The sequence below is a fragment of the Amphiura filiformis genome, chromosome 2 (genome assembly GCF_039555335.1).
Source record: "Amphiura filiformis chromosome 2, Afil_fr2py, whole genome shotgun sequence".
In the NCBI taxonomy this organism is placed as follows: Eukaryota; Metazoa; Echinodermata; class Ophiuroidea; order Amphilepidida; family Amphiuridae; genus Amphiura; species Amphiura filiformis.
The window spans coordinates 17242087-17370154 of NC_092629.1; the positions used below are offsets into that span (position 1 = coordinate 17242087).

Consider the following 128068-nt stretch of genomic DNA (forward strand, 5'->3'; position numbering starts at 1 on the left):
GTCTTTGGGGGCCAAAACTGATACCTGTGTACATTTGTGTGACCAAATACATCTCATAATTGACCAAATTTTTAGCTTTTTGCATATAATATAAAATAGTTCCAATTTTAACAATATTTGACCATTCAAGCTTCAATATGGCCAAATTTTAGCATTTGTACTATCATAATAGCCACGGATACAAATTATATGCTAATGTGCATATGAACCTCAAAATAAATCCTCTATTTCATTAATACCTGTAAAAGCAGATAAACACCCTGATTTGGGACAAATCTAAATTAAGTATAAATGAAAATTTCCTTGTGCTTGTATTTCATGTGCAATTGCCCCACCGGGAATGTTTCAAACCGATTAACCTCCATCAATGACATCCCAACAAACACAAAAACGTTTTAAAAACGTTTTAAATAAGTTATATTTGGGCTTTTGGTTTAGGTAAAACGTTTTAATAACATTAAAATGTCGGGTTATATAAAGGTCATGATAACGTTTTAAAACGTTTTGTATGAAAAACACACTACAACAATATTTTTAAATGTTTTCAAAAAATGTTATTGTAAACTATTTTTACAAACATTTTTGCCAAACACAGAAATGTTCTTAAAATGTTTTTTTCAAAACCTTTTAATAACATTTAAATGTCGGGTTATATAAAGGTCATGAAAACGTTTTTAAAATGTTATTGAAAATATTTTGGGCAAACATTTTTTCGCAAATATTTTTCAACTACAAAATAACATTCTGTTTAGAATGTTTTGTATCAAGTTTTCAAGAATGTTTTTGGAATGTTATTAAAACGTTTTTATACCCTTTATATAACCCGACATTTAAACGTTTTCTGACAACCTTTTATAACCTTTTGCGAATGATGTCGAAAACGTTTTGTGTTTGCTGGGATGTGACCCAGATACCACACCACTGGAAACAACACTATGTTTGTTATACGATTATGGGGGGGGTCAAAAAAGTTTTGTCTGTCAAAAGAGGGGGGTCAAAAATTGGAGGAAGACCAGCCCCCCTACCAAAGTATTAATGAACACTCCCTTATTGACGCATGAAGCCGGGTGTTGAAGCCATGCACAGGACAGAACGAAATGGATGGAGCAGACATGGCAGACCAAGAGGTGTACAAATGCAGGGGCGTAGCAAGCGGGGGGCGGTGGACGAAGTCCATGGGCCCCGAGGGTTCAGGGGCCTCGAGCACAAAAGCTAAAATTAAATAAGGGCTGATAATAAAGAGCAGGGCCGGATTTACCATTGGGCCAGATGCGCCCGGGTCCAGAACCCTCAATATTGCCGGTGCCTTATGCATCTTTCTTTTAACCCCAATAACAGCATGTTTTGGCCAAAATAGGGCAAAGTAATATTTTCCGCACTTCACGCGCATTCAAATAAAAAAATTCATGTTGATCTGGGGCTAAAATAGTCTGAAATTGAATTTTTTTTTCACGTGCTTTGCGCGCGAATGTCCTAGTAACATCGGAACAAACTTTAGGGCACATGCCTTCATCGGGGCCTCCAAATTTTGGCCTGCCCCAGGGCCCCATAAGGTATATTCCACCCTGGTTAAAAAATAAATAAAAAATAAATTCCGGTTTTGAGTATAATAAAGAAAGTCATGCATATGCAAAATGAAGGAAAATCCTATTGTCAACCTGGTAAAATGTATACTCGTAGCCCAATCTTGTACTTCATAGCATCCAGTTTTGGTTTGTGGTTTCAAAATGTTGTGGTTTATTCAAATATGAGACGCAAATCCCAAATCTGGTACAAACAATCATTATATTCATAAAGATATAGCAAACTTTCCGTGGTAAAGATTGAACCCAAGACAAAGTACACTTTAATAATTTAAAGCCATATTATAACATTTGCTGTTGAGGACGCCCTCACTGAATTTTTAAAATTCATTTTTTTACACGATTATATTGTACTTTATAAAACCAATATACCCTGCAAAAATCAAGACTCTAGGTGCTGTAGTTTTGTCAAAATCCGAGATTTTGAATAAAGCGCCGGAACCGGCGTCTTATTATTACGATGGAATTATTAGTCGAACGCATACACGATGTTCATAACACACACGTACACGGCGTGTGGGACGGTGATCTACACAACAAAGGGTCGTACCATAACATGACCGAAGGAGTGGTACGTATTGGCGACATACGCGCTGGTAGTAAATTCCCATTTTCTTTGCTTTGCCGTAGTTGTTCGGCTCAAAAATGAAAGGGGATATATCTGACAGTATAAACTAACATTTTATGTCAAAGAATTGCTAATCTATTTTGTATGATAATGTTATAATATTGCTTTAAGTGTAATTCAGGGTTAGACCGCCATGGCGGAAAAACTCTAATCACTGAGCTACACAGACTGTTCCTGATAATCAGGGCTCAAGTCTGGTACTTATAGATATGAGCAGTCAGGGTAAACAGCAGTAGCGTAGCCAGGGGGCAGGGGGCCAGACTGCCCCCTGGCATGAAAGTAAAAAGTGTCCCTCTGACCAAAGGGCAAAGGAAAAAGAAAAGGGGCAAGGAACCCCTTTTCCATCAAAATTCACCCCGATCATGGGCCAAAATAGTGTAAAATAAAACAAAATTGCGCGCTACGAGCGCACATTGTCACAATAAAGCCATTTAATCTTGATCATGGCCAACAATAGTGTCAAATTCAACATTTGTGCGTCCTACGCGCGCACATAGTCCCAATAAAGCTTTTTTGGAAGCTCGAAGGGGCTCGAAGACATGTACAGTTTCTTTAAAAACAAAAATTTTCTTTGGCCCCTCCCCCCGACCAAGAAAGCTGGCTACGCCCCTGGTAAACAGTACAAACAACACACAACACACCAGCGTACGAGATCAATTAATGCTGCTTAAACGCCAGCCTAATATATATCATATAAACAAGGAAAGAGGTTTGCTGAAGATTTATTTATTTCAGTAGTATTATATGTGTGGTTTTGTGCTTGATGATTGCACTACAGATTTTATCGAATGGGGTCTTAAATCCGAGCTAAAAGATGCAGCTATTGGCTGTTGGCTATATGGTTCTATTTATGACATATCTGTCTTTGTTTAGGATATGCAGGGGTAAAAAAACTGGTACCATAATTGTTTCGCGGTCTGTATTGTATTATTGTTATGTAGTTTAAGCCATATTGTAACAGCCTGATTGTAACATTTGCTGAGGAGGACGCCCTCAATATTTTTAAAAATTCTGACTTTTACACGACTGGCAGAGTATGACTCAAACCATAATAAAGTCTGCACAAAAAGTAACGCAGCTGTTATAAATACGCATATCAGAGCTGGTAATTGTTTTCACAATATTTCAACATAGAAATCAAGTTGATTTATTTACGCACATTTTGAGACCCCATTTGTCCAATGTCGTTCAATATTAACAACACAGTAGTGCTTTTAAAGAAAAATATTCGAGTTTAAAGTTGCAGTTTACAACGATCAGTAGTTATTACGCAAGCATTGTAGCACATATGCCCATCATTATCTTCGCGCTGACTTCAAATCAATACAAATAGCTGCAACTTTTAAATTCGGGTATTTTGCTGTGTTGTTAACATTGAACTCAATTCAACGAATGGGGTGTCAAAATGCGCATAAAGATATCATCTTTCCTCCTTTGTTGAAATATTGAGAAAACAATTATTTGTTCTAAAACTATAGGCGTATTTATAACAGCTGCGTTACTTTTTGTGCAGACTTTACTTTGTCATGTCAATCTGCCTGATTCAATGATCATACATCAATCATGAATTGGTCTGTTGACTTGCATACAACGATAACGTGGGTTGGCACTTAAGGGGTGGGGTATGAATACGAAGCCTCGAATGTCCTTCTGATATCAAATGATTTTGATTTTTGAAATTCGCAATGTAATACACATTTTATGGCAAATGATTAAAAATTGATATTTTGATATTTAACAGTACTCGAAGTAAACTTTATAAATCTGAGGATTTATACTTAAAGGGTATGTATGTGGGATGAAAAGCCGAGATCAATTGAAAATTTTGACTTTCGTATTGAAGATATGAATTTTTTTTCCCATATTACCAAAAAATAGGCCTTTTGGGGAAAAAATCCACACCTACATCCCACCTACATATACTTAAGGGATACATAAGAATATGTCATTAGATTTATAAAATTTACTTCGAGGACTGTTATATATCAAAAAATGTGAAAAAATATCAAATTTTAGTAATTTGTCATAAAATTTGTATTATATCGTGAATTTCAAAAAATGAAAATTATTTGATATCAGAAAGACATTATTCGTATTCAGAATGCAATTCGATATGTCTGATGTGCTCTCATGTCCCACAAAAAGTACTGTCGAAACGCTCAAAACGCTCATTCCAGATCCCTTAAATACAATCCATGATCTCTTACAAATCGAGGTTAAGATCCAGAAGGCCTCAACTCACAATCCCCTGCTCACACAAAATGAGCATAAAGTTACCAGGGCCCTATAGACCCACTTCAATACAAAACAAAATACATTGTGGAGGAAATATTGATTTTTGAAGGCCAAAGCAAGGAGCCAACTTTATGCTTATTTTGTGAGAGCTGGTCATAGTGAGTTACGGCTCCCTGGTTATGAACTCTCGTTATATATGACTCATACCTTGCCATGTCATACTTTGCCATTGACTTGCCTTTAACTTTACCTTATCTTTACCTTACCGTTACATTCTATTGAACACAACAATAGCGTGGTATATCCTGCCCTCCGGCAACTTTTCTTAATTGGATCGGTTTTTGAAGACGAAAACTATGAGGCTGCTTTGATGACAATTTAACCATTTTTACGATATTGATACCGTGAATCCAAAATATAACATACACATGGAAATTGAAACTATAGATCAAGCTGACAACCATTAACAGAAATATAATTTCTATACCAATACCGTAAAACCTCGTCTACAAGCATATATAGTGTTTTTGATGAAAGTTAAATTAATACGGTACATGCGTAAATATGACAATACAATAGATTGGTCTTACAATAATACTTGTTTGAATATGCTTGGATCTGAATTTATTTGCTCAAATTCCATAATGGCGCCTGGATTAATTTAGCTTTCATCAGAAGCACTCTATATGCTTGTAGACGAGGTTTTACGGTAGCATGGTCCAACACATTTAAGTGTGCAGCACCATCAATTAATGGCCACTCATTTTCACAAGGGTTCAGGTTCTTTTTCAGTGTGATTGGATAGTAAACTAAATAAATAAAGAACTCTTTTCAGTGCTATGTTCAGTGGTAGTATCTATTCTGCAATTTTTCAGTGTAACTCTGCAGTTTCAATGTGATTTTCAGTGTCAATATTTCTTAGTGATTTACATACATGCACACATACCATGTGGTAGTATACTGCGCCAAGAAAGTATTTGTGACGTGTCATGTCAAATGGAGACACTTTTGGGCATGATCGTCAATGGAGAAATAGCCAAAAATCTGCTCGGGGGTGATTTTTTCACAATTTGGGTTTGTTGCGAATTTGTGGTGTTATTAATGTTTAAAATATCGTCTGATAGTTTCAGACTGGAATGTAACTTGCATCTTGTATTTTTTGAGACATTTTTCAAGGAAATTGCTGCTCTCAACATTGTCAATAATATTTTCAAAGGCCGATATCTCAATTTCCAATTTTATAATACCATAAAGTACGACCTCAATATCTTTGCTTAGAAATGTCCGATTTCATTGGGTAAAACGGCATTCTGGAGCAAAATATCTCTATATTTAAGATATAACAAGTATTATTTTTCAGGTGACTAACTTTGGAATTAAAAGTGCTCAAACCCATTACAGGTGAGCGTAGAAACAAATTCAAAGTATAGATCTCTGGAAAAGGCAACCGTTACAACTAGTTTCACAGTATACCCTCATTTACGATCATTGGGTATACCGATCATCAGACGGATAATTTGTCATGGTTTCAAATTCACACAAATGCATATACATGTATATACATTCTGTGGTGTCAGAACCATGACAAACCTAGCCATTCCAGAACAGTCTCTACTCCAAAAGTAGTCGAAAGTGCTCAACCACTACAAATTGCCTCTATAGAGCTCAAACTTGGTGGGTGGGTGGACCTTGGACAAACAAATAAAAGTTTCCACGGTGACCTTTTCTTTAGACCTATGGTTAATTGAGCTCATCTGTGAGGACAGTGATCCCAGCCAAAGGATACACTCTGATTTTGAGATCTGCAAAAGCCGATAACCATGACAGCCGAAAACCGCGAAATACGGGTAACCGCCTAGTAAGTATAGATTAGCCTATTGTAATGATTGCGCTGAGCTTATTCGCCGTAGAAGTGGTGATGTAACAGGATTAATTACCATAGCAATGGATGCATACAATGTTTGAATAGTATTGCCCTGCACTACAAGCAGGTTTCACCAATTGCCAATGCATGTCTGCAACCATTGATTGAATACAATACCGCTCTTTTCAAAGATATTAATCATTCTAGTGTCTACGGTCATACTGTATGTACCCACGTCCAATGTTGTGTATGCATGCATGAAAACTATAATTATTAAACATAGTGCAAGTTTGTAAAACCGAGCATAAAATGAGTTTCCCGTCATTGTTTTGTTTGTATTTTTTGAAGCGAGAGCTAATAATAAGTATTGAGACCTTTTTAGACCTTTGTATTGAGAAGCAAGCATTGGTCTATGAGCCCGCATAAAATTAATGTTTTAGTTCTCGTCCAGGGGATTTTCTTAAATTGATGAAGGGGTGTTTTTTTTCAATGTAAAATGATCATTATCAGTAGTTTTTGGTCTCTTCCAACAGTGCTCGAGGAAAGGATGAGGCCCTTTTTTCAAATAATGAGATTCTTCGGGATAAACCCCCTAGAGTACCCCAAAAAAAGAAGTGATTATTTAGAGGTTAATAACTGCGCATCGGTTATTTGGAGGCATTGTGAAAAATCTAAACATTTTGCCTTTGGAACCGAGGAATATCCCGAGGGCGTAGCCCCGAGGGATATTCCGAGGTCCAAAGCAAAATGTTTAGATTTTTCACAATGCCCGACATATTACCGATGCAAAGTTATTAACCTCATTCATAACTGTCACTTTGATCTTTTAACTTTACAAATTAACACAAAATTTTCCTCAAAAGTTTGTAAAAATAAACAATTCTTACATCTTCCCTTTCCCAAAATCGATCAGGCTAAAACAAAACGACCAATAACAAAAGTGCGTATCAGAATCTGTGCAAATATGGTATCACGCAATCCAAATACGGCAGCCAGCGCGCGCGCAGTTCGTTGGACGCACAATACGGCGCACGCAGAAGTCAATTGTGTGCGACATTGGAACAATTACGCATTTTGCGGTCAATTGTGAGATATTAATGACCTCGATTTGCGTTCGCGTTTTCACAAATAATAAAATATGATTGGATCGCACGCATCGCGTTTATTAATGAGGTTATGAATGTTCTCTAATAAACTTATTTATATGTATGAAGTTTTCATAAATCATTCCAAAGTCTCAAAAAAAAAAAAAAAAAAAAAAAAAAAAAAAAAAAAAAAAAAAAAAAAAAAAATCTGACAAATCCCAGAAATTGAGGAGGGAAGAAGCAAGAACCAAAACATTAATTTTATAAGGAATATTCGTACTTGTTTACTTATAGTAGGGATGACTAATGAACCATCAACTTGATTAGAACACTCCCATAGACATGCAGGGAGCTCAACTGTGCACTGCTTGCACAGACATTTATAAATTGAGCTCATTCTTTTATTTTTCATAATTTTTCTGTAAAAATTATGGATGTTAATGCCAATTATATTTTGTAACTACCATGCAAATTTGGTTTTCCTGTAAGTGTGAGTCAAAATCGGTCCATCGCCACAGTGCGCTTAATTGCCAGTGGCCAAGTACAGCACTGCTCAGAATGGCACAAAATATTCAGATCAATAAGATCAGGTGAAAACCTTGACCTACTGAGCTGTAATTTGGCAGAGTTGCCATTATTTCCTCTATCATACCCTCCGTAATAAAAATTCCCTTTAAAAGGGAAGGCCAGCGTCAATGCAGAAGAGGTCTTGTAAATAGTTTGGGTCACCGTGAAAGGCATTTTTAGGATCACGCTTACATCCATGTTACATGACAGTTCACCAAACCATCAATGGTGAGAACATGCACACTGAAACAGCAAAACACGTTAACTCCTATAACTCCTGTCAACTCTTTAATTCATTACTCCAAATTGTTCTGTATTTTTGTCTTTACTGCTTTTTACCCATGCTTATTATAAAAATCAAGAAATACACTGCAGTTGTTAGTTAATTCGCTATGTTAACTCAACTTACATGCACATTTTATTTTAAAATAATTTTATATTATTTCGCAATGTATAGTTTACTATAAAGTAGATAGTGGCAAGCACATGATAAAGGACTGATCATTCACTACAATCTTCACTTTTAAACTGTATTTTTTGAATGTGTTGATTGTTAGTCCGAAACTCCTGCAAAGCTATGGACATGGCATCTTACCTACTCCATTCTGTAGTCTGCATTGTGTGTTTTCTCAGTCTTCAATCATTTTGTTGAATGTAATTTTATGAATCAAATAAAAAAGATAGAAATTGGCCTCACTTTAGTTATGTGTCATTTTACAGTATTTATCATTTATAAAGTAAGACAATAATTTATTTATTTTCTATAAGTGCATGTCAAAATATGGGATATATTGTTCAATATTATAGCTAGCACCTAAAAGATTTATTTTCAATCGGATTTTTCCCGTTGAAAAGACAAAACTGATGTTAAAGATAGCAATAATATCATCAATAACATTTTGAGTCAATTTTATCCATAAAACGATACAGGATAGGATAGATAATTACTTTGACTTCAATGTGGTCCATATAATGAAGATTTTGATTCCACAACATTATTAGATCTGTTATCAACATATCAATTATGCACTCACAGGCAACCAAACGTCATGCTATCAGTAGTCCACTGATATGACCTCGTGATCATTCCCCCGCTTTGACCATGTCATTTTTTTGATATGCTGATTGCTGAACAAGTTTATGTTTATATGTGTAGGCCTAACCTATGATAACTTTTTAAGTCATAATTAATTCAAACATAACTTTGGCAATACTCAATCGTTTTCGTTCGTTGAAACGGCAAAACATACATTCTTTTCCTTGCAAATCGAATTAGCAGACATCAAAAACATTTTCACCACGAGAAGTAAAAAAAATAATTCATACCAATAGAAGAAGGCTATAATCTTAGCTAATCTTTAGTGTACACAAACCACATCTCAGAATTAGGTACCAGCGCCCTATGCGCTGGCGAAAAGGTTAAAAATGGACAAGTAGATCTCGGGTTACAAATTATATCACCAGCTTTCACAATAGGCTTGTTTCATGTTTGCATATATATTAAAATAAAGAAATATAAAAAGGTAAATATATGCTTATACCAATTTTGCTCCCATTGCTATTTTTGGACTTTGTCATTCTATTTTGTTCCAATGACCGGTCAGAATGGGAAACTTTGAAAAGTCATAATTCGAAAAGATTTTGACCATTTAACCACCAAAATACTTCTGTTGATGAGTTCTTTCCAGAAAACAATATTTTGTAGCAAGAGGGGCAACATGAAATTTTGATGGTCATCCCTACTTATAGACCAATACATTGTTTTTATCGTAAAATGTACTGCATGCTGAATTCTCGCGTTTCACAATACGATGCGCCTCCAGCGGTAGCTGGGTCGAGGCCAAAATACGCAGTGCATCATGGGAAATGAGTCGACATCCAAAGCCCGCGTAATACGAATACAATACAGGAACATGCATCATCAACGCACTGAAAGGTTATTGTTCTATTGTATCCGATTTGAGCGCTGACATATTGGAAAATGTTGCCAATCAATATTCATGAGAGTGTATATTCAACGTCCAATTTTCGAAATTGGGTGACTTGTGTTTGGTAGGTGTGAAGTACATCTGACTGGGCGTTTTAATTACTTAACGCATAATAGCATTGACATCATCGAATGGCTGCCTGTGGTGCTGTTAGTGTTAGGCATATGTCACCACCTGATATTCGTGGCTCGTGAGCCACAGTATCTCTAGTTTATTTTGATGTTATGGAGAAAGCAGAAAAATAAATTATCACTACCAAACCAACTTCCTGTTTGCCAGAACTTTTATTAATACCAGTGGCCTACCGCATTCAACCCACCATTTAAAGGTGGTAAAACGGCCTCGTTAGATACTTGTCAATGTAAAATTATGAAACATGAACTTCATCCATGTCGTTGTCTTTTTAAAGACATTTCTTGTTGACCTTACCGTGAATTTTGAGACCGTTGCGATATTTTTGACATTAACGTAAATTTTGAGACCGTTGTGACGTTTTTGAGACGCTTGTGAGGTTTTTGACCTCAGTGTGTTGTTGAGATTTTTTGTGCTTATGAGACCGTGTTTGGATTATCGAGACTTCCCTGTGTTTTAAGACCTTTGTGTAGTTTTGAGAACTTTTTTTTTATTTTAGACCTTTTTTTTTTTTTTTTTTTAGACCTTTGTTTGTTATTTGAGACCTTTCTATGTTTTTGAGACCTTTGTTTGATTTTGGAGACATTTGTCTATTTTGAGGCCTTTTTAGACCTTTGTTTATTTTTGAGACCTCTCTATGTTTTTGAGACCTTTGTTTACTTTTATGAGACCTTTGTTTGCTTTTTGAGACCTTTCTATGTTTTTGAGACCTTTATTTGCTCTTTTGAGAGATTCGTTTGATTTTTGAGACCTTTGTTTTTTGAGACCATTCTATGTTTTTGGGACCTTTGCTTGCTTTTTTGATACCTTTATTTGCTTTTCTGACACCTTTTATTTTGCGAATTTATCCCCCAATCCCCCGGGATCTACGCCTATGGCAAGAACACCATGATCACCTAGAAGAAGACTGCTGGTTAAGTACAGAGTAGTTAAATTTGTGACTGTGTGATTATTTTGTATGTGCATTTGTTGTCATATATTGTACCAATCGTATTTTACTTTCAATTAAAGACTTGTTAGCTTAAAGGGGCATTTCGTGATCCACAGCCTCATCCCCCAGCTTTTCTCAAAAAAAGTTGAGATTTTTATATCACTGGAAACCTCTGGCTACATAATGTTTATGTACAAAATATTTCTTGCAGATTAATTCGTTTAGCAAAGATGTGAAATTTGAATTTCGTTCTGGTGCACCAGAACGAAATTACAACGCATTGTCTATGGAGCAGTGTAATACACATAATCATGCATAACTCGCGAACGCAAAATCGGAATCAACTGAAATTTTGGGAATAGGTTTTTTCGTGGATATCTAATGAAAAATGACATAAATAGAGGATGCTTGGATCACGAAATACTCCTTTAAAGCAATATTATAACATTTTCAAACAAAATAGATTTGCATTTCTTTGCCATAAAATGTTAGCTTTTACTGTCAGATATATCCCCTTTTATTTTTGAGCCGAACAACTACGGCAAAGCAAAAAAAAATTGGAATTTACTACCAGCGCACATGTCGCCAATACGTACCACTCCTTCGGTCATGTTGTGGTACGACCCTTTGTTGTGTATATCACCGTCCCATATGCCGTGACGTACTGTGTGTTATGAACATCGTGTATGCGTTCGACTAATAATTCCATCGTAATAATAAAGCGCTGAATCAGCCTTTAATTCAAAATCACGGATTTGGACAAAACTACAGCACTTAGAGTCTTGATTGTTGCAGGGTATATTGGTTTAATAAAGTACAATTTAATCGTGTAAAAAAGGAATTTTAAAAATTCAGTGAGGGCGTCTTCCTCAGCAAATGTTATAATATGGCTGTAATCAAACAGTGTATTTGTGTTATGCATTCGTGTGAATTCGCCGGGTAAAAGGTGATTTTGGGCTTGAGTCATTAAGGCTCGTAAGGGGGCTGGCATTTTCTTCGGAAGGGGGGGTCACAAATATGTCGGTGACCCCCCCTTCACAGACTCAAAAAAAAAAATTCATTGCCGGAACTAAGGCGCGGAGCGCGTCAAAACTTAAAAGTGAATTTCAAGTCACCAGCCCTAAATAATTCTATAACCCCCCTATTTTGGGTGTTAAAAAAATTATAACCCCCCTATTTTTGGTCTGAAAATTCTATGACCCCCCAGTATATTTGTGACCCCCCCCTTTCCGAAGAAAATGCCAGCCCCCTAACAATTGTCTTGTATTAACCAAGGCCAAAGTACAGGTCTTGTGTCTGTTCTTCTTACATTAGTTATGAATATATCATTTGTTATCGTTTGTATTTTCTTTCTATTTTATCATGTTTATGGTTAACCGCACTTCCGTTGGTATTAACATTTAGTTTCGCAGAATTTGAACTTTAATGATTACCAAAATATTTTGTTTGTTTGGTATGTGGTCAGTCATCCATTCAGCAACCAAAACAGATAATTATTCCCTTCAATGGTAAGAAGTGTTGATTTGAACGGCTAAATAAAGTTTAAAATATTGGGAGAAAAATTAGACAAAATAATGCACTTGCGCTGTGCATTAGACGCATCAACATCAGCGCAAGTGCATTATTCTGTCCAATTTCTCGAGCAATAAGTAGTACGCGTTTATTAATTTATTTCATACACAAGAAGAAAAAAACACGTGATTTTTATTTTTTTTTATAACAAATTATCACTAAAAATGTTGGAAAATAGAACCAAATATAAATTCATCAACCCGCCCGTAAAATGAATCAATCCTACGCGACGCGAACGCGGGCGAAACACTGCGCGTAGTACGCGGAGTTTTCTTACTTTTCTAACAGCTTTTCTGATTGGCTGCTTTGATATAGGAGTGTATGAAGGTTCTTTATAGCTTTAAAGGGGAAACAACGTCGGCCAATCCAACTTTGGACATGGTAAAGTTGTAACATAATACCTACCACATAGCAAGAAATCCCAATCTCAGATGATATCCCATCATGCATACACTACTTTTTAAATGTACACCGAGTGTAAAGAGTGGACAAAAAGAGTGAGAGAGTGACATGGAGTACAACCCCTTTTGTAGTGGAAAATTTCACTCTAAAAGGACTGAAAAAAAGTAGTCTGTATTCTCTCAAAAACCTTGATTTGTAAACAAACTCAATCAGAGTTATTAATAGTTATAGGAAATCCTCAATATGCCAAATTGTTCAGTGCATTGCCTAATGTTATTTTGGAAAACCCCATTGGTAAAATAAGTGAATGTGGCAGAATGGTCTATTGATAGATTGTGTTTTTTTATGAGTATAATAGGTGAAAGCAATTTAGTTTGCTCTTTATAGAATATGAAGAGAGTTTGTATGTACTCCATAATGTGTTGGTAGTCGTGCTTCAAAAGGAGGTACATTTGAACCAGTTTGCATAGCCAATAATGTGCTATTTAATACAGCAACGAAGGAGATTTTGAGTACACGAATGTGCTTCTATATATAATAATTCTTCTGTTGACTTGCTGGAGTCTGGTTTATAAAACAACACATCTGTCAATAAAGTGGATCACTGCAGAAAGAAGTCTGATACCTGGAGAAAGAGAGTGATTGGTGAAAGAAACATCATAGCTGGAGAAAGTGTAATCTGTGCGAGGATTTTAGTGTTTGGAGAAAGCAGCACCATTTCTGTGCAAGGATTTTATACACGAAGGACATATAAATGCAAGTGTACAATGGACTTCGATGAACAGTGATTTTGCAGGACAAGTGAACAAGTATATATACATCAGAGATCCAGAACATTACAACAGAACATTATAATCAGCAAGAAGAATAATTTTTATAAAACAGGGAAAATCTGTTCCAACTGACTAGCAGGGAACATAGGATGGATCCAAAAGAATACAACAGTGTCACACCTGCAATGGATGAAATTCAAAACAAGGAAAATATGACACAACATCCAACGGTGGAGTAACACAAAACATACAAACAAACATATCAATAAGAAGAAGACTGCCGGTTAAGTCCAGAACCAGAAGTTAAATACTGCCAGTTAGGTCAAGAAGAAGACTGCCGGTTAACTACTGATTGTTTAAAAGTGGATCTGGATTGGTTACTCCGTATAAGCAGGTACCTGCATCTCAACAGAGGTTTTGACCTTTGAATCCTAAGCTTGGTGTGCGGTGCAAAAATAATCATGGAGAACTAAGTAAAATGGGTCCGGATGACAGTCTTGAAGGCCTTGAAGTCAGTAATGTCCAGTATGCTGCGAGGGAGGCTGTTCCAGTGAGGTATTGTCCAAGGGAAGAAACTGTTTCCGTAGCTGGTTGCTTTAACTTGAATTTGCATGAAGGTGATGACGTCTAGTTGGTCTGGTTGGTTTGGTCAGATGGTCTTGCCAGTCGATGTCAACTAAGTTGTGGGTGATACGGTACATCATGGAGAGTCTGGTTATCAGTCGGCAGGTCTCTAAACTGGTCCACTCAAGTTTGGTCAGCATCTGAGTCACACTTGAATCACGGGAGTAGTCGTTGAAGCAAAGACGAGCTGAAGATCTCTGGATCATGTCAAGGAGATGTTTTTCTTCTTTGGTTGACGGGTACCAGGCAACTGTGCCGTAATTTAGCTTCGGCTGAATCAAGGATTGGTACAGGCGAGACTTGACATCAGTTGAACAAGCACGGAAATTCCTTCTGATAACTCCCATAGTTCTTCTGGCATTACTGGTCACTTTTTGGATGTGGTCTTTCCACTTCAGATTGTCAGCAAATTGGAGACCAAGGTATGGATGGGTCTTTTTTTGTGATTATATTGTATGTGCATTTATTGTTCATGTATCAATCATATGTTGCTTTTAATTAAAGACTTAGATTTTTGTTAACTTAATCAGACGGTGTATTGTTGTTGCACATTTGTGTGAATTTTAGGTGATAAAATAATACGTATTTATAAATATATTCGAAGCATACTGATAAGAAACAAGACTAGGTAACTATCTATGCAACTCTTTCAGTCTACCATTTAATTGAAATTCCAGTGATTTAATTGAAAACAAAACCTGGGTTTTACCTGATAACAAGTCGAATTTTCTTTTAATGGTAATGCCATAAGGGGTACTGAGCATGCGCAGATCGGATAAACGTGTATGAATGGAAACGCTGCGGTATCTCATATCGTGTAAGTGATACGCTTAGCATGAGTCGCTCGGCCTAACTCGAACAAAATCGCCATGCGTACATGTAGCTTTTGAAGAACGAGTGGATTCGCCGTACTATCACGGCAATTTTTGACACGAAGATATAGGGATGATGACGCTGTGCGCTAAGTGATGATTTTTGGTTTGGGATCTTTTTCCCTACATTAGTGGAACCAATGTTTTTTGGCATCCTTACACCTCAAAGGGTAAAACATCAGTATAATTTTGAGTTCAACGGAATGCGTTCATCATGATTAATAATAAAATATTTTTATTTATCAATATTCGACTATGGCATAGTCTGGTACATTTACAAATACATTTTCATCTCTTTTTGCCAACGAAAGAACTAAGCGTCACACTACAAAACATATATCTCCTCCTATAGTGATTTTACCATTTTTGAAACACTTGCTGAATAAAAACTTCAAAGAAATCCCTTTCATGTCAAAATTCATGTCAATTAATCATTGTTTTATACTGAAAGGTGATTGCATCGGAGTTATCGGACAGTCGGACACGTACATAAAATTTAAAAATTTAAACCAATCAATACATTGATCACGTTCGGTTGATATCGAGAATGTTTCTTGTCCATGACATGTATAGGATGTTGAAAAGTGTAACTTTTTCTGAAAGCATCATGTTTTGGAAAATGTGATTTTTTTTACCAAAGACTTTTTTTTTAACAAAGACTTTGGGAGGTAAAAGATTTCTCTATTCACAGGTTTTTTATTTTATTTTCACATCAGCAAAATGTGTGTCAATGCAAAGAAATGTTTTGTAATTTTCGGGTGGAGAGTTGATTTTTTGAACCCTTGTCATGTACATAGATACAAAATATTTTGCTTCAAACTTACCTATAATCTGCTGAGTTTTTTAAAGGTTTCCTATAGCTGTATGACAGTTTTCCGTCCACTGTTAATGTTATATTTTAAAATTGATCGTTGGATAATAACGTTTTGGTACTATTACATGTAGCTATCACAGTTTGAGTGTTATTTCAGAGTATAATTATTCCATGGTATTACCAGCACTACCTGAGTCACACTCACACCCTCGTCCAATGCTACGACGTATGTATGCATACATGAATGCTAATCATTGCTAATGAACTGTGCAAGTTTGTGCAACCGAGCATTTTAGCCATAATGAGTTTCCCTTCATTGTTTTGTTTGAGGTGACGAAAAAACACCATCCTGTTTTATGGGCGGGTGGATCTTTCAAATAGGGCTATTTCACGAAAGGTCATTACCCAGCAAACACAAAAACGTTTTAAAAATGTTTTAAATAAGTTATATTTTGGCTTTTGGTTTAAGTAAAACGTTTTAATAACATTAAAATGTCGGGTTATATAAAGGTCATGATAACGTTTTAAAACGTTTTGTATGAAAACACACTACAACAATATTTTAAAATGTTTTCAAAAATGTTATTGTAAACTATTTTTGCAAACATTTTTGCCAAATATTGTGTCAATACTTAAATAACATTATGTTAAAATATTTGAACCCAGCAAACACAAAAATGTTCTTAAAATGTTTTTTTTCAAAACCTTTTAATAACATTTAAATGTCGGGTTATATAAAGGTCAAGAAAACATTTGTAAAACGTTATTGAAAATATTTTGGGCAAACATTTTTCGCAAAATATTTTTTCAACCCTAGAATAACATTCTGTTTAGAATGTTTTGTATCAAGTTTTCAAGAATATTTTTGGAATGTTATTAAAACGTTTTTATACCCTTTATATAACCCGACATTTAAACGTTTTCTGTAAAACATTTTTTGTTTTCTGAGCAGTACATTATCAAAATATGTTTTTTAAGGTTATGAAAACGTTTTATACTCTTAATATACCCTTTATATAACCCGACATTTAAACGTTTTCTGACAACCTTTTATAACCTTTTGCGAATGATGTCGAAAACGTTTTGTGTTTGCTGGGTAGTTCAAATCTGCCTCCAGAAGACATGATGCATGGAACAAGTACACTGTAAAAAAACTGATAACACTTATAAACACTAAAACACGTTTATTTTTATATTTTACCTAAAAGTATAGGCACGGCATACGATTAACACCATAACACGTTTATCATGTTTATAGAGGTATTTGTGATAAACATATAAACACTCAAACACGTTATAAACATGTTAAAGTGTTACTAATCCATCAATAAATCCTTCTATAAACATGTATTATAGTGTTAACCGTATAAAATATGCAACACCTCCAATACGTTTACGTGTAGAATATACAGCCTGTCTCAAAAAAAAAATTGTGCAAGTAAAAAGCGCCTTCTTTGTCAATTAGAAAATACCGTTATGTCATGATGCTTACATCAACGTCAAGGGCGTAGTCTTAGCTCTCAAATGCCGTTTCATTTGTTCAATTTGCTTGTTTTATTCCCGAGATATGTTTAGTTAACAACAGAGGGGTTAAATCACAATTGTGCCACTTTTACTAGGGCAGAGGGCTGTACATGTAAATCAATGATAGCATCAAGTTTATCAAGAGCTCCTTCGTGAAATCAAAAGAATGCATCAATTACACAACAATACAAAATTGTTTTATTGTTTTACTGTTGTTTTATCATGATACAGGTTTTTTTTAAATTATTATTGGGTTTTTTTCTCCGGCAAATCAAATTTTCATTCCTTAAACATATTACATATCTTACTCTACCGGGTTTTTAATACAACACAAAACAACAACAATACAAAACAAATAGACAGAACAATTTATCACAGCACAATTCTCAAATATAATAGTGTATACAAAAATCATCGCATGCATTAATTAAATAAGCCCCTCCAAACCTGCCATTTACGTTGATATATTTGGTAATTTAAGTCTTTTAAATAAATAAATCTTTCCAGAATGTGATAATTTTCAATTTCTTTTTGATGAGGTAAAAAGGAGAGTGACGAATTTTGACATCTTCTTCTATAAATATAAAATTTGGTTAAGATAATAATCAAATTTACAGCATGATTACTCTTTTTTATGTCTGTTCCAAAAAGAATATGGTTTTGATTTAAGGTAACAGGAATACCAACATAAAAAAAAAACCAGGTTTGTAGCTGAACCCAAATTGGTTTCACCTTTTTACATTCTGTGAAGATATGCTTAATTGTTTCAGATTCCTCATTACAAAATGTGCACAAATTGTTATTTCTTTGGTTGATTTTATACATGAAGGTATTGGTGGTTAAGATTCTATTTAGAATTCTATACTGAAACCACCGCAATTTTACGTCTATTGTGCATTTAAAAGGTATCAAAGAGTGCATCTTCCATTCATCATCTTGAAAAGGGAAGCCCAATTTTTCGATCCAATTTTGTTTTGCTTTTGGAACCTTTATATTCATTAGTTGATTACAAAGTGATTTGCAACCTTTTTTATTCTGAAGGATCAGACTCAAATGAAAAGGAATAAAAGGTTTTGGGATCGGGTACATTTGAATATTTGCCTGAAATATATGCTTAAAATTGCTTTTAATTGCACGAAGTACACCATTATATTCTAAAGGATTCATTTTCAAATCAAATTTCGCTCCAATTTCATTCAAGAAAAGAAAACGACTACAATCGGCATGAACCAGATCCGAAATGAAACAAATTCCCGATGTGCGCCATTTCTTGTAATTAATTTCTTTTCCACCAATTTTGAATAGCTCGTTGTCCCACAAACATGATTTTAAAACGTCATCAAGTTTTTGAGGAGTATGATTCTTTTTATATGGGACCACGATAAAAGAACCTCTTTCCAGAAAATATTTTGTATCCTTTTCGCAACTGTTAAAGTATGATTTGCTCCTTTTTCCAGATCATCAATGTTCATGCCGGTAAGCTTATTAAAAAACAGCAATCCTTTTTCATCAATATTACCATTTGCAATTCGTCTGATCCAAGTACTTTTAAGTGCTTCAAAAAACAAATCTACTTTTACCAATCTTAAACCACCATCAGAGTAATCATTTGACAATTGATCTCTACTTATTTTATCTCTCTTTCCCTCCAAATAAAATCATAAAATTGCTTTTGCAGGGCCTTGATAAATTCTTTAGATGGATTTGGAATAGAAAGAACAAGGTGGTTAAACTTTGGCATCAAAATAGATTTAACAACAGTTATTCTTCCCAATACAGTTATATTTCTTTTAGACCAGTGTTTTATTAAACCTGTCACCGACTCCATAATTTTTTCGTAGTTAATCTCTGGCATGTCCATTAAATTTGTTGAAAAATCAACACCCAGAACAGAAAATTTACCATTTTTCACCCAATTCAATTTGTTGTTGGTTAGTTCGGGGTTTGGATTTTTACCTCGAAGTGAACCGATGTAAACAACATTGGTTTTGTCTTCATTTATTTTCAAACCGGATAATCTCTCAAACAAATCCAAAGTATTCAATGTTTGTACCAAACTCTCATCGCTTCCATTTAAAATAACTGTGGAATCATCAGCATATTGAGAAATTTTACATTGAATATTTTCGACTTCAATACCAGTAATATAATTATTTTTTCTAATAAGGCAGCCCAAAATTTCCGCACAGATTAAAAAGATGTACGGGGATAAAGGGTCACCCTGTCTACAGCCTCGACCCAAATTAAATTGTTTTAAAGCGTTGCCATTTACCAGAACTGAAGATTGACTATTGTTGTAGAAGAGTTTAATCCATTTTTAAAAGAAGTTCCAAAATTGAGAAAATCTAATGTTTTAAATATAAATTTGTGAGAAACAGAATCAAAAGCCTTTTCAAAATCTATTAAGAGTAACATACCTGGCTTGTCGTGTAACTCGGTATACAGAATTAAATCATAAAGTAACCTTATATTTTCCCCAATATACCCCGGGCAATATACCGCCCCTTCATGAAGCCTTTTTGGTCATCATTTATTATATTCGGAAGGATATGTTTCAATCTTTCAGCAATACATGAAGAAGCTAATTTATAAGTTATATTTAAGAGACTAATTGGGCGCCAATTTTTTTAAACTGTTTTGCTTTATTTCCTTTTGGAAGGAGTGTAATAATTCCCAATCTCTGTGTCACTGACAGCTCCCCTGATTCATAAGCGTAATTAAGAGAACGTAATAGAAACTCACCTAGATCTTTAAAAAGGAACTTCCAAAATTCAGAAGTGAATCCATCGGAACCAGGACTTTTGTTATTTGGCATTTTTTTAATAGCAAATAATAGCTCTTGATAAGTCAAGATACAGTTATAATGATTCTCTTTTCCCACTTAAAACAGACTAAAAGGATAAATAAATATTTCACATGCTTCTGTAAAATTAAATACATGTGTATGTCAATGATTTTATCATGGTAAATACTGTTCTCTTTGTCGCTCAAGACATATTAAAAGACAAACAAATATTTCATACTTATAGGTTAATGAACGCGTAATACATTACTTGTTGGGAGAGAAATTAGACAAAATAATGTTGATGAGTCTAATGCACGAGCCCCGAAGGGGGGAGTGCATTAGACGCATCAACATTAGCTATCATTGATTTACATGTACAGCCCTCTTCCCTAGTAAAAGTGGCACAATTGCGATTTTACCTTTTCGTTGTTAACTAAGCATATCTTGAAATTTAAACAAGCAAATTGAACAGAATAAACGGCATTTGGGAGCTAAGACTGCGCCTTTGACGTTGATGTAAGCATCATGTCACAACGGTATTTTCTAATTGCCAAAGAGGGCGCTTTCCACTTGCACATTTTTTTTTTTTTGTGACAAAGCAAAACAATATCACTTCAACTGTTCTTTTGTGCTTTATGCACACATCATGTCTTCTGAAGGTAGATTTGAACTAATGACCTTTCGTGCTATAAATCTGAAGATTTTTTTGCAAACATATTCTCTAAAAATATTTCAGCCAAAATCAATCAATTTTGGTCCCAAATCTTTTGACACATCATGCTTATTGCATTATAATTATCAAATGACGGGCCGCTTTGGATTAATTTTTGCGATTTCCAAACGTACGTATCGAACGCCCGTGCAATTTATTCAAAATCACTATCGATTTTTGGCGAGCCGTTCGGAAATTTTACCCCCCGGGGGCTCATAATTGTTGCACAGCCCCTTATACAAGAGGCATTTGCGGTTGAATTATTATTATTTACTGACAGGAAAACTACTAAATACCATTTTTCCATGGGGATTGCGATCTTACTTTGCTATCTATTCAACATCCCGTCATAGGGTAGAGTCCAGACTCCGAGTCCGAGTCCGGACTCGAACGATACATCACTGCTGAATACGAGGAATGTCCGTCTGATATCAAATAATTTTGATTTTTTTTTTTTAATTGGCGATATAATACAAATTTTATGGCGAATTATTTTTTTTTTTTTAATTATCTTTCATATTTAACAGTTCTCGAAGTAAAATTTATAAATCTAATGATATGTACTTTTAAAAAGTGTATATAGCTGGGAGGAAAAGCCGGCGATCATTTGAAAATTTTAACATTTCGTATTGAAGATACATATTTTTTTCCCCAAAAGGCCCCAATTTTGTAGGTGTTTTGGGTAAAAAAAAAAACCAAGATCTTCAATACGAAAGATCAAAAAATTTTGAACAGACGCGTAGCCACGAATTCTTGATTGGGTATGAGGGACAGATATGACTTGGAAAGTTTTTCAAAATGAAGGCCCAATTGAGGCCACTTGGTGTTCTTTTTACACTATTGTGTACAATTTTATTGGAAAAGTTTGAAATATTTTTAAAATGGACCATTTTTTAGTAAATTCCCTACCTAAACATGATAGCGGCCTTAACAAAAGGTTTTCACCAGGGTTGTTCATAACAATATGCACCAAAATATTATTGCTAAGGCTTAAAGTCAAGAGGTGTTATCTGTTCAGACTCCTGGTTCGTGGTTTATTATTAATGTTCAAAGCAGAAGATAATATAAAAACAAACTAAAAATAGTTGTGTGTATAAGTGTGAATGGTGACAACATTTTGGTTGATGCAATATCGGTAATGACGGAGGGCATCTGAGTTTCTCTTCCAACCTGACGTTGCTTTGTTATCAGTGAATCTATAATTTAAACAGTTAAGGGATCAGAATTGCATTCTGGATACGAAGCATGTATATCTGATATGAAATACGATATAGGCCTAAATAAATACAAATTTTATGACAAATTATAACAAATTGATATTTGTCAAATTTTTGATATATAACAGTCCTCGAAAATTTTGACCTTTCATATTGAAGATATGGATTTTTTTCCCAAAAAGCCCTAATTGTTTTTGGTGTTTTGGGAAAAAAATCCATATCTTCAATACGAAAGGTCAAATTTTCAGTTGATCGTCGGCTTTTCATCCCACCTACATACACTTTAAGTATAAATCATCAGATTTATAAAGTTTACTTCAAGTACTGTTAAATATCAAAAATATCATTTTTTAATGATTTGCCATAAAATTTGTATTACATTACGAATTTCAAAAAATCAAAATTATTTGATATCAGAAGGACATTCTTCGTATTCAGAATGCAATTCGATATGTCTGATGTGCTCTAATGTTGCAGAATAAATACTGTCCAAACGTTCATACCCCTTCCCTTAAACTTCGCCAAAAGCAAAACAAAATGTCTTTGTATTTTTTAGTCAGAGCAGAACTATAATTACTGTATTGAGAAGCATTTACTGTCTGTCCAATTAACTTAGAGACCCGGTTTTTATTACTTATTTCAATATATGTTTTCAAAAAAAAGTCATGAAAGAAAAGTTGTTAGTGACTTTCAGACGTAAGTGGTTTTTCTTGTTCTAAAGATATTTGGTAACATTATAACCACAATTCTATTGAAATTTGAGCAACCTCACCGCAAATTTGAAAATGATCCGTGAAACGTTGGGTAACATTTGCCAAATAAGTATTTGGACGGTTCGATTATTTTACTTTGAAGGTAGAAGTCCTATGGATGTGACAGTCAAATAAGGAAACCCATTTTCGATCAATACGATACACAGGTTATTTAGAGATCTTTTTCTCTCTGCGGCAGAAAAGCATTTATTGTATGTCTATTAATATCTTTATTTATCTTTTTGAACAGGGTATAGTGTTATGTGTTAAAAATACATCGATCATTTTAATTAGCCCTGCAGTGCCTGGTTCAAATCGTGAATCAGTAGCGATAGGCCTATAGAGAAAAACCAAATACACGCATCCCTACACCTGACTAGCAGCCTTTAGTTGGGTCCCCGCCGGCTACAATGCAGTGAAATGATTCGGCCTTGGTGGAAATTTTAAACTGCATTCCATCACCAGTTTTACACATTCCCAGTGGCGTAGCAAGAGCCTCGGGGGCCCATGGACAAGAAACAGTGCGGGGCCCTTTTAGCACAAAACGTTCAAACCTGACTCGTAGCCTATTGTTATTATAATGTCATCCTTTCATATTATAATAAAGTAGTCTTCGTAAGATAATCGCTTAAAGAGGTGAGCTCTTACAAGTTACAGGAAGTTTTAAAGGACTGCCGACTCTACGATTTACCGTTATATTGATCGTATCGATAGAGGATACAGCAGGCAGTGCATTCAGCTCCGATGGACATGATCAGCTGACTCATCGCATATGCGGGTCGGGCGTCGAGTCAGGCAGGAGCGAAATTGTTTATTTATTCAGAGTATTTATTTATTAATTTATTTATTTATAAAAATATTTATTTATTTATTTATTTATTTATTTATTTATTTATTTATTTATTTATTTATTTATTTATAAAAATATTTATTTATTTATTTATATTATTTATTTATTTATTTATTTATTTATTTATTTATTTATTTATTTATTTATTTATTTGTTTGTTTGTTTGTTTGTTTGTTTGTTTATTCATTTATAAATTTCTTAGGTCAATTTGTTTTTAATTGGGGCTGACTATTGTTTCTTTGTGATTATTTTTGGTATTCAATATTAGTTTCAATATTCAATATTACTTATAGGCCTATGCTCCGGTACTCTACAATGTTTATTTAATGATTAAATTAATCTTTGTTGGTTTCATTTATTTGCTTTTTAATATTAATTCTTATTTATTGATGTATTTCAATCTAACTGAATCTAAATCTAACTGAATTTATTTATTCATTTATAAATTCATTTATTAATTTAATATTTGTAAATATTTATTTATTTAGGCCTACTACGTATACTCCTTGCAGCCTTGTTACTTATTATACTGTGAAAAGTTGTACTTGAAACTTCTAGTCTAAACATTTAAACATGGGTCTATGCTCATTGTACATGTATGCTCCTCTGCAATGTTTATTTAATCTTTGTTTCTTTCATTTATATTTGCTTATTAATTTATATATATGTAGGCCCCTATTTCAATTTGTATTGTTTTTATATTAATTTTTAGTATTTTATTTTCATACCATCTATTTTAATGAATATTTAGTAATATTTTTGGTAACCTCTAATCTCTATCTAATGACACCATAAACATTTTGTCAGAGATGATCAATGGATATTGATTTATGGACAAGTCAATTGGCCACAATCTATTGACACATGATCTTGTCATCCAGGGAAAATAATCCCACTTATAAATTATAATAACAATAGGCTACGAGTCAGGTTTGAACGTTTTGTCTTTTACAAATTAGCAGGGCTAGATTTACAATTGGGCCTGTGCATGTTCCTCACCATGTTTTGGACCAAACTGGTAAAATTGCCAAATTTTGCGCGATTTGCGCATATAATTCTAACCCTTCACATAGCAGAATTTACCTAAAATTGGGCTAAAATGGTCTGAAATTTTGTATATTTAATATGCTTATCTTGCTTATCCATGCTTATCTGGAATTTCTACCACCACTGTCGATCTTATAGTAGGCCCCCAATTTGTAAACCAAACTTGGCCTCTTTGCCTTCCTCACGGTGAGTTTGGGTCTCCAAATTTTGGCCGGGCCGGGTAAATTCTAGTACAAGGAACTTATACGATGTCCCATGATGCACTTATGGTCCATGGCAAGCCCGATTCGACCTTTGTGGCATTAAACCCAGTTAACAGGATATTAATCCAGTAAATCGATTCAGTAACGCAAATAAGCTCATGCATTCGATCACTAACGACAACCAGCTTCGGTCGATTACCCCAGCTGCAGCGTGTGTAAACTCTAATTTGCATAGAGGCTGTACGTGAAATTATTGATTGGCTCCAAACAAAGGATTTGAACCGGTGCACCGTAATCATGTCGCAGTGCAGTCCATTCAATCAAATGTTGTCATCAACCTATTTGATCGCAGTGCATTGTTATGTGTGTGAGACGAACTGTCGCGGTTGATTGCAATCAAACAAACGATGTCTTATGTATTACTTTGTTCCGTGATGAAAATCGTGATGTTTTATTTAATCACTCTCGAAAAAAGTATTTCTTTTGTAGGCCTATTACTTTGTTTTGTGATGAAAATCGTGATGTTTTATTTCATCACGCTCTAAAACAAACGATTTCTTATGTATTACTTTGTTTCGTGATGAAAATCATGATGTTTTATTTCATCACTCACGAAAAATTGATTTCTTATGTATTACTTTGTTTCGTGATGAAAACCGTGATGTTTTATTTCATCATCACGCTCTAAAACAAACGATTTCTTATGCATTATATTTGTTTTGTGATGAAAATCGTGATGTTTTATTTCACCACGCTCTAAACAATAATTATAGTTAAATGCATTTTAAGAAAAAAATCTTATCAAAACAGTATGTTGTTTAGAAAAAATGTAGAAAGTGATGATGATGATGATGATGATGATGATGATGATGATGATGATGTCTCCAAAAGTGTCCCGGGTTTTTTTCTTGCCCTAAATCGTGCGTATCTATTAATAAGGCACTTCAATAATCAATAATCAGTCCCGTGACGGCCTCCACTAACCTTTTTTCCAAGGGGGGCGATTTTGTAAAAAGTGGACTTTTCCTCAAAAATTTGGACCTTTTTTGTCCAAAAAAGCGTAAAAACCCCGATTTTTTTTGCTCGCTACGCTCCCAAATTGTCATATTTTGGGACTTTTTGAAAACTTTTTGCAGATTTGGGGGGGTAACTGCACCCCTGCACCCCCCTACCTGCGTACGGGCCTGCTACTGGCCATGGATTCAGCGATTCAAAATTATGAACTCTAGGGTTAATTTTAAGGTGTAGAGTAAGATCTTCGCACTTTCTGAAACACATGGAACTTGACATTGTAAATGCCCAGTTTGGGGATTGTGCAAGGTCTTGTTCGATGTCTTTCAGAATTGTGTTAGTTTGTCATTCCCTTTTCCCCTTTTTCCTTGTCTGCTGTACGAGCTTCAGAGTTTTAAAAGATGTTGTTTTTAAAAATAATTTTCTTCCGATCCAATCGTGTTTTGGAGTTAAATGTTTCAGATTAAAAGATGCAGTTAATTATTAGTCATGCAGTTACTTGATGAATGTTATGTCTGATGTTAAAGTTTATGTTAAAAAGATATATATATATTTTTAAATCATATGTTGATCAATTCAAATTGCTATTTAAAAAAATTAGAATTGTCAGGCGCCAATTCAAGAAAGGCAGGGCGTGTGTTATGACGCTATTTGCTTTCCATAGCTAATTTAAATATATCGCTCCGCGGCTTCGTGTCATCAATTACCCCGGCCTATTATTCGTGGTAGAAGACAGCCAGCCGCAGCCGGGGATGGAGCTAAGAATATTCACTCAGCATATATTATGTTGTGACCACTTGGTTGATGAGTAATTAAAGTTTATTTGTGAAGTTACATTTTGCTCTCCGTTTGTTTCTGTTTGAGTCTTTCCCCGTCTCAGATGGAAGATCCATTGGCCATGTATTTGGTTTAATTTCTAGTAATCAGATAACTGGCGAGTGGGTCTTCACATCAAATTCTGAGTCATATTAAAGCCTACACAGAAACTCTGGAGTCCTCTATTCAAAAGAAGACAGAGGAACTTGACAACCTCCATCATAAATATAAACATGCAGTTTTTGGGAACTCCTCCAGGAGATAACTGACACCAAATCTGCTCCTGTGGTTAGAGTGAAAGGCAATACATCTGAAGAGCGTCGTGACAACTGGTTTCTACACTTTTCCAACTTACTAGGGAAACCAGAGCAAGACGTAAACCTTGAAGATACGTTCTTTAACAGCAACGTCTCTGACGATCTCCCAATACACACTGGTCCATTTACTATGGAGGAACTGCAAAAAGGTCTGAGCAAGCTCAACAAGTCAAAAACACCTGGTCCTGACAACATTCCAGCCATTGTTTGGAAAAACCCACTCTTCCATCAGCAACTGCTTGATTTCTGTAATGAAACCATGAAGGAAAATAAGCCAAAAGCCTTGTCAAGATCCACAATTATACCTCTCCCGAAGAAAGGGGATCTTTCACAACCATCAAATTATAGAGGTAACACACTGTCAGCACTTGCTGCCAAGCTGTATAACACTATGCTGCTCAACAGGATTTCTCCTCATCTAGATCCTATTCTCAGACGTAACCAAAATGGTTTTCGCAAGGGTAGATCAACCACACCACAGATTCTAGCCCTTAGAAGGATAATAGAAGAGCTTAAAATCTCAAACAAGCAGGCATATATTGTGTTTGTTGACTTCTCAAAAGCTTTCGACAGTGTTAACCGGAAGGCCATGCTGCATATTCTTCGTAATTATGGGATCCCTCAGGAGATTGTGAATGCTATTGCAATAATGTATGATAATCCTTCAAGTTTTGTACAAACAGGTGATGGACCAACTGAAGAGTTTCTCACTACTGCTGGAATCCTGCAGGGCGACACATTGGCCCCTTACCTTTTTGTGATAGTGGTAGACTATCTCCTCAGACAGTCGATAGACACTGACAAGTCCAAAGGGATTGACATCATGCCCAATAAGACGAGCAGAGAGAAGAACAAGTATCTAACCGATCTTGACTACGCAGACGACATAGCTTTAACAGCTACGCTATCACAGAAAATATCTATCATGAAATATAGACCATCGAAATATTTGCATTCGACATTACAAAAGGGGCCACTATTGTAATTGTATAGGTGCTATAAACAAAATCGATTCATGTCCTTAATCCCATGTACCAGAATCGATGGAAGGCCATTATATGACCTCTAATAACCTAATGACGTTTACTGAAGCAATTTTACTGCAAAAAGTAGAAGATAGAGGAGGAGAAGAGCAGGGCAGCGGAAAATAATTTCCTTTCTGGGAACGTGAAGCTGTTTGGAATATTTTCTGCGAGCGCGTAGCCGGAGCGCGGGTATGACCGGGTGGGTTCCAGGGCGAAGTCCAGGCAGGGGCCAGCCGTTGCACAGTGTCATCGCCCCGATATCTTCATGGCAGAAAATGCCATGGTAGGTTGAATCCACAGCCACGCATGGCCATTGTGTTCCCACCTGTTTAATAGTTTTTAAACGCATAATAGGCTGAAGGACATCCGACTAAGGCTAATGACATTAGCCTGTGACTGACCTCTGTACGGTTAGCGAGCATACATACGCCATTGTTATCTGCTTTAGACTGCCTCTACGATAGTCTCCAACACAGCCAGTTTGTGTCAGTCGGTCCGACACTCGTCGATCCTGTATGTTCGTGATAGCCACATACATTCTGGCCCGAGACTACCTCCACGAGGGTCTATGCTGCGCTATTTGTATGAGCCCAAAAGCGCAATACAAAGAGATAGCGACAGCTATATGTTGTTCGCAAGCTGCACGTGCTATTCGGTAGATTCATGATCTCAAATTTTCCTGGTGTGTTAACTGTCATTAAAGCTAGACACCAGTTTATTTTGAACTTGAACGAGTACATAATTAATGAGAAATTCGTGAAAAAGAGAGGTTCGGCAAACTGGCTTTTAATGAGCACAACGGTACATTATTATAGACCAAATACACCTATAGAAGCAAGTTCAAGCAACACTTTGGCACCTTGGACTATTGTTCTATAGTTGCCGATATCTCTCTCTAGTTGGTGCATGCCTGCATGCCGCGCTTTTATAGCAAGATCAGTCATGAACAATTTGCTTTTTACGCATCGTTATTGGGTTGTGAAAACACGGCTTTAACAACCAATTATTCGAAGGGGTTTAGGCTATTGGGGGAGATTATTTAACATTGATATTTATATTCTATAATAATAAATTCATTTTAAGGAAAATGTGTGTGTCAAGGTCGAATTTTTCTACTTTTACATTACAATAATATTAAATAGTACCAGGCTTTGCATTTTGTACTTTTATTTAGTGTTTAAAATTTGCAATTAATAAACTGGTTTTACATGACAAAACATCGTGTCACCGGAAATTGGTAGATTCGCATCACATCCCAGGGTTGCCAAAAAATATTCCAGCCCAAATGGTTGGTCAAATAATTGAAAAGTCGCCCAATATATTTTTATTATTTACCATTGGTTCCTATGGGATAAGAAACTACCAGAATTCGCTTTAACCAGTGTCGGAAAGTAACCCTTTTTCGTAGCCATCAATAATATTATTGGTGTATAGTTTCTCAAGACGCTAGCTAACGACGATAATATCTGTAGAACATATATGTTCAAGTGCAAGGAACCAGATCTGGATTCTTTATACGAAATCATTTACGGGAGATATTCATCATTTTCTACACCGGTATCCTAAGATTTATCGTCTGAATATCAATCGTGCATAGCACATTTACGTGTCCCGTGTATTCATTTCAGTGTCTCTGGTTGTACAGGGTGTATCAAAATGATTGGTACCCATCAATTTTGATATTTACTGAAAATCCTGTCTCTTCCAAATACAACATTGGATACTCTTGAGATGTCCAAAATGTAAAGTTTATGACTTGTTTTACAATTACTCTACAAATTTTCTCGATCTTATGTTGAATTTTGAGGTGTCAGGCTCATCCATTATCAATGAAAACTGATGGGTACCAATCATTTTGATACAGCTTGTATAATGTAATTATTAACCGGGCGATGTCGGTGTGCGTTGTACGAATTACAATCAGGTAAAACCTTTTTCAAAATTTATAACAAACATCTATAAACCTTATTTTTAAGCTTTTTGGGTCGGAAAATATGTGTTTTCGGCATGTTGCCAAGCTCACCAAGTCAACTTAATTTATGAAAACAGATAATTTGAAAGAATAATGATCTATTGGCCGTTATTTATTATTTTATTCTTGATCATTGATTCTCCTCCCATGTCAAACTTCGCGAGTCTCATCAACAGACTGATATTTGTAACATGATCACTTTGTTTCTTTTTGGGGCTAAAACAGACAATAATTTTATTGACACTTCAAACCTTAAATTATTCTTTACTGTAGCGAATTCGATCAATGTAAGATATATTTTCATAAAATCTTACGGCACGAACTACTGTAAAGGTGGTCATACAGACCACAAAATAGCTTTCCGTAGGCCTACATACAAAAAAGTCAAGTTACCTCCAACTTTGAAATATATATTTGATATCATCTTGATCAGAACAGAATTCTACATAACATATCTGAAAATGACTCAACATTTTAGGTCTACTTTTTAAGAAAAATTAGCGCTATATATAAAACAGCCAGATTTTCCCGTGTGTGACATCCGACTACTAACCGTGTTTTGACATTTTGTGTTCATGCGCACATAATCGTAAATATCATTCAAATTGTTGTGTATTTATTTCAAATTTGTAGATATCACATTCACAAATTCTAGCAAATGCAAACACAATTTTCAACACTTAAATTGTTATTGTACCGATTTTGAACAATTTTTATGCAAAGTTGGACTATAATAGCGGACTTCATGAGATGAACCGTTGAAAAGCAAGATGGCAGTTATCCCAGCGGTGTATACGATCGTCTGGGCTGTGTGGAGCTGCTGTTGACGCAGCAGCGTTAGAGACTACAGTTGATCAAAATTTAAAATGAACAAATTAAAAGGCATCTGTTTGTTTTCATATTTTGTTTACAAATATTCCTGGTGTTCAATTTTATTGATCAGTTATTAATCAAAGTTAGCAGAAATATATTGTACAAGAGGTGGTGTTCACAGAATATTTTCAGATCGGCAGGAAAATGGTATTAAAAGATTATGATGTTCCAAAATATTTTCCCGTCTTGATTTTTTTCTGCGACTATGAATTTTTTTCTGGGAACGCCGCGCCGGTACCACGATACCGGGGATTTCGTAGGCCTGGAGAAGAGATTGTGTGGTGTATGTGTGTGTGTGTGGGGGGGGGGGGGGTTGGAGGGCAAGGGGGATATGGGCCGGGAGAGAGAGAAACAGATGAGAGAGAGCATTGGAAGTGAAAGAGAAGGGGAGGAGAGCTCGAGATGAAAATATCCAATGTAGGGGAGGAGGAGGGGGAAAGGGGTAATTTAGGGAAGAGGTGGTTATAGGGAGGGGAGCCCCCTCTTAAAGAGGTATGGGTTGTGCTTCCCGTGGATAATAAACTAATTCATAATCAAATCATCTCCATGCATCGTTTATGTTTCATAATCCCCCACCCCGCCCCACCCTTCAATATACGCACATGTATGATTTCTAGGCCTAGAACTCGTGAGTGTAATATGCCACCTACCTTCGACAGAGAGCATCAACTGTCGTCCGCGGGATAGATTTCCGATATCAATCATGATAATAACTATGTTAGCACAATAGGCTACTAGTATTGTATACTTCTGGTTATATACCCTATAATGTGTCCTCCCAGCATAATAGTGTTATGATTGCAGACCAGATCAGCTCTACTTTTTAATCCCTCGATTTTTGGTTTCTGAACAAAAGAGAAACCAAAACTAAAGATTTGAAATAAGGGACTGCCTCATTTCAAATGGTTAGTTTTGGTTTTGGTCACGTGGTTTCCTATTGTCCTGCCTAACCACTTGAATCACAAGATATCGAACTCATTGTTTTCTACCTTTTGTTAAAAACTAAACAGGCAGTTTCGGTTTTGGTTTCAGTTTCTTATAAGTGGTGTGACGAAGAACATTGTTTGGTTTGAAGTTACCTACTCTAAGTATACAAAATCGCGACATTACAAAAGCGGCGACTGGAGTATTATAACAAAATCGATTCATGCCCTTAATCTCACGGAGCTATTCCTGGAGGCGCAATAGATTATGTAACGCGTTGTAACTTTGTGCCGATTAGAAGTTCCGCCAAGCTATTCATCGAGAGGTACCTTTTGTTCGAGACAAAGGGCTTCCGCCATTAAATCGGTAACTAACTCTACAACGTATTAATGCTTTACCAGGCAGGCTACTGTCAATAAGTGATCAAAAGAATGTCATGTGAAAGCGCCCACTTCAGTGAGAGGTACCTATTGTCCTTATTCATCCCAAGGGTGTGACTGAGTGTTCGCCAGCACACAAAATCACACTTCACCATCGGAGTACAATTATTTACCACCCAGCTTTATTTAGGCGCCTCATTTAAATCAATTCAATAGAGTTGCTAATCGATTACCCGTAACAACGTGCCATGGCTGCTACGTATAAGTCTATCTGTGTCACTTTCTATAATTAACTCCTTCGCAGTAGGCCTATATGTTGTTATCATGGTTATAGGCCTGTTCAATAAACTCAAATGGGTTTCTTAATATCACGAATATCCATTTTAAAAACCAGTAGGGGCAATTGAGGTAGTGAAGGAGGGGTCGAGGGGTGAAAAGAGCAGAAGCGGATGGGTGATCGAGATTCTAAGGAGGGGAGGAAAACAAAAAGAAAAAAAGGAAGAGGAAGAAGGAGAGAGAGAGAGAGGGCGAGAAGGAGAATGATGGAGTGACAGGTCCCTAAAGTGCATAGGCGTAATAAATCCGGGGGGCATAAATCCCCCCAATATTTTGCCTGGGGGTGGTCGGTATTTACCGTCGGCGAGTGGCATTATAGATTTTTGGTCCAATTAAGGGGGGCAAGCGATTTTTGGCAGACTATTTTGAGAATTCACCACCCCGGGGGTACACATAGTGTAATACAAGCGGCTAGGGGACGCAGGGGTAACCTTGTCAATCAAATACTTCATCTATTGTGTCCAATACTTAATAAGTAATCGATGTCGATAAAACTTCAACAAGGCCTAACTGCCTGTGTTGTAGGTCTCGAGACCAGGTCTCGGTCTCGAGACCATCTCGAGACCTTTTTTGTAGTGTCTCGGTCTCGGATGTCAAGGTCTCGGTCTCGGAACTCAAAAGTCTCGGTCTCGGACCTCAAAAGTCTCGGTCTCGAACGTTTTTTTGTTCGAGACCTGAAGAAAAAGATATGATTTTCTGTTTTTGTTCATTATTTATTCCTTACCATAAATTTCAATGAATGTTGAAGAAATTGTTAAGAATAAAGATACAGAAATCATTTTATAAGGTTATAAAAAGTTATAAATGAATCATAAATGAGCTTGTTCGGATGTGAGCTTCCAATTTCAGTTCATGATTAAACATAGGTGGGCAGGTGGTGGAAGTGAGGATCCCACTTAACTTTTGCAAGGGGAACATTCTCCACAAAAGCAAAATAGATAACAAATATATAGTTGCCCTGTGCAATGTGCATCTTCTTTTCAGCACGAAAAACAAGTGTGTTTTGGCCCAAATATGGTAAAATTGCTCAATTTTGCGCGCTTCGTGCACTGTTGTTTCCTGCCCTTCACACACTAGCCTAATTTTGCCTGCACTATCGCCAACATTTTTGAAATTTTCCCAAAATTTGGAGAAAAAATTGCAAAAATTAAGACAAAAGTGTTAACTGCAGGTCCAAATTTCTTGAACAGTTGGTACAATGATGGGTTCCCTTTTAAATTCTCAGCGGCACACCCCTACCCAAACCAAACTTGAGTATCCCAGGGGATTAAACCAAGGTCTCGGGTCTCGGTCTTGGTCTCGGAACTTAGAGGTCTCGGTCTCGGAAGGGGTGGTCTTGGTCTCGGAAGGGTTGGTCTCGGTCTCGGTCTCGATCTCGGACGGGCAGGTCTTGGTCTCGGTCTCGGTCTCGGACATAGAGGTCTTGACTACAACACTGCATGATAACTGCACGCGATTGTGAGAGACAAGCTTTTCAGCCTACAATGAATTTTTTTAATTATTATTTTTATTTGGTTAAAAAGCAGGATAATAAATCTTAAGTGTTTTCAAATTTATACAAATATATTTTTGTAGTAACCCAGCGAAAACAAAACATTTTTAAAACGTTGTAAGGAGGTTGTAGGCCTATTTGGGGTTTTGGTTTTGGTAAAACCCTTTAATAACATTAAATGTCGGGTTATATAAAGGTCATTAAAACGTTTTAAAATATTTTGTACTAGTGGGAGACCCGCGCTTCGCGCGGGTCCCCGCTAGTTGAGTAAACGGGAGCGGTTAGTAAACGGGTGTGTTTAGTAAACGGGAGTAAACGGTGATGATCATGCTGTCTTGGTGTAGATTATTCATCCAGTAATAATCAGATAGCTTCAGATGTTGATGATCATGTTAGCTCCTGTCATGTAAGAAGCTAAACTTTTATATAAGTGAATATCCAGATCTGTGATAATCAGTCCCAGAACAACGCCAAATATGGATTAAAAGACCTTTGACCTTGGATGTACAACAGCATGTTATGATCTAATGGGAAACTGTACACATCAACAAACACCATTTCTATCAAAAAGGCAACGTCTGATATAATTTGAAACCACATAAATTACTAGAGTTCGTTCTTCTCTTGGATTTGGACCAAGCTTTAGAATATCGAATGTTGCGTTTTGAAATAAAACAAACCAGAAATTTATCACCCATTGTAAAGATATGGTACATGTACCGAATACATGTACATACATTGGCTGACCTTGTGGATTTCCTGGCCCAGCCATGCTAACCACATAAGGAGATTATACGATTAACCTAGTGCAGCTATTGTCATAGCAGGGTATTATTATGTAATACTCCTGATCCATATTTGGCGTTCTCTTGGACTGATAATGTTGTTATACTCACTCAATCCCTCAGATTTATTTTGCAAATCTGTCACCCAATGACCCCTTTTTTCACGAGCTTACACCCAATGACCCCCTTTTTTAATAGAAATTTACACCAAATCTGCAAATATTTTAGGCGCTTTGCACGCATTGTGAACAAATTTAACATTTGTGTAGCAATTTCAGTTTCAAAAAGGCAATTTTTCACAAAACGTGGCCCAGAAAGTTAATGGCACTGAATTTTAGCGTTCTCAGACATTTTCTTGGAGGCCCCGTTGAATGACCCCCTTTTTGACCATAATCACCTTCGATAGACCCCTAGTGTCATACTCTGGTAGGGACAGGTACGTTACTTTCATATTCGAGTGCATGATGCCCCCCCCCCTCCCCCGGCGCACCCTCCATTTTTTTTTTCAAATAGGGCCTACTCAGGGGGCCACATTTCCCCTGGGTATTAAGAAATGTCCGTTTTTGCTTCTACTTCGGACAGCTGTACACTTACGTTTTAAACGATGATAACAACATTAGTGTCAAAATGGTGCTTCAATTGAGCCTTTATTTTACCCCGGGGGTACACATAGTATAATACAAGCGGCTAGGGGACGCAGGGGTAACCTTATCAATCAAATACTTCATCTATTGTGTCCAATACTTAATAAGTAATCGATGTCGATAAAACTTCAACAAGGCCTAACTGCACGCGATTGTGAGAGACAAGCTTTTCAGCCTACAATGAATTTTTTTAATTATTATTTTTTATTTGGTTAAAAAAGCAGGATAATAAATCTTAAGTGTTTTCAAATTTATACAAATATATTTTTGTAGTAACCCAGCGAACACAAAACATTTTAAAACTGTGTTGTAAGGAGGTTGTAGGCCTATTTGGGGTTTTGGTTTTGGTAAAAACCCTTTAATAACATTAAATGTCGGGTTATATAAAGGTCATTAAAACGTTTTAAAATAAAACACACCACAACAATATTTTTAAAATGTTTTCAAAATGTTATTGTTAAAAAACTGATTCCAAACATTTTTTTGTGAAATATTTTGTCAACACTTAAATAACATTATGTTAGAATATTTACAGTAAGTTATCAACAAATATTTTGAATGTTATTAAAACGTTTTATATCGTCTGTTTACCCATATAACCCGACATTTAAATATTTTCTGACAACTTTTTCTAACTTTTTGCGAATGATCTCGAAAATGCTTTTGTGTTTGCTTGGAAGATTGCTTCTTTTTAGTAGGCCCTAATACGTATTTATTTATTTTCACTGATATATTTAGTGTAGCAATATTATTGTTATTATTTTATATATTGTTTTATTCAATTTTGCACTATGTTCAAAATCTCATCTTTTCTGGTTCATTATGGTCTTTCAAACTTTCACATTAAAATGTAGATTAGGCCTATGTGGTATCTTATACCAGGAAAGTTGAGGCTATAGTTCAAGTTCAAGTTATTTTATTGACATCACCAAACAAATAGGTACAGTCAAGTTATACAATAGATACACATATAGAAAATATAAAAGAGAATAAGTAAATTATAAAACTAAACTATTAAACATCTAGGTTACTACGTGCTTCAAAAGCAGAGTTTACAAAAGTAAGAACAGGTTTTATACATAAATAAATGGCCAATGATTTAACATAAAAGTGGGAATATTTTAACTTTATAACACTAAGTTTGAAATCAAAAGTTTTAATATTCATTTAAAATTGTATTGTTATTATTATTATTATTATTAGTGTTATTTAAATATTGCACCACCCCTAAAATCCCGGTTTATTATTATTTGGCTGGGTACTTTTGGGTCACCCTATATCCACGCGGCGCTAGGTAGCCTAAGTTTTTAATCCCCTGTTTTTAGCGTCGGTTTTTTTCATCCACGTACCATTGCGTAGATGTTGTAAAAGATAAGTACTATTTCTATAGTCAGCCATCCATTTTCCTGCTGTGCACGGTGCCGAATTCTGCCATCCAAAATGTCGATGATTCGCAATATTTTGAGACTTTCTGGTGCCGTTCACCAATGTAGAAATGCAGCAAGGTTAGCTCAGCCAGTAAGAACATATGCTGAGGAAGCTGTCAGAGCCAGCTCTCAAATGTCATTTTCATTTGGGTGTCCAGGACAGGTAAGCTTAAAAATATAGGACATTATTAGGCTTAGGGCCCTACTCTGCCATGTTTGGCCGAGTAACGTAGCTAGCCCTAGAACTCTGGCCATAGTATCCGTTTTTACTTCCACTAGGGCCAGAGGCACTTACATTGAAAAAATTGTTGGAGATGGTTGAACGCAACAGAACAAATAAATGATGAAAATTGACCTTTTCATTGTGTTCGTGGGTCACCGCAAGAGCTGTAAAATTCCATTTGAAAAAACATATTTTTCATATTATGCACACTTTCCTCGGCAAGTCTATTTTGCATAACAGAAAGTGCATAACTGCATAATGGGATTTGCAGACTAAAAGGACAGAGGACTTGGGGAGTTATTCATTCCTACGAGTTACAGTGTCTGCCAAAATAACCTCATCTCCTATGGCAAAGTTCATTAACACCATTCAATAAATATAGCTAAAAGTTGACCTCAAGTTAAAGAGTATGGGATTTTTTACCCAACAGACTCAAAGGTCATTCTATGCCTGTACAAGTGTATTGGGGAATAAAGCATGTTTGTGTTTTTTGTGTAATTTGTGGTATTAATTGTTTTAACAGGCCTCATGTTCCAAGGATGTCTGTCTTTATATTTATCATTTCAGCTTGTCATATTATGTCTCAAGTCAGTTGAGGAAATTTCTGATACTGTGTTGAGTTGCATGTTGGATCTGTAACCATGGTAATGGTGATAGAAAATACACACAATTTTGGACTTGGTCAATACCGAGGTCAATTAGACATGAAATTGCAGAAGTTTAAAATGATTTTGTATTGCTCGCCTGCCTGGTATAAATATTAGTCTGATATTAATTTGTAACATTTTTATAAGATTACAGTGGCAGGGCAAGGGGAATTTGCCCCCCCCCCATTTTTTTGCCCCCCCCCCCCCACTTTTGAGGAAAAAACCCCAAAATTACGTAAATTTGGGCGATTAAAAATAAAAACATTTTTCTAGTCCGAGTTTTCAAAAAAAAATAGACAGGAAATTGTTCCGACTTTTGTCGGAATTGCAACTTTTTTGGGTAGGCCTACCCATAAAATCCTTGAGACCCCCTCCCCCAAATACTAGTAAACTGAAATGCATTATTTCATCAAATTTGCATTGTGTAATTTGGTAGGCCAATAACAATATTACTTTAGGCCTAGTATACGATATCTAAGACTGAAAATGAACTTAATGAAGAAAAAACAGAGTAATATTATAGGCCTATATGTTTTCTTATATCCACTATAAAACAAAAGAAATTGAAATATACATGGATTAGCTTTTGTGTTGAGAATCTGTGATGATTTCGACTTTCCACTGCCAATATTAATCCACAAAAAACAAAACAATTGGAAACAACACAAATCCTGTGAGGTACTACTTCCCGAGATCAATGCTTGGAATGTTCTGGAGTTGTGTTGAGAATCTGTGTTTTAACCTCTCATTTTAATTTTAATCTGGAAATGATATTAAGACATTAAAAGTTTACTTGACAACATTTTTATGAGTACCATATAACATTTATGTATACAGATAGACTAAGATATAAGATATAGACTAAGATAAGATAAATAAACATTAAACCATGCCCCACATAAATTAGCATGAATTTGCTATGTGTTCATATTTTGTTTTATGCTAAACATGATATTGTACAGTACAGTGAAAATTCTACTGAATGCTGGGAAATCATTCGGGATCATGATTCTTTAAGTGGAAATTATGTTTTGTTTTATATTATTGGCACCTACCAGGGATGTGAGAGCCTATCCTATATAGTAGTTTGGCCAAGCCCATATTTAAGACCTTGCCTGCAGGATCTCACGTCCTTGGGTATACAGAAACTCATACTCCACAACTTGAGTTTGCATTTTAAGCACTTACTGTTGTATGAGGCTATTGAACTACCGGGTATGTTATTGGAAATGAGGCTGGTTTGCTTCCAAAGGCTTGAAACAAGTCTAACGCTTATCGAAGAAAAAGTCTACCACCATGATTTTGGAAGTACAAGGCATAAACAAATGCAGTGCAACTCCTCACTCTTGGGAGCTCTACATGATTTTACTCATTTAGCCTGAGAATCTTTGGCATTTTGGTATGCAGGTTTATGCAGTTTTATGCACATTCTGTTATGCAAAATAGACTTGCCGCACTTTCCCTACCTATTTAAATGAACCTCAATATTGACCATCATATTGTACCCATTTGTGTTAGGCCGTATAATTTTTTTTTTTTTTTTTTCCAATGTAAAATTAGCATTGTCAGTAGTTTTCGGTCTTCTCCAACAGTGCTCGAGAAGCGATGAGGCCTTTTTTTTTTTTTTTTCAAATGTCAGATTCTGAGGATAAACCCCTAGAGTACCACAAAAGACTTGGAAGTGATGCTTGTTCTCTAATAAACTTATTTATATGTATGAAGATTTCATAAATCATTCCAAAGTCTAAAAAATTGAAAAATCTAAAAAAAAAAAAAAAAATCTGACAAATCCCAGAAATTGAGGAGGAGGGGACGAGAACCAAAATATTAATTTTACACGGCCTTACCTTCAATTCGACGATCCCTGTTGATTTGCCGTGAAAACGCTTGCATTTACTTGGAGGGAATTGTTCGGTTCTTCCGTTATTTACATCATTGGCATCATTTGACCTCTTGACCTGATGCGAAATCTTCCCTATAATTGAAGACCGAATTGAAAAAGACTAGTTTGCGTATGACGTCCTGTCAACCAGACCTGAAAAATGCAGGTCAGCAACCAGTCACGCTGCGCCTTTGCCCTGACGTCAGACGCAACCTAGTCTTTTTAATTCGGTCTCCAATTACCATCATGCAACCGCATCTGACCTCGCCACATTCCGGGGGCGTCATGTCCATTTTACTTGTGGGGTGGATAAATGACGGAGTAGTGGACTAGGAATAGTAAATTAACATGAAACGTAAAACACCTGTATAAAGCGAGAATAACTCACGCATGTCCGACCGGCCGCCGCCCGTTGGAATAAAAAATACACGCTGGATTGTCTTGGAACTCCAAATGCTTTAGTTACAAACAGAGATTGCGCTAGTAAAAATGCATTTCAGCCCCTGCCAAAGTTCATTTTCGGACTCCCCCGTAAAGTAGAATAGTCCAGATTATCGTAACCTTTGACATTGCCAATATCACACAAATGTCGTCTATTTCATACCGTAAAGAAGTATGAGCAAGTTTCTGAAGAATATTGGTAAGTTTAAAGGCCAGATATCAGGCTAACGAATATGATCTGCATATATATAGAAAGATCCGATCGTTGTCCGAATGTCAAAATTTGATAAATGTCAATGGTACAATTCCAAGCACGTGAAAGTCGTGAGGCCATTTCTCAACACAATACCTGTCAGAGGATAATTTACATAGGCACAAAAGACCGTGTTCAACGTAGCGTTACTCAGCCAAACATGGCAGAGTAGGTCCCGGATGGTCGTACATATTCCTATCTCCACAACGTTATACCTTTCCAACAAGGAAAGAGATACAAAAGGCGAACGTCTAAACGTAGCCCTAGAACTCTGGCCATAGTATCCGTTTTTACTTCTACTAGGGCCAGAGGCACTTACATTGAAAATTTTGTTGGAGATGCTTGAACGATCTAGTACAAAAAATGACAGCATTTCAATGCTTGATCGAGGTCACTTATTAACATGATAAAACCCACTTGAGAACACACAATCGCGGTCATTTCTAAAGATGCATTTATACTCAATCGCTTTTGGAGAAACCTGAATCGCACGCATGGTCAGTGTACTAAATCGCCGTCGTATTTGCCTGCTGAGCATGCGCATGATTCGCTGTTTTTCAAAAGCGACACGTAAACCTATATTGATACCCTCTGTCGGTCAACATTCTCTAAAATTGCACACATAACTTGTGTAGTTAGCGACAATGATTCAGTCTGGGTATAAACACAGCTTTACACAATGACTAATTTACATAGGCACAAAAGACCGTGTTCATGTACCGTTACTCAGCCAAACATGGCAGAATAGGTCCCGGATCTTCTGTACATGTTCCTATCTCCTCAACGTTATACCTTTCCAACAAGGAAAGAGATACGAAAGGCAAACGTCTAGAGTAACGGTACATGAACAAGTATTCATTGTGAAGCTGAGTTTATACTTATACCCCTGGACTGAATCACTGTCGTTTACCATGTTTACAATTTCTGCACAAGTTGAAGTTATGTGTGGAATCTTAAAGGGCATTTCGTGATCCACAGCCTCATCCCCTAGACTCGCTTGCCAGTCCTATATACGCCGTACCTATGTATATTGAGGACTGGCTTACGCCATTTTGGATGTCAATGGGAAATACACACTTAACGATTTGCGCGCCGGTTAGAAACTTGAAAAAAAATCTTTAAAATTTCATCAATGTATATAAAAGTGGTACCAACCGTATTGTGCTTGCTAATTTAAGACTCGGTTGAAACAAAATTAAGGATCGAAAGCATTTTAGTGTCCAAAAGGCAAAATTATCGTCAAAGTTCTGCGAAATAGGCACCCTTGCGAAGGGTTCAGAATTGAATCAATCGGGAGCGAAAATATCCGATCTTTGCGATCAAAAACACAAAATTACAACTTTAAACATACTATTGGCAAAAGACATTATTACCAAACAATACAGAATAGAAAATTTGACATCATTTTCTCAAAATATTGAAAAATTTGCTCACTAGACATCGAAAAAGTTCGCAATCCAATTCCCGTTCAAACGCGTGGGAAACTGAAAGTGCGATAATCATGACTATCATCCCCCCACTTTTCTCAAAAAAAGTTGAGATTTTTATATCACTGGAAACCTCTGGCTACATAATGTTTATACATGTACAAAATATTTCTTGCAGATTTAATTGGTTTTGCAAAGAAATGTAGCACAGTGACTTTTGGCACAAGAGATCCACCAAAAAATGAGTATTTCTTCTGCGATGAAATGCTGAAGTCTGAGGAAAGCACAACATGCCTCGGCGTTGAGCTCAGTAATACCTTGAGCTGGAACAACCAGACCCAGGCAGTGACAAAGAAAGCTCAAAAAGTGCTGGGTATGGTTAGGAGGAACTTATGGAATTGCCCTGAAAGAGTCAAAGTCACAGCTTACATCTCGCTTGTGCGACCACACCTTGAGTATGCTGCAGGGGCTTGGTACCCATACAGGAAGAAGAACATAATGTCCTTGGAAAGAATCCAAAGGCAAGCTGCCCGTTTTTGTAAAAGGGAATACTCAAGAGAAAAGGGAACCGTCACAAAACTTCTTTCTGACCTGGATTGGGAGAGCGCTAGAAACCAGAAGACTTATGCACAGACTTTCTTTGCTCTATAAGATTCGCCATGAACTAATTGACATCTCCATGAGTAAATATCTCACACCAAATCCAAGATCAAGCAGACCTCATAACCAGAAATACATCAAGCCAGCAACCAGAATTGATGCATACAAATATTCATTTTCCCGCATCAATTGAACTGTGGAATAAACTGCCTGCGAAGTAGTTGAAGCAAAAACCTTGCAGAGCTTCAAGTCATCACTGCGCCAACCATTGCAGTGATGTTCAACTTAATACAATTCATTAATTTTTTCTGCACATCTCCATGCGAGCTCATCGGTCAAGTTGACTTTAATATATGCTTTTAGCACAACGTCGGCTTACCAGAACCAGAACCAGATATCGTGAAATTTGAATTTCGTTCTGGTTCCGAATTCGGCACATTTACACTACATGCAATCATAAGAAAATGGTCAACTTTGGGCTTGTTGTTTTATATGAAGTCAACCTATACAATTACTGGGACTTAGCAAAGTTTTAATTTAAGACTGGTAGTTATATAAAAGTGATGTTTTATCAATTTTGAAGGTGGACCACATCGACTTTAGGGCCCCTGAAAATGTTGAATTTACAATAAATGTCATCTTCGTGAGGGCGCTGTTTGAAATGTAAATGAGTTGTGACCTCAATTTTTTGGATATGCATTGTATTTATCCTATATATAGCATCAGTGATAACAAAAAATAATTAATCTGACAAAAAATGTGAGTTTAAGGGGCTAAACTTGCCAGTTTACAAAACCTTACATTTTTTCTTGCATATTTAATGACCCCGTGACACAACGCACAATTACAGAATTTTTTCATTTTTTATTTTTTGACAAATTGGGCATGCAGTTAGTGTATATATACATAGTCTCAGACCTCTCTTTCTTTTTATAAAGAATGCACAGACTCCCAAAGATGAAATTTATTTAAAGGGCAACTTTTGGGTCCAAATTTAGACCCCCTACTCCAACTTTAAATGGCTGCCACAGAAAATCCGTAGAAGAGCTACAAACCTCAAATTTGCAGGTTTTAATATTTTTACAGGTACAACATATGACTAAAATATAAAGCAAATCTGAGGGGGTCAGGTGGGCGCCTCCTTGATTTCATATGGAGTAACCCAGGGGCAAATCTTCTCGTTTTATTGGTGGCATCGGTATCAATGTAGCTTACATGCTTTTGAAGATAGAAGCCAAAAGGAGGTACATCACTGATGATTTAAATTCACTTCATTTTGGAAAGCTTACTATCAACGGATTTCGTTAAAATTTTGGATATGTGTTGCTAACACATTAGGGAAATAATGTTGATATGTAAAATGGGAATAAGTGGTCCCTGATTTCTTTTATGACTTCATGAACTTGGTGCTCCACAATTATCAAAAAACGAACCAGTTAAAATGCTTCTATTTTCAATGTCGAGCTATATTTTGTATTTTGAACTTGCAACACTATGTCACTGAAACTTAATTAAGCCATAGGTAACAGGTTACCACAACCACACTACAGCAATGTTGAAAAAGATTGTATTTTTTGTCACCTATACCACCATATTAGGTAGTTTTCCGTAAGCTTCATTTTTGTGATTTTGGTAACTATTTTATATTTATTTGCCCAATCCAACTCAACTAGGCAATCTAAATTGTACTCACCATTTACATCCCAAGGTATTTTAGTATATCCACCTCACACATTTCCATTATATATCCAGTAACAGACAAAATATCAAAATTGATGCCTCATTATGACATGTATGATATCACAGGCTATCACATGTATTCAAAATTGATGCCTGAATTTGACCTGAACCAATTGACCTATAACCTGACCTTTGATGACCTTATAGCCTTTTTAATCTCTTTTCCTAACAACATATTATAGAAGATACATACATGTTGTAGTATTAAATTGGCTATGTGGAAGAGATTATTTAGGCCTATTTAATTTATTCAGTGTTATAATCAGTGAGTATATTTCTATAGATAGTATAACAAAGGATTTAATGTATTCTATTCATGTACATTCTACTTGGACATGTTCAATAGGATAAATTATGGTTTGTTATGAAACACACATCTTAGTTACCAGGATACAGTAAACAAAAAAATATATAGGGCTAAAATGATTTTCTAAAATGGTTTAAAACCACTTTTTATGTGGAGATATTTTATAAGTTCAGGACATGAGATGATGAACATATTTATATACTTTATAAATTTGCAACAAAAAAAAGAAGATGGGTACTGATGAAAACCAGGGTATTAAATCGCCTTAATGAAAGAAGCTGAAGGATTTCTTTTAATTTATTTAAATGAAGTATGTCTGCTCCCCTGAAAATCACACATAAAAGAAATCACACAAATGCCTTAGTTATTTCATTATATGGTGAAAACTGCACTTTTTTTGACATTTTGATGTTTCATCTTCAAAAAGCACATTTTGAAAGCTGTAATTTAAAGGAATTCTAAATTTACTACCGGGTGACATTTCTAAATGTGTTATATGCACCTAAGTTTTGAAATTAAAATCATTTGCATATTTGAATTACCGTACAGAAAAAATGTGACCCAAAGAAAGATTTGTCAAAAATCTCCAAAATAATGTCCCCTCCTTTACATTTGATTTTATGAAGCACTATAAATCAATTTAAAACACTTCCAAATTGTGCAGAATGGATGAAAAGTTTCATGTGTATCCTGTAATTCAAAGTACCAAAAGTCATGATTGTACATCAAGTGGCGGAGTGGGGACGAGTGTTACCAAAAAAAAAAAAAAAAAACCATGTCCCCTCTACAGCATTATTCTCTCTGCAATATATTTTTGCAGTTAGGTACCATGTTTTTAAATTACATTTTTAATAGCTCAAGGTGCAACCATTGTAGGGATAAGAACCAATTTTTGATATTCACTATAGATTTTTTTCTTTTGCCACATCCAAAAATGTCCCCTCCTTTACGCTTGATAATACAAAATCATGACTTTGTCTAATTTTATATATTCCCACACTGATAGAGTGGTGAAAAGTAGTTAAATTTCATAATAGGTCGCATGTCATAAGTTGGGTACAATTTCCATTACATGGTCAAAAATGACAAAAAATGTGTTTTTGGATATGTTGTATATATTGACAATCTCTAATAATTAACACCATTTTTAACCTTAACACATGCTTCATTTTTGAGATAATGCTTAATTAGTAATTAATTAATACACAGGTGTCTATGTAAATCTCAATTTTCAAATGCGTTTTTCTCAAATCGGACCTCAATTACAAAAATGACTGTAAATTTTTTATTTTATGCAAGAATGTCATCAGATTTGGAGGATATGTTCTGAATACATTAATGCTTCAAATGAACTTTTTAAAATAATTGTACGTAAGTTAATTAAATTGTGAAGGTCAATGACCTTTTTACGAGTAATTAGCAAGATGGTTATTCTATTATTGAGGAAATGAATATCAAGAAGAGAAATGAACATTAGCATATTGCTAAAATTACTGAAATTCAACTAGGATTTCATTAAAAATGAAAAAAAATGGAACATATAACCCTTAAGGTGGTACTACACACCTTAATAAATTTGTGACTATTTTTGCATTTTTCTCAAAAAATAATATCACACTGGTAACAAAAGTCATGTATATTAGAGGTCAAGAATCCAGTTACTACACTGGAATTTCAGTGACTCAAGACAAGCGGTACATTATTTATGATAAGAAAAGAGGTACCGCTAGAACATACCTCATTTCTTAACATATATAATGACCCCTTGTCTTGAATCACTGAAATTTCAGTTAAGTAATTGGATTCCTTGCCCCTATAATATACATAACTTTTGTTACCAGTGTGTAGTTACTTTTTGAGAAAAATGCAAAATTAATCACAAAATTTATCAGGGGGTGTAGTACCACCTTAAGTAGTCAGTAATTGTTTTAGTTGTACAAATTCAACATTCAAAGCTGTCAATACATCATACCCTCCCTATATTTGACAAAAGTAACCAGTAGTTTTGACATGCTGACATGTGAATTTTCACATAGGCCCTATTGCACACTCCCGCATCCGCCTGCTCCACATCCGCCTGCTCCTCCACCCCTGGCATTTTTCATTTCAACTGATGTGATTTTTTTACGAATAATGTATAATTATATGCTTCAGTAGACTGAAAGAGTATAATATTAGGCTTAAAATGAGGTATCAACCACTGCTGTAGGATATGGGGTTACGGAAAGCCAGTCAAATTTGTATCGCAATTTTCAGAAAAGTGTAATCCCTCCACCCTTTTAGCATACCCAACTTATGACATGCGACCAATAGGAACTGCTGATGATGATTAACCCTAACACCCAAAAATCTTACAAAATCTTATGATGAAAAAATCTGCAGGGTCTTCGATGACATAATCACCCTAAGTGTTATGCATGCGGAATTGCTGGCCGGGCAGCAATAACCCGATGTAGCTACCGGTCCGTGATCGTGTGCTTGGCATGCGAGGGGTCAAAGGTTCGAATTCCGTTTTTTAATAATCAAAATTCTTCTTCTCCTTGACTTTTTCGGATCTTGTTTGACTTCCGATCCCAAAAAGCAGGGTCCAGTGTTAGGGTTAAGTGTGATTTTTGGAGAAATAATTTGCAATTCCAATTTTAAGATTTCAGCCTGTCAAAAAAAATGTGTCCCCTCCTTTACGATCAATGTTTTTTGCATTTTATTCAAATAATAGGATTGTCTTTGTTTGAACTAAAGAAAAGTGAACCTAGGAAGATGGGTCGGATACAAGCAGACATAAAAATAACAAAATCCACTTGGTCAATGTTATTATTTTGATTTTATGCTCCAAATAGTCAACAAAGATCACATTAAGATACTCTGATTTTGCACCCTTGTGAAACCCACTTGTGTACCCTGATTGTGAAACAGCCAACAAAGTTGTCAGGGACAGAGAAATTAGTTCTTTATATCCAAATTTCATTATATCAGGGTTGTAAAAACAATAAATAACAAGATAATTTTGTATCATGGTTCTGGAAAAATACTTTATAACAGGGTTTTTCTTGTATCAGATTTCGTTATAATGAGGTTTTACTGTAATCACATGTGGCACATCCTCAAGAAATTTGGGCATTATATCTCTTTTCATTTGACCGTGGCACCATTTTTCATATTCTCAGGAAGCCTTCCATTGAAACGTACACATTTTAAAGTGCATTGACCCCTGTACAGTTGAATGGCAGCGTTGTATGACATATGACATTCAAATGGCTGCCAAAATCAAACCGTACAATGTAAATTACTCAATAGGTACTACCTTTAATTATCTTCATACATGTACACCATTGAAATTTCCGTTTTAAATATCGTTTGCAAGTTAAATGCGAAGCGCCCTCATATCCTTATTTGGACGTAAAATGGCCATTTTAATAAAACGACAACTTCATTTTTTATGCAACTTTATCGATTACATACAAATCAATAACAACTTTAACAGAATCAGGCATATGATGATTGTTGATGAAAATATTGATTTTCAGACCCCCCTTTCCAAATACTTGTTTTGGCTGGCATCTTCTCATTTTTTGGCCGATTGGATTAAAAAGGTGTCAAAATGCTTAGGAGATCATACTGCATCAAATAAGCTGGTTCCCTAAGAAATTTGAAGGCAAGCATCATCATTCTTTAACCCACCACTAATTCCAAAGTACAAGTAAGGTCATGTTCACATATGAATTATTTACCCGGGACCCGAGTTAATCCGGGTTGTACCCGGGTCCCGGGTTCAAAAATTCTCTGTTCACACTATAGCCACTCTCATGAAGAAAATTGACCCGGGTTGATTATTTTACCTAAGCCTACTGATGATGCAGGCGTATACATATAACATATTCTGTCATTGACTATTACCGGTATATATAACAGGCTCCCGGCCTAACTATGCTAATTTTTTAAATTTTATTTTCTAATTCCACCTTATGTAATTTATGTAGTTGCTTCTGTTTTGGGTTAAAAACTCACAACAATAATTGTTACTTCTTGATTCGATAATACTAGTAATTTGTTTGCATGAAAATAACTTTCTTATCTCAGGAATAGATGTTTATTGATTTTATTGCCAAAGAACTGAATCATTCTTTTCCCAGTGCAGACAGAAACAATAGAAACGGGGTGATAATGGTTGTATTTTACTTCAAGTAATGCGGGTCAAGCAGTGAATTTCTGTTCACACTACAATTGACCCGGGTCATACCCGGGTTTGACCCGGGTTTTAACCTACTCTTTCCTAGGTTGAAAAAAATTGACCCGGGTCAATTTTTTTGAGGTTTTTTCCTGTTCACACTTATAACCAACCCGGGTTGTACCCGGGACCCAGGGCAAAACAGGCATAGTGTGAACACGACCTAAGTCAACAGATACATGTAAACTGGTCCCAAAAAGTAACTTACCAGGTAAGAAATTCGTCTGTCAAGTTCAAACGACAAATCGTATTATACTGAATAGCATATGAGTGGAAGCGGTGTACATTTACGCTGAGTTTGACACCTCATTTGTCGCATAAACAGATCAAAACTTTTGAAGTTATGCTCATTTGAACAAGCCTACTATCAAATTTGAAAGTTGCAGGTCCGCCCCAATGAATTCACACAATAAACAGACACATGAAATGATGTTCAGAACTTGTATTCTTTGTCAACTCACACTTTCCTGCTCAAACCTTCCTCACATGAACCATCTTAACAGTCTTCAATACTCTGGACACACCCAAGGTCCCCTAAATCCCTGGTCATCATATTGATTCTTTCATTCGACTTAATTTCTTCAGATGATTGAATAAGGACAATTGTCATTGAACTTTGATCATTCTTCATCCTCACAAGAAGCAATAGGAAAGTTAGTCATGCAAAGAAGAAGAGGAGAGCACTGATTACACCTGTATACTGCCAACCATCTCAAGTGGTATGAGTGCAACTTTCATTCCAGTGGATAGGTTCGGTTAAATAAGCATAACTTCAAAAATACTCATCCGTTTGCAACAAATGAGGTGTCAAAATTAGCGTAAATTAACACTGCTTCCACTCATATCCCATTTAGTGTAACACAATTTGTCGTTTGAATTTGACAGACAAATTTCTTACCTGGTAAGTTTCTTTTTTGGAGCAGTTTACATGTGTAAGTTAAATTTTATACCATGATTTGCTATGTTTGTAATTGCAGTTTTAAAAACCTTTAACATCAAGTGTCAGTTACAATGGAAATTTCCCAACCTTAAACATATTTTTAATTTTAAGTTTTAATTGGGTTCCTAAGATAATTTGAATGTCTAACTTAACTTCATGTACAAATACTACTTGATAAAAGGAACCTCCCAGCCAAGTTTCACAGAAATTGGAGTTATTTTTAGAATTGGCAATTCAAGCGATTTGTGTTTCGGAGGCTTCAGTTAACAACACAAGTGATCATAAAAGTAAAATATTTGTTTAACTTTAACTACAAGTTGACATGAAAAAATAGGTAAAAAATATCACATTACCAATTTTCATGCTTTGCTTCTAAGTCTCAGTTGTGACAAAAAGTAAATTATCACAGCAATTGAAATGAGGCTTTTGTTTCGGAGGCTTCATGTTTTAACAATGGTTTAACATTGCAGAAGCAGTTTTTTTTTTAAAGAACACTGTTCGGATCATCTAAGCTGTTATTTTCTTGTGTGTATTGATTCAATAATTCTATGCGGCAGATATTGTAGATTTATCACACTTCAATTTTTTCACCCATTTGTTAAGTATCGTGTTAACTTGCATGTGAAGCCTCCGAAACAGGCTTTCTAGGGTATCAGTAAATTTTTCAAACACTTTTTTAAATTTATGACATTCTGCACATGTCAAGTAACAATTACAATGCAGATATCAGTATGAAACACACCAATTTAGATGTGCAAAGATGATAATTAATGTTATTGTTGTTTAGGAGACTTCATTTGTTTTGGAGGCTTCAAGTGTTAACGGAAAGTTTGTATTGGGTCCCATTTTCAAAGCGGTGATGTATATCTCCACTAGTTCAAAAACAAGTGACTTGAGGATCTACTTTACTACTTTTTTGATTGGATGAGCTCTTATTTATATTTGCACAAGCTAGCTGAACAGTTTGTTTCAGAGGCTTCAAAAGAAAATGGCCTCTATGAAGTCAAGATTTTATAAAAAATTAAAAAGCTTGCAAATTGAGATCGTTTTAGCATCTAGTAGAAGTTAAGTAATCAACTGTTATGAATCAAGAAGAAATAACAAAGAATTATGAACCAAAGCTATACCCACAAAGTTTGTGAACAATTGTTAACGGAAACTCAAGCCTCGAACCGACAAATAACAAAGTCCGGTTCTCAAAAATACAGGGCTGTACAATTAAAACTAATGTGGCAGTTTTTACTGAGCATATGACTACACTTTCAGCATAAGAAAAATTGCCAATTGGCAACTTTTTTCAGCTTTCATTTGGAAGTTGTCAAGTCTATATATTTCAATGAAGCAGTTAGAATTATCGGCAATAATTTATCGTATCGCAATAATTAATATTTTCTCACAATATTTTTGTCTAGTGCGATATTGCAATGCACACCCTCATCTCACACTAATCAAGGCTCATTTGACCAGTTCATGACATCTGTGTTGTTGTTGTTGTTGTTGCAGATGTTTTATAGTGAAGCTAATGTAAAACAGATAGACGTTCCTTCAATGACTGGTTCATTTGGTATCTTAGCACAACACGTCCCAATGCTGGCTGCCCTGAAACCGGGATTGCTCATAGTACATGAACACGATGGTACCAGCAATCGTTATTTCGGTAAGTCTTAGCGCAGCACGTCCCAATGCTGGCTGCCCTGAAACCAGGATTGCTCATAGTACATGAACATGATGGTACCAGCAATCGTTATTTCGGTAAGTCTTAGCGCAGCACGTCCCAATGCTGGCTGCCCTGAAACCAGGATTGCTCATAGTACATGAACAAGATGGCACCAGCAATCGTTATTTTGGTAAGTCTTACATGTAGCACCACACGTCCCAATGCTGGCTGCCCTTAAACCTGATTACGGTACATGAACATGTTGGCATAGCAATCGATATTTCGGTAAGTCTTAGCACAGCATATCCCAATGCTGTCTGCCAGGGTTTGATTTAACTTGTGCCGTGGAGCAACATGCTCCCCACTTTGGATAACTACTACACAAATTTGAGCTTGTATAGCAATCTTTTATAATGTTAACATATTTATATGCTAATATTATAATATTATAAGAACATCATCTAAATAAGGTTTTCGCTAAAAAATTGCTATGCACGTTTTTCAAAGTAAATCAAACCCTGCTGGCTGCCCTTGGGAGGCAGGGTTGTAGCTAGGCCAATTTCTATGCCAGGTGGCAAATTATTGTGAAGCAGAGCGTGCGTAGAGCGTGGAGCTCTCACGCTTACGGCCGGGGGTCCAGGGGCCCACTTTTAAAGTATCACCCCCCTAAAAAAAAAAAAAAATTTTTTGCTCTTCTTATGATGAAAAAATCATTTATTAAAAAAAAAAAAATCTGTTGGGAGGTTCTAGATGCCAGGTGGGTAGGGGTAAACTAAAAAGTTTGACTACAACACATGTAAATGTAATGTATGATGTGCCATTATATGAAACTAACAAAACAATACCAAAAGAATAATTTTTATGTCGTCCGTAGGAAAAAAGACAATCCCATGGCATCACAAGTCATGTGTCTGGCCATCAACAATTTGGTCTGTGTGTATGTTCGTCAACAATTTGGTCTCGTATGAACAGTTAAAATACTTGGGTCATAGCTGCACTATGGGAACCCTCATCAAAGGTCATTTGAGGTCAACTTGTAAATTGGCTGAAAATAGAAAATCTGTGTGTGTGTGTCCGTCCGTCAACAGTTCAAATCCTATTGCAACCATTATTATGTTTTGATGAATCCAAGTGTGTGAAAATATTGGATCCAAAACATAATAATGATAAAATTGGATACTTTACTCCCAATATTTATTGGTCTCGCTATACGTTTTAAAATATTTTTAAATTCATAGCTCGACCAATAAATATGGGCTCAATCGATCCAATTTTATATCAAACTTGGGTTATAGCTGCACTGTTAGTGTTCTACTGGTAGTGTTCGAGGTCATATACTGAGGTCAAAGATCATTTGAGGTCAACTTGTAAATTGGCTGAAAATGAAAAATCTGGTGATTCTGGTGCTCACTTGAACAGGTCACATCCAATTGTAAATTATTATGTTTTGATGAATCTAAGTGTGTAAAAATATTGGATTTGGCACACATGATAAAATTTGATGTTTTACGCTAGGGCTCAACCGATATGGCATTTGTCTACCGATCCGATATCGATGTTGTAATGATGTATGATTGCAATCCAGGTTACCCTGCTGATTTTAAAAAAGTACAGTGTCTGTTAGTTCATTAAAAAAAATTAACAATAACACACACATACACTGCAAAAACTCTGGTGTTAAAAGTAATACCGGTTGGTATCAATAGAGGACCGCACCAAGGTGTGTTGTTTTTGGTGTTATTGTTATACCTTCTAGATGTCAAAAATGACACCAAGAGAGTAAAAATAACAACCAAAAGTGTTTTTATTTGGTCCTCTATTTGACTCCAACCAGTGTCACTTTTAACACCCAAGTTTTTGCAGTGTAGCAGAAGCAGTTTCACCTTTAAAATTTACTGGTCTTCCAAATGATAATTAATTATGTATACATGTACAGGAGTGTATGCCTATTGATATGTAAAATTCCTGTCAAATTGAAATCTACCCACAATTACCAAAAATGATAAAATAATATACGAATAACTGAAAGGAAAGTTTTCTGACCATTTTAAGCCAAAATAATGAGGTCAAATGAAATAGATAAATAAATGAATGTCCAAAAATCAGGTTGGAAAATATTGTACACAGTTCTCACTAACACTTCGTCAATTATGCCTTCCATTTAATGTGCATTTTCGTGATTTTTGCCCTTGCCTTGAATTTTGCCCTTCCTTCTTTCATGTGCACCATAAATTTTGCATATCTGTGATCAATATTTCTAGGCTAAAACTCATACTAGGCCGATTCCTTGCAAATAGACAGACACCTTAAACCAGGATTGATCACTAATTTAAAAACCAATTTAAATTCAAACAATTTATTTGTTTTGCAGTGAGCAGTGGCAATGTAACAGTCAACGTTGACTCATCAGTTCAAATTTTAGCAGAATTAGCAGTGCCAGTCAGTGACCTTGACCCACAGGTAAGTCAACATGCTCATCTACCAGGGGCACAGTTCATTAACCTCAATACATTTGCACATTCATTGAATGACCTTTGAAAATTTGGGTACAAAAACTCATACTCTGCAACTTGAGGTCAAATTTTGCTCTATGATTGTTTAATTGAGGGTATTGATCTATGTTATTGGGATGAGGCCATTGTGGTCCATATAGTTCTAGTGGCATAGTTCACTAAACCTTCCGTCTACCATTCATTAATCATAGCTCAGCAGTTCAGCAGCGATTTCCAAATATGTATTTGAAGCATTACATGATTGTAATGCCCTATGTTGAGCAATATTGAGCCAATTAGAGAGCCCAATAAGTCCAACTGGGTTCCGACTATGTTAAAATATAATTGGTCCAGTTTGACCCCATAATGACCCCATAATCTGCAAATTTAAGAACTATGGGGTCCCAAACAATTTTTGGAGGTCTTTGGACACAAATTCTGACACAGTTATTAGAGAAAGGAAAAAAGGGGAAAAAGTAAATGAAAAGCTGAAACAGAAAAGAAAATGCTGGTAAAAAAGCAGAGGGGACATCATGTATGTGGTCCCTAGTTATAACAATGTTTTTAGTCTTGCAGACTGACTTTAATTACTGCATCAAATTTCTATGCCCATTTGTCTGCATTAACTTAGTAAAGTTTGTCATGTAATTTTTGCATTATTGCATAGGTATTATTATATCCCTGGCCCTGGTCCAAAATTTATGTTTACAAAGTTTGATGACTGATAAATATTGGAAGACATTCCATACCTTTTTCTATCATAACAAAATTTAACAATCCTTTGTCCTGCAGTATCTGTTTTCCTGTAATGCACTTGATTCTTAGCTACCAGATAAGATATCTTACACTTCCCACAATGCATTTCTTCAATATCAATTTTCTGTACTGATTTGCTATTAAGTGCAACGTGAGTCGATAGTGACAAAAAGTATCTCAATGTACAGAGCACATCCAGATCTTGCAACATATGCTTATTTCTGGACTATCAAGCCATGTTTAGCCAGTCTATTCTCAAATTGAAACAATGGGATCCTGTATGTATAAAGTAACAGCAGTGTCATATGATGTAATGAGTAGATGTGTCATGTTGCAAAGGATTCTGGGAAGGGTAATATATCTTCTCTGCTTAGCTACAAAAGTAACACGAGTCACTGGATCATGACGATGAAAAAATACAAAGATAATTATTAGTTTAAATCCTCATGAACCCAGTGTCCATAGAAACCTTTGAAAATAATTACTGATCAATGTATACATATATCATACCCGTGTCATGTCACACAGGTTTAACTACAAATTCTGTAGTAAGTCAACCATGTCAACACTAATATTGTTGACATGGTTGATGCACATGTAAATATGCGGAGTATTGCAGGGTAATCAACCTTTTTCATAATATTATTTACAAAAGTAATAGAAATACCATTCGGATTCCAATTTTTTTCGAACTCAGATTTCGGATTCCGATCCTTTTCATAAACGAACATAGCCAAGTTATGCCGATCGTTCAGATCTGGACATTACTAGTTTGGAACAATGGGAATGTAAAATGTCTACTTTATAGCTATTTCTTACAGTGTGGCTATTTCTTACAGTACCCGGTATGGCTATTTCTGGCAGTATGGCTATTTCTTACCGTATAGCTGTTTCTTGCAGTATAACCCCGGAGGGGGCCACTTACATTACGTGATGGACACCATGCTCATGTATGGATTCTCAAACGCACCCTAAAGCGAGTATTACTCAGCGTGCAAAACATACCCAAAACAAGTATTTTGCCATTTTTTTAACACTAAGAAAGTAAAAATTCATGTTCAGGTTCTTGTTTAATTTATAAGTAGTTTGATGTTTCTTAATGTTTTACCCTACGATTTGTTCTGATAGAAGCCAAACATTGCCTATTGCACCCTTTTTTATTTTGCTATTAAACTTTGGTACCCTAAGCAAATATTTGCTTTTTTCCTGATTTTTGGCATTTTTGACAACCTTAACAGGTACAGCGCTGTACTTGCCCAATGCTGAAAAACAACCCTTTTTACTTGTTTTTTAAACGAGCATGGTGTCCATCTTGAAATACAAGCCCCCCCCTCCCCGGAGTATTACTCTATACAAAGAAAAAGGACCCTGCCCACCTCAAAGTGCTTTTAATTAATATTGTATGATTATTTTTGTGCAGGCTGTCAAATCAGGTTTAACCAAGGCACAGCAAGAGTTATCATCAGCTTCAACTGACGAGGCCAAGGCAGAGGCCCAGATTGCTGTTGAAGTACACGAAGCAATGGAAAAAGCGATTGAAGGAAAATAATGTGGGATTGACTATCTTATGTGTAAATTAGCGAATGGTAAGTGTTTCTCTGCTCCTCATGAGGCCAAAAAATTAAATTGTTGTGTTGCCCTCAGCGACCGACCCTAAATCCTAAAAATCAGGGACGCATTTTTTTTTTTTGAATGACGATTTTACAGGTATGTCAAAAAATCAATGTTTTTCACTTAAATTTAACAAATTGATTATCTAACAAGTACCCAATAGTCAACATTTACAAATGTCCCTAATGGAAGAACTTAAGAAGCATTATTTAATTGTAAATATTAGTGGGGATTTTTAAAACTGAATATTCGGGGAAAAAGGAAGAAATCTGACCAACCAAACTTTCCCATTTTCCCCACTTCAGGGCAAAACAACAATTTTTTTTGGCATTGGGCCTAGAGACTTCACCAAGTCGTTTTGGCATTCTTAAGATAACATTTTGTAAAATCATTTTTGCAAACGCACAATGAGAAATTTTAAGGGTGCTATTTGATTAGCCCTATATATTACATTGCCTGCATTTCCCTGCGTAATAGCATGATACTCCTGCTATACAGGGTGCCCCAAACAGAACAGAACCCAATTTGAAAAGTTTATTTCTCAGAGTTTAGAGCAGCTATTCTCAGAAGTGTTACATTTATATCTTTCTAAGAATATGTGGAGAAGAAAAAGAAGCTAAAGTAACAAAATGGCAGCAGCTTTAATACGTTTGAGGGTCCAAAATCACTCTGTCCACAATGTTATTCAAAATGTCCAAAAATGTCATTTTGTCATTCAATGGGATGTATCCGATTTCCGACATTATTATGTTTTGATGAATCCAAGTATGTGAAAATATTGGATCCAACACATAATAATGATAAAATTGGATGCTTTACGCCCAATATTTATTGGTCTCGCTATGAGTTTTAAAATATTAGATTCCACTACGTCTCATCCAATATTTTAAAACTCATAGCTTGACCAATAAATATTGGCTCAATCGATCCAATATTATATCAGTATTGCGTTAGGCATGCATATTGGTAAACACCCTGGGCTTGTCAATCAACATTGGACATGCATGAATGAATTATCTTTATCTGATTTTTCACCACATAGTCGTAAGGAAGGGGTATGAACGTTTGGACAGTATTTATTGTGGGACATTAGAGCACATCAGACATATCGAATTGCATTCTGAATACAAAGAATGGCCTTCTGATATCAAATAATTTTGATTTTTTGAAATTCGCAATGCAATACTCATTTTATGGAAAATCATTAAAATTGATATTTTTGATATTTAACAGTACTCGAAGTAAACTTTATAAATCTGATGATTTCTACCTAAAGTGTATGTAGGTGGGATGAAAAGCCGACGATCAATTGAAAATTTTGACCTTTCATTATTGAAGATATGGATTTTTTCCCAAAACACCAAACAAAATTAGGTCTTTTGGGAAAAAAATCCATATCTTCAATATGAAAGGTCAAAATTTTCAATTGATCGTCGGCTTTTCCTTCCAGCTACATACACTTTAAGACTATATCATTAAATTTATAAAATTTACTTGAGGACTGTTATATCTCAAAATGTGAAAAATATCAAATTTTAATAATTTGTCATAAAATTTGCATTATATCGTGAATTTCATAAAATGAAAATTATTTGATATCAGAAAGACATTCTTCGTATTCAGAATGCAATTCGATAGGTCTGATGTGCTCTCATGTCCCACAAAAATGCTGTCGAAACGCTCAAAACGCTCATTGCAGTTCCCTTAAGAAGATACATATTTATAATATGTAATAATATTGGATATAGCTGCTCTCATCTCTGAGAAATTAAGCTCTCAAATCAGGTAAATTTCTTTTTGGACCACCCTGTATAACTATAAAAAAAAGGTCAGACCCCCATTTAATCGAGTATACAGTATTTTTCTGTGTTTCGGGCTCTTATTTGTGTAGTATTTAATTTATATTTATTTGTTCTGTGTGTTTATTTTTTACAGATGTGCAGCATAGCAGTGTTATATTCCCGACTTAACATGACTGTGTGACCAACCCTACCTAAACCAAACAGATTAGCCATTCATCTCATCATCATGCAGACAACACAATAGATAGTATTCCTAAACACACATTTCATTTGTACAATGAATTACAGGCATGAAAATTTTAAACGTTTTAGCTGATTTCAGTGTTTTTTGTTCTTATTGTTTCCTGTGTTTTTTCAGCCTATTTCTGAATCAAATTCACAGAAAATGGTAAAAAACATGGTTTTCAGTGGATTTTTCAAGATCAGTTTTCGTGCCTGGAATTACTATACAGGAGCATTGAACTATATATGCCAGATGAAGTGGGCTGTTCCACACCCCCACTGTGGAAGATTTTGGAATTCCAACCCAATTCAACTGTTAAATTACTCCAGATCCAACCATCTTTGTATGTGTCCAGCGCCTTAGTGCAAGTTTTCTTGGTTTTAGGCGCTATATAAGTTTCAGGGATTGATTGATTGATTGATTTTATCCATAAAAAAAGTCAGAAAGGTGTGGAAGATTTTGTAATTGGAAACAAAATTGTCTAATTTTAGGCCAAATTGTGCAAAATTCAGAGGTATTTTTTCAACTGGAATTTCGCATAAACCGAGCAAGATTTTCTAGCTGGTTTGACCATTGAAATGGCAGAAAAATCTTCAACAGGGGATGTGGATTTCAGATGGAATAGCCTATTTCATTCTCTCAGTGAAGGTACATCGTAATGGAATTTTGGGTTAAACATGTATCAGATGGAATTTTCCACAAAAAAAGATTGACATCTGGACTTTCATAAATGATAGTAACATTTGCAGACATGTACTTCACCATATTATTAGGATCTACAATGGGAGCTATTGTCTTTGCAGGCAACCAGGAAAGATGGTATTTGCATGCTGGAATTGCCCTTCTTATGCATTCCATGTCATCTGTAAAAAGTGTCAATAGGCATGCTTTAGATGAGTTGCTATGTTATTTCAATCACAATTGGCATTTTTTGTCTGTACCTTCATTGAGTGGGGAAAAAGAGTTATATGGAATATTTATATTATCATCAGCATCGGCTTATTCCAACTGTTCCAAAATCTTGACATACATGTAGTAACATCCTACATTGTGATGTGAGAAAAGTTGGCTGCTATAGTATTTTGCTGTGAACTTTTGACCAGAACGTACTTTTGTGATGTCAGTAAAGCACCTCCAAAGCATAGTTTGTGTGCTTTACACGTTGTTCGCCTTTTTAATTCTACGGCGGTACCTTGCACCTTGTTAGCATAGCTGAAGTATGCACTCGTCAAAGGTTTACAACAATTTACTATATATGAGTTTTGTTTAAATCAAAATATGATTTTGCAATACGTGTGTGGAAATCATTTTGTCAAATTGTACAGGGTGTCCCAAAACATTGTGATCATATGACCCAATTTAACATTGACCCCAGTGCATTATGAATTGGCTATTCCAGTTGAAATCCATACACCCCCTGTGGAAGACATGACCTTAATTTTCCACAGAGTGCAAGTTTCAAATGAGTTTACCTGAATTGGTGAATCCATTTGAATCTATACCCCCGTGTGGGGATTAAGGTTATGTCTTCCATATGGGTGCATGTGGATTTCCAATGGAGTAACACAATAAATGGTAACAATCAGTTCCCTTTGATTAGGACAAAGACTGCATAAACCAAATGTGATGGTAGATATGGATAATCTGCCTTAAGTACCGTATTCGTCCGAGTATAGTCCCACGCTCGAGTATAATCCCACCCCCATTTTTCTAAAAATTTCAGAATTTGTGAAAAAAAAAAAAATTTAATATGAAAATTGATAATTTGTATTAATTTCATACTCTATTAATGATTTCAAAATTCATTGAATTTAAATGCATTTTGAAATCATGAATAGACTATGACATGAATACAAAGTATCAATTTTCATATTAAAAATACAAAATATCTTGAATTTTTTTTTTTTTTTTTTTTTTAGGTCAACCATGAATGATCCTAGCATTTTTTGAAATTGAGTATAATCCCACCCCCAATTGTGAAAAATGTTCACATAAAAAACGGGTGGGACTATACTCGGACCAATACGGTAATAGAAATTGGTAAAACTACAAACTCTTGGCATTTGAAGTATGATATTTCAAATGTTGCACTTGCAATAGAGGTTGTAGGAGCATGCACCTCACCATGCTCAGTTTTAAATTTGGTTCAAGGAGTTTATCAAGTAAATTTATATAGTAAATTGCTGTAAACATTTGATGAGAGCTTCACTACTTATGTCGCATATTCACTGTGTTAAAACACCCGTCTCTGACGTGGCTACCGACACGGTCTGCTGTTGCTGAGTCAGCAAACTACTCATAGTTTACTTGCAGAAGTATGCTCTTGTCAAAAGTTTACAACAATTTCCTTGATGATGTTTAATCCCAATACAATATTGTAGTGACGTTGCAAGAGGAGTAAATAGCCAATTCAGTATGGGCTAATAAGTAACATCATTATACTATAATATGTGCAGGTATGATATTCAAAGAGCAAGATTACATTTATAAGTTATTTTAATTTTGTAATTGAAATGAGTAGAAATTATTTTGCATGTTTTGGAACACCTTGTATCTCTGAACCTGGTATGTGGAAATTGTAACATTGCAGATTTAAAAAATGAAAGTGTTTATTGATGAAAAATATTCTTGTGTGTATGTGTGAATTTAGTCATTACTGCTGTGCAATTACTTCCGTCAAGTTATGGAAACACCAGGGTTAACCCACCACTATAATCCAAGACAGAATTATAAAGACTAGTCACTGTCAATCAAACTTCCCTCGACCCTTGATTGGTGAAAACCACTGCAAAGGGAGTGAAAACCACCCGGAAAACCACGCGTAAAAGAGCAAAAAACACTATTTCAAGGCATTACTCTTTTTTTAGTAATGTCCCTTCTATCATACCTTGAATATGGTGTTTACTCAAGTTTTACGAGTGATTTTCACTCCCTTGGAGTAGTTTTCACTCTGGTACTCTTTTGGAGGTGAGTTTTTCACTTTTACATAAGAAAGTAAGGGGTGTCAAAGCTAAATCAAGTCTTGGCACTTCGGGGCATAGCATTGTGAACATGAATTCAATGTGAGTGAATCTGTCCTCATTTTTTGGGGGATTGACAAAATAGGATCAATCTTTGCCAAATAAAACGGACCAATCTCGGCACTAACTGGCAATAAAAGTCAAATTTTAATATATTTTTCAAATTTAATAAACATTAAGAACATATTGTCACGATTGTGTGACAAAGGAGTATTTTGTGATTTCAGCATGTTTTTATGATTTGTTTCAGTAGATATCTCTGAAAACAGCAGTAAAAGCATTTTCCCAAAATACCAGTTGATTCCGATTTTACATAAATGCATGATCATGCATATTACATTGCTCCATAGGCCACTGTAATTTCGTTCTAAATTTGATGATATTTTTGCCAAATGACTGAATCTGCTAGAAAGGTTTTGCACACATTCATGTATCCAGAGGTCTTTTGGTGGTATAAAAATTTTGGGAGGAAAAGGTTGGGGATGTTGCTGTGGATCACAAAATGTCCCTCCAAGCCTAAAGACTTTATACCATTTTTCGCCTGATATGCCACTGACGTCACTGCCGCATCTGGGTGAAAAATGGTATAGTACCTTCTACGATTTAATATCAGTCTATGCACTCTTAGCAAACACATTATATTTCAAACCAATTATTTATGTCTTTGAATGTGTGACTGAAGTTGTAAGAAACATGTGAAATTGCATGGTTAAATTTCCAAAATATAAACATTAACTTTTATTGCCAGTTAGTTGCAACTAAAGGATTGGGCTTAAGTTGTGACATGTTTCATTGTCAGGCCCGTTCCGACCATTAGGCCAGGTAAGGCGGCGAACGCAAGAGGGGCGCAAAAAAGAAATAACGGGAATGGAGAAAGAAAATGGGAGAAAAATTGAGGGCGGATGAAAAGAAAAAAATGGAATTACAGATAACAGGGCGGAAAAGGAAAAGGGGGATCTGAGAAAAGGAAAAAAGACACGGGCACGGGCGGTGAAAAGGAAGATGAAAATGGGCGGTGAAAAAACAGAAGAAAGAAATAATGGAAGAGAGGAGAACAAAAACAGAAAACATTAAGTGCTGAAGAAGAAAAAAGTGGGATAAACATACAGAAATGAAGGAAAACCAAAAGCGTAGATTCCGGGGGGATGGGGGTTTCTGACAAATTAACCTTATATTTGCCCATTTTAGTCCCAAAAGTGCATTTTTTCCCATTTTGCACCATATTTCAACAGTTAAGCTTCAAAAGGCAAAAATTTTAGCGTGTTGGCGCGCATTTCTACAATAAACTTATTATGTCGCCAAAAGGTGCTGAATACACTATACTTCCAAGAAATTTTTTCCAACCACCAATATAAAAAAAAAATCTTCGCCATTAAGGAAAATGGTCATGGGCAGTATACAATCTTAGGTCAAAACTGATGAGTTTTGAAGGGGGTAACCACTAACCCCCCCTTAACACTTTTTGGTATGCTTTGGTGGGGCGGCAGGGAGAGGCTTTGCCTAGGGAGGCAAAATCCCTACGAACGGCCCTGTTCATTGTGCAAAACAGGATATTTTTTAATCTCCAAAAATTAGTGCTACATGATGAGTAAAGCACAATGAATGACCTTTAAAATGAAATTGGTTGTTAATTGAAACCTGATTTTTTGGCATATTTTTGAAAATTGAGGTAACAACCATTACCAAGTTGCTCAGTACCTTACAGCTGATGTTGAAATCCTCATTTCTCTTAAATACTTGGTTGGGAAGTTATGAACCTTTTATATATCAATTTTCTTATGTTTTTTAATTGATTTTCTCCTCTCTTTTTGCCTATATCTAAGCAGACATGCCAACTAGTGTACGGTAAAACGTGAAAAATACGGTAGTACGGTCACCTCCAAAAAAATACGGAATTCCAGAATTTTGACCAAAATAATAAAATGTGTCTTAAAAAGATAAACAGTTGCAAGATTAGACTACCGACTGAATTACTGGTATCATTTGACCACTTTCTTGGTCTGTTAAAGTGGTTGACTACATCGTTTTTCTCTCAACTTTCGATCATGCATGCACATTAAAAAATTATTATATAATAGGCCTACAAGATGCTTTCCGAAATAAGTTTCTTCTGACTTGCAGATTTTTCATGCACATTAATATTTTTTATTAGCCACCTAATGCTATGTCTTCTGAAGGTATTTAGTTAACTATTTAGCTCGATTAGTGAAAAAGAATAAGCATACAAGAAGCTTTCCAACCTCCTTTTACTTCCGACTTTCGCATCATGCATGCACATTAAAGAAATATTTAATAGGCCTACAAGATGGTTTCCGTTTCATGCACATTAATATCTTCTGAAGGTATTTAGTTAACTATTTAGCTCGATTGGTGAAAAAGAATAAGCATACAAGAAGCTTCATATAGGGTATAATCTTCTTCCACGGTAAACCAAACAGCTTCCGTGGTAAACCTTATAGCGCCATCACTTGATGACAGTACGTTATTAGTAGGCGTGAGTTTAAAGCTATCTGGGCTAGAACTATTGCGACTGTAGGGGTGAGCTTGCCTACAGGTAAAAAAAATACTCGTGGCGGTTAATTATATTACACGTCTAGTTTAGGGCAACGGGGATGGAAAGGAGGGTAGGCCTACTACGGGGATGTGCGACAGATTCGGGGTGCATTTTGGTTTATTGATGGCCCTCAATTTCATGAAAATTTGGTTTAAGAAAGATTGTTTTTATTTATTTTTTTAAAAATTAATTTGTTTCCCAAATTTTTATCGGAAAGTGTGCCATTTTTTTTATTGTTACCATGGCGTGCGATAATAAATAGGCCTATTAATATAATTTTTAAATGCTATTTTATTATTAATTGAAAATCTAAAATAGTATAAAATCGTAGGCCTATACTGATGCCTTAAGTTAAAGTTTAAAACGTTCTTCCAATATTAATAACTATTATTAAATAATTCCTAACATCTCGGACAACACGGCCCCTCCCCCAATACACACACACCCCACACCCCTACACCAACAACCACATGCCAAGTCTTGGCGAAAGTCTACCTTGTTGCACATCGTGCACGCGCGCGTGCACCATCCAGTATTGTCCCGCTAAAATACACTACCCTATTACGAGCAATGGAATAGCCCGTCAATCATGCACAGTGGTTGCTCCTGGAAGGAAGATTATACCCGATGTGACGCGGTTGCTCATGGAAGACAAGAAGGATTATACCCCTTTTCAGAAGCTTTCCAACCTCCTTTTACTTCCGACTTTCGCATCATGCATGCACATTAAAGAAATATTTAATAGGCCTACAAGATGGTTTCCGTTTCATGCACATTAATATCTTCTGAAGGTATTTAGTTAACTATTTAGCTCGATTGGTGAAAAAGAATAAGCATACAAGAAGCTTTCCAACCTCCTTTTACTTCCGACTTTCGCATCATGCATGCACATTAAAGAAATATTTAATAGGCCTACAAGATGGTTTCCGAAATAATTTTATTCTGACTTGCAGATTTTTCATGCACATTAATATTTTTATTAGCCACCTAATGCTATGTCTTCTGAAGGTATTTAGTTAACTATTTAGCTCTATTGGTGAAAAGAATAAGCATACAAGGTTTCCAACCTCCTTTTACTTCCGACTTTCGCATCATGCATGCACATTAAAGAAATATTTAATAGGCCTACAAGATGGTTTCCGAAATAATTTTATTCTGACTTGCAGATTTTTCATGCACATTAATATTTTTTATTAGCCACCTAATGCTATGTCTTCTGAAGGTATTTAGTTAACTATTTAGCTCTATTGGTGAAAAGAATAAGCATACAAGGTTTCCAACCTCCTTTTACTTCCGACTTTCGCATCATGCATGCACATTAAAGAAATATTTAATAGGCCTACAAGATGGTTTCCGAAATAATTTTATTCTGACTTGCAGATTTTTCATGCACATTAATATTTTTATTAGCCAACTAATGCTATGTCTTCTGAAGGTATTTATTTAACTATTTAGCTCTATTGGTGCAAAAGAATAAGCCTACAAGAAGGTTTCCTACGTCCTTTTACTTCCGACTTTCGCACGATGCATGCACATTCTTATTAATACTAATTATAGAAAGTTTGTCCGTCTGTCCGCGAGCTATCGCGTGCTCGCGGATCTATCGCGTGCACGCAGAGCGCGTATGCGCGGAGCTATCGCGGAGTACCGACGGGCGCATTGCGGGCATCGGAAAGCATTACAGTGTGCATGTGACTAACAGGTGCATCTCATCGGACCAGGACGGCCCTATTGCGTCCATAATTCACATTTCTGCCGCTTGATTTCATTACTTGAGTAGTAACGGCCTACATCCAGATACCGGGGGTATTTTCGGGGTAATTTTGTAGTAGCAGGGCACTCAGGGCTTGGAAGAGGTGAATGATTGGTTTCCAGATTATGGATACCGAAGTAAGCGTCACCGCTACAAAACAGAGTTGTGTCAAGTTTGGTCTTGATCACTAAGAAGAGACGCAGGCCTATCATAGTAGTTTAAAAGGTCAGGGCAGGTATATGGGTAACGGGTGTTTGGTAATTAGAGATAGGCCTATTATGAGAACCACCCAACACGAGAACCGCGAAATCTAGTTAAAGAAATATTTATAGGCCTATACAATGATGGTTTCCGATGCACATTAATATTTTTTATTAAGCATCTTCATCTAACTGCTACACATCATGCTATGTCTTCTGGAAGTATTTAGTTAACTATTTAGGTCTGCAAAAGAATAAGCCTGCAAGATGCTTTCCGACTTTGTTTTCTCAATGATGCACCCAGTGGCACATTAATATTTTTCTTTAACCATGCATAGATAACTGCTATACCCAGTACAGTCTTCTAATTGACATTGGTGTTAAACTGTTTAATTTTTTTTTTTGAAAACATGTTAGGTCAATGATTTTTTGAACTTGAAAGATTTAACAAAGCATACTTCTAACAACATTAGAAGTAACAAAACCCAATGTTTCAAGAAATATGTCAATTTGTTTGGTTTACATACTTTACCCGATTTCGTGAGGTCAAAGGTCACGTACAAGGTCAAAGGTTGACTGAGGTCACCAAATCTTTCAATAATTAATTTTAATTGTGCATCACATATCCGACAATCAGCTTGATCAGGCATGTAATTAAGGAAATATGACGACTTTAATATGGCCGCTTTCCATGTAAAGTATAGCAAAGTAGCACTTTCAATGAGTGATAACTCGTAAAGGAAGCATCTTTCTGTATTGATTTATTACTTTGATGGAATGGTTCTTTGGTATTGCTAAATTTGATTGCAAATTCGTAAGGTGGGCCCCTGGACCCCGGCCATTACGTGCTTGGTCGCACAAGTGCTCCCTCGCAATTATGTGTTCTACTTTTGGGGTTTCTGGGGTAGGCAGGTATGCAAAAGGTACATTTTTTAAAATACGGTTTTGGGTGCAAAATACGGATTTTTGTTCTTCTGAGTACGGAAATCTGGATTTCAAAGTTTGCATGTCTGTCTAAGTTCCATTATTGCCGACTTAAGCCTGATTTGATCAGATCTGGTCACATTAAATTTTGTAATGTTTACACATGTGACATGTCCCTACTTAACACTCAAATGGAATCGGCCAAATTCACTGTCCTTGTTGTAGGACAACACAGCAATTTTAAATCAATGTCATAATTACAATATTGAATGCCCCGTAGAAATCCACATCAACTGGTCAAGATAGCCAATGGGGTTTATTTCTTTTGCCTTGTTATTTCGGCTTAACATGGACAGAAAAACTTCCTGACAGTTATTACTAATATGTGATGCGATCAAGCAAAATCAGTCGAAACTCGGATATTAAATTTTCAGTTTCTTATAAGATAGAGGCATTTACAAAGCTGCATTTTGCAGAAATCTCTATTGAAATTGAACAACATGTTCCAAAGATATGAGCAATTAAAAAGTTTCCGAAACAAAAGGAAATATATCCTCTGTTTTGGCTATATCTCAAAATCAATATTTCCGAGTTCTGACTGATTTTGCTTGATCGCATCACATATTATTATGAAATTTGACAGACACCGTTCATTATGACATTAATTAAAAGTATTAACTAAAACTTTGCATCACTGCAGCAAGATTACAACACACATGCAAACGCAGGAAGAACCATACCCTGGGAACAAGTTTGAAATTCTTTGATAAGATTAATTTATTACCAATTTCTTTACAAAATTTACAATATGAATATGCATGATTTCAGCTATTCAGCTAACATCACTGAATAAATTCATCAGGTATGTTGGTAGATAACATTTTATTCCAAAACTATGATGACAATTATATAAGATTCACCAAGCAATTATTGATTATTAGAGGAAACGGGAATAGTGATCCCACCGGGGATTTGAACCCAGGACCTCAGGTTTGTAAACCAGAGTTCTTGGGTTCAATTCCCAGACAAGATCACCTTCCTGTTTCCTCCTGTATTAATTGTTAAACGGCAAAAATATCATCATAAATTTTTAGGTCTTATATGAACCTTTCTATGTATATCTTCAATACAAAAGGTCCAAATGTCCATATGATGGTCAGCTTTGCTACAAGCTACATGTACATACACTTAAGTACATACCATTAAAATAAAGTTTACTTTCCGTACTGTTAAATGTCCTGTTAATAATTTGCTATTTGAACCGATCAGAGGCACATACAGCAGGAAAGTTGAGTCTTTCTCAACTTTCCTGCATACAGTAAGCCAAAGAATTAAGGAACCAGTTATGTTCACCCCTGTATATCCTAAACAAAGGCAAATATGTCATAATGGGAACCAGAGGCCAACAGCTGCATCTTTTAGCTCAGTATTTAGTATGTTGAAATTCTTCAAGAAATAAAGACATGACAATCCAAAAACCCAAAGAAGATTCCAATTTAAAAGTTGCAGTCTGCTCCATTGCATGCCCTACTGATTTGTAAAAGAAAACTAGCGCCGTGCTTCCAATGATTAGCATGTTAAAACTAGAACACCAAAGTGCAACTTTTGATTTTGTTTCTTCATTAGGTTTGATCACCATTTCTTTAATTCTCAACCAATTTCAACAAATAAGATCTTAAACTAGAGTTAATGAGTACAGGTATTGGCTGCTAGTTTTAATTTTGACATAATTTTTTGATCTGAAAAGAAGTGGTTAAAGAATGAGAATAATGGTATTGTTTTTATATAACATGGGCGACACCATTAGTTTTGGTGTAAACAACTCGGCCTACTTAAAATAATGATGTTGTCCATATTATACGAGATGATAGATGCAATATGTATTAAATGCAAAACCAACACAGGGCAATCTTTGGATATTGTCACTGAGGTGTAAGTGTGTTACTCTAGTAGACCGAAGACTGAAGTCCACTAGTGTGCTTGCATTTTAACCATGAGATTGAAAGTTTGAGTCTTACCAGGACTGAACTTGAATGTTTGTTTCCTTTAATACTGAATGTTTCTACACATGTGGGTTGGGAGTCAAACTACCATGAGTACCATCATACGATATCATGGTTAAAAGACGAGCATGCTAGTGCAAAAGAGGATTTGCTGGCTGATCTAGGACATTTTAAAACCCACACACACGTGTGTCAAGTCCTGCCATGGCTCAAACCTCAGGAAAAAAATGGTGGCAGCAGTGGTCCCGGCCCCAGTGTTTCTAAACACCCGGTCATTGGCATAGATTCTGGGGGGATGCCTCCAATATTTTGCCAGGGGGATGGCCCATACAATCCCCCTCCCCAATGTTGATGCATGAATATGGGTTTCTGACCAAATTAACCTCATATTTGACCATTTTAGCCCCAAAAGTGCACATTTCCGTGCGCTTTGCGCACATATATTCCACTTTTGCACCACATATCGTTAAGCTTCAAAATAGCACAATTTTTCACATGCGAATCTGTCGCCAAAAGGTGCTGGATTCACTATACTTCAAGATTTTTTTTTTCCAACCCTATCCCCCTATGTCAAAAAGAAATCTACGCCACTGCACCAGGATTGGGACACTTCTGTTGATGATATAGCCCTGGGTTTTGGGTGTTTGGAATTCAATATATGGATACAGCACTGGATGTGACAAGCCTTTCAGAGAAGGTGGAGCTTTGTGTTTAGAAACACCCAGGGCCACCGCTGCCACCATTTTTTTTCCCTGACTGCACTGGGGTTTGATGAGCCTTGGCAGGACTTGCTTTGGTGATGGTGATGATAAAACCTTGATCGAATTACCATCAACTAGGCAGTCCATGACAATATGTCGCATCTGGACTCTTGATATGTAACGTTTTACAAATTTTCCAGTGGACTGGGTTTGACTCACTCCTGCCTTGCGAGATTGCATGATTTTGATCCAACATCACTTATTTCATAAAAATATAAGTTTTAATAGAAGCTGATTTCTATCTCCTGCCCTTATGTTCTAATTCCCACTGCTTTGTCTAAGAATGCTGCAAATTTCTCTGGTTTTCCGGGAGGAAATGGCTTCAATGATGACACGTCCATTGTGGATAACACATCTGACAGGGTGCTGAAAGATACAAAGGCAACAAAAATGTTTAAGACTTGAGTTTGGAGGTTAACAACTGCACATCAGTTGTTTTGAGGGTATTGTCAAAAATCTAAACATTTTGCTTTTGGACCGAAGAATATCAGGAGGGTGCAGAAGATCCAAGCAAAGTGGTTAGATTTTTCACAATACCTGATACAAAGTCACTTTTCAATTTGTTTGATTCCATTTTCATTTTCCTTTAAAAAAATGGAATAGCTGATCCCCTATCAAACCAATTACAAAGCACTTAACCATGCGATGTACAAATGTATATGGTAGTTGCATGTGTGTAAATTATTGTTCACGTAGAATGATGCTTGCGCAAAAGTCATTGAAGTGTGTTCCATACCAATCACATGCGCCGGAAGTCATTAATATTACGCAGAGGTACACTGTTGCTTATTAGTAACTTTGCATCATGTTTGCATTTTGGCAAATAAATAAGTTTGATTGAGACTCGCGTTTCACATTATATTCATGAGGTTATGAATAACTTCCAATCACTACGCAGGATAAATCTCACTATGTAATTTGACCACTGAAATGCAAAACCTCATACCAGTATCTGCATTTCAGGTAAAAGTGACAAAACTGCCAGCGTGGTGAATGTGATGTTGTCATTTTGCAGCCTACCCCAAAATACTTCATTGATCTTACATCAATCAAGATAAATTATCATAGACTCTTACATGTTTAAAAGAGTCTATGAAATTATATATGGTCATTTTCACGGTAAAGGGTGTAACTTTGGATTTTTAACATTTTAATCCGTAGTGTTCTAATAAAGCCACAGAATTCCATGATTTTTGGCCACATAAGTCATCTAGTTAGCAGCTACCTTGGGTAGCATAATCAGCTTTGGGAGTTACTGCGTTCAGTTTTAGCAGGCTTAAATGTACTTAATATTGCCATTTTGAAAACTATAAAAACAGTAACATTTTTGTAAAACCCTGTGTTTTCTTCAGTTAGTTCATGGATAATTTTTCTTATCCTGAAAGTACAGTCATATGTTCAGTAAACACTGCCACATTAGATTTAATTGTGAACAGCCCTGTATTTTTGAGAACCGGGCTTCGATTTGTCGCTTCGAGGCTTCATTTTCCGTTAACAATTGTTAACAAACTTTGTGGGTGTAGCTTTGGTTCATAATTCTTGGTTATTTCTTCACTTCTTCTTGATTCATAACAGTTGTTATCTTAACTTGAAATGGGTAACAAAAATTAGTCGATTTGCAAGCTTTTAAAATTTTTATAAAATCTTGACTTCAAAGAGCCGTTTTTCCGTTAACGTTTTTGAAGCCTCCGAAACAAACTGTTCAGCAAGCTTGTGCAAATATAAATAAAAGAGCTCATCAAATCTATTTATCAAAATGTAGCAAAGTAGATCCTCAAGTAACATGTTTTTAAATCGTGGAGATATATATCACCGTTTGAAAATGGGACCCAATACAAACTTTCCGTTAACAATTGAAGCCTCCGAAACAAATGAAGCCTCCGAAACAACAATAAGATTAATTATCATCTATGCATATCTAAATTGGTGTGTTTCATACTGATATCTGCATTGTAATTATTACTTGATATGTGCAGAATGTCATAAATTAAAATTTTTTTTGACATTATGGTAAATGTTTGAAAAATATACTGATATCCAAAAAAGCCTGTTTCGGAGGCTTCACATGCAAAAAACACCATACTAAACAAATGGGTGAAAAAATTAACATGTGATAAATCTACAATATCTGCCGCATAGAATCATTGATTCAATATACACAAGAAAATAACAGCTTAGATGATCCCAACACTGTTGTTTTCAAAAAACTACTTCTGCAATGTTTAACAATTGTTAACATGAAGCCTCGAAACAAAAAAAAATGACTTGCTGTGATAATTTAATTTTGTCACAACTGAAATTCAATACTTAGAAGCAAAGCATGAAAATTGGTAATTGTGATATTTTTTACCTATTTTTTTATGTCAACTTGTAGTGGTTAGCCAAATATTTTACTTTTATGATCACCTGTGTTGTTAACTGAAGCCTCCAAACACAAATCGCTTGAATTGCCAATTCAAAAATAACTCCCAATTTCTGTGAAACTTGGCTGGGAGGTTCCTTTCATCAAGTAGTATTTGTACATGAAGTTAGACATTCAAATTATTTTAGGAACCCAATTAAAACTTTAAAAATATGTTTAAGGTTTGGAAATTTCCATTATAAATGACACTTGATGTTAAAAATTTTCAAAACTGCAATTACAAACATAGCAAAACATGGTATAAAATTTAACTTATATCTGTTGACTTACTTTGGAATGGGATTTCACATGTATTTCAGCTTTCATGTCATAATTTTCTGAGGTTATGTAAAATACATTTTTTCTTAGATTTTAACCAAAATGTTATGGAAAAGTCAATTTTTTTATTAGAAATCAAAAGGTTTAAGCCTTGATTGAAACATTATTTTACTGGAATTTACGATGCTTCTATGCATGATTTCAGTAAACAGAAACATATTTCAGTGGTTTGAAATTTTGACCCAAAAATCAAAAGTTACACCCTTTACTGTGAAAATGACCATATAGTAACAGCTAAACTAGAAATAAATTGGGATGGAAGGAGTTTTATTTTATTAAAATAATATTCCTTCCTTCCATCCCAAAATTTGCAGAAATATTTTAGGCCTATGTGAATTTTAATGACAATGAAAGCCATTTCAAAAGTTCAATCAGAAACTTGCGACAATATGTGTGACATCCCATGTCAAAACCAGACACTTTTGGGCAGGTTACCAATTTTGAGGTTCTTACATAAAATATAGAGATATTTTGCTCCACAACGCCGTTTTCCCCAATGAAATCGGACATTCATAAGAGAAGATATTGAGTTTGTAAATTATGGTATTATAAAATTGGAAATTGAGAGATCGGCTTTTAAAAATATTATTAACAATGTTGTGATATACAAGATGCCAGTTATATTCCGATCTGAAACTATCAGACAATATTTTAAACATTAAAATAACATCACAAATTCGCAACAAACCCAAATTGTGAAAAAATCGCCCCCGGGCAGATTTTTGGCTATTTCTCCATTTACGATCATGCCCAAAAGTGTCTGGTTTTGACATGGACGTCAGTCACGTCACATATAGTCATCATAGCATTTCAGCAATGCACCAGATATCACTCGGAGTCCATTTTAGTGTCATTTTGTGTTTTCTATTCAATTCAGTTTGTATAGCAGTTTTATCATAGTTCAATTTGATGAAGATTTTCATCACTGGTACACATATTTTTTCCTCTGTTAACAAAGTCATGAACTTTGTCAAATTCCACAGCGTATCACAAATGCAGACCTGAAACTAACCTTTAGTGAAAAATGCTGAAAATGCTAAAAAAACTGAAAAACAGCGTAAAATTGGGGTAAAATGGTTCAAATTGGGCTGAAAATAAAAGAAAACACGTAAATTTGATCAACATAAAAAGCTGAAAAAAGATAAAAAGAGGAAAAGTTTCAGGTCTGCAAATGAACACATGGAAGTTTTGCATTTCAGATCAAATTACATAAGGATTTTCATGCCAATCGATGTAGTATTTTTTAGACAACGATTTCACTCCCAAATTTTTTTTCCAAATGGAGCAGTATGCCCCACTTGCCTTCCTCCTGGTTACGCCCCAGTTTGCTTACCTTGGTGTGGAATAGAATAGATGCCCATCCCTATGTAACTGATTAGCCAGCTCTAATTGGTGGTTTCCCATTAGTAATTCATTTATAACAACCACCATAGCTTTACCAGCTCCTAATGTCTCCAAACAGCTACCAGCACCTTGCAAAAACAATAAATAACCAAATAGAATGAAAAGTTTACTTATTTGGGTCAAAAATAAATTGCATTTTGTGATAGAAGATGGGAGGAAGTTGTTTTAAAAGGAGCAGGTGTGTCGTAAGTGGGCACTTTTTGCAGTTTAAGCTTATCATGCGTTTTCTGGGATTGTAACTTTGGGCGCCCCATTTTTTGTCACCTTGCTTCATGCCTGAAAAGGGGAATAATCACCCTAAAAATGGGTGAGCGTCACATCCCAAGAACACTCTACTTCTGGAAAGAGACCTGGAAGTCCAAGAACAACTTGGAAAAACATAATATAAAGGGACTTGGATAGATTTGGCACCATTGATCCGTGGAAGAGGCTCCAAGATACCAAGAATCTGGCCATATGGAAGGTTATCAAATTTATTTATTTATTACATAACTGGCTAAAATATTTCAAAAATACACATACATAGCATGTCATAAATAAAAATTTTAAAAGATTGTCCCGGTAGGCTAGCCAGGAGGAGCCAGGAGCGTGAACACTATCACCCGAGGGGTGTGACACCTCCAACCCACCGAGACAAGTGAACTCAAAACATAAATATTAAATATTGCACATTTAGAATATAATTAACATATTACACATGGCACATATTTCATCAACAATAACATAAAATTTAGGAGTCCAGCTCCAGCTTAGTCATTTCAATAAAATGTGTTTTAAGGTGGCTTTTGAATGGCCTCATATTTTCCTCCAATGTGAGGCTGCAAGTGCAGAAATGCATGTTGCTGTCTAGTATAGTAGGTAGTTAGTTAGTTGTAAGTAGGTAGTGGACTAGTGGATCAATGGTAGTACCTTAAGGTGGTATTGGATGCATTTTCTAGAAATGAGAAAATGCTTTGAGCATGTTTTAAACAGATTAATTGAGTAGGGTAAAGCACACTGATCAATATGCCTTTTGTTTGGAGCAAATCGGACATACGGTTTCCATAATACATCAATTTATATTTTCTTTGTATCCTATTGTTTTTGTCAATAATCAATATAGTTTAAGAGCTAAAAGGACTGGAAAAGCTCATTAATATGTAATTTTTGCCAATATTTTGCTAAAAATCAATGCATAAATGTTCATGGTACTTTTATTTTGCATACTTTTGCCCTGAAACTTGGTCAAAGTGTTTCTAATATGTTCTAATGTATTATATAGTGAAGCCGCCCTCTAATTAGCATATTTGCATAATTAATGAGCTCATTTGCATAAATGCTAATTAATTATGCAAATATGCAAATTAGGGGCGGCTTCACTATATAATACATTAGAACATATTAGAAACACTTTGACCAAGTTTCAGGCAAAATTATGCAAAATAAAAGTACCCTGAACATTTATGCATGGATTTTTAGCAAAATATTGGCAAAAATTATATGTAAAATGAGCTTCTCCAGTCATTTTAGCTCATTAACGCGGCTGTGTACTCTAGCCATTGTTTCTTTCTCAAAATTGAGTTTTTATGATATGTTTGTACCTTGTTATGTTTTTTATAAATACAAGGAATGAAAATCCAGATTTGTAAACTCCAACTGCAATATTTTAAGGATTTTATTTCACTATTCCACTCGTGCTTGAAATTGAAAAGGAAAGAAAATCTTTGTTGTACCAGCAAGGTACACGCGCAAGCAACAACTCATCGCGCTGCGCATCGCGCAATTTGTTAATGCACAAATACGCGACGCTTATCTGCATGCGCGGCGCATCTTATGGAAGCACCACGGAAGCACTGATTTCACAAAAACCTAGTGGTCAAATGGCTCCGTTTTAGCTGATAAAATGTGGGTTTTTCAAGTTCTTTCCCGATTTAAATATCAAGTTATGAATGGATTTCGCTCAAACTTCTCAAGGGGCTGTGGATTTACCCGATGTTCACGTAATATAAGTTACAAAACGAAAACTGTCGATTCTCCTGTGAGATTCGATGAAAGTGCAAAATGTGACCACTTTAAACTTCAACGGCCATTATTTCAATGTTCATTTTCTCGGTAAAATGACGATTTAGGTACACGATAACTCAATAAATACAGCATCTATAGACTGTAAGCAAATATGATCATCGTAAAAAGCATGATCGACTCAAGAAACGGTTTTCTCATTTTTTTATATTTTGGTCTATTTCCGATTTTGGGCATCATTTTGTGCAAATAGGCGTTTTGAATTTTAAAAGTTCATTTTGATGCCTTATATGGTCAATATCTCAAAAAATAAGGCCAATATCAAAAAAATTAAAAAAACGTTTTTGGAATGGAGCCTCAAGATTGAGCTAAAAACAAAATAAAATATTTTGGAAAGAGTGTTTTTTTGTTATGATGTACCTAACAAATATTGCCAAAAACTCACTTTTTTGTGATTTTCTTTAAAATTGTTGTTTTTACCCCAAATCTGTATTTATATTAAGATTTATTGATGTCTTGCCTTCATAAAAATGTATACTTTTATATGTTTTTGCGAATAATTACAAAGTTATTGCACTTTTACTACATGCATGTCTGAGAGTACACAGCCACCTTAACTTGATTGATTATTGATAAAAACAATAAGATACAAAGAAAATATAAATTGATATATTTTGAAAACCGTATGTCCTATTAACTCCAAACAAAAGGCATATTGATCAGTGTACTTTGCTCTACTCAATTAATCTGTTTAAATCATGCTTAGAGCACTTTCAAAATGCCTCCATAACCACCTTAAATGTTAAATCCACAGTCCCTGGTCTTACCTGCATGACTGATAACCAAGTCTGCATCCTTGATGTCCTGTGCAATGGAATCTTTGTATCTGAAGAATTCCAACTTGAATCCTGGCTTAATAAATGCTTCTGGCTCAAAGGTTCCTCTGCCTATTTGTAACAATAATCTTGTGTAGCCAAGCTTTTGAAATTGCTGTAAGAATAGCAGAAATAAACAAGGGTTTATGAATGTCAAAATGATGAGTTCAGAGGCAAAAATGGGCTATTTCAGTTGAAATCCATACACCCCTTATGGAAGACATGACCTTAATCTTCCAAATTCCAAATGGGTTTAGGGGCCGTCCATAATTTTCGCCATTTTCACAAGTTTACGCACAAAGCATGCGTAACTTTTACCCCTCACCCCTCGAATTATGCACAAATAAAATGGCGAAAAAATTTGCCATGTGTACATGTAGGGGCCTACTACTGATTCAAATACTCTGTGGATACCTTAGTGCAGGCGTATACGATGCAATTTTGGTACGGGAGTACCCACTATATAAATCAAAATTAAACTGTAGGAATGGTGTGAAGATTTCCTTGCAACTTCATTTTCTTTCCCCATATCAGATAAACTTTCGGATACATTTAAACACCATTCATTCCTAATGGCATGTGTGGCAGTTCTTTCTTGGTCTAAAAGACTTCCACATAATAAAACATAAAAAATAATATTACTTCAAACAAAATATCTGAAATCAAGGTGTGCATCCTTCCTTGCATCACAAACCTGTTGAAGGGGTCGTGGGTTCTCAAATTTTGTATCGGTGGATATGTACGACTTGGTCTCAGACAACTTGCCCAGAATTTAAACCGTGTTTGACGAAAGAGAGACTTGAATTTACTCTTTCAACTTTCAGGAATTTTCTGTTGAAAATTAAGTACTAAGATGCTGTATAGAGTGCCATAATAAAGTTTTATATGCAGCAAAAGGTATAGGACCGCTGTGCATAATAGACTCGAAATAAAACATCAAAGATAAAATCACTATTGATATACCGCTATTATAGAATTTGTTTAAGAATTTCATTAAAATTTTCTTAGGTTATTAAGCTATGAATAAAATGTTTAGAAAATACCATTATTATATAACACTTTCATTTTTTTAATTGCTCAAACAAATCGCCATTTTTCTTATGCACCAAGGGCGGATCCAGGACTGCTTCCCCGGGGTGCTTTAAAAAAATCATAAACAAGCAAAAATGGGCGCGAAGCGTGCATGGCGTCGCGCTTGCGCGACGTAGGGGGGTGTCTGATGGGGGATGTGCCCCCCTCAGAAGTAAGAAACTTTTGAAAAATGAAGACCTAATTGAAGCCATTTGGTGGACCATTTTGTCACTATATAGTGTGTAAAAGTTTAGTTTTAATATGTTGAAAAAGCCGAAAATTTGTGAAATGACGGGGCATGAAGCCTTTCATGGACAAGTTCCCCTATTGTTATAGGCCTATTTTATATATTGTTTTAAAACAAATTAATTTTGAAAGCAGAAGCGAAATGGCCACTTGTTTATGCACTATGCAGGGGGGTGTCTGAGGGGGGTATGCCCCCCTAGTAAGAAACTTTCGAAAAATGAAGACCTAATCATGGACAAGTTCCCCTATTGTTATAGGCCTATTTTATATATTGTTTTAAAACAAATTAATTTTGAAAGCAGAAGCGAAATGGCCACTTGTTTACGCAGGGGGGTGTCTGAGGGGGAAGAAAAAAATAGTGATCCATCCGTGTCATCCCACCGTGGCATCTTTTATCATTTTATGGGTGTCTATTGTACTACAGTGGGAACTTATTGTGTACATTTCACAATTTAAGCTAATAGCATTACCGCGACACTCCGGAGGACAGCAGAGGACAGAAAATGTGACTCTTGTGCTAGTCTCCTACGCAACCAGTTAATTTTGTGGTTCTGACACTCGTCGTTCATACCGCATACAGTCTGGCCCGCGCCCGAGACTAGCACGAGAGTCACATTTTCTGTCCTCACATCGATATAGGCCGTTTGCACGTTAATTGTACGGAGTGTCGCTTCTCTATCTTCTTTTTCTCTGCTAATAGTCCACACAAACTCAATGGACCCTGAACAAAACATGTGGGTTTGCCATGTCAAGTTGGCTCCAGCTCAGAGTCATAACATGCTGTGCGGCTTATTCTTATAGTCTCAAGAGTAGTAAATTCTGTTTAAAAATGTCAGTATGATCAATGTCTGTGCTGACGAAACTAAGTTGGATGTGGACAACCAGATCGACCGATAGACGATAGCAATGTACATACTCTAGCATCAATAGTTGACAACATCGATACCAAGTTTTGTCAGCACAGACATCGACTGTTATTATCATACTGACATTTTTTTAAAATGGAATACGACTCTCCACTAAGTTGGACATACATGTAGCCCTGAAACACATAGCGGAAGATTGTGATGGTCTGCAGTAAGTGTGTCCGCACAGCATACTAGGAGATCAGGAGCCAACATGACACGACACACTGCTCGCGGTTGTTTATCTTGCAGTCCATTGAATTTGTGTGGCCAGCACTTGCTATCGGCAAAATGTACACAATAAGTTCCCACGTAGCGAGATATACATGTACACCCACCAGGGATATACACCATAAGGATATGATATTAAAAGGACACAACGTTGGGATGCTTCTCACTAAGCATCAATGTGTAACTATTGTTTGTTTAAAATTCAAAACCAAACACAAGCTTATCCCTGATCTAAAAGCAGGTTTTCTTTTCTTTTCTTTTTTTCTTATTTTTTTTTTTTTTTTTTTTTAATAATAGATTGATAGCCCATTCATGTCTTTTCATGAGATGCTAATATTAATTGTGTTAATTTCTGTTGTGATGAACACGCATCTATTCAATTCTCTCTCACTTCAATGGACATGGTGAATAGAAATGATGGCCATCGTGGTCGCGTCACTTAAGTCATGAAATCCGGGTTTTCTACCTATGGCACTCTAGCTGATGTAAACTAACTAAGTCTTGTTATCATCATCATTCATGTACCGGTAGATGAAAGGCAAACCCATTTGCTAGTCAGCCAAATTGGCCTAAACCGGGGCCGAAACACAATACATATTTACATAGAAATTGAAAAGAAAAGATTTGTCAAGGAAACCTGCATATGTTGTCTATACTTTAGGGGCTGTGCAATAATTATGAGCTCTGGGGAGGGTAAAATGGGGGGGCCGGGGGCACTCCAACTTTGGAGGTGACGCGTATGTAGGGCTGTTAAGACCCCTTTTTCAGCATCGCTGTCACCCAAAGACCCCATATTTTTTACGAACACATGCTCGCTCCGTGCTCTGTCACCCGAAGACCCCCCTATTTTTTCTTTTTATCTGTCACCCAAAGACCCTTACAAGTTCAATTTGAACAGCAACTTTCATTTATCACTTATTTTGAAAAAATAAAGAAATTTGAAGCCATTTAGAACTAGAAATTGATTTTCGAGGTTTTTGTGGCGCTGTTTTGGTTCTCACCCAAAGATTCCATTTAAAAGGTCATGTTCTCACCCAATGACCCCATATTTTTTACATTTTGCTCTCACCGAATGCCAAAAATCATGCTCTCACCCAATGACCCCATATTTTTTACATGTTGCTCTCACCGAATGCCCCTTAGTGCGAAAGCGCCAGCCCTACACCTATATCCATTTCAAATTGAAGTAGCCCCCGGAGGTAAGAAATTTTGGGGAGCCAAAAGGGGGTGGCGATTTTTGGCACACATTCTTGAGGCGCCTTTTAAATAAAACGCTCTAAAAAGGCTTAGGAAAACCGTACAGAAACAATTTTAAAATTTGCATTATATTTAAAAATATGCAAATTTATTTGCTCACTGCGCTTGCAACATGTATATAGACCATTTAAAGTTTGCAAATTGGGATCCCAAAAATTTGGCATGTGCAAGGGGGAGCAAAGATTTTTGGAAGGCTGAAGGGGGGGGGCAAGCGATTTTTGGCGGGCCAAGAGGGGGGGGCAAGCGGTTTTTGGCGAGCCGTTGGGACAAGGTGCCCCCCCCTCTCCCCGGGAGGCAAGGTCTTAGCCAGCCATCGTCCACCCGTCTTTAAGACGGCCTAATCTAATTTTAGACGGGTAGATTTAATGGATTTTACAGATGTGATAGCTCTAAAACAGATGATTTTAAGGTTATATGAACTTGAGACTAATTCAGAGTGACATGTATAAAAGGCCAAATCAGGACATATTTGACCCTAGTGACCCTTCCATGGGTATAGACAAGTTGTTTTATATTTGAGGGTCAAATTTTGGTGTCTGCTTAGACGGGTGGTTTCTGATTTCTGGCTAAGACTCTGCCCGGAGGGCTCATAATTATTGCACAGCCCCTTACTTGACCCAAATATGATTTATTTTTGTGATGAGAGAATCGCACATGGAATTTTAGAGGGATTGTGATAGCAGGGTGTCCAAAAGCTGCACTATCAATTTGTATCATGAGACTCAGAGGATTCACTCGTTCTGAAAACATCCGGGAACATTGTCCCCTTCGTCCCCTTTGCACAAGCGTGCGCATAGCAACCAGCTCGAGAAAGGAGAACTGCACATACGCACACTGGTTTTTACAAGGCTTTTCCCCTTTGTGACGTCAGCCCGACCAAGAGAATGATTTAATTAAGGAAGCCCCATCATGATGTATTGCAAAATTGTTATCACTAGAGTCTCCAAACCGCCACTTTACCTTTCAAATCCCATTGAACTCTGTGCAAAAGATGTTGTTTTAGAATTGTGTGTGTCATTATTACTTGGTAGATTTCAGAATAAAAGTGATGAATGCATAAAGGATGATTCACACCTTCTGTAGATAACATAAAATGTGAAATCGACCAGCATTTTGAATGTGTTTTTATTGTAAATATATCTGTCCAATTAACCATGCAAGTCTTTGCAGTGGGCGAAAGCAGTGGTGTCATGTTCACTCACACAATGCTAACCGCAAGTACTTAGTGTTGGGTAGGCTTACTTAAATCATCCTCTGCATGAGACTATGCTGTTTTGTTTTTTAATTGAAGCATTAAATGTTAGCTGAATATATTTGACGAAAGTTAATCTTTGACAAGATGTAACTTTTGTTACGGAAGGGCTATGACAAAAGCGTTTTTCAGTTTTGGTTACTTTTACTCAAGGTCTTTAATTTGATATATGGCCATATATAAAAATGATGCGGTTTGATGGCAAATTTGAATTCAGGTGAATTTAAATTTGCCATCAAACTGCATCATTTTATATATCAAATTAAAGCCCTTGAGTAAAGAAAGCAAAACTGAAAACCTTTTGTCATAGCACTTTCCGTGGCAAAGTCAAATCTTTTCAAAGATCGACTTTCATCAAAAAGATTCTGCTAGCAAAATTCCCCACAACAGCATTATGGGGGTGTTTCTAGATCTTAGTCTCATGATGATAGCAGCTTTTTTTAATGGAACTGCTATCAAAATCGCTCTAAATTCCATGTGTGAGTGTCTCATCACCAGGCCCGTACGCAGGGGGTGCGTCGCACCCCCCACATTTGCAAAAGTATTCATAAAGTCCAAAAATATCACAAATTGCGAAGCGTAGCGTAGCAAAAAAAACAGTTTTTTACGCTTTTTGGTCAAAATGGTCCAAATTTTGGGAAAAAAGTCCACTTTTCACAAAATTGCCCCCCCCCCCTTGGGAAAAAAGTCCACTTTTTCAAAATCAGCACCCCCAAACAAAATCCTGCGTGCACGGGCCTGCTCATCACCATAAAAATCATATATTTGGGTCAAGTGAAGTATAGAAAACATATTTATGTAGGTTTCTTTGACCGACATGTAAATATGTAAATTGTGTTTGGTCCCCGGTCTAGGCGAATTTCGCTGACTAGCAAATTAATGTGTTAACTAAGGTTTGCCTGGCATACCTAATTACTGTGTTAGTGTAAATGTATTGTCATGATTGTTACGCCCTTCGCACTTGATTATTAGTTTCCTGTTTAAGATTTTGAAAAAGGGACGAGCTGATTTTTAATTATTAATTATCTTTTATTTTCTTTATTTAGTTTGAACTACAAGTAACTATTGACTCGTTTTGACTAGGGCAGGCATTTAATTATTTCACAACAATATTTGATTTTATAAATAAGTGAAGGTGGAGTTGTACTCTTTGTTCATTCATCATTATTGTTGAATATTTAAGTCAGAAAATGGCAAGTAGAAGTAGTTGAAAGTTATCTTAAAGGAGAAAATTAGAAATAAAAATAAAATAATTAATTATTTTGAGATTTTCAATTTTGGACGCGGGCGGTAAGTTTACAGGAAACTAATAATCAAGTGCGAAGGGCCTTATGTACGCCCGGCATTATTTGCATGTTCACCATGCTCCTCCTTGGCATGGCATAAATTAAAATCTTAATGATTGTAGTGTACTATATAAGAAGTCTGTTCAAATTGTCCACTAATGATTTTCCCCGATAAATAAAAAAACATGATCAGCATGATGATAAGCTTAAGGCAAGCTTCTAGCCTTTTAGCCCGAAGTACTCACACCTCCGTCACTACGATTTCCACTGTCCTTCTCCGTACGAAGGTCTGAGACTCCTGAGCATATCTGGTCCAGGGTACACATAAAATACCACTTTTTCTCATAAATACCACTTCCTACCATTCCTCATGTTCGTAAATTTTGAGCACATTTGAGGATGTAAAAGACCAGACTTGTGACTGTTATCGTCGCCGTGTGTGTGTGTTTGGTTCTAATTAAGTTTTAATTATATTATTTTACTGAATTGTGGACGTGGTTTGTAAATGGAGTAGTTTAGTTCCTGATATTATCTTAGGGTTTGTGAACTTAGTACCGTATGTTGATTGCTAGATGTTGTTTATCCGAGACATGGTTTGCTGGTTTTAAGCATGTTAAGTGTTCAAGGAGATTCTGTCGAAGTTTACTTGTTCTGGGACACTCGGTGAGATCGTGATTGCATTGGCATGTTATGTCTTGGTCGCAGTAGGCGCAGGTTTTGTTCCTATTCAATGACTATTCTGCTGGAATTGGCTTTAACTCTCAGTGAGTTGATAGCAATTTGTGTTTTGAATTCTTCCTATAAATAGATGCCGTCGGTGTACGTCATCACCGCGACGTGAGTTCACGGTGCCCCGTTTTTACGTACGTATGGCACTCATGGCCCTAGTGAGGAAGGAACAGGGCCATGATGTTTCGGCCTACTACTACTAGCCTTTCAACTTCAAGCTTATATTATAATAAAATGTTTAAAACTAAGTTAAGCTTACCGTGCACAAAGGTTTGCTTGAAGCAGTCTCGACGAGGGCATCGAAACTTGTTGTTCCCACTGTAACAAACACGGTTTTCCCCTTGGACATTTTGTTTAGTGGCGTGATTGAAATGATGAAATTCGCCGATTTCCTGCTGAGGTTGTCGAATTTTGCACCTCTGTCACTGTGTTGTTGCGTTAAAGATAGCTTGTCTCCCAATCAAGCCAGCCAATCAAATCTGCCAGTTTTATGTAATTGGGCGGAGTTTAAAGTTAGGTGACTCCATATATGGACAACATTATAATTATTTTGTGAAACAGGGCCTTTAAAAATAGAAATTCAAAAAAAATTAAATTGAGTCTTTCACTAGCGGTATTAAGACACCTATAATTGTTTTGTATTTTCTGTACTGAAATTGAATTGAAAAATAGGAACAGAAAGAAGCATTGGCGTAGATTTCTTTTGGGAAGGGGTAATGGGGTTGGAAAAAAATTCTTGAAATATAGTGAATCCGGCACCTTGGCGACAAATACGCAAGAAGCGCTAGAAATAATTTGCCATGTTGAAGCTAAACTGATGAAATATTGTGCCAATGTGGAATAAATCCGTGTGTAGTGCGAAAAAATTTGGGCTTTGGAGGCTAAAATGGCCAAATATGAGCTAATATGAGGTTAATTGGCTCAGAAACCCACATACAGGCATCAACATTGGGGGGTGATTGTATGGACCATCCCTCCTGGCAAAATATTGGGGTGGGGATTTATCCCCCTCCCCGGATCTACGCCTATTGAAAGAAGGACAGAAAGACTTGCGATACTATTACTATAGTGGTGGGCAAAAGGGGGCAACTGGTTTCTCAACCCCACCCCCCTCGGATCAGGACAAGAAAGCCCAAGCATCATATACAGGCATGTATGCCAAGCAAAGTGAATAGAAGGTGATATGATGCTTTAAAAAAAAGATGTAAGCCCTCAAAAGCTGCATGCTAATGCTATGCCTCATCGATCATGTAGAAATTAAAAGACAGGAGTTTGTAATTTAAATTATGCTAAATTTATTGTGCAAATCAAGCTTTAAATTATGTATGCATTGCATGACTTTCAAATCAGGTTAATAGGCATGTTCATTAGTCTACAATGTTCATCTTTGGCTGAATTTTACAAACATCAATTCGTCCACTTCCCATCACAAGAATCATCAGGTAGATATTTTTTTGTTGCCATGGATATGGTATAGTATCGCTATGGTTACTCAGACTTATCCTGGCCAGTAGTAAGTTGTTCACACTTCTTGCATGAATCTTCACATTCCTGTATGGTTTTCATCAAGAACGGGTTGAATTGAGTGGCTAGGTCAACATGTAGCAGATTAGCTTGCACTGAATAGGAAAGGGTATAAAAAGTGTTAACATTTTCAACTGATATTGAGACATAAGATACAAGTAATTTTTTGATCAAATGGGATAAACTTCTCAATGGCCTGGAGATTCTTCCCCCTTGGAATAATCAGCCCAGTGGCACCTTCCCACACCCCTGCAAATCATGGACCTTCATAAATTGGCAAAATAATTTTTTATTACTTCTGTGGTCCAGGTACGCACTGGGGTTCGGTGATTGCTTAGAAGTGGCAAGGTTTCCTCCGGCCTCTTCTACGCTACCGATGACCAATGGGTCAACCGTCTTGTTGTCAAGACTCCGTTGATCAGCCAATCAGCGTGTTTATCACTTCTGTGTTTACCCTTGTGTTCGCTCGGCAAACAACACAGACCACAGAAATAATAAAAAATTAAATTACATCACAGGACACAGGTCGTCTGTACAGGGTGTCCCAGAATGATCTATACCAGGAAAGATGGATTTTTCTATACATGTACGAAGGGCATTATTAATGGTAATATTGTTTTAAATTCTAAGATCTACATATATTTAGGTTTCTTAGAAATTTTAGATTTTAGAAATTGGATGTTTCTAATAGAAGTGAAACATGATATTGCGTAAAAATGGTGAATTTAGGGTTTTCACAAATCAACCTATTTTGAAAATATTGTTAACCATTGCGTAATATTGTTTTAAATTCTAAGATCTACATATATTTAGCTTTCTAAGAAATTTTAGATTTTAGAAATTGGATGTTTCTAATAGAAGTTACATGATATTGCGTAAAAATGGTGAATTTAGGGTTTTCACAAATCAACCTATTTTGAAAATCTGTAAAATAAGTTATTTGTAAAATGTTATATAGGTACTTTTGTCCTTACTTTCCTAAATTGTCGATATCTATCGATAATTTATGATGTTATGAAGTAATCCTTGTATGGAATAAAGGATTTATTACGCTTGAGTGACCTTATAATGCTATTGTTTCTTTGCTGGCAGTTTTCAAGATAATTACTGCCGTGTCTGCTGTCTGAGTGTCATAATTTTAAATGCCGGCGAAGATGCATTTGTCATGAAACTCAGAATGTTTGTCCTTAGTGTCGTAGAATTTATTTATGTCCAGATTTGAGATTTTAATTTTGAGTTAATTAAGGAAGTTATATTCACTACAATGTTTTAACCTGGGTTTGAACCTAAATATCTGAAGTCATATTAAAATGTTTCACTTAATTCCACATCAAGAATTGTTCAGCGTTGTACGCTCTACATCTGTGTCAAATTTGATGTATTTCCTATAAAAGAATGTAGGATTTTTACAACGGCTGGACGATGGTGATAAAGCATCCATGTGTTATGATGCCTTTGCGCTGTAAATTACACAAATGTAGTTTTTGTCCATTTTCAGTAATATCAATGTCACGCCAAACCACATCAAGCTATTTCCATGAAAATCACAGAATAAGTAGGTGACATGTGTGCCATTGTATTGCACCTATCAAAATTACATACTCTGTTGACTATATATATTTTAAAGATTTTTTTCAAACACGGTATAGATCATTCTAGGACACCCTGTACTTGACAGTCCCTGGTGAAAATCTTTTTGGGTCAACAATTCGTAATTTTGTGTGTGCTGGTTGTACACAGTAAAATAGTTCAGCAGATGAATAGAATTCAAATGAATAGAATTGTTGTTGAGTAAGACTCCGGAGGAGGCAATACTAATTTGAGCATAATTTATCTCAGTTCTGTGTCCACTGTCCATCATCTATTTTTGCTGGTTTTTATTATATTTTTTTTGCTAAAAAATTAAAGATTTAAAAAGTAATAAAAAAAATTGATTATCAGTCATACTTAGCTGTGCTTAGTTTACCAAAGAATATGGACATTTTGATCATATCTGCCATGAATTCCTCTTTCTTGTTATGATTGTGAGCAACAAACTGCCTAGTCTTCAAGGTCCAGAAGTGAAAATATATAAATTTGGTGTTTTATATAGCGCCTTTTCCGGATCTTAGAGGGATCAAAGCGATGTAATTTCGCTGCCATGGTGAATCATCACAATCAGATCGCATCAACTAGGCTAGTTGCAGCCGAACTTGGCGCAAACCTATCCGCACTTAGATTGTAACATCCACCAATTGTCTATGCAGCTCCCCAAATTCCATTGGGTGAAGGAAGTTTTTGATAGCCAAACAACTAATCACCGATTTTTTGAAAGCAGGAGGAAACCGGAGATCCCGGAGAAAACCTGCGAGAGCGAGCATGGAATCGGGATAAACCAAGTGCACATGAGTCCTTGGGCGCGCCGGGCTTGAACCCGGGACCTCAGTGGTGCAAAGCGAGGGACTACCGTTGCGCTAACTCGCCTCCCAAAAAAAAAAAAAAAAAAAAAAAAAAAAAAAAAAAAAAAAAATACCAGTTAATCAATTGTTTCTCATCAGATCTGGTAATTTAGTTGATTTAATTCAACCACCGTAGCTGTCTGTTAGAAGAACTGAGGAACTTCCGAAGACATGAAAACAATGTTTTAAACACCATTTTTGTACCCTAAATGAATGGACTCTGAAGTGCCTTTGATTTTGATCCTTAAATAAACCCAAAATATGATTGGATGTCACAATCAGTATCATGAATTCATAATTCATGTAAAAACATAACAACTTTCAAAATTGTAGGGCTAACCAGGGCCATTTTATATTCCATTCGCTGCAAATGGGATGGCCCTGGCTGCCCCAATGTTGGAGAATGCTGTGGGTCTGGCTGATTAGAAACTTACAGCAAGATTCCTGAAGTTGATCTTTTATTTCCTTCATTTTGTTGCTCAGAGCATCCAAGGTGTTCATTTGTTTCTGCTGGCAGTAGTTATCTGTGTTGGACTCCATTTTGATAGAGAAAGTCACAAATACTGACCTGAGAGTGAAAGGAAAAGAGACAAAAATGGTCTTGATTATTGATACGGTCAGGGTTGAAGCTAGGATAGGCCTATTCTTAGTGCTGGGTGGCATTTGATGAAAATCGTGCATATTTGGCAAAATTGACCAAATTCTTGACTAATTCAATGAAATTGTGCAATTTTGGACTCTGAGTGGTGGGCTCCAGTGCCAAAATTGCAGCTGAGTGATAGGCTCCAAAACTAAGTGGTGGGCTCTGCCGCCCACCACCGCCCACTGTAGCTACAACCCTACATCCAACATCCATGCACTACGAACTTACACACTATACTGCTGAATCTAAATACTCGACAGCTTTGTAAGGTCAAACTTTTCACTGTGAGGTTACCACGCTTGCGCGGAAGCTGTTTTGTGTGACCTTTATGCTAATTCAGTGACCCGTGTTCACTCATGCTGCCCTGCACTTCCCGCCGTGAATCAAATCATCCTCCAGACACGCTCCATAAGATATGCTAATGCATGGAGTACAAAGAATTACTTTGATCAATACCAGTTAAACAGGTGATTGGTATTGTACTCCATGCATTTGCATATTATCTGGAGCGTGTCTGGAGGATGATTTGGCCGAGTAAAAATAAAAACATGTTTCTCGTCCGGGTTTAAAAAAGGAGGAAGAGGGGCTTGAGGCCTTTTTTTTATTTTATTGTTCTGGTAGGTACGCCCCCGCTAGTGATCACAGAACCATCCAGAATTGTTTCTTGCATATTAGCAAGGCTATAGAAAACATCTAAACTTCCAAGACATCTTTCTTCAAAAGTTTTGACTGAATTTTAAAAAAAACTGAAAATAAATTTGAAGCGGCCTCAAAAAAGGAAGCGGAAGGGGACGAGAAACATGTTTTATTTCTTATTCTACCTTATGATCTTCCGTGAAGTATAAACAGGAAAATCCGAAATATTACTCAAATTTGGTCCAACTTTGGCCTAAATGTAACACAAAAATCGAAAATGTAACACGTTAAAACTAGCACAGTCTTATACTGTGTAGTTTTCCGATGATGCAAAAAATCAAAGTATTCATCGAAAAAATCCAAGAAATTGTGAATCTTGCGATGAAATTTATACATCAAAATGTTTCAGAATTGTCAACTTGCCTAAAAATTCCGTTGATCAAAAACATGTGCCCTGAAAAATGTCATTATTTTCCTTATCTCTTCACCAATTTTCAAGGTTTAAAAAACTTCGTGTAGATTGCCATTTTGTCTAAATGGGAGTAGAAAGTTGTCAGATTCAAAACATTATTCAACCCTCAAAGACCTTTCTAAAATCCCGTGCGAACACACGAAGATTAAAAGTTCGGCTGTTCATTCGCAAACATCGGCAGAAACTCGCTGAGTCGACTGTGATTGGTCAAGCGGCTGGAGCATGCGCGAGTAATTTAACAAGCATTTGGATACAGTAATATTTGTAGTGCCATGCCCATGGGAAGTCACTCATGCAGGGGTCGATTTAACTGGTGTCGTGGAGCAAAATGCTCCCCATTTTGGAAAACCTGCAACACAAATTTCAACTTGTATAGCAATTTTTTACAATGTAAACATTCTAATTTTATAAAAACATCGCCTAAATAAGGTTTTCGCTGAAAATTTGCTACGCAAATTTTTCCGAGTAAATCGATGAGTGATTTTATACATGCGGTACCGCGGAATCATGGCATGTTGCCTGTGGGGATCAACGCAAAGCCAGGTACCACGTGAGCAAACTCTAAAGTAGTGCAAATAGTGCGAGCGTACACAAAAGAACTTGGCCGGTAAGATGAGCGATGTCACCAGGTCTGAACGGCGAACGCTCTACCGGCGTCAGCTGAATTTGAGTATGCTTAGAGGGCACAGGGATGAAAAATTCCAATCTGTGTTAGGTATGTCCACATTGCTTATTATAGAGGGCGACGTTCAACTCAAAAAGCTCAAAAAGTTGCGACCACAGTAGGCCTAAATGGCTTAACTGTGTAATCCCCATACGAAAATACAAAATTTTGAAATTTGGACACCAGAAACTTGGAGACGTAAAAGTCAAGTGCTGGTAATTTATGTTTGATACAGAAGTCATCATGCAGTGATAGTTAGATTTCATAAAATAAAATCGCCTTTGTGTAAAACGGATCGCCGTGGTGAAAAATGATGCATTACTTGCTTTTTTGTACAGTAAGTCATTGTAGGGCATCAATGATGGCCGCAGAAAAATGAAAAATTTTAAAAACAGACATTTGCCCAGCCCCATAACTTTATGAGCTACAGACATGGTTGACCCCTCATTTTTTAAGTTAAATAATCACCTTTTTAAATAAAACTAGCGGGTACCCGCGCTTCACGCGGGCCCCCGCTAGATGAGTAAATGGGAGCGGTTAGTAAACGGAAGCGGTTAGTAAACGATGGAAATGGTAATGGCAATTGGTATCGCTTTTAACAGCTCAATTATTACGCGGTTAGTGATGGTAGGCCTACCAGGCCTACCATTTTTTGCCTCTACATTGCAAACGACTTCCTTAGCATAAAATCTGTTGCGTAATTTTTGTATCAAACACCCTTTTTACTTATTTTTCTTTGTCTTTCCCTTTTTTCTTTCTTTCAGTCTCTCTCTCTTTCCATGCTCCATTTCTCTTTCTTTTTCTTGCTTGTTCACTTTCTTTCTCTCTATCTCTGTCTTCTTTCTTTCTTTCTTTCTTTCTGTATGTCTATTTTTCTTTGTCTTTCCCTTTCTTTCTTTTCGTTTGTCTCTCCTTTCTCTTTCTTACTTTCCCGATGTTTCTTTCTTTCTTTTCTTCTTTCTTTCTGTCTTTCTTTCCCTCTTTCTTTCCCTCTTTCCTTCCCCTTTTTACTTTTTCTTTCCCTCTTTCTTTCCCTCTTTCCTTCCCCTTTTTACTTATTTTTTCTTTGTCTTTCTTTTTTCTTTCAGTTTCTCTCTCTTTCCTGCGTTCCATTTCTCTCTTTCTTTTTCTTGCTTGTTCACTTTCTTTCTCTCTCTTCTTTCTTTCTTTCTTTCTTTCTTCCTTTCTTTCTTTCTGTATGTCTATTTTTTCTTTGTCTTTCCCTTTCTTTCTTTTCGTTTGTTAAATAATCACCTTTTTAAATAAAATAATTTCCATTTGAAAAAACCTACTTGAACATTTTGTGATCATGCCTATCTGTGCGAATATTAATCTAAGATACACGCACACCTGTATCAAAAAAAGTATTGAAAACTTAAAGTTAAAATTACAGGGGGCCATTATTATCATTTCATAATGGTGGCATCACATCCATCTTTTCAAATTTCCAATTAATAATAGACAAAATCACAAATAAAATGATTTATCAGAGAAACCAGGGTCTACTCTAGTCTAGATGCCTGTCTATGCATAACCTATGGTATTTGGTCCACACCAATCATTATATCACCATGATTTTTCAAATGATGCAGATATCTCAAGTTAGTTGTCTTAAATTTATATGTCTTATTTATAGTACGCAGTGTTCGAAATAAACACTTATCCTCTTGTCCTCTTGTCCAAAAATCACTGGGGACAACCAAATTGAGATATGTACTTATCCTCTGGACAACCACTATATATTACCTCTTAAATATGGCACATTTTGGGGACAACCAAAATGTTTTGAGGACAAGCAGAATTTATACTTAAAGTTGTCCTCGGGACAACCTCCATATTTTCCTTATTTCGGACACTGATAGTACGTCACTGCTCAATAATTAATAATCGCTGAGCTATCCGCATTGTTGACTATATTTGGAATGAAATAATATATCTTTGTTTTACCTCTTTTGTTCAGCTCGAAAATGGAGACAGACATTAATTTATAGCATAAGCATAGGTAGGCATGATCACATTCTAACATGTGAGGGTGGGCTTCAATAAACTTCTTATGATCCAAGATCCTGCCTTAACGCGGCTGTGTACTATAGACATTGTTTCTTTCGCGAAATTGAGTTTTTTTGATATGTTTGTACTTTGTTATGTTTTTTATAAATTATACAAGGAATGAAAATCCAGATTTGTAAACTCCAACTGCAATATTTTAAGGATTTTATTTCACTATTCCACTCGTGTTTGAAATTGAAAAGGAAAGAAAATCTTTGTTGTACCAGCCAGGGTACACGCGCGCAACAACGCATCGCGTTGCGTATTGCGCAATTTGTTAACGCACAAATACGCTACGCATACGCGACGCTTATCTGCATGCGCGGCGCATCTTATGGAAAAACCACGGGAGCACTGATTTTACAAAAACCTAGTGGTCAAATGGCTTCGTTTTAGCTGATAAAATGTGGGTTTTTTCAAGTTCTTTCCCCCGATTTAAATATCAAGTTATGAATGGATTTTGCTCAAACTTCTCAAGGGGCCGTGGATTAACCCGATGTTTATGTAATGTAAGGTAGAAAAACGAAAACTGCCGCATTCTCATGTGAGATTTGATGAAAGTAGTAAATGTGACCACTTTAAACTTCAACGGCCATTATTTCAATATTCATTTTCTCGGTAAAATGACGATTTAGGTACACAATAACTCAATAAATACAGCATCTATAGGTAAGCAAATATGATCATCGTATGAAGCATGATCGACTCAAGAAACTGTTTTCCCATTTTTTTTATATTTTGGTCTATTTCCGATTTTAGGCATCATTTTGTGCAAAATAGGCGTTTGCGAATTTTAAAAAGTTCGTTTTGATGCCTTATATGGTCAATATCTCAAAAAACAAGGCCAATATCAAAAAACTAAAAAAACGTTTTTGGAATGGAGCCTCAAGATTCAGATAAAAACAAAATAAAATATTTTGGAAAGAGTGTTTTTTTGTTATGATGTACCGAACAATTATTGCCAAAAACTCACTTTTTGGGGATTTTCTTCACAACTGTTGTTTTTACACCAAATCTATATTTATATTAAGATTCATTGATGTCTTGCCTTTATAAAAATGTATACTTTTATATGTCTTACGTGAATAATTACAAAGTTATTTTACTTTTACTACATGCATGTCTGAGAGTACACAGCTGCCTTAACTGTGTAATCCAATAGGAAAACGAAGAAAATTTGGATTTTGACCCTCAAAACTCCAACCTGCATAAATTTTAGTAAAAATGCATTTGCATACCTGCCAACATTGAAAACCTAGAAAACAGAGTACATGGCGAACGTAGGGCGCGAAGCGCCCGTAGTATCGCCTCTGACGGCGGGGGGTCCAGGGGCCCGCTCAAGGGCCCCTGGTGGGGTCCAGGGGCAAAGCCCCCAAAGCTAGAGGGTTTCTACACTGTAAAAACCCTTATACATTGTAAGCCCCTTCACATTAGACACATTTTATAGAAAAACAACAAGGTGAAAATGAAGCCCTAGGCTTTTATACACTTTGAGGAGGGATTTATACTCCATATCTAGCAACAATTTCAACACATATTTGATGACTACAACCTTTGAAAAAATCTGAAAAAACATTCTGGGACCTGTTTTATAAGTTTGAAAAATATGCTTCCTTCACACAGAAAATGTGCTTTTAAAAATGCAGTTTCCTATACTTTTGTACATAACGATCATTTGTTGAAGCAATTTTTTGGCTTTATAACAAGGCCTACGTGACTGAAAGGACGTTGATATGATGCACAATACAAAGGTAAAAATTTAAAAAAAATCCATTTTTTCTTAATTTTTTCAAAGTTTTTGGCAACTTGAGAACCTCTAGACCTATTCTGAAGGTTGCATTTGAGGGGGATTTATACTCCATATCTGGCAACAATTGATGACTGCAACCTGTGAAAAAACATTCTGGGTCTTGTTTTTACAAGTTTGAAAAATATGCTTCCTTCACATAGAAAATGTGCTTTTAAAAAATCAGTTTCCTATACTTTTGTACATAATGATCATTCGTTGAAGCGATTTTTTGGCTTTATAACAGGGCCTACGTGACTGATAGGACACTGATATGATGCACAAATATACAAAGTTAAAAATTCAGAAAAAAACAACCATTTAACAGTTTTTGTTGACTTTGGAGAAACACTAGACGTATTCTGAAGTGCTAGGATCATTCACAGATGATTTGAAGAAAAAAAAATTGGAAAACATTACAAAAAAATTACAGTTTGTTATCTTTAATATGGAAACCACTAACTAATGTTTACCTCTTCATCTATCACAATATTATACATGCATTTGTTTTCCATGCATTTTATAATGTGCTAGATGAAGAGGTAAACATTAGTTAGTGGTTTTTTGTAATTTTTTCCAATTGTTTTCAAATTAACTGTGAATGATCCTAGCACTTCAGAATAGGTCCAGTGGTTCTCCAAAGTCGCCGAAAACTTTGGAAAAGAAATTTTAAAAAAAATTATAAAAAAAAAAAAAAAAAAAAAAGTACTCCTTTATTTAAAACTCGGGAAATCGGAGTAACTCCGCGAAAATCGGAGTAGTTGGCAGGTATGCATTTGTGGAATACTATTTACTATCAAGTAGTGAAAGCCACATTTCATGAAACATTAGCACATTTTTGTAAAATGGCCCTTCGTGCTCAAAAATTTAGCCATAAAATACATACACACATGTTAAGACATAGGAAGCCATTGATAATGCTGGGACACCAAATTTGGGACATTCAGACGAGCATACTTTTCCTCATAACATTGCCAATAGTAGGCCTACATACATGATTGACCCCAAGGCATTAGCCAGAGAGGTGTCTTTAGGGTGTTCAAAATGGTCAAAAATACCTTATTTTACATAGGCCTAATCAGGGTGTCCACTTCCTATTCACTCCATTATAAAAATCAGAAATTTAGGGTGTCCAATTGAAAACAGGGCGTCCAAATGACACCTGGACACCCTTTGGCTAATGCCTTGATTGACCCCTCATTTTTAAAGCTAAATGATTCTCTCTTTAATGAAAGCAGTTTTAGATGAATTTATTAAATTTCAAAATTTTATGAACATGCCTAGCATAGGCTTATGAGCATAAAACAAAACCAAATAAGAAACTCTAACCATAATGTTTGGCTTGTCGTCATGTTGCATGCCATGATCATGATGATGTGCCGGCTTGACATGCTTGAATGATTTACTTGACAGGACCTATAGGATAGCTAAAATAATAGTTTCTCGATCATGAGAGTATGAATGTAGGCCTACTGCATGCACTGCGTAATGTCGCAAGTTATGTGGAATGACACAACAGCGCGATCGATTGTGCACGCATAGGAAATTGCCATTGCGTGCCTATTGATCTCTCATGATCGAGAAACTATAGTATTATTTTAGCTATAGGCTAGGGCCCTAGGCCAAGCCTTGCCAAGCCCAACCCAAGTCAATTCTCTTGGTCGGGCTGACGTCACAAAGGGGAAATACTGAGCCTTGTAAAACCAGTGTGCGCATATGCAGTTCCCCTTTCTCGAGCTGGTTGCTAGGCGCGCGCTTGTGCAAAGGGGACAATGTTCCCGGATGTCCGACTGAGTGAATATTAAAAGGCCTACTCTAGACTAGTTCTAGACATCGCAGCAAGGTCCTTTTGCACTTTTAGGCTCGGCCTAGCCTACGAGCACGACGAGTACGAGGTCACTCGTCAGGCTAGCCTAAAGCCTCCAGCATACTTTCCTGCCGCTGTGGCAGGGCGTTTCAACCAATGACAAGCCTTGATTGTGTCCGTTTGTCTGCAATACGCGTGCGCCACGCCGCTCAGCGGCAAGCGACAGGGTAGTATGAAACCAGCATAAGCCAAACCCGGAGGCTCAAAACTCGCATGCATGCATGCATGCTCGGGTGGCTAGATTCGTATATCACTCAGTACTTGTAACTTGTTCTGCACTGCAGGCTTATTATTAATTTATGATTATTTAAATAATAAACCATTTAGCTCAAACGAGGTTTGACATTTAAAGAAAAGAACGCTTTTTAAAGAATGACATAGCAAGGCAAACCTTCAGATATGCCGAGATATCAAGAAATCGGTGATTCATTAATTTAAGTTTTAAGCTTCCGTGGTTTTTTTTTTTTAAGGTTTTTTCGTCTGCTCTTCCGCTTCACGTGACTTGCGTTTCTACTGTAGGAAAAATCTACATTAATAATTTCTCAACCCAAACACAATTTTTTGTATTGTTGTCACAATTTGTGATTTATAATTTATTTAAGTTCTTGACGGTGAAATAAATTAAAATCGTATGTTTGGTCTCTTTTTGCTTCTTTTTCAGTATCTTATAATTATTTAGTATATAGAAACAGCATGATATTTTCGGTGATTCCCGTCCGTTCCCGTTTGCTTTGCGATTTAACAAGTTGTTGCATGGAATAAACAGGGTTGCCAAACCCGCGATTTCGGCGCCCAATTGGGCGATTTTCAACTTCCGTCCCGCGACAAAGAAAGTGCTCCCGCGATTTCGCGACATTTGGGCTACTTTGAAAATCTCACCCGCGAAATGTATTAAATGTTGGGCGATTTGTGACAAAGCCGACTTCAAAACTTATTTTTTGATCATGATTGCCAATTCTTTCAATGGTCATTCAACAAAAGCACCAAACAACTAATTCAATAAAGCAAAAGTTACAAAAGAGTAAAAGACTCTGTGGTCAGTGTGATTGATTGTGCTTCCCATGACAATGGCACGCACGGGGAGGGGCTGGTAGGCCTATGGTTAATCGACTAATCGCATCACATGTTGTTGCTAAAGACCACTTGAGCTGGATGATTATCCTTAGAATATTCCCATCTAAATACTCACAAGTAGTTTGATTAATTAGATAATTATTGACTTAGCTTCTAAGTGTCAGCGGGGTGCCAAGTTTAAGTTTCTACTTCAACATAAGTTTTTTTTTTCCATTGGCGGTTCTTTTGAAATAAAAATGTGTAAACACCTACCGCACATTTTCTTTTGAAACGGCATGATGATCAAAAGTATGCCTACTGGCCGTTTTGAATTTGATTAAAAATATTACATGCACATATTGTTATCACTCAGCTGAAGGCAAATTTTTGTAGGCCTATCCCCTATATTGCAATGAATGGCATATTTGTTTCAGCATTTCCCCAAAATTAAAAAGATACCGTAGTGCAGAACCCCGTCAAAAGTCAACATTTTATTTTCCTTGCAGTTTATTTTTTCTTAAATTTTTGAAAATGTTTGTTAGTTTTTCATTATTTCAATTTGCAGTTTAAACATTTTTTGCAATTTTGTTAGTTTATAATTTATTTCAATATTTCCACAAAAATTCACAAATAAATTTTCCTTACAGTAGGCCTAGGCCTATAACAAAAAAGTCAGTATTTGTTGGTTTTTTTATAATTTATTTCAGCATTAAAAAAATAGAAAGAAAGGGGTGTAGAACACCTCCGAGCCATCTTTTAATTTTCCTTTTTTTTTAAACTTGTTTCATTTTTTGTTAGTTTTTCATAATTTATTTCAGCTTTTCCCAAAAATTCCAAAATAAAGGGGGGTATAGAACCTCCTCAAATCGACTTAAAATTTTTCTTCCGCTTTTATTTTTTTATATTTTTTTTTCAGTTTTTTCAGTTTTTGTTGTTTTTTAGAATTTATTTCAGCATTTTCCAAAATTTCAAAATAAAACGGGGGTGTAGAACCCCCCTAAATCGACTTTAAAATTTTGGGCGATTTTTTGGCTATTTGGGCGACATTTCACGGCTAATACCCGCGACTTGGGCTAAAAAGTTTTGGCAACCCTGGGAATAAAGAATAGATATACGAAGTGCGAATGTTCATTGTGTATAAATTTTACAGTCATTTGCTTTCAATTAAAGTTTAAAACACATTTGAGACAGTGCAAAACAAAGAATTAGCCGAAGGGGAACTTTGAAGGAGGTAGACCTGAGTATTTATGCCAAGCAAATTTAGCTGGTAGGCATGCCAGCCCATGTTACCGGTAGTCGGTACATGATGTAGGCTGCCATGATCTACAGTGATCTATCACTATCATGTACTTGATCATGCTATATATGCCAGGCAAACCTTATCATGTTATCATCCCGGGGTTATCATGCTTATGCTGGTTTCATACTTTCCTGCCGCTCTGAAGATGATTTTCCTTCACTGCGCAGTCGTGCCTAAAACGCTAGCGGTGACCAGCGGCAAGCCGATATATCGATCACTTTGCCGCCGCGGCAGCACCGCTCCGGGGCACCGCTGGGAGTTTAATTCAAGTCAACTCGGAGCGGTGCCGCTCTGACGTATGAGAACAAAATGATGAAGCGTCACGCCGCTCAGCGGCAAGCGGCAGTGAGAAAGTATGAAACCAGCATTAGGCTAATGGAACTTGATTGTTAGTTTCCTATTGACCGCCCGCATCACTTTTTCAATTTGACCAAAACTTTCATTATTTTCATAAAAAGTCAATGATCTGAAAATTGAAATGGAAATAATCAAAATTGAAACTCAAAAAATGACTGACATCCCCTGCTGATCATAATCAGCAGTTTTTCTTAGTTGTAGGGGTAGAGGGTGTAGTAAATAATGGAAATTTAAGGAAGGATTACCTCATGTTTTTAGTGATTACAAAAATTGCAAATTTCTTTTCATTTTAATGAAAACAAATTCAAATCTTTTCTCAATCTGTTGCAAAATGTCTGTAAGGCCGTATAAAATTAATGTTTTGGTTCTCGTCCCTCCCTCGTCAATTTCTGGGATTTGTCATATTTTTTTTTTTTTTATAGATTTTTCAATTATTTTAGACTTTGGAATGATTCATGAATTTTTCATACATATAAATAAGTTTATTAGAGAACAAGGATCACTTCCAAGTCTTTTTGTGGTACTCTAGGGGGTTTATATCCCTTAGAATCTCACATTTGAAAAAAAAAAAGAAAAGCACCTCATCGTTTCCTCGAGCACTGTTTGAAAAGACCGAAAACTACTGACAATGATGATTTTACATTGAAAAAAAAAAAAAAAAAACCTCCCTCCCTCATCAATTCATGAAAATCCTCTGGACGAGAACCAAAATATTAATTTTATACGGCCTAAAGATGATCTAAGCATTAATACCGGTTTTGAGATGGTCTTTCATCAACAATATACTTTGGTACTGGTGGGGAACCTAAATTTGGAGAAAGCTGTTCATAAAATCATTGATTTTGTTGACATAATGGATAATGAAAAGAGACCGAATAATGAATAATGAAATAGCGACCTCGTCTTTTTTTTCAAACATCCAATCGGAAACTAATAATCGAGTTCCATTGGCCTTAGTTAAAGCCATATTATAACATTTGCTGAGGAGGACGCCCTCACTGATTTTTTAAAATGCATTTTTTTACACGATTATATTGAAACGGAGAGCCAAAATGCGATTTCAGATTTTTGGCCTGTTTTTAAGCTTACCTCCCGTGTGTTGGCTATGGCTGAAATATGAAAAATTTAGCTCTTGTCAAATTCATATTTAGAGAAAAGTCACGATGCTCAGGTGTTCGTGGTAGTTTTTGATTGTTATTATGAATTTAAAAACTCATTAATGAAGTCATCTTAGGTAGATATCACATATTGATGAAGTCTTAGGTACCGGCATGACCGGTATATAGCACATATCGATGAAGTTATCTTAGGTAGATAGCACGTATTGATGAAGTCATCTTAGGTAGATAGCACGTATTGATGAAGTCATCTTTAAGATGACTTCATTAATGAGTGCTATCTACCTAAGATGACTTCATTAATGAGTGCTATCCAGTGGCGATCGTGGCCGCCTAACCCGGGGCTGAAGAAGGAACAATTTTGTCGCCCTTCTTTAACAGCCCGAAAAGGTTGACCCAATTTTTTTCACGGTCCATATTTTGACCCGCGGGGGGCTGGCGCCCCCAAAGCCCCCCCCAAAAATATGCGCATGCTATCTACCTAAGATTACTTCATCAATGAGTGTTATCTACCTAAGATGGCTTCATCAATGGATGATATCTACCTAAGATGACTTCATCAATGGGTGCTATCTACTAAGATGACTTCTAATCTAAAGTAACACAGAAAGCTCAAACAGTACGGTAACACATAACTTTAAATTAATCATTCAACACCTGACTCTAAGATGACTTCATCAGTGCTATCTACCTAAGATGACTTCATCAATGAGTGAGGATATACCAAAGATGACTTCATCAATATGTGATATCTTCCTAAGATGACTTCATTAATGAGTGCTATCTACCTAAGATGACTTCATCAATGAGTGTTATCTACCTAAGTTGACTTCATCAATGGATGATATCTACCTAAGATGACTTCATCAATGGGTGCTATCTATATAGGTAGATATCACATATTGATGAAGTCACCTTTGGTATATCCTCACTCATTGATGAAGTCATCTTAGGTAGATAGCACATATTGATGAAGTCATCATAGGTAGATAGCACTGATGAAGTCATCTTAGCGTCAGGTGTTGAATGATTAATTTAAAGTTATGTGTTACTGTTTGAGCTTTCTGTGTTACTTTATAATATTTGACTGACACGATCTGGTCCATGGAGGCCAAAAGAGGCATTTTTGAAAATTAATTATTACCTAAATACAAACATTAGGCTATCATACTGAAAACACCAAAGGTGTAGCATACTTGGTTCTAAAGTTCTAAAGTTTTGTGATTTCTATTTTTTATATAATTTTTTTTTACTCCATGTTTTTGCCTTTATCTCTAAAAAATTTTTTCACATTTGTCGCCTCACATAATGAGTTTTTGCCAGTTTAACACCTGGCAAAAAACAGGTTTTTGCCACATTGCCAGCAAAAATTGGACCCTTATTTCACTGAAGTTTATTTCTTGCACCTTATCTTCAAACACGGTTTTTCAAGTCTGAAGTTAGGATTTTCTCTGACCTGTGAAGCATAAAAACATCATCATGTTGAGAAGGAGTTCCAGTGTGCTGAATCGTGTGGGAAGTTACTTCGGAGTAGAAGATACAGACAGTTCTCTGGACCTGTGGAAAGAGAAGATTCAAAGGGCAGCAAAGGTACTGTTGATTTTTGTGAATATTCTCAGTCATCCAGGTATAGATAAACATAATAAAATGAGTACCTTGTAATTAAATCTGTCCATTCTGGACTTACTATTTTTGATAGTGACAGTATCACGCCTCACCCAAGACGCATCATCAGGCATTCAGGCTGACTGATCAGGTATTGAACTATTGACCTGTGAGTGTGACACACTTGATGGTATGACATCACAGGAGAGTCGCCGGGGTAGTTTCTCGATTACTGTGTTGTAGGTCCTTGAAAGGTAATATTGTTTATGCTGTCCAGTGCAAAGACTCTAACTGTAAGGATCGGTGATAATTAGCTAACAAAGACGCAGGGTGGAGGAGCGAGGACACAGTTACCATCTGATGTCTATGGGAGGATTGAGGAGCTCAAGCTCATTTTTATTTTCTTGATCTACAGATTAATTAGAGCTCTTAAATATAGTTTGATTTGAAAGCCTAATGAATGTTTATTTCATTCATTATTCATATTCAATCATGAATTTGATTTAATCTTGTTTAGAAGTACTCACAAAGAACTGTAAGTCACAAGAATCAATTTTTCCTTATTCACTACACACAAATGCCAAGATTGTCAGACACAATGTGCATTTTGGATTTAAATTGTTGTATCTTGAGAATTATACCCTAAGATAGGATATGTATATATTTTTGGAAAGCTTACAATTAAGTTACACAGGAATCCAACATGCAATTAAGATAAATGTGGGATATACTTTTAAAAAGAAAATATGTTCAAAAATGCAAAATCATGCATTTTTTCACACCCTGTATCACCACTTCGGTCAATCATGACATAGGAAAACTACGGTATACATTTTATGAAAGCTCATAGTGTAGCCTGTAACAAAATTAGATTTCTTTTGAGGTGTTTCTTAACAGTAGCAAATGTAATAAAATTATAAATTTACCAGTAAAATCATGTTTTTTTCATGATATCACCCTATTTATTTGTTTACCCACCCTGTATACATGGTATACCAACTTGATTTGTACACAGTTGGATTCCTTGGAACATAAGCTTTCTAAAATTGTATACTTTTGCTGTTATTGGGTCTTTAGTTTTAAAGATATATTTCAAAAACAAAAAATAGATGTGTGCATATCAAAATTTAATGATGAAACAAAAGTTATGACCACATCAAGATGCATGGCCATAATGGGAGACTAAACAACCCTTGCACAAACGCATGAATCAGCACCGTAGACACAGTTTTACAGGTTCTGCAGTTTACACGCACCTCAGATTTGCCAATCATTCATTTGAGGATAATGATGTGCTAGTGCTCGATAGAGAACAGTGGTTTGAAAGAGGAGTCAAGGCCCTGGACCAAATAAAGCACATTAGAAATGTACTTTATCTGTACTTTATGGGTATTTTAACTATACTTTATGGGTAATAAGAACATAATAGTGTACTTTAAATGTGCTTATTTTTCATATCCTGGAAAAACATTATACTTTAAAGGTACTTTAAATGTGCTTTATATGACTTAAAATTATACTTTATTAATATTTTCAATTTTTCATAAATATGTGAACTTTTTTATGCTTTTTAACTATACTTTATTTGGACTTAGTTTTTTTCCCAGTGTCAGTGAGTATACTTTAATTGTAGCCTACTTATCTTGGACTTATTCAAATTTTGAACATCAGTGTGTACTTTAAATATAGGCCTACTTTATCAGTACTTTATGTGTACTTTACCTGGACTGATTTTCCTGGTGGTATTGTCAGCAGTGTAAGAGTACGGTACCGGTACTTAAAATGTGCTTTTCGGTGTACTTTAAACGTACTATAATGTGGTCATGTGATGTTTACATGTACAAGTCACATGACTACATTCTTCTAGATTTGAAAAATACCAACGACCATCTTGTGGCAGTTGTGCTAAGGTTGTATACTGCAATGGATGTATAAAATTATTCATATTTATATAAAATGAAGGACTTAATGGACTTACAAATACATGCTTGATTAGTTACTGGTAAAGTATGCTTGTGAACACAATTTTACCAATACTTTGAGAAGCTCAATAAATGTGTAAGCTTATCAGGGCTGTCAACTTGTTTGGTACTATAAAGTACAATTAAAGTACAGTACTTTAAATGTGCTTTTTCAGTATGCTTTAAATGTACTTTTTGGTCATTGTGCTTTATTTGTACTTTAAAGGTACTTTATCGTCGTTCCAAATGTCGCACATTGGAGTGTTGTTTTAGAAAGCATATTTAAAGTACAGTGCTTTAAATATACTTGTTTTGGTATAAAGTATCATTAAAGCACAGTACTTTAAATATGCTTGTTTGGTATAAAGTACAATAAAGTACAGTACTTTAAATGTGCTTTTTTCAGTATGCTTTAAAAATGTACTTTTCTGGTCATTGTGCTTTATTTGCACTTTAAATGTGCTTTTTCAGTATGCTTTAAATGTACTTTTTGGTCATTGTGCTTTATTTGTACTTTAAAGGTACTTTAAGCATATTTAAAGTACAGTGCTTTAAATATACTTATTTGGTCCAGGGGGAGGCCATACATGTACGGTGGTCCGGGCACCTTCGCTCAACAGAGGAGGGGGGACTTTGCCACAACGACCTACGACACAGCAATCAGGAAACTACCCCGGCGACTCTCCTGTGATGTCATATACCATCACGTGTGTAACAGGTCAATAGCCAGGGCCAATAGTTCAACACCTGATCAATCAGCCTGATGATGCATCTTGGATGAGACACAATACTGTCGCTATCAAAAATAGTAAGTCCAGATGAACAGATGACTATTTATTGGTTTGAGTATTTATGTTTTCAGGGTTGTAGCCACGCCGGTCGGCACGGACCGGCGCCGACCGGCACTAAAAAAAATTTTAAAAAATTAATTTTAAATTTTTTTCCCCACAAATGAGTAAAAAACCAAAAAAATTATGGGGGGTATACTCCTTTCCTATTCCCCGATCCCTCATGTTCGCTAAAAAGATTATGCCCCGAGCCAGCACTCTAATTTGATAGTAAAATTAGCTGGCACTCAACTTGGTCTAGCTACAACCCTGCATGTTTTGCATCTTTTGTCAAAATATGCGCACGCCATATTATACACGTTGGTTATTCCATTTGAAATCCATACACACCCTATGGAAGACATGACCTTAATCTTCCACGCAGGGGGTGTAGATTTCAAATGGATGAGTAATGCACCCATTCAGGTAAATACCATTTGAAATTCACACTTCCTGTGTGGAATATTAAGGTCATGTCTTCCATGTATGGATTTCAACTGGAATAACCCAATGCCCAGAAACATCTGTGATCAAGATGACATAAACTGTCAAATTCATTTTTATTGGATATTTTCAACAAATCACCTGAAACAATACAAACAAAATTTCTTTAGTGATAAATATGTAATGTTGTAGGCTTTCAGTCTTGTAGCGGAGAATCAGGCGCAGATCCAGGCATGGGTAGTCACACCGGGCCCGTCCCCCCTTTTTGGGGATCTTTTTGTTTTCTTAATTTTTTTACAATTTTGTTGGAAAAAAAAAAAACCCTCTGTTTTGTTTTTCATTTTTATGTGAGATGTGAGATATGAATTTACATCGCATTTTGATCATGATCAACAACCTCCCATGGCAGTGGCAGATCCAGGCAGGGCCACACCCGGCTCATGCCCCCTTTCATGTAAAAAAATAAACTTCTGTGAAAAAAGAAAATACGGAAAAAACTGCGATGGGCAGTCGGGCACTGAATATTTACATTGCATTGTCCACGAAATGGCTTCAATTCGGCCTTTGTTTTATTATTTTTTCCAAATACTGAGGGGGCGCATCCTCCCCTAGACATCTTTTCTCCACATATGGATAAAGAATTTCCCACTTTGGCTTCTGTTTTGACATCCATACACCTTTTGCCCGGGGGGGGGGGGGGAATTTAAAAATGAATTGGGTTTTTGATTAGGGCTGGCACTTTCTAAGTAAGGGGCATTCGGTTGAGAGCAAAATGGAAAAAATATGGGGTCATTGGGTGAGAGCATGATTTTTGGCAATCGATGAGGGCAAAATGTAAAAAATATGGGGTCATTGGGTGAGAACTGTGACCTTTTTTTTTAAATGGAACCTTTGGGTGAGAGCCGAAACAGCGTCACAGAAACCTCGAACATCAAATTTCTAGTTCAAAATAAGTTATAAAATCAGTGATAAATGAAAGTTGCTGTTCAAATTTAAAAATAAGGGTCATTGGGTGACAGATCAAATGGAATAATAGGGGGTCTTCGGGTGACAGAGCATGTGTTCGTCAAAAAATATGGGTCTTTGGGTGACAGCAACACTGAAAAAGGGGGTCCTAACAGCCCTACATATGCGTTACCTCTAAAGTGGGAGTACCCCCCGGACTTTTTGTCTTAAGCAATGATAATAACTATAGTGTCAAAGTGTTCCACAAATTGGCTTCAATTGGGCCTTTATTTTAAATTTTTCAACATGCGGAGGGAGGCACATGCCTCCCCAGACCCCCTCCCCAGAACCCCTCCCCGGCCCCACCGCGGTTCTGTTTTGGCTTGTTTTGGACACCTGTACACTTATTCTCACAGCAAGGTCCAAGAAATTGGGTCTTTATTTTGACATTTTTCCAAAATACTCAGGGGGCACATCCCCCTCAGACACCCCTGGGTATGGATAAAGAAATGAATATCTGAATTCAAAACCCACCCAAGTCCATGGAAAGTGATTTTGAGAAAACTAAAAAACAAATGTGTACATAGACCCTAGGCAGGTCCGTACGCAGGATTTCATTTGGGGCGGGGGGTGCTGAATTTGAAAAAGTGAACTTTTTTTCAAAGGGGGGCAATTTTGTGAAAAGTGGACAAAATTTGGACCTTTTGGACCTACGCTTGCAAATTATGAAATTTTGGGACTTTTTGTATACTTTTCCAAATTTCCCCCTGCACCCCCCCTGCGTACGGGCCTGACCCTAGGGTCTATGATGTGTATCATACATGCTGGGTATACATTACATGTTGGATTTCACCATTTCACATGCTCAATAGACGCACATTTTGGGATTTGGGTTCAACTTTTATGGGAGAGTGAGCGGAACAACAGAAGCACTAGAAGAGACTAGCTCCAGGCAAATCTGTCATCAGCTAGTGAATGGCGTTGCAGAGCCTGTATGGGGCGGGGCCAGGGGCCCAAATCCACCAAATCTCCCTGCACTTGGGGGGGGGGGCGATTTCATATTATAAGATCGTACATTATGGCTTTAAAAGTGAAGAAGTCATTCAAATTGTCATTTGGTATTTTTGAAATGAAAAATTTGGCCAAAAACAAAGCAAAAAATAATGGCAGTATTGATGAAGTTGAAGCCCCATTCAAATGTACATAGACTATAATTTATATACTGTCAGCATATAAATTACAGATTCAAGTAAAAAAAGGCCTTTATTTTGTCTTAAATACACAGCTTTCGGGTGAACCACTAAGGGGTGGTGTAATAATTATGTGTACCCCCGGGGTAGTGAATTCTCAAAATGGTCTGCCAAAAATCGCTTGCCCCCCCTTTGGCCGTGCCAAAAATCTTTGACCCCCTTTTTGACATGCCAAAAAACCTTTGCCCCCTCCCTTTGATGAACAAAAAAATTTTTGCCTCCCCCCTTACACATGCAAGATTTTGGGGAACCCAATTTAAAACCTTAAATTGTATTATCATATAATGCGAGCGCAGCGAGCAGGAAATTTTGCATATATTTGAACGTGTTCCTAACGTTTTCCTACGCCTTTTAAGGGCGTAATATAGAAACGGTACTCAAAATATCTGTGCCAAAAATTGCTTGCCCCCCCCTTTCGACCTGCCAAAAACCAAAAATCGCTTGACCCCCTTTTGACCTGCAAAAAATGCTTGCCCCCTTTTGGCCTGCCAAAAATCTTTGCCCCCCTATAATTCACCACCCCGGAGGTACACATAATTATTGCACCACCCCTAACAGGCTATGTTTGGTTTACTAGTCTCAGGTTAGCACATCTATGGCAATGACAAAGGTACCAAAATTTGAATTTTGATGATTTTTACGATCGTTCGGATGAGCAGATCACTGAATAGGCCTTTAATTAAAGCCAAACAATTCTGAACCAGTCCTGTCATCACATGGCTCCATAGGTAAATCTTTCATTCAAAGTTACCATCAAAAAGAAATCCATACAAAACGCCAGCCTTTATTATGAAACCAAAACATGTCAATAGTGATTCATGCCGTTGGTTGATCCATAGTTTATCTATGGTTGATCAGTTCTTTTGGCATTTAAACAAATTACAGACTTTTGAAGTTAAAAAAAAATACATTTGAACTTTAAAAATAATAGCAGCAAAATAAAGTATTAACACTTTAGCCACAAAAAATGTACACTGACTTTTCTGGACCAATAGCGATTGAAATCTGATCAATGAAGTTACCTTTTATTGTTGCTTTGGAAAGTACACTTATTTTCATTGGTCAAATATTACTCACTCCTTGATAGCGATTGATATCTGATCAATAAAGTATGTCTTTTTAAGGTTTTAAATAGAAAGATTTACTTCACCCTGGTTAGAGTAACATTTTAAAGTTTAAATAAAAACATCTACATTATGGCATTTTGCTAATTTGATCAGTATAATAGTCTACAATGCTACATCCCTCCGAGGTAAATCGGCATATATTCGATAATGATATAACAGAGACTAGAAATTGTTGCACGGTAGATATAGTGTTTTTTTAACCCGCCTGCAGGCTCAGGTTAGGTATAATACAGCATCTACTAGAAAATAATTAACATAGCAGATACCAGATACAGTGTTGGAAGGGATGTCGATATATTTTGGCAATCACTACTCCCCATTCCAGAAAAATACAGCACTAATTTTTTTGGATTAAAAAAAAATTATCCTGTTTTGCCAAATGAAACATAGCTTAATCCTAATCCTTTAGTTAGTACTGGCAATAAAAGTAAAATTTCAATATTTTTGAAATTTGAGGGGAAATGGTTTTCTTACAATTGTAGTCACAAAATTGTAAGACTTGGCACAAGTCTAAGCATTCAAAATCTTGAGTATAGGGTAAGAGTTCATAATTTTAATATTATGTTATTTTTGCTACCGCTAATTGGTTAAGAGAAAGATTTCATAGAAAATATGTTTTCCAAAAATTAGAATGCATAACTTGAAATTAGTCTTTGTTCAAGTCTTTGGGCTTGATTGTCACAGAATACGAATAAAAGACCCTGAAAATGCATGTTTTTGGCCCTTTATTTCAAAAAATTTACCAAACATTAAAATTTTACTTTCATTGCCAGTTAAGACTATAAACTAAAGGATTAGGATTTAGTTATGTTTCATTTGGCAAAACAGGATAATATTTGTTTAATCCAAACAAATTAGTGCTGTATTTTTCTGGAATAGGGAGTAAATATCTGACAATAGTTATGATAATATGCACCTTGGAATTGAACTTTTACACAGTTGTATGACTTTAGCATGAATAGAATGATGATGCATTCCCGTGCAAAACAAGGGTGTTAGCTAAGTATAATTGTTCAACCATGGTATAGCTTTCACCAAATAATAAGCTCTAATGGTTAAGGTTACACAAAGAGACGATAAAAAAGCGTATAAAAGACGTATAAAGTTGTTCTCTAAAACAGAGTTTTCTCAGTAATCAAATATCGCAGCGAGTGAAATGTTGGTGCATTGGATGTAGCTTAACATTTTTGTGTGTGTTATATACAAATTATTAGAATAAATTTGAAAATCCTTCGTTTAAAGCATTTTTACCCACCATGTACACAAGATCAAAAACACGTTCCATGAGGTTTTTTTTCAAATGTGCGCTCGTATAAATCCACACCGAAGCGATTGTTTTCTTCTTTTCAGTATTGTATTACAAATCGATCAAAGAAATAATGTTGCCATGGGGAAGAACCAAATACAGTACCGATTAAATTTTAAAAGCCCGTTTTGGGGAAAATTTTGGAGAATTTGCTTGAGAAAAAGCTGGTTTGTGAAATTATCGATATCTTGATTACGAGACGTTAATTTAGACATCTGAATACCTACATTATTTCTCAACATTCTGCCAATTGCTATTCCATTTGATTTTCACTCCAAATTGAAGCTAGTTTTGCAAAAACAAGGTTTTCCTCCATCAGTTCGTTCAAAATTTCAGCGCCGACATGCGTGTTTATTCTAAGAGCCATAATGCGGACGCGATTGTAATCATATGTAATTGCATCCAATTACAGTAATATCATCCGCTTTGAGAACAGGCAATTGCGTAAGCTGAGCTATTGGCCCAGTGGATAGAGCGTTGGACTGGGAATCTAATATGAACTATTTTTGTGGGTTCGAGTCTCCGTGTGGCTGAATTTTCTTTTTTTTCTCTTTTCTCGTTTTTTCTTCCTTTCTTTCTTCTTTTTTTTTCTCCTTTTTTTTTTTCTTTTTTTTTTTCATTTCTTTCTTTCTTTCTTTTTCGTTCATTTTCTTTCTCTCTCTTTCTTTCTCTTTTTCACTATTTCTTTATTCTTTCGTGCTCCTTTCTTTTTAGTTTTATTTGATTGATTCGCTGAGTGCAGTGAATCGTGATTGATTGTTTTTCACTTTATAGGCCCTATAATTCAGAAATGTGTAGGCCTGCTAAGTCTGTCTTGTTGATTTTCATCCCAAATTCGATTTACAAATAATTGCTTTTTGATATTGTTGTTGTTGCCTACCCTTACATTGTAATCAGGGGATTAGCAGCATTGATTTCATCAAAGATATCAAAGCTATAAATTCAAAATGCCCCCAATCAATTTTAAAATTTATAAAATCCTTGTGAAAATTGCAAACGGCTTGTGACACCCCCGCATCCGAGCTCCGGCACGAAGCTAAGCCAAGTTTCATAGCGTTTTCATGTCTTGACCGTGGATCGATATTCTATTGTAAGTAGGCCTACGTCCCGGTAGGCCGACGCTTGTTCATTTTCTGCATGGCTGTTTCTGTTATGAACTTACGCCCTCTGAAATCAAGCGCATGAAAAACTCTCGGCTAACCTTAATATAAATAGGCAACATTCCTTTAACGAAAACCATTCAAAACCACTAATCAAACTATCAGACTATATTAACTTGGTATGACATGTATATCAAATACTTTATAGCGTGTGTTACTTAAGGTTAAATACAATTGATTTTCAAGGCTTGGTTCCAGAGGGGCGTAAGTTAATAATGGAAACAGCCATGCAGAAAAGAATGAACTCACGCTACAATAGTGTATCAATCTGAACTAGGGCCACGGACAAACCGCTGCTCGTGAGTCATCCTATATGTTGCAGGGATAGGGAAGGGCGACCATGATAGGACCATATGGGCTGATGGGGGGGTGATTGTGGGCAGCCGTTTTTCGGCAATTTTCCTTTGGATTTTCTAAATTTTCAATTTTAAAATTATCCTGGATGATATCTGTCGTGAAATAAATCAATGCTTCTATAGGCTATAATAGGCCTAGTATGCCTATTTATACCCTGATTATGCAATATATAGGCCTACAACAATAACTACAACAACAGTAACAAAACCAACAACCAATATTTTGTTAATCTAATTTGTAAAAAATATATTCATAGGCAGCGCCTATTAGACTAGTATAGCCTAAAAATTCCTGAATTATATAATGAAAAAACGGGCAAAAACAATCAATCGCTGCAGTCAGAAAGAAAAAGCGAACAAGAAAAAAAGAAAAAAGTGAGAGAAAAATAAAATAAAATAGATGGAATGGACCACATAGGGACTCGAACACGTACCAAAGTTTTCCAGCTCAAAACTATAGTATTATATAGTCGAACGTGAGTCCGACGCGCTAACCGATTGAGCTACTGAGTGACCTGTGAAATCGATTGATCTCAAACTGACTATTGTGGAATAGGATTCTAAAAATTTGTATAAACACACAAAAATAGTGTTAAGATACATCCATGCACCAACATATTACATTTGACTCACTGCGACATTTGATTGCTGAGAAAACGCGGTTTTAGAGAACAACTTTACGTCTTTTATACGTTTTTTATACGTTTCTTCGTGTAACCTTAAGGTTAGCAATTATTTTAAACTGTTGCAATTTGGTAGTTCACAGCATCTTGCGAATGGTAGTGAGCTTTGGCAAAAATTGCATTGATCATTCGAGTGTGTAGAAGAATCAAAATATCACAGATAAACTTTTGTAGGCCTTGTGGTTATTGAGTTATGTTGTAAAGAGGGCTGAAACAACCAGGGCGGTGGAAAAGTTAAAAAATGTGGGGCGGCCATCATAAATGTGGAGCGGCCAAAATACAAATATATGCCCAACTTGAAATAAAGATATAAAGAAAAACATAACAAATTTCTCAAAAAGTGAGGCGGCCATGGCATCCCCGACCGCCCCACTTGCTACGGCCCTGGAAACAACAACACTTTAATAAAACGTGCATAACTCATTAACAACAATAAATAAAGCAAGTTTTCAAAGTACCGGTATATAATTTGTAGAACGAACTTTTGCAAAACATCAAAGTGTTATTTTTTGTTAATTTGGGTATACATGCTGAACAAATCTGTTGTCTGCCAAGCAATATTTGGAGACACTGACCCTCAAGAAGACAAAATGGCCCCATAGGATCGCAGGGGGGGGGGGGCAAAATTAATCTTATTCCGATAATACTTTCAAACTTGTCAAATTATGTCCCACTGATTCCAGAAATGTAATTTTTGTGCATGTACGACCTATAGTTAAGAAGTTATGGGGTATAAAAGGTCACAGGTCGATTTGCTTGTTGTGTATGGGTCAAAAGTCAAAGTTGCTCAAATTTTCGTAACAGTTGAGGCAAATTGTTTGCCTAGCTAAGAGTTTTCATAAAAAGAATAGTTTGCACTATCTGCGATGTCTAGTTAGCATGTTACACAGCAAAGAGTCAAAATATATGTAGGATTCAATGGAATTTGTATTTATTTTTCATCTATCTTCTGAACTTGACATCGATCGCAGAAAGTCAAAGTTGCTCACATTTTTGTAACAGTTGAGGCAAATTGTTTGCCTAGTTATGTAGGATTCCATGGAATTTGTATTTATTCTTAATCTATCTTCTGAACTTCACATCTCAGATAGTAAAAACTATTCTTTTCTGAATCCCTTAAACATGAGGAACAGTTTGTATCCATTTTTACTAAAACTGTTATTTCTCACCCCTGTATAGCATACAAATAGACCTTGGACCTGTTGAACCTCATAACTTCGTAAAGTTTATAAAAATATGTCCTATACACAAATATGCTACATTTTTGTGATCCTTAGACCCAGATGAATAATCTGACATGCTTTATAGTGAATTTGGGGCATTTTTAATTTTTACCTCTTATATGAGCATGTAAGGGATTTTGCACATGATCCCCCTCGGACACCCCCTGCGTCACGCAACTAGATGACGCTTCATGGCCATTCAAAAAAGTGGCGGCAAAATCTTTGGGTGTACCTCCTTTCCCAAATTCCTGGATCCGCCACTGTCTATAATAATTGCATTCTTATAGGAGAAAGTACATGTCATGAAAATGATTGGGAAATACTATAATTTATGGTCTAATTTGTCAATAAACCGCACAAAACTGTTCAGTGAATGTGAATGTCATTGATAATATTATATTTATAGGCCTAGTTATCTGAATATATTTGTACATCTTTATTTTCTCTTTTTTTCAACCTTACACAGACAAAATCTCTGAATATTTCACTTGCCAACTTGCTACCATCCAACCTAGAAGATCCTGACCAAGATATAAAACTTCTCGAGGATATCCTAGCCCAACCTCTAACAGATGAGACTGGGAACAGTCTATCTGATCATCTCATGTCACACAGTACTGAAGAAATAGTCTCTGTGCAAGTCTTGGAGAATGGTGGTGATGATGTTGCAGCATGGAATGACTCCGAACACGGACATGGAAGTGACACAGATTGTATCGCTGCCAAGAAGGTGTCAATCCCAGCTCAGGTCATGGATGAGGATCGCGAAGGAGGGAATGGACCTGTAATGGACGGTGCAATTGAAATGAAGGCTCTGCAGAGTCAGAAGGTTGTATCGCAGGAGGAGAGAACTACGCAGGAGGGAGAGCTATTAGGTTTGTCCAAGTTGCATAACCAGCCAAGGTGTTCCCAGGGGGTAAAATGAGCTATATATTCCAGTTGAAAATCCAACCAGGATAAAGTTATCAAAGACCAGCATTAGGCTATTCCAGTTGGAATTCATACACCCCCTATGGAAGAAATTGCCTTAATTTCTCACATAGGGAGTCACATAAATGGAGTCACTCATTCAGGTAACCCTATTTCATATCAAAATATTTGGGCTCCTTTTCATTTCAAGGACTTTCTGCCCATTTTCATCTTAGTAACTCTGAAAATCAGCTCATTTTTTTCTATCTTTTCTTTGACAGAAACTTTTATTGGGCGATTCCTGTGAGAAATGACTGTTCTGTGTTGATTTTAACATGTCTCTTGCACCCGATCTCTGCAGTGCACCATCTGACGATGTAATTTGGCAGAGTCATTTTGGTTAAAACCATAATGCGCTATTCCTTCAAATTTTAAACTTGTTATTCTATACTCAAAATGCTGAAATAATACTAGTAATAATTGTCAGGAAGGGATAACAAGGTAAAGTGAAAGAAACCCTGCTGGTTATTTTGGCCGTTTAACATGCAGTTCATCATAGGAGGACATAAAGTCAAAATTCATGAATAAACATAAAAATTTGATCATATTAACAGATTCCTATTAACGAGTCGCTTGGACAAAGAATTACTTAGGGTAGTTTGTTAAACCTCAGTGGTGTAGCTAGGGGTTTTTTGCGCGCAGGGATAAGCACATATAATAGCGCCTCCCTCTCCCATTCTTCAAATAATTGCTCGAGGAGTGCACAAAATTTTGCACAAATAGGGTCTACCACTAATTCATTTTGGGCATGCTGAATTGGTCAATTTGGCATCCCGTAAGGTGGCACCCAGGGCATTACCTCCCTGTTGCTGTTTAAGCACTGTTAAGGGTATACGAGGTATTGTTGGTCGAAGCAGCCAAAAAAAAAAATCGATTTTCATTATCTGAATCAATATATTATTGAAAAATAACACTTTGGTGTTTTGCAAAAGTTCATTCTACAAATCATATACTTATAAAACTTGCTTAATTTATTGTTGTTAATGAGTTATATACGTTTTACAAAAGTGTTGTTGTTTCAGCCCTCTTTACAACATAACTCAAGAACCACAGGACCTACAAAAGTATATCTCTGATATTTGAATTCTTCTGTTTTTTTGTTGCTGCTTCGACCAACAATACATCGTATACCCTTGCTCCTTTTAATTTTTTTTCTTTCTTTAACACAGATATTTGTAAAATAAAAGAAAAAAATGAAAAAGTAAACTTTGTTCTTGTCAGAGCAACTTGTTAATAGGTAGCCTACATGGTCGCATGTCACAAATAGGTCACCCAAAAATGGAGCAGCTGTAACATGAAAACGCTTTCTTCACACTTCAAGTTAGGTTTATTCTAAAAGTATAATACCTATTGTAGCAAGTTTGGTGTCATTTTGTAGATATTAATTATGTTCTTTTTCAAATACAAAAACTCCCAAGTCAATCGGACAACAACTTTGAGATTTATACCTCAATATGTAAGATGGAGCAGCCAGTTCGGGGGAGCCCCATATAGGGTTGAACACAAAATTGTGAAAATATGGCAAACTTCAAACCTTCGTATCTTAGAAAGTACAACTAGCATGGACCTCAAATTGCACATATACCATCCTGGATTGTAGATCTACTTATGGTAGATCAACTGTAACAAAAGATGTAACTAATATATTACCTAAGGGTCAGTCCATGTCGAAACAGATTGAGTGTACACCCACCCTCTTGGATTTTGCTCTCCTTTGGCTCAGGGGTACCTTTCATGGATCCCTAGGTGAGGTTACTTGCAAGTTGGTGGCGCCCAAGATCGGAAGCGCGTCGCGTGCGGTCAGAGTGTAGCTCCCGGTGGCCGCCGTGTCATTAAAAAAGATACAAATGACAAAGTGCTCTCTTTGAGGGCACTTTCTTCTTATTGAATCAGTTGTGATCCTCTTTTTGAATGTGGTCACTCACTGGCTGTGTCTGAAATACCTAATGCCAAAAAAGATAGATTTGAATTTAGTTTGGGATTTCAGAGGGGTCAAAATCAGCACCGTACTGTTCAATCAAATTATCTTGATTTTGAAGGACCCATGATAATGTCACAGTGCACTTATAGGTCCTAATTATGTTCAGAATGGATTAACCATATGCCAATGTCTATGAGCAATTAAAAAAAAAGAGAAATTTCTAGACCCCTACAGAATTTTAGGCCACCCCTAAAGTGGTTCAGCCACAAATGGCACTTAAAGTCGGCAAATTTTGACCCCTAATAACTTTAGGTGTACACCAGATATGAATTTCTAGTCTTTTGCATCTGAAAGAATGTAGTTTAATGTTACTAGGAACATAAGATTTGTTTTGTATTTTTGTGTTTTAGTATTAAGTTGACGCTTTCAAAAATAGTCATTTTTGCCTAACATACCATGCATACAGGATACGGTACAAAATGCCAATTTTAGTATGATATTTTTTTATATTTTTGATCACTTTATAGCCATTTGTATTATTTATCCTGATATTGCAAGTTGCTCTTGAGTCAAGTAATAAGAAAAAACTACTTTCTAATCCTCTGTATGGATTTTTAAGGGGGTCAAAAATGCACTTCCTGGCAACGATGCACATGCAAAGTACAGGTTATGGGAGTCAAATTTTCAGAATGCTCCCAATTATGTCAAGTAATATATCAAATTACTCGTATGGTCATGAGGATAAAAAAAATGTATAGTTTGTTATGTGTCAGACCTTTCAGGAGGGCGCTATGAAGAAAAATGTTCATAGGTCAATGAACTTTTTGAAAGTATCAAAACACAAAAAATACAAAACAAATCTTATGTTCCTAGTAACATTAGACTACATTCTTTCAGATGCAAAAGACTAGAAATTCATATCTGGTGTACACCTAAAGTTATTAGGTGTCAAAATTTGCCGATTTTAAGCGCCATTTGTGGCTGAACCACTTTAGGGGGCCTAAAATTCTGTAGGGGTCTAGAAATGTCTCTTTTTTGAATTGCTCATAGACATTGGCACATGGTTAATCCATTCTGAACATAATTAGGACCTATAAGTGCACTGTGGCATTATCATGGGTCCTTCAAAATCAAAGATAATTTGATTGAACAGTATGAAGTGCTGATTTTGACCCCTCTGAAATCCCAACGAAATTCAAATCAATCTTTTTTGGCATTAGGCATTTCAGACACAGCCAGTGAGTGACCACATTCAAAAAGAGGGTCACAACTGATTTAATTAAGAAGAAAATGCCTCTCAAAGAGAGCGCTTTGTCATTTGGACACCTTAAATTCCCAATTTTGGTCAAGGTCGCCAAACTTAGATGGCCCGCCATTCGAAACGAAATTGAATTTGAATTTTTTCTTGTGACCTCACCTAGGGGTCCATGAAAGGTACCCTGAGCCAAAGGAGAGCATAATCCAAGAGGGTGGGTGTACACTCAGTCTGTTTTGACATGGACTGACCCCTAATTAAATGCTAATTAAGACAGTTTTCCCAATATGCTGAGACCATAATACCTAAGTATTATGGTCTCAGCTATATGTTACTGTACAAAGTGTGCATACTATGCTCCGACATTTCTAAATGGACTATCTCTGGCCCGAGTCACCCTGCTTATTCAAAAGAACACATATTTTTAAGGACATTTGATGAGGAATTCAATTATGCTATTAGTTTTAGTGCCAGAAATCATAGACCATTTACCGGTAATGGTCTATGCAGAAATGGAGGAAAAAAGTTTTGATTGAAAATTGTCATAAAAATTGTGAAATTATTTTACAATTTTTGACCACCCTGTATGTTTAACGCAAGGGATACTAAACTCTTTCTTCCTAATTTGTTTGAAGGACCCATGGAATATCTTTCTGAATCCATATTTATTTTGAACTACATAGCTTTCAGAAAAGGAAAAATATGGGGTTCACCATGACAAGAAAGATGCTAATTTTGTTGTTGTTCCACCCTGTATATTTCTCACCCACACTGTTGTTCCACCATGTATATTTCTCACCCACACTGTATAATGATGTTATGCTTTGTTGATTTGGCATCCTTGTAATATAAGCTTATATACTTAAGTTATAGTGGTAAAAGGTATTCATTCAAAGTTATGTTGAATTGAATCAAAATTGGTGATATATTTCTCATTTTACATCATGTTACATAACACAAAAGATGACCAATTCATGACATGCGACCACATAGGCTTATTATTATCAAATTTTTACTGTATGACTTTATGTCAAACTTTGCTCTGTTGGCCTACCAACACAACAAATTTGGCTGATTCCATTTAGGTGCAAGTTGGGACATGTGTAAATATTATAAATATGCCAAAATATCAGGTTTGAAAAAAATTAACCAATTTCATATCATTTGAAGTTGAACCATATAATTACCAATTTGAATGGTTAAAATCTTCACTCACATATTTGGTAACGAAAAATTTCTGCATTTGCTAATTTTAAACACAGGTAGAATTATGCTAGACATCATGCACTTTTGCTTCCGTTAAGTGAACCGAGACTGCTTTTAACAATATGCGACTATAATGACTCTGTGGGAGTCTCTTCTTCACAAAAATTCTGATAACCTTGGCCGTTTGCCTATTGTCACTGCATTTGCTTACTGAACTGGATACAGAGCAATAACAACTTAAAAACAGGTTTTGATATGAAATTTACACTCCCTGTGTGGATGAGTAAGATCATATCCATAGGCTTAGGAACCTGGGGGAGGGGGGCTCAGTCCCCTCAATAATTTTGGTTGGGGGCTGGAATACCTGGAAGCCCCAATAATCCTAGGTGAAGTTAAAAAATTGTGATAAATAGAGGGAAAATGGGTCTTTGTGACCTATATTTTGCAAAATTTTCTGACTGTAAGGGGGAAACCCCATCACGCACCCCAGTGTGGCCCACAAAATATTTTCAATGTTTCAGCACCCCTCCCCATGTTGAAAATCTTCCTAAGCCAATGATATCTTCCATGGGGGTGTATGGATTTCAACTGGAATGATGGTCTTTGAAGCTCTTTGAGAACCTTATCCGAGTTGCAGGGGGAAACGGCTGAGAAAAGCCAGATTTAAATTTGATTCTAATTTTACTTTTCCAATTTTACCCAAAAGTATTTTCACAAGTGGTAGCTACTTCCTGCACCACCACTGGCCTATGAGTAAGTTCAGATTTGCTGTTGATGATGGGGCTATTTACCAATTGCTGTGATGAAAATTTCATGGCTTTTGCATTATTTTTGACTGCAGTTAGATAGCCAAACTGATACCAACAATTATTTTCCGGGGCAATTTTCTCCCACAAAGTAAAGCCAAAGAAGAGGTATTTCACAGGAGACCATATCGGGCTATTTTTTTTTGCAAATGACCCTAAAAGTCACCAATATCTGTTTATTTTTTGAAAAAGTTTTGAAATACCTAAAAGAAAATCCTGACATTTTCCAAATTTGGGTCAGCATTCATTTTGTACAGAAAATTTTTCCCAATTATTGAAAATCTGGGTTGGTCGGTCCTGAGTATAATAGGTTATATTTTTCATAATATTTTCAATCTTGTTTGAAATTAACAAACAACAAGGATAACAAAAACCATGAAATTAGAGGAAACAGCACTCTAACAGTTGAATACGGAAAACCAGAAAATTAAAAAAATAAATTGTTATAAACGGACTTAACCTTTTACACCACTGCAACATAGCCTATCATAAAATATTATAGCTTGGAAAAACAGCGTCAACAATGGCCTATTCCAGTTGAAAATTGAGTCACACATTCAAGTAATCCCATTTGAATTTCACACTCCCTGTGTGGAAGATTTAAAAGGTCATGTCTTCCATAGGGGGGTGTGCATTTCAAATGGAACAGCCCAATATACTCCCCAAAGAAGAACTATGAAGACAGCAATGGCAGCTCAACCAATTTTTTTTTTCTGAACTTTTTTTTCTTAACCTATCCATAGCTATGTCACAGGCACAGGTGGAAGTGCCCAAGAAGGAGACATTGCAGATGGATGTTAGTAAGAAAGAAACACCTCAGGAAGAGGAGCTGTCAGCTTGCACATGGTGCAGATTTGTCATGAGATTGAAGTGGTGAAGCAGGAGAGGAGACCTTCAGTGTCGATTTGACCCGATGTCGCCGTGGTTGAATACAAGAGGAGTAAAAGAAAACTTGGCTTGAAAAATATTTTGAGGTTTGGGAAGAATAAGACATCTGATGCAGAAATACAGGGTAAGTGCAGCTGTGAAGTGTATTGAACTTGGGGGGGGGGGGCTGATAGTGTACGCATGCAAGAATAGAGATATTCAAAACATACCCTGAACAAGATTTGCCCTTTTATGCAAATATTGCACGGCTAAACAGGAATTTAGCGCGGTTACGCTACATATTTTACACCCTAAACAGGATTGTACCTGAAAGATGCCCCAAGCAGATTTTATTTGAAAGGTACCGCCTTTTGCATGTTTTTGATAAAATAAACCCTTAAATAAACATGTTTTTGTATATAATTTTCTAATATTTATTTTGGGATGACCCTTAAACGGTATTCGCATGATTCACGTTCATAATTCTTTGAAAAGGAGGACCCTTAATTAGCATTTTCTGGTTATGCATGTGTACACTGTGAAACTTGAGTCCCCCCCCCCCCAATTGAACTGAAGGCCTATATAATAACATCACTGCTCTTCTCCATTTGACTCATTAGCTTAGTTGGTAGGTCGCAGGTTCAAATCTTGGATGGTCAGTGAAATTTATTCACTGACTGTCATTTATGTATGTGAAGACTGTTAAAAAACCTTTCTCATAAAGCTGTAATGTTTTGTGATATGATGAATCAGATGTTAATGATCAAGTTGCCCCCACCCCCCCCCCACCCCAGATATTTTCAGGGATGAAAATTTGGATGGCAAAGAGTAAAGTATCATTAAAAATTACTAAAAATGGGATAAAAAATTGATAAATAGGGATAAACATTTGGCTTTGCCCCTTCACGCTAAACAGCTGGCTGTGCTGCTGACTCGACTTACGGTTATGGCTAGTAATAACAGGCAAATAGAAGAACTGAGGTGAAGTCACTGCCATTGCAACTGAACATGATGCTGTGATTCACCTGATATTTTTACTTTATTAAAAGTTGACAGGTTCTAATTAGGGGATGAGCTGTAGCAGTACCACTTTTGAATCCCCCCTCTTATTTTTCTTCTTGTCTCCAAGTTTGTCAGTACAAAAAATCCACTACTTTGGGTTACAATCGCTCAATTTTAGGGAAATTTTCCTAACCCCCCAAATTTTTTCACTTCCCAATTGCCTTCCAAAAAGATATTCCTGGTGCCGCCCTGGAGATCGAGTGCCACTGGGGATAGGGGAACACACTGTCATAGGGGCACACAGGTGGGACAATAAAGAGAAACTTCCAAACAGCAGTGGCGGTGCCAGGGATTTTTTCGGGGGTGGGGTGGGGGTGGAGGCAAAGTGAATTTCAGGGGGGCAAAATCTGTTCGCAAAATTGCTGCAAAAAGTGGTAATTTTTCGCAATTTTGGGTTTTTACTGGGGGGAAACAGTTCTGACTGGGGGATCCCATGCCACCCCCTCCCATGGTGCCGCCACTGCCACTTTTTCTTCTGAATCGCCTCTGCACCCCAGTCAGGTCACTTGCACTAGTTACGACTCTAACATCAATTAGATTACGACAAAATTACTGATGGACAAAAAAGTTTTAAAAGCACAATTTTGAAGTACCTGTAATAATGAATTAACCTGCACCTTTAAATATAAAATTATAACAACTTGTGTTGATACAGACAGCAGTAGTTGCAGCAGCGGCGTAACCCAAGAACCAAGACCAAGTGAGGTTATATATCAATACCACACAAGATTGGAAGCATCTTCATCATCAGAATCAGACATTATCAAAAACAGAGGTAGGTAGATTCAAAGTATACAACTATACATCAGTGGTTTACAGAGCACATAAATTCCTGAAAATAGATTTTTTCGGGGGGTTGCAAATTTGTCCCACTGACCAGATCCCAGAATGACAAGGATAAATGCATGAAACACATCATTTCCAGGAAGCAATTTTAGACTTGAATATACATCATTATACATCATTTCCAATTTGTAACATTTGCTAAGGCCCATAATAAACTAAAATACCCTGCCAAAATTAAGGCTTTAGCATGTTTAGGTGCTTTATTTGTTCCAAAATTTGAGATTAAAAAAAACCAATGGAGTCTCGGAGTCTCTGCATTTTATTCGCACAATTGACACATTATGAGACGCATACATGAGGTAAAGGATGGTGAAAAGGACCAGCCTCTGTCATGCTTGATGGAGTGACACGTATTGGCAACATAGGGGCTGGAAAAGGACCAGCCTCTGTCATGCTTGATGGAGTGACACGTATTGGCAACATAGGGGCTGGAAAAGGACCAGCCTCTGTCATGCTTGATGGAGTGACACGTATTGGCAACATAGGGGCTGGAAAAGGACCAGCCTCTGTCATGCTTGATGGAGTGACACGTATTGGCAACATAGGGGCTGGAAAAGGACCAGCCTCTGTCATGCTTGATGGAGTGACACGATTGGCAACATAGGGGCTGGAAAAGGACCAGCCTCTGTCATGCTTGATGGAGTGACACGACAGCAACATAGGGGCTGGAAAAGGACCAGCCTCTGTCATGCTTGATGGAGTGACACGTATTATTGGCAACATAGGGGCTGGAAAAGGACCAGCCTCTGTCATGCTTGATGGAGTGACACGATTGGCAACATAGGGGCTGGAAAAGGACCAGCCTCTGTCATGCTTGATGGAGTGACACGTAGTGACAACATAGGGGCTGGAAAAGGACCAGCCTCTGTCATGCTTGATGGAGTGACACGTATTGGCAACATAGGGGCTGGAAAAGGACCAGCCTCTGTCATGCTTGATGGAGTGACACGATTGGCAACATAGGGGCTGGAAAAGGACCAGCCTCTGTCATGCTTGATGGAGTGACACGATTGGCAACATAGGGGCTGGAAAAGGACCAGCCTCTGTCATGCTTGATGGAGTGACACGATTGGCAACATAGGGGCTGGAAAAGGACCAGCCTCTGTCATGCTTGATGGAGTGACACGATTGGCAACATAGGGGCTGGAAAAGGACCAGCCTCTGTCATGCTTGATGGAGTGACACGTATTGGCAACATAGGGGCTGGAAAAGGACCAGCCTCTGTCATGCTTGATGGAGTGACACGATTGGCAACATAGGGGCTGGAAAAGGACCAGCCTCTGTCATGCTTGATGGAGTGACACGATTAGCAACATAGGGGCTGGAAAAGGACCAGCCTCTGTCATGCTTGATGGAGTGACACGATTGGCAACATAGGGGCTGGAAAAGGACCAGCCTCTGTCATGCTTGATGGAGTGACACGTATTGGCAACATAGGGGCTGGAAAAGGACCAGCCTCTGTCATGCTTGATGGAGTGACACGTATTGGCAACATAGGGGCTGGAAAAGGACCAGCCTCTGTCATGCTTGATGGAGTGACACGTATTGGCAACATAGGGGCTGGAAAAGGACCAGCCTCTGTCATGCTTGATGGAGTGACACGTATTGGCAACATAGGGGCTGGAAAAGGACCAGCCTCTGTCATGCTTGATGGAGTGACACGTATTGGCAACATAGGGGCTGGAAAAGGACCAGCCTCTGTCATGCTTGATGGAGTGACACGTATTGGCAACATAGGGGCTGGAAAAGGACCAGCCTCTGTCATGCTTGATGGAGTGACACGTATTGGCAACATAGGGGCTGGAAAAGGACCAGCCTCTGTCATGCTTGATGGAGTGACACGTATTGGCAACATAGGGGCTGGAAAAGGACCAGCCTCTGTCATGCTTGAGGGAGCGACAGGTATTGGCAACATAGGGGCTGGAAAAGGACCAGCCTCTGTCATGCTTGATGGAGTGACACGTATTGGCAACATAGGGGCTGGAAAAGGACCAGCCTCTGTCATGCTTGATGGAGTGACACGTATTGGCAACATAGGGGCTGGAAAAGGACCAGCCTCTGTCATGCTTGATGGAGTGACACGTATTGGCAACATAGGGGCTGGAAAAGGACCAGCCTCTGTCATGCTTGATGGAGTGACACGTATTGGCAACATAGGGGCTGGAAAAGGACCAGCCTCTGTCATGCTTGATGGAGTGACACGTATTGGCAACATAGGGGCTGGAAAAGGACCAGCCTCTGTCATGCTTGATGGAGTGACACGTATTGGCAACATAGGGGCTGGAAAAGGACCAGCCTCTGTCATGCTTGATGGAGTGACACGTATTGGCAACATAGGGGCTGGAAAAGGACCAGCCTCTGTCATGCTTGATGGAGTGACACGTATTGGCAACATAGGGGCTGGAAAAGGACCAGCCTCTGTCATGCTTGATGGAGTGACACGTATTGGCAACATAGGGGCTGGAAAAGGACCAGCCTCTGTCATGCTTGATGGAGTGACACGTATTGGCAACATAGGGGCTGGAAAAGGACCAGCCTCTGTCATGCTTGATGGAGTGACACGTATTGGCAACATAGGGGCTGGAAAAGGACCAGCCTCTGTCATGCTTGATGGAGTGACACGTATTGGCAACATAGGGGCTGGAAAAGGACCAGCCTCTGTCATGCTTGATGGAGTGACACGTATTGGCAACATAGGGGCTGGAAAAGGACCAGCCTCTGTCATGCTTGATGGAGTGACACGTATTGGCAACATAGGGGCTGGAAAAGGACCAGCCTCTGTCATGCTTGATGGAGTGACACGTATTGGCAACATAGGGGCTGGAAAAGGACCAGCCTCTGTCATGCTTGATGGAGTGACACGTATTGGCAACATAGGGGCTGGAAAAGGACCAGCCTCTGTCATGCTTGATGGAGGACACGTATTGGCAACATAGGGGCTGGAAAAGGACCAGCCTCTGTCATGCTTGATGGAGTGACACGTATTGGCAACATAGGGGCTGGAAAAGGACCAGCCTCTGTCATGCTTGATGGAGTGACACGTATTGGCAACATAGGGGCTGGAAAAGGACCAGCCTCTGTCATGCTTGATGGAGTGACACGTATTGGCAACATAGGGGCTGGAAAAGGACCAGCCTCTGTCATGCTTGATGGAGTGACACGATTGGCAACATAGGGGCTGGAAAAGGACCAGCCTCTGTCATGCTTGATGGAGTGACACGTATTAGCAACATAGGGGCTGGAAAAGGACCAGCCTCTGTCATGCTTGATGGAGTGACACGATTGGCAACATAGGGGCTGGAAAAGGACCAGCCTCTGTCATGCTTGATGGAGTGACACGTATTGGCAACATAGGGGCTGGAAAAGGACCAGCCTCTGTCATGCTTGATGGAGTGACACGTATTGGCAACATAGGGGCTGGAAAAGGACCAGCCTCTGTCATGCTTGATGGAGTGACACGTATTGGCAACATAGGGGCTGGAAAAGGACCAGCCTCTGTCATGCTTGATGGAGTGACACGTATTGGCAACATAGGGGCTGGAAAAGGACCAGCCTCTGTCATGCTTGATGGAGTGACACGTATTGGCAACATAGGGGCTGGAAAAGGACCAGCCTCTGTCATGCTTGATGGAGTGACACGTATTGGCAACATAGGGGCTGGAAAAGGACCAGCCTCTGTCATGCTTGATGGAGTGACACGTATTGGCAACATAGGGGCTGGAAAAGGACCAGCCTCTGTCATGCTTGATGGAGTGACACGATTGGCAACATAGGGGCTGGAAAAGGACCAGCCTCTGTCATGCTTGATGGAGTGACACGATTGGCAACATAGGGGCTGGAAAAGGACCAGCCTCTGTCATGCTTGATGGAGTGACACGTATTGGCAACATAGGGGCTGGAAAAGGACCAGCCTCTGTCATGCTTGATGGAGTGACACGTATTGGCAACATAGGGGCTGGAAAAGGACCAGCCTCTGTCATGCTTGATGGAGTGACACGTATTGGCAACATAGGGGCTGGAAAAGGACCAGCCTCTGTCATGCTTGATGGAGTGACACGTATTGGCAAACATAGGGGCTGGAAAAGGACCAGCCTCTGTCATGCTTGATGGAGTGACACGATTGGCAACATAGGGGCTGGAAAAGGACCAGCCTCTGTCATGCTTGATGGAGTGACACGTATTGGCAACATAGGGGCTGGAAAAGGACCAGCCTCTGTCATGCTTGATGGAGTGACACGTATTGGCAACATAGGGGCTGGAAAAGGACCAGCCTCTGTCATGCTTGATGGAGTGACACGTATTGGCAACATAGGGGCTGGAAAAGGACCAGCCTCTGTCATGCTTGATGGAGTGACACGTATTGGCAACATAGGGGCTGGAAAAGGACCAGCCTCTGTCATGCTTGATGGAGTGACACGTATTGGCAACATAGGGGCTGGAAAAGGACCAGCCTCTGTCATGCTTGATGGAGTGACACGTATTGGCAACATAGGGGCTGGAAAAGGACCAGCCTCTGTCATGCTTGATGGAGTGACACGTATTGGCAACATAGGGGCTGGAAAAGGACCAGCCTCTGTCATGCTTGATGGAGTGACACGTATTGGCAACATAGGGGCTGGAAAAGGACCAGCCTCTGTCATGCTTGATGGAGTGACACGTATTGGCAACATAGGGGCTGGAAAAGGACCAGCCTCTGTCATGCTTGATGGAGTGACACGTATTGGCAACATAGGGGCTGGAAAAGGACCAGCCTCTGTCATGCTTGATGGAGTGACACGTATTGGCAACATAGGGGCTGGAAAAGGACCAGCCTCTGTCATGCTTGATGGAGTGACACGTATTGGCAACATAGGGGCTGGAAAAGGACCAGCCTCTGTCATGCTTGATGGAGTGACACGTATTGGCAACATAGGGGCTGGAAAAGGACCAGCCTCTGTCATGCTTGATGGAGTGACACGTATTGGCAACATAGGGGCTGGAAAAGGACCAGCCTCTGTCATGCTTGATGGAGTGACACGTATTGGCAACATAGGGGCTGGAAAAGGACCAGCCTCTGTCATGCTTGATGGAGTGACACGTATTGGCAACATAGGGGCTGGAAAAGGACCAGCCTCTGTCATGCTTGATGGAGTGACACGTATTGGCAACATAGGGGCTGGAAAAGGACCAGCCTCTGTCATGCTTGATGGAGTGACACGTATTGGCAACATAGGGGCTGGAAAAGGACCAGCCTCTGTCATGCTTGATGGAGTGACACGTATTGGCAACATAGGGGCTGGAAAAGGACCAGCCTCTGTCATGCTTGATGGAGTGACACGTATTGGCAACATCGGGGCTGGAAAGGGACCAGCCTCTGTCATGCTTGATGGAGTGACACGATTGGCAACATAGGGGCTGGAAAAGGACCAGCCTCTGTCATGCTTGATGGAGTGACACGTATTGGCAACATAGGGGCTGGAAAAGGACCAGCCTCTGTCATGCTTGATGGAGTGACACGTATTGGCAACATAGGGGCTGGAAAAGGACCAGCCTCTGTCATGCATGATGGAGTGACACGTATTGGCAACATAGGGGCTGGAAAAGGACCAGCCTCTGTCATGCTTGATGGAGTGACACGATTGGCAACATAGGGGCTGGAAAAGGACCAGCCTCTGTCATGCTTGATGGAGTGACACGATTGGCAACATAGGGGCTGGAAAAGGACCAGCCTCTGTCATGCTTGATGGAGTGACACGATTAGCAACATAGGGGCTGGAAAAGGACCAGCCTCTGTCATGCTTGATGGAGTGACACGTATTGGCAACATAGGGGCTGCAATTTTCTTTTTGCTTCATTGTTCACCTCAAAATAGAGGGAACATACCTGACAGTGAAAATAGCCTATTTTGTTTGTGTCTTTTCCAATCTTTTATCAATAGAAGATGGTGGGGGTGTTTGTATGTATGTAATTGTATTTTATTAGACAAATTAAGAAACTTAGGCTAAGGTTAAGGGGGTGCTTGTTCAGGTCTTTTTAGCCTTCTGAGCATGTGTTGTTTTGCTGTTATTGTATTGTTGTATTTTGAATGAAATAAAGATTGATTGATTGATTGATGTGAACACAGATGATGATCATCCTACCAGCAAGGAGACGTTGATATCATCATGCTCATTGGACAGTGATATCTTCCATAAAGAACCTGACAATAAAATGGATGACAATAATGGTAAGAAAAAAGAGATTGAGAGACAGAGGCAGGGACTTAGCTAGGGGCAAACTCCCTCCCCCGGCTCCCTCCCCCCTGAAAATTTTCAGAGATGGGGACGGCAAAGAGTAAAGTGGTCCTTAATGTGTCTAAAAATGGGACAAAATATTGACAAATGGGGATGAAAATTTGGCTTTGCCCCCTCACACTAAAATCATGGCTACACAACTGGAGAGAGACATAGAGAGATAAAGGGATCTAGAGAGTCCAAAAAGGATGAATTAATAATAGCATCATGTTCTTTCTGTGCACAGTAATGTCATTGATAAATGCAGTAATAAAGACACTTGAAATGGATGACATCATAGCAATAATGGTATAGTGGTATGAATGAGAGAGAGAAGGATAGAGAAAGCTGGAGAGAGATAGAGAGACAGGCAGACATACAGACAGCCGGGACAGACAGACAAGCAGAAAGAGAGAGAATCAGATGGAGAGACACAGTGAGAACTAGAAGGCTATATATTTGTACACAAATACGGCTATACCCGCATGTTA

At 36.9% G+C, this 128068-nt stretch overlaps 4 protein-coding genes and 1 long non-coding RNA gene across 5 annotated transcripts in view; 3 read left to right on the plus strand and 2 right to left on the minus strand.

Moving 5' to 3' along the window:
• Positions 1-37109: 37109 nt before the first annotated feature.
• LOC140145948 (ATP synthase subunit delta, mitochondrial-like) lies at positions 37110-61013 on the plus strand. The gene is made up of 5 exons (XM_072167686.1): positions 37110-37325; positions 51351-51504; positions 53876-53964; positions 56173-56338; positions 58299-61013. Exons 1-4 carry the CDS (start codon positions 37176-37178, stop codon positions 56299-56301), a joined length of 522 nt encoding a protein of 173 aa, XP_072023787.1. The 5' UTR covers positions 37110-37175; the 3' UTR covers positions 56302-56338; positions 58299-61013.
• Positions 61014-67598: 6585 nt separating this feature from the next.
• Positions 67599-84055, minus strand: LOC140145949 (UDP-N-acetylglucosamine transferase subunit ALG13-like). The gene is made up of 4 exons (XM_072167687.1): positions 83860-84055; positions 76576-76738; positions 73677-73815; positions 67599-69969 (listed from the first exon to the last, which is right to left on the minus strand). The coding sequence occupies exons 1-4, from the start codon at positions 83947-83949 to the stop codon at positions 69855-69857; spliced, it is 507 nt and encodes a 168-aa protein (XP_072023788.1). The 5' UTR covers positions 83950-84055; the 3' UTR covers positions 67599-69854.
• An 831-nt stretch (positions 84056-84886) lies between these two features.
• LOC140135503 (uncharacterized) lies at positions 84887-96184 on the minus strand. The gene is made up of 3 exons (XR_011856526.1): positions 96071-96184; positions 87997-88130; positions 84887-85219 (listed from the first exon to the last, which is right to left on the minus strand). It is a non-coding gene; the product is annotated as an uncharacterized lncRNA (long non-coding RNA).
• A 4780-nt stretch (positions 96185-100964) lies between these two features.
• LOC140135493 (uncharacterized) lies at positions 100965-121249 on the plus strand. Its single transcript, XM_072157012.1, has 4 exons — positions 100965-101097; positions 112861-113269; positions 119295-119563; positions 121136-121249. Exons 1-3 carry the CDS (start codon positions 100987-100989, stop codon positions 119426-119428), a joined length of 654 nt encoding a protein of 217 aa, XP_072013113.1. The 5' UTR covers positions 100965-100986; the 3' UTR covers positions 119429-119563; positions 121136-121249.
• A 5494-nt stretch (positions 121250-126743) lies between these two features.
• LOC140138694 (uncharacterized) overlaps positions 126744-128068 on the plus strand; it is a 7037-nt gene continuing 5712 nt past the window's right edge. Inside the window, exons 1-2 of the mRNA XM_072160448.1 lie at positions 126744-126882; positions 127430-127531. Of these exons, the coding sequence (XP_072016549.1) occupies positions 126744-126882; positions 127430-127531 (241 nt within the window). The remainder of the gene's footprint in view (positions 126883-127429; positions 127532-128068) is intronic.

What these genes read in the sequence shown, in the direction of transcription:
- LOC140135493 (XM_072157012.1), top strand. Translation starts at nt 100,987, where the DNA reads ATGTTGAGAAGGAGTTCCAGTGTGCTGAATCGTGTGGGAAGTTACTTC. An exon ending in AGATTCAAAGGGCAGCAAAG is followed by an intron (nt 101,098 to 112,860) that starts GTACTGTTGATT and finishes AACCTTACACAG; the next exon opens with ACAAAATCTCTGAATATTTC. An exon ending in GCAGGAGGGAGAGCTATTAG is followed by an intron (nt 113,270 to 119,294) that starts GTTTGTCCAAGT and finishes ACCTATCCATAG; the next exon opens with CTATGTCACAGGCACAGGTG.
- LOC140145948 (XM_072167686.1), top strand. Translation starts at nt 37,176, where the DNA reads ATGTCGATGATTCGCAATATTTTGAGACTTTCTGGTGCCGTTCACCAA. An exon ending in CATTTGGGTGTCCAGGACAG is followed by an intron (nt 37,326 to 51,350) that starts GTAAGCTTAAAA and finishes TTGTTGTTGCAG; the next exon opens with ATGTTTTATAGTGAAGCTAA. An exon ending in TACCAGCAATCGTTATTTCG is followed by an intron (nt 51,505 to 53,875) that starts GTAAGTCTTAGC and finishes TTTGTTTTGCAG; the next exon opens with TGAGCAGTGGCAATGTAACA.
- LOC140145949 (XM_072167687.1), bottom strand. Translation starts at nt 83,949, where the DNA reads ATGTCCAAGGGGAAAACCGTGTTTGTTACAGTGGGAACAACAAGTTTC. An exon ending in CAAGCAAACCTTTGTGCACG is followed by an intron (nt 76,739 to 83,859) that starts GTAAGCTTAACT and finishes CTATTCTTACAG; the next exon opens with CAATTTCAAAAGCTTGGCTA. An exon ending in CTATTCTATTCCACACCAAG is followed by an intron (nt 69,970 to 73,676) that starts GTAAGCAAACTG and finishes TGTATCTTTCAG; the next exon opens with CACCCTGTCAGATGTGTTAT.